This window comes from Suncus etruscus, chromosome 10 (genome assembly GCF_024139225.1).
Source record: "Suncus etruscus isolate mSunEtr1 chromosome 10, mSunEtr1.pri.cur, whole genome shotgun sequence".
NCBI lineage: Eukaryota > Metazoa > Chordata > Mammalia > Eulipotyphla > Soricidae > Suncus > Suncus etruscus.
The window spans coordinates 40,989,442-41,133,620 of record NC_064857.1 but is presented as its reverse complement, the minus strand read 5'-3'; the positions used below and the strand labels follow the sequence as shown (position 1 = coordinate 41,133,620).

General features: G+C 40.2%; 1 protein-coding gene across 2 annotated transcripts; it reads left to right on the top strand.

Moving 5' to 3' along the window:
- Window positions 1–42,352: 42,352 nt before the first annotated feature.
- RAB2A (RAB2A, member RAS oncogene family) lies at window positions 42,353–100,258 on the top strand. Of its 2 annotated transcripts, XM_049781967.1 has the most exons (9): window positions 42,353–42,426; window positions 45,160–45,231; window positions 61,497–61,564; window positions 67,216–67,298; window positions 67,684–67,776; window positions 71,482–71,505; window positions 78,056–78,167; window positions 97,901–97,969; window positions 99,974–100,258. In XM_049781967.1, exons 1-9 carry the CDS (start codon window positions 42,381–42,383, stop codon window positions 100,067–100,069), a joined length of 663 nt encoding a protein of 220 aa, XP_049637924.1. In that variant the 5' UTR covers window positions 42,353–42,380; the 3' UTR covers window positions 100,070–100,258. The 2 variants fall into 2 exon arrangements, with proteins under 2 accessions (XP_049637924.1, XP_049637925.1); XM_049781968.1 differs by lacking the exon at window positions 71,482–71,505.
- The last annotated feature ends 43,921 nt before the right edge of the window (window positions 100,259–144,179 follow it).

Below are 144,179 nucleotides of genomic sequence, written 5' to 3'. Positions count from 1 at the left end.
AAGTCCCCTGCTATGTTGCCACGGCAACACTACCTGTTACAACATCATAAGGAAAGGTTATTCCTTTGCTAGACTTCAGATATCAAATGCAACACTTGACTTTCAAGACCACAGCTTTTTTTTTTTTTTTAATCTTTAGAGTTAAGGTCTCTACTGTAGGAAATACAAGCCTGGAAGCAGCAAGCACTCGCAGCAGCAATCTTTGCACTATATCCTTAGCTAAGATCTTTCCTCCATATTTTTGAAACCAAAATCTTAAATAATGCCATTCCATCTTTCACACTCACAGACACAATTTTTCACAAAGGCATCAAGAAGTGCTAGCATCAGAAACCACTGGTAGGAAGACACATGTGGGTGGCTTCCCATCTGCAGCGTGACTCAGAATTCCCACCATGCTCAGGCTGGACAAAACCTGGACTATATCCTTCTTTAGTTGAGATTCAGTAGCTGTAGTATAGAATCCAGGCTTCTTGTCAACGTGTTCCTGGATAGAAGAACAATAGTGTTTGGAAAACATTGACCTAGATTTTCTGATTAGGGCAGCCTACATCAGTTAGACATGCAGTTTTGGATACACAGAACTTGGATTACTTGCATCAACAATGCTGGAGAGTCTAACTGAAAGTGCAAATGCCAGAACTTAGATGCAGAATATCTGTATCTCAACTAACTAACTGGCAGAGGTAATTATAATGATGCTCAAGAAACCTACCATCCAGGAATTTAAATCCCAGCTCTGCAACCAAAATACTCATAAGCCCATTCAAATTAATTAATTAATTAATTAATGTTTCTTCTGTAAAATGCTGTGATGGTGGCTTTTCCATGATGAAACCATTACTATTTGACAATGATAAACCATGTATTTTTATTTATTTATTTATTTATTTTGGTTTCTGGGTCACACCCAGCAATGGTCAGGGGTTACTCCTGACTCTAAGCTCAGAAATCACTCCTGGCAGGCTCAGGAGACCATATGGGTTGCCAGGATTTGAACCACCGTCCTTCTGCTTGGAAGGCAAATGCCTTCCCTCCATGCTATCTCTTCAGCCCCAAACCATGTATTTTTAAAGATTGTTTCTGAATCAGTCAGGGAACAGCTAGAGAGTATATTTAATAGGTCGGTCAAAATCAGCATTGCCTGTCTATCATTTCTAAATGTTCTGGGATCCTTTTCAGACAATCTGGGAGAAACCACATCCAACTGAAAGTCGTGCTACAAACTCCATGCCATTTTTTGAGAAATGGTGACAAGTCACAAATCAAAGAGATCATTTCAATCATGTAATGAAAATATTAACCCATAAAATATTTCTGTATTTCATAAAAATCTGGCCACTGGGAAAGGCAATGCATATGCATAATTCCAAAAGAGAGAAAAGGTTAAGGAACAATTGCTTTGGATTCCTGCTAGGACAAGTTTTCTCCCAAGTTACTCCACCCGAATATTTCCTACTCTATGAGCATATTTTTCTTTTTTTGTTTTGTTTTGTTTGGGGGCCACGCCCGGTGATGCTCAGGGATTACTCCTGGCTCTGAGCTCAGAAATCTCTCCTGGCAGGGAACCATATGGGAGCTGGGAACTGAACCGAGGTCCGTCCTGGGTCAGCTGCTTGCAAGGCAAAAGACCTAAGGCTCTGCTATCACTCCAGCCCCACAATGAGCATATCTTTCTACTAGATCCTTATTTCCTAAGTTTAGTAAAGTTAAAAAGGTCTTCTCACTGCCAAGTATGACTTTGAAAGTGAATACTGAATTAAGTTCTGGACCAGGAAGATAGCACAGCTGGTAGTGTGCTTGCCTTACATGTACCTGGCACATGGATCAATCCTTTGCACTGAAATCCCCTAAAGACTTGCAGAATGATACTATACTCAGAGCCAATAGCACCACCACATATGTAACCAAGCCAAAAAGAAATAAAATTTTTAAAAACAATTTTTCCTGGGGCCAGAGAAATAGCACAGCGGCAGGGTGTTTGCCTTGCATGTGGCCGACCCAGGGACAGACCTGAGTTTTATTGCCGGCATCCTATATGGTCCCCAGAGCCTGCCAGGAGTGATTTCTGAGTGTAGCCCAAAAAAACAAAACAAAAAACAATTCCTTTGGTCATAGACTTCCCAGGTTTCATTCTAATGAGAAGTCATATCAAGAATTAAAATTTAAAATGTGTACTGGTCATTTCACAAATTTGAGGCTATAATGTTAAGGTTTATTTAACTGCAGTTAGAACAGAGGCAGAGCATAATTATCTGATTCTTTTGTTTTTGGTTTCAGTGCCAAATCCTCATCAACTGAAGATTGCTGTCCACTTTCCAATGGGTCTCTGAAAATAAACAAGCCAGGGCCAAAAGTCTCCTCAAAAGTGCCACTGTTGACCTCAACCCATAATCCTCACACTGACCAACCTCCTCATCATGCAGGGTGTGGAAAACAGCCTGATTCTGAGCACAACACTAGGAAGACAATTAAATAATTGGAAATGAAAACCTTTTGGGAAGGGCTAAAGGAAATAAGATATTTTGCCTGGAGAAGAGAAGGCTGAGGAATGACCTAATTATAGGCTTCAAGTACATGAAGAATTAATCTACAGCAGATGGTCACCAGCTGTTTTCAATTCCCATTGAATACAGTACAACAGAAAATTGGCTTAGAGGGTAATATAAAGGATTTAGGATAGATAAAAGAAGGAATTTGCTGGGTTTTGAGGGTCACAGAGGTTAAGAAGAGATAGGCTCTATTACTTAGGAACACAGCAGCCCCTCCTTCTCTAAGGTTTCCTGGCTGGATTGGTTTGTTGAAGTGCACTGAGGGGGAAAGAGAGCTTTATTCTGTTGTGAAGACCAGCCTATTCTATGACTGGGATCATAGGTGGATCACACCTGTGCACTTTATTCATATGATCTCTTATGGCTGTAGTTTTGGTTTTCATAGGTCATTATGACTGAACTAATTGGCTAAGTGTTCACCAGTCATAAACAAAAGTAACTATATATATTCCACATTTTAGTCCTTAACCTTTGCCATTTGATGGTTGCTAACATGTATTGAGTACGAGACAGTGCCTGTTGAATCCAGATGAGTAAAATGCCATTCTTAAGAAGAGAGCACACAAATTGTGTGTATATATATATATATATATATATATATGTGTGTGTGTGTGTGTGTGTGTGTGTGTGTGTGTGTGTGTGTGTGTGTGTGTATGGAAGAGGTAGCCAGGAAAATGTATTATAATTAATTAATTAAAGATTTTTTTAAATTACCAAGGCAAGGTGAGAGCTTAGTTATCAGGGGCACATATTTTGTGTTCATGAAGACAGAGCTTAAATTGGCACCTTATGGCCCCTGGAGCACCAACCGGTGTCACACTGGAATTTCCTGAGCACCATCATGATTCAAGAGGCATGGATGATTCCTTCAGTGTGCCTGGAGAATGGTCCTGGTGGACCTTATCACCCCAAGGCAACAGAAGCCCCACATAAGTCTGGCATTCAGCTGATGACATTTCACCAGGAGTTATCCTCTTATTCCCTGAGCACTTCTTAGGAGATTCCCTTCTCCCAAAAGCTGCATATCTAGGACCCATGGATGTAGCTCAGTGGTGGAGCACCTGCCTTGAAGGTATGAGGCCATGAATTTTTCTGAGGCTGAATCCCAACACTGCCCTACATCATCAAATGCAATCCCAGCAGGATTGCCATTATAATACCTGGTGCTATAACAGAGGTGCAGTCTCTGGGACACCACAGCCAGGTGCATGACCCCAGGCATTGCACCAAAAACTCAGAGTTTTTGCCAGAGACTAATATTCTTTATGTGATATATTCTGCCACATTCGGTATCAGCTCCTAAAAGTTGAGAATATATATATTATATACACATATATATACATATATGCAGATACACATAGGTGTTTTTTTTAGCCACACCAGTAGTGCTCAAGACTTATTCCTACTTTACACTCAAGGATCACTCCTAAAAGTGCTCCAAGTGCAATGAGATATCACTTAGTACTCTACAAATTACAAACAACAGAGTACTGGGTTCAAACAGTGGTATTAGCAAGCTTACACCCAGCATATGTAGAGGCACCAGGACTTGAATGTTCATCCTTACACTTGTAAGACACTAAAATAATTTTCTTTTTGGGGGGTTACACCTGGCAGTGCTCAGGGGTTACTCCTGGCTCTATGCTCAGAAATCGCTCCTGGCAAGCTCAGGGGACCATATGGGATGCCGGGATTTGAACCACCAACCTTCTGCATGAGAGGCAAACGCCTTACCTCCATGCTATTTCTCTGGTCCCACACTGTAATAATTCTATTGGAATTTTAACTCACACAATAAGTCAACTTTTGAACTCTGACTATTCTTGATCCAGGGCTTGAAGAACACTGCCATGGGAAAAGAAGTAGCTTTGCTCCAGTCTGAGTGACAAAAGTTCATTTCACCTTGTTAAAAAGCACCAATAAATAAATAAATATTTTTAAAAGGGGGCAGAGTGGTAATACAGCAGTAGGGCATTTGCCTTGTACGTGGCTGACCCAGGATGGACCTGGATTTAATTCCCGGCATCCATATGGTCCCTGGAGCTGAATTTCTGAGCACAGAGCCAGGAGCAACACTGAGCACCACAAGGTATAGTTCAAAGCACAAAACAAAACAAAAAGGCACCAAAAAAGTATGGAGAGACCATGGAGATAGCTCACAGGAGTAAACCAGGTTTGACCCCTGTTTGATCCTAGTTACTATAAGGTCCCCCAAGCACTACTGGAGAAAATCCCTGACATCAAGTAGGAAGAAACCACAGTGCAACTGTTGTATTTGGCCAAAATAACTGAAAAGGGAGCAAAAGTTAATTTGAACTAAGAGAAATAAGTGAAAAGCCTTTCCAAAACCCAAACTGAAAGGGTGTCTACATGTTCAATCATATCACCAAGATAGAAAAATACGGAAGTAACGTGCTAGTAGATAATAAAGTGCCTGAGATAAGGTTTGCTGGAATTGGCCTCTGTGGTTCCTGTATCCATTAGAAATACAGATCAAAAAATTCACTCTTGTAGGCTATGGAGATTCAGGGTAGAAACAAATAGGGCATATTTGAAAATACACCAAGCAGAGAAGGAACCTAGTGAGAGGGAGTATTGCAATATTGAATTCAAGTCCCAGATAGGTCACTAGTTAGTTCAAGGGGTCCAAGCATGTCACTTAATATCCCAGGAGAGAGAAGCAGAATCAGCTGCAAAAGAATGCCAATGCCTCCGGCCCTGCCAGCATCTATATGTCAAAGATTATTCTCTAAGCAAGGAGAGAGGGGTGGACTGCAGGCCTATTAGCCACCAAATAACACTGTCACTCAGCATTTTCACCTACTACCTGGAGGGAGTTCTCTTTAAAAATGTGACTTAAGGCTTCTGAAAAGAGGCAGGAGCAAGGATTGAGTTACAAGGGCAAATTGGTTATCAAACAATGAGTGCAGATGGAGAACATGAGCCCAGCCTGGCCCTCTGTGGACCTCTCCTTCCAGCCCTCACAGTTTCTGAGCAAGTCCAACCCCTTACCGGAAAAACAGGGTATCTCCTGTCGTTTGAGAGAGGAAACTGTGCTGGTTTGGTCAAGCTTAGAGGCCAAGATGCTTTTATAGTCAGGGATCAGGACAGAGAAGGCACAGCCTTCAGGGTCTGTCTCAAATGAGGAGAGCTGGACAAGGCCTGGGGCTAGCCTGGAATTAGTGACCCTTGTATTCTAGCTGTTCCTGCCCTGGTACACTGGTTAGTAGCACCGAAGTTAAAGCATTTTCAGGCAGATCCATTAATAGGGTGGGTGGGGGGAGAGCAAGAGAGTGATAGAGAGTGAGAGAAAACAAGTGAGTGAGAGAGAAAGGGAGAGAGAAAGAGGGAGAACTAGGGGGTTGGAATGATAGCACAGTGGTAGGGCATTTGCTTTGCACACAGATGACCAGTGATTGACCCAGGTTCGATCCCCAGCATCACATATGGTTCTCTGAGCCTGTCAGGAGCAATTTCTGAGTGCAGATCCTAAAGTAACCCCTGAATGCCCCCCCCAAGTGTAGCCAAAAATCAAAGAGAGAGAGAGAGAGAAGCCAGGACTTTCCAAGCACAACTGAGGCTTTCAACATGGAGAAGGTACTGGTCAGCATCCCAGTTTTGTGTCACTGAGCTCTATGACTCACCTTACCTTGGTGGCTGTCTAACAAAACAATTCTTTTATACAGTGATTCCATCCAGTACTTAGCACAATTTCTCAACCAGATCACTTTTTGCCACACACAGAGAACATTGTCCTCTATTAGGGGAAAGGACAAAAAACAGTGTGCTGGCCATCCTACTCAAGGGTTGCCAGGGAGACTGGGCCCTCGCCTACTGCTAGCACAGTGAGATCAAGCAAGCATCTTCCACACCATCACCTTGCTGTTCACCAAGGATGTGGACAAGCTCAACTGTTATTAGAAATGATCTTGCTTGTCAGATGTCTTAATCCATTAGGGCTATTATTACAAAAATTCCATTTATGGTATAGCTTCAAACAACAGAAATTCATTTCCACAATTCCGAAAGCTGAAGTCTATGATCATGGTGACAGTATTGTCCCATAAAGGATCTCTCCCTGACATAGACTTTTTGCTGAGCCATACTTGGGGAAAGGAGCTAGATTACCCTTTGGAGTCTCTTGTAATCCCACTCAGAAGGGCTATACTCTCAGGATTAATCGTTCCCTAAAGACCTGTCTTCAAGGCCAGAGTGATAGCACAATGGTAGGGCATTTGCCTTGCAGGCAGCCAACCTAGGACAGACCCGGGTTTGATCCCAGGCATCCCATAAGGTTCCAGGAATCACCTGGAGCAATTTCTGAGCACAGAGACAGGAGTAACACCCTGCCAGGTGTTGCCCAAAAACAAAACAAAACAAACAATAACCAAAAAGAGAGAGAGAGAGAGAGAGAGAGAGAGAGAGAGAGAGAGAGACCTCTCCTCTAACACCATCTCATTGGGGACTATTATTCCAACATTGTTGGGTACAAAGATTCAGACCATAGAATTTGATGACAAAAGCTGATGCTGGAAAGTAATGGCTAAGAGTAATCCTGTTTTTTGTTTGTTTGTTTGTTTGTTTGTTTTGTGTAATCCTGTTTTATGTAGGAAAATCCTACTGAAAATACCAACAGTTGCCTTATTAAAAAAAATTTTCTCATAAGTCCATGCCAGAAATTATTTATTCTGGGACTGGAGTGGTGGCACTAGTGGTAAGGCATCTACCTAGCAAGTGCCACCCTAGGACAGACCGTGGATCGATCCTTCGGTATCCCATATGGTCCCCCAAGCCAGGAGCAATTTCTGAGTGCATTGCCATAATCCCTGAGCATCACCAGGTGTGGCCCAAACTCCCCCGCAAAAAGAAATTATTTATTCTCCCTAAGAATATCAAGTGATTGACATCACTTTTTAATTACTTTATTTAAACACCATAGTTGTAAGGTTGTTCATAACAGAGTTGATTTTTCTCACAGATATAAAATTGTTCATATATATCCTTCTCAGTCTTTTTCTTTATTTTTATTTTACTTTTAAACACAGTGCTGTGCAATATTGTTACTGAGGGTAATCACAACTATCACTTTATCTCTTTTCGGCAACCAATTTTTGTCCAGAGTGATCATTTCCAACTGTCATTGTCATAATGGTCTCTTCTCTGGTGGTAGAGTGCAGTTAGGACAGATCACTTTTTAATTCAATGAATACTTACTTTTATCTATTATGATGCTTTGAATATTCTTCTCCTTGTCATTACTTTATCCATAAATGCCCATGATAATGGTAATAGAAGATGTGGGTCTTTGGAAATTGTTTAAATCTGGAAAGTGGAAACCTCATAACTGGGATTATTTTTCTTATGTAAGCACTCCACAGAGCACCCCAACCTCTTACTTATTCACACATAATAAAGGACCTGGCAAGAGGACAGCAATAGAGCTTTTCAAACAGTAGGCCTTTAGATAGATTATATAATTGCTCTATGATGCATACTGATGGAGGTAGAAAAAATGGTAGAAAATGGTAGAAAAAAGAACAGTAAACAAATAAGTTAGCACAACATAAGATAGTGAGAAGTGCTGAGAAAAAATAAAGAAGTGTAAAGAGTTAGAGAATGTCTTGGGAAGGGAGATAACTTTTTTAACAGGATGATGAATATAAAGAAACCTATTAATAAACAAATTAGTAAATATATTAACAAAAGCCTGACTTACAATAATAATGTATAGAATTAGTGAGAAGGACATTTCAGGCAGATGCAACAACAGGTGAAAAAACACTCACCCTCTGAGCCTGAGGTATACTTGGTAAGTTATATTTTTGGCAAAAACCAAAAAAGCTTGAGAGAATAAACTGTAGGGTAAGTCATAGAAATTGTGTACTAGTGTTAGACAGTATATAATCATGACGAACTTGTTGGCATCATGAAAACTTGTATATGATGAAAGGCATTAGACAATTTGAGTAGAAAGTGAAGTGATGAGATCTGACTTACAATTTGAAGCAGTCAATTGAAAAGAAACAAAAAAGACAATGGTAGAAGAGAGAAAACCAAACTTAAATACCAAAAAAAAATCTAACTAAGTCATATACATGGCATGATGCTACACCAAAATTGCCAGACATAGAGAAATTCAGAACCTGGCTTCCAATGCAAAGGACAGTCTTTTATTTTCCTCGCTGGATAATTGAAGAGCTAGCAAAATTCTGAATGACACAGTAACAATCCAGATGAAGAAGTTCATGTCCAACCCAATACTTTAGCAGAAACATACGGTTGTGGACATTCTCCACAAGCTGGCAAACAACAGAATCTAAGACACAAGTTCAGAAAAAACTAGCTGAAATGTAAAAATAAAATTTTAAAAAAAAAGACACCTCTGGTTTAAATTTAGAATTCATTTAGGTGGTGACTCCTTAGGTTTGGAGGGATCCAAACATTAACTTGCAAGGCATAGTCTAAGAAAAACAAAATTCAAGAGAATAATGAAAGAATGGGAACAGAAAGAATAAAGTTCAGGGCAAATAAACAAGTACATAAAATTTAAAAATAGATTCTAGACTATAAGACCTGTTAAAGCAGGTAAAGGCCCCAATTGAAGGGGAAAATATTGGATTTTGTTTTGGGGGTATGTTTTGTTTTGGGGGTATGCCTGGCAATAGTCAGAGCCTTCTTCTTATTCTGTACTCAGGGATCACTCTTAACTGTTCTCAGGAGATTATATGTGGTGCTGGGAATCAAACTGTGGTCTGCTACATATAAGGCAAGAAACCTAGCCTTTATAGTATCTATCGAGTCCCCTCCGTGGTTAACAGTACATTCTATACACATGATTTTTAATGGCATGCAACTAAAATCACTGTATGTTTTTTTTCTTCAATAAAAGAAAAATAAAAAAATTCAAAGGGGACAGTAAAACCAATGTTCATGATGGCAGAAAAAAATACATATTTTACAGTGATGTTGTGCTGATCATGCAGATATTTCAAAAGAAGATTAATATATAACAATAAAAATAGGGGAGGGGACCGGAGAGATAGCATAGAGGTAAGACGTTTGCCTTTCATGCAGAAGGTCATTGGTTCGAATCCCGGAATCTCATATGGTCCCCCGAGCCTGCCAGGAGCGATTTCTGAGCATGAAGCCAGGAGTAAGCCCTAAGCACTGCCGGGTGTGACCCAAAAAAACAAAAAAAAATAAAATAAAATAAAATAAAATAGGGGAGGATTGAATGCCAACTCCAACAAATCTCCTGATAGAAGAATTCCACAAAGAGAAAAGAGTAATATCTTGAAATAGCAAGTTATCTACAACTCCATAACTTGAAGGGAAAAAAAAAAACTCAGTGACCAGATGAAGCAGTACAGGGAGGGGAGAGTGTAGAACAATTGCCAGTCTCTGGTAGTAATAAATGAAGAAAACAGTTTAATGCATAGGTTGCATACAAATATAAATAGAGAAAATAAATGAAAACTAGATATGTTGACAATTGTGTCATAGTGTGTCTGTTTTAATGTGTGAGTTTGATCTTATATATATTTTGTATTTTTATTAATAAGTACATATCTAATGTAGTTTTCTTTTATGTGGGTGGAAGGTGATGGTAGGAGAGAGGGTTATTTAAGATAAATTCAAAGTTTATCACTGAAAATCTAATTCTTTATCAGTTGGGTCCTTTACTTGCTTTAACAGGGCTATTGCAGTAGGTCTGACTGTTTCAGGGAAAGGTATTAGGAGACTCAGTTCAAGAACAAGGGTCTTTTTTGTTGTTGTTTGTTTCCTTTTGCTTTACTTTATATTTCAAAACCTTTTCCATCAAGCATTGGCACAATATTCCCTGAGAGACACAGTAGTCATGGAACAGTGTTGGAGCCAGTCCCAATTATGCTCAAAAGCCTTGGTGACTCATTGCTCTGCGAAAGAAGCCCTCAGGAAGCTACTCTTATCTATAGCCATGCCTTTTTTCTCCATGTCTACTGACATATTCTCTGCTCTTGCAGAGGGCTTACTCATCAGTGCCATCCACAGCCTGAATTCTGCTGCATGCCTCTATTCCTTCTGCATAAATGCTTCTCTTTCTCCTGAGTCTTATCCCTCCTCATCTAAAAAGCAACAGTTAATTCACTGCACTGTGCAAATAGCCTGTAACTCTTTGACCTTCTTATCTACCTACACAACTTCTATCTACCTATACTGTCTTTCAGTTGTCTGTGACTTCTCCCTCTTTCATTAATCATAACTTCTACTCATGATCCTCTAGAGTATGCAACACAGTACCTTATAAATATTGCTGAATTTCACTAATGGTGACAGCAGATTGGATGTGACAAGCTGCAGTTGATTCACACTGAAAATCTGTACAAATTCATATACTTCCACTGGAGGAGGCCCTAATGCTACTCTGGCACCAACTTGCCTTGGGATGGGCTCATATGACACCCTGAAGACTAGGAAACAGCAACAACTTGCTTTCAGGGCAGGTTTCCCTGCCTCATCACAGAAGATGTTCCATGACACCTGGTTTCTACATAGGATCTGTGCAAAAACCAAGATCTCTTAATTACAGAAGCCTGATTGTGACAACTATGATGGAGGAGAACTCTTCTTGGGACCATGAAGAAAGACCTGGAGTTGCACAATTATTATGCCCAGAGGCTGTAGTTGGTCTTTATAACAGGATGCTTCATGGGTAGAGATACCCTGTTTTGTAGGCCAAGGCTGTTTCCTTTCTAATCCCCCCATTTTGCTGTGCCTATACAAAACAAAGCAAAACTGCCACCCCCCTTTTTTCCTCTCTTTTTAAAGTTTATTTTTATCTTCTAGATAGGGGCTCTCACATTTTTCATAAAAACTTGGGACATGAATTACTTTGTTTGATCTCTTATTTCTGCATTTTTCTAAAAAAATTCAGAAGGAAATAAAAGGGAATGGGGCCAGGGGCCAAGTGGCCTCAGGTGCATTGGTAGAGATTAAAAAAAAAAAAAAAACAGAACTAAATACCCAAGCCAAAGTCAACAACAACATAATCAAGAGATCCAAACTATAACTATCTAAATTTAAAATGGGCCATTACACTGGTAGACTAGGGGCTAAGAGTGGTGGTATAGGATGCATGCTGGAAGCATTGGTGGAAGGAGGTCAACACTGGTGGTGGGAATAGTCCTAATTCACTATCACTGTATGCCTTAAATCCAACTACGAAGGACTTTGTAAATCCCAGTAGTTTCAATAAAAGAAAGAAAGAAAGAAAGAAAGAAAGAAAGAAAGAAAGAAAGAAAGAAAGAAAGAAAGAAAGAAAGAAAGAAAGAAAGAAAGAAAGAAAGAAAGAAAGAAAGAAAGAAAGAAAGAAAGAAAGAAAGAAAGAAAGAAAGAAAGAAAGAAAGAAAGAAACAAAGAAACAAACAAAGAAAGAAAGAAAGAAAGAAAGAAACAAAGAAAGAAAGAAAGAAAGAAAGAAAGAAAGAAAGAAACAAAGAAACAAAGAAAGAAAGAAAGAAAGAAAGAAAGAAAGAAAGAAAGAAAGAAAGAAAGAAAGAAAGAAAGAAAGAAAGAAAGAAAGAAACAAAGAAACAAAGAAAGAAAGAAACAAAGAAAGAAACAAAGAAAGAAACAAAGAAACAAAGAAAAAGGAAGGAAGGAAGGAAGAAAAAGGGAGGGAGGGAGGGAGGAAAGAAGGAAGGAAGGAAGGAAGGAAGGAAGGAAGAAAAAGGGAGGGAGGGAGGGAGGAAAGAAGGAAGGAAGGAAGGAAGGAAGGAAGGAAGGAAGGAAGGAAGGAAGGAAGGAAGGAAGGAAGGAAGGAAGGAAGGAAGGAAGGAAGGAAGGAAGGAAGGAAGGAAGGAAGGAAGGAAGGAAGAAAGATCGTATAGATTCAGACCTAGTCAAGAAGTGGTTCTCACATTGACGGTGTAGTCCTGGATCTCCTTACTAATAAATATGTCACAGAAATGCCCTGCCAGGGTCCAGAGCAGTGGCACAGCGGTAGGGTGTTTGCCTTGCACACGGCTGACCAAGGACGGACCACGGTTTGTTCCCGCGGCGTCTCATATGGTCCCCCAAGCCAGGAGCGATTTCTGAGCACATAGCCAGAAATAACCACTGAGCATCGCATCACTAGATCACTAGGTGTGCCCCCGCCCCCCCAAAAGAAATGTCCTGCCAGTACAGAACTCAGATATGAATAACAACAAATGAATAAAAATAGTAAAAGTCGATTTTCTTTAAACCACATTCACAGTCTATTTTTTTCAGTCTAAGTACCTGACAAAGTTTTTGACCACAAAGTTACCCATTTGAAGGGTATCCATCTAGAATAAGCAGTGCCAGCTATGTGACACAAGGACCGGCTAGCTCTTCTTTATCCATTAAATTCTCTTTATAGAAAATGCTGCATAACCTGGATAGCTGCCATTTTGAATAACTCTATTTCTTCCTTCCCACATTCTAATTTCCACTTTTTTTTGTTTAGTCTGGTATTTGGAGTTAACCGGGGTGGGGGCATGGGGAGTTGTCCAAATTCTCACTTTTGGTCTCTACCCATCAACGTTGCCCTATTGTCCTCAGTCATAACACTTAAACTGAAGGTCTTGTGAATAATAAACCTGCTTTTCCAAAGTTCCATGACAGTGGAAGTATATGTCACAATTCTACAAGAAGCACAAGGTCTTATCCAGCCAATGACTCCTGTGAGAAAACATTCATTAGGTTTCGGAGAAGTGCTCTCAGACACAACTAGTCATAAGCCTCACTATGCATACACTTCAACTAATACAAAACACTTTTTTAGGTAAACAAGACTTTAAAATCTCTAATTGCTTTTTAATTATGTTTCTGAGACAACTACCAGCTTGCTTTTACTATTTAAGGCCATGTCCATATACTCTGTGACAAAGGGTTGAACTAGACCCTTACTAAAATGATCTCTGGGATGGGGCCAGAATGATAGCACAGCGGTAAGGCATGTGCCTTGCATGTGGCCAACACAGGATGGACCCAGGTTTGAATCCTGGCATCCCATATGGTCCCCTGAGCCTGCCAGGAGTGACTTCTGAGCACAGAGCCAGGAGTAACCCCTGAGCGTTGCTGGGTGTAAAACCCTCCCCCCAAAAAAGATTTATCAGCCATGAATTTGCTCATTGAATTGTTTAGTTCTTAAATATAAAAACATCCCATTAAGAAACATATAAACCTTGTCTATACTTGTTATATCTGAGTGACCTGGTAAGTAGGACATATAAGGGAAGATTTGATATTTAATCATCCTTGTTTATACAGTCAGTCAAGCTTTCCATGTCTTTAGGACATCTTTTGTTTCTATGACCCAGATCATTTGGAAATAGGACATTGCCTTGATATAACTTATAATACAAAAATTATCAAACCACTTTGAGGAAAAAACCATATGACTTTGCCTGTGGGAGGGTGCACAAAGCCTGTTCAGACACTTTCCAAAATCTTGTAAAGATTTCTTGGCTATGTGAGTCAGAGAAGTGGAGGAGCTATTTTTACGGACTTGGGGGATCATGAGTTTAAAAGTGATAAGTGAAGTCAGAGAAGATATGTTTATTAAGGATGAATGTGTGGTGGGTGAAACAAGGGGAAAGGGTATAAAGTAATTGGATAAAAAGAAGACTTTGGGAACTTTTAAAGATAGAAAATAATAATCAAGGAATAGATATCATTTGTGGTCAAATACATCAAATGTTAGAGAAAATGAGACTAACAGTCATTTCCTTGATACTTCTTCCATCAAGAAGTAATGAAGAGGTTCCATGTCCCTTTCTCTTAAGTATAGGTGCAATATGTGACTATCTTGTCCAATAATAGTGCAAGTGATGTTGCATCCATGTTCAGGTTTAGAATTTAAAAAAAAAATAGCAGCTTCCAATTTCTTTCCCTTACAATGCTGCTTTAGGGAGAAACCAGCCACTATCTGATTATCTTGAAATCACATTGAGAAATCTCAAGCTGGCCATAAAGACAGGTGCCCAGACAGTCCTGGATCTTTCAAACATTCAATCCCTGACATCATATGCCCAGTTCTTGAGTCCATTTTACTGTTATGCATTAGATAATCTAAGTGTTAAACCCAAGTGATCTACAGAGCTGGGATTAATCATACTTTTTATTTATTTTAATTTATTCAAATACTGTGATTTATAAATTTAGTTATTATGGTTCCCCCGTGTACATATTCCAACACCACAACTAACAGTATACCCACTTCCCTACTCCAAGGATTGCAGTGGCCCTGCATTTGAAGTCCCACCTACAAACTCAATTTTATGTGTCATTTCTCTAGTTATGTTGCCTTTGGTCCTTTGTTGCTACCTTGCTGTGTATCTTCAAGTCTCACACATGAATGAGATTATTCTTTATATATCCTTTTCCTTCTGTTCTGTTTGGTTTAGTTTTTTGGACCACACCCGGCAGTGCTCAGGAGTTACTCCTGGCTCTGCACTCAGAAATTACCAATCGCAGGCTCAGGGGATGCCAGGGATTGAACCAGGTCCATCCCAGGTCAGCAGCATGCAAGGCAAACTCTCTACCACTCTACTATTACTCCATCCCTCAATGTATCTCTTTTCTTCTAACTAATTTTACTCAACAAGATATATTCTAGCTCTATCCATGTCACAAAAATTGCATGAATTTATTTTTTCTCAGAACAGTAGCCCAAGAATACCACAACTACTTGCCCCTTTCATCCATAGTTGGGTTGAGAGTTATTTCCCTATCTTGGCTATTATTCTAAATGCTTCAATGAACATAGGTGTGCATATATCATTTTGAAAGATGCTAAATGATTTATAAACAACTAAGTAGATGATTTATTATATGGGTATCTAATATCAACCCCAATTGGGATGTGTGTATTATGATTTCACTTTGACACTATCCATCCAGAAGATTCACCAATCTTCATAGGTAAAGACAAAAATTTTCAATAATACAAAAGCACTTATATCAGACATCAGCTATGAGCTTGGGTGTGACCAGGCCACTCTCATTTTTGACTGATGAAAAATTCCCAGATTCCCAGAATGCCCTTAGGTATAGAAACTCACTAGAGTGACTCAGAAATTTAAAGATTCATATTTATGATAATAGTTTTATTATAATAGATTTACATAGAGTGAGGTCGAGAGAGTCCCAAATACAGAGCTTCTATACCATTTCCCCAGGCTATGAGAACATCTCACCTGGTAGATCAATGTGTCCATAAACTAATAGACTCCTCTAAGCCTTGATGTTTAGAAGTTATTAAGGCTTAATTAAATCATTGACTATGTAACTGAAATCCATCTCTGCTCCACTCCTCAGAGGTGACTATCTAATCACTTGGTAGACTGCCTGGTGAAGAGCCTTGTCCTAAAGCTATTTAAGGGACTCATCACTACTCATTTCAGTAGCCTAAGAAAGACTTTACTCACAAATAGACCATTCTAGGGATTTGTAAGGTTCTATGCCAGGAATCTAAGGCAAAATCTGAAGTCTTTGTGATACCACATCTAGCAATAAATATCTGGATTGATGTCAAGTAAATTAAGAGATGGAACATGCTCTACGGACTGAGCTATCCTGGTCTCGTAATGCAGCAAAGCATCTCTCAAACTCAATTCCAAGGCCTGTGAATAGAAAAGTACCTTGGCTTTTATTCCCCCACAAGAATATATCAAAAGACTTAATTGGGAGTCTTATATTGCCTAAGGAAGCTCAATACCTGTATAACAATACATCTTAAGATGTGTATTCCTAATATGCAGGTAGCCTCCTCCACCACTTGTTTTATTTGAATACCTTTTCTTTTTAACTCAGTTTTATTTATTTGTTCTATTTTAATATATACATTTTTTCTCTATCCTCACCACTTTTGGTGCTGCTTGGTACAAAAAGCCTTGACTGGGATAAAAGCTCAGAACAAAACCAAATGACAAAGACTGTGTGTGCAGCCTGTCATCCTTACCCAGAATAGCACCAGCAACACAGTATGACACCATACGTTTTTGTTTGGGCACAGTAAAAAAGGGGGAAACCATAGACACAGAAACAAGATCTTATCTTCTAGGGATAAGAACTCACTTTTTGTAGCAGAAGGGTGCCTCTCATCCTGAACATGTGTCATGTGGATACAATGCAGTCCCCAGGAGATTGGACAGTATTAGTCCAATCCCAAACCCCAGATCCCCCGACGTAGAAATGATACAGCTCCGGGCAACACCACCAGGAACTAAGCTCCATTGGGAGATTTATAACACTGCTCTGGCACCAACTTGTGCCAGTTTTGATATGACAACAAGGAAAGGAAAACTTAACCTAAGACCAGGCTGTCCTATCACATCAACTAACATTAAATGGAAATCAGAAGAGATATCGTCCTTTGAACTGTGAAAAATAAGAGCACCAATAACAGAAAACTGACTTTGACAACCGTGACTGAACAGAACCTACCTTGGGACTAATAAGGAAAACCTTACCCTAGGTGGTAGCCCAGGACACAAAAAAAACAACAACAACAACAACAACAAGATTTCTTATGCAGAGGTCCAACTTGGACAACAGAGACTGAGCAGAACCTTTGGATCCATAATATCCTAGGCTTAGGCTTAGGGACTGAACGAAAACAGGGAGAAAGTGTTATAGAAGACTGAACACAACAACAAAGATAGATAGGGACCTCTAGAACCTAGAGATTCTATCCTAGATCCTGACCTATAACCCGCACAAATACCAAGATCGCTAGCTACAGTGGCTTGATTTTCTCACACACAACTGAGAGGAAACTTTCCTGGCATCACAAAAAAGCCTTTGGGATGGGGTAATGAGTATATATGGAGCCAGGAGTTGATCCCATGACGGTATGCTTCAAGGAAGGAGAAACCCTGAATCTCTTAGGCCACGGGAATTCCCTTTCTTCCCCAATGCTTACTGTGCCTATGCAAAAAAAAAAAAAAGTGGGGGGAACGCCAAACCCTGCCACTCCAACACCCATACTATTTCTTGTTTTGTTTTGATTTGTTAGTTTTTGACTTTATTTTCCTTCTCTTTTTTCTTCCACTTTTCTCTTTCTTTTTCACTCTTGTGGTTATTATTTAGAGATTTATTTTTATTTTTATTTGCCGGGTCCATTTTTCTTCCATTTTCTTTCTTTTTTTTTTTTTGTTTTTTTGTTTTTTTGGTTTTTTTGTTTTTGTTTCTCTCTTCTTTCTTTTTTTTTTGGTAGTTGTCACCAAATTTTTTTCTCCCTTTTTTCTTATCCTTTTTATCTCCAATGACGTTGGAATGGATGCTCAATCTACAACAAGCTGTAAAGTAGAGACCAGTTGCACTAGCATTCTGGGGGATAAAGGAGGGAGATATGGGATGCATACTGGAAAGAGGGGCAGAGGGAGGACAGCACTGGTGGTTGGAATGCCCCTCATTCATTGTCACTATGTACCATAAATGATGCAGTGAAAGATTTTGTAATGCACTTTGATCACAATAAAAATTAAAAAACAAAAGAGATGAAACATACCCATTAAATTCTGAAATGTTTCCATTATACAGCAGTATAGGGTCCAGAGAAATAGTAGGGAGTTAAGGCGCTTGTTTTGCATGCAGCCAACTTTAGTTCAATTCCCAAACTACATGATCCCCTGAATGCCATCAGAAAAGACTCCAAACCATAGGACCTGAATTGCATCTGGGTACCACCAGATGTAAAAACAAGTAAACAAAAATCTTTAGATTTTTTAGAGTAAGATGTACCTTTGGGGGGGGGGGTCAGGGAACACTGGCAGCACTCAGGATATATTCTTGGCCCTGCACTCAGAAATTGCTCCTGCCAGGCTCAAGGGACCATATACGATGCAAGAGATTGAACCCTGGTCAGTCCCAGGTAGGCCACATGCAAGACAGACACCCTACCACTGTGCTGTGACTCCGGCTCCTAGTATTCAAGTTTTAAACATGTTCAAATGTGATAACCTATTAGATGAATTGTTAAAACACACAATAATATAGTATTATTTTGTGTCAAAATATTTTTGTTTATGAAAATAAACAGCCTAGGTTGGGTATGGAACACATGGGGATGTATTCTCAGGAGCCCTATAACGAAAGAAATGCTGCCGGATGTAGGATAAACAGTTTGCAGATGGTCTATAGCAGTTAACTACTTAGGGAATGCCTTCAGCTGCAGAGCCACTCTGCTCAGGAAACACACTTCCTAGGTGTGTAAGATCAGAATGTCAGAGTTCTCCAGGGAATTTCATTCAACAGAATACAAATATATGTGTTTGTATATATACATTTATGTATTTGTTATTATATATCCTATATTATTGTTTACAATATTAATGTATTGTTAAACTATAATTATTCACATTATATATACTATATATGTATATATTTAACCTATAATGATTTAGTTGCTTACAATAATTTGTGGGCCACAAAATAGAAATGGGGTTAAATTGTTTGCATTGCATCCTGTCAATCTCAGTTCTAATCGCTAGCCTCTCAGAATGTCCCCTGCCAAGTGAGCCCCACTGGGCATTGCTCAAAATAAAAATTAAAACACAATAATTTGTTATACGTTAATGTAAATATTAACTGTATATAAGTATATTTACATATCTGATTTATGAACAATGAAATTTAAACTATATGGATCTTCTTTTTTTTTTTTTTTTTTTTTTTGGTTTTTGGGCCACACCCAGTAGTGCTCAGGGGTTACTCCTGGCTGTCTGCTCAGAAATAGCTCCTGGCAGGCACGGGGGACCATATGGGACACCGGGATTCGAACCAACCACCTTTGGTCCTGAATCGGCTGCTTGCAAGGCAAACGCCGCTGTGCTATCTCTCCGGGCCCTATGGATCTTCTTATAAATGTATTTTTAATATAGAGAAATTCTGCTGATGGTCCTTCATTACCAGTGCATGAATCTTTTTTTTTTTAAGTATGGGAACAATGATGCAAAGAAAGAGGACAAGGTAAAGTTACAGTGAAAGGAAAATCACCCAAAAACAGAGTTCTCAGAAGAAATCCCCCTGCTGACACCTTAATTTTTAATTTACAGTCAAAAACATTTAGAAAAATAAAACTGAACCCATGTACAATTACTTTGTCCCTCAAGTCCTAGATTGTAGTACATTATAACATTTCTTAGCGGTACACCAAGCAATCTAAAGCCATAAAATTTATGTAACTCCTTAAACTTGAAGGCATAGTAGTTTTTTACATTTCCATTAAAGAATTCTTTTTTTGTTTTGTTTTGTTTTGTTTTTGTTTTTGTTTTTCGGCCACACCCGGTAACGCTCAGGGGTTACTCTGGCTATTTGCTCAGAAGTCACTCCTGGCTTGGGGGACCATATGGGATGCAGGGGATCGAACCACGGTCCATCGTAGGCTAGCACTGGCAAGGCAGATACCTTACCTCTAGCGCCACTACGCCGGCTCTGTGCATGAATCTTTATACCTGGCAATAAATTATGATTGCTTTTTCACATTATCTTTTCACTCTGATGCCTATTGTTATTGGTAAGTATAACATTTATAGTATACATTTTATAAAACAGCACTGATAGAATTACTAATGATTATTCTTATTAATAGGCAAAATAAGGTATTGATAAATATAGCTCATCATAACAAGTCTATACATATATTTTTCTTACTTATTACTTTCTTTTGTTTTGTTTTGTTTTGTTTTGTTTTGGGGCCACACCTGGCAGTGCTCAGGGCTTACTCCTGGATCTGCACTCAGAAATCACTCCTGGCAGGTCTGGGTGAGGAACATATGAGATGCTGGGGATCGAACCTGGGTCTGTCCTGGGTCAGTTTCTCTTACTTATTATTTTCATAATGCGTTTTTTTATCTCACTTTTAAGCACACAGCATAAAGTACATATAACATACAAATTATGTGTGGACTTCGTTATAAGTAAGGATTCTGGCAAATCACAGCCTGCTCATAGTTAAAAAAAAAAGTTAAAGTTAAACATAGATTTGGGTAGGCCTCCTAAGTGGTGCTTGGAAGGCACAGGGGCCCCTCCCAGCGATTCTCAGTTAACCAAGCCAGTAGTTCAATGCAGGTGTCAAGAACTGTGAGAACTGTGTGGTGCCAGAGATTACCCAGAACCTCAGTGGTGTTTCTGGACTTCCAGGGCCACACTCAGTGGTGCTTGGGATAGAACCAAGGCCTGAGGTATGCAAAGCCTTGTGCCTTCATTCCTCTCTGGCCCCTGTACATCTATTTTTATCCATATAAGAATTGGCACGCCATCAGGAAAAATGAAGTCGTGAAATTTTCCTATACATGGATAGACATGGAAACTATTATGCTGAGTGAAATAAGTCAGAGGGAGAGAGATGGACACAGAATAGTCTCACTCATCTGTGAGATTTAAGAAAACTAAAACATTATTGTCATAATACCAACAGAGATGATGGCTGGAAGGACTGGCCATAATATGAAGCTTACCACAAAGAGTGGTGAGTGCAGTTAGAGAAATAACTACATCATGACAATGGTAATGAGAGAAACAGAATGCCTGCCTTGAATATAGGCAAGGGGTGGGGGAGGAGGGAAATGGGGGCATTGGTGGTGGGAATGTTGCACTGATGAAAAGGGGTGTTCTTTTTTTTTTTTTTTTTTGGTTTTTGGGCCACACCCGGTAACGCTCAGGGGTTACTCCTGGCTATGCACTCAGAAGTTGCTCCTGGCTTGGGGGACCATATGGGACACCGGGGGATCGAACCACGGTCCGTCCAAGGCTAGCGCAGGCAAGGCAGGCACCTTACCTTTAGCGCCACCGCCCGGCCCCAGGGGGTGTTCTTTTAATGACTAAAATCCAACTACAAACATGCTTGTAATCATGGTGCTTAAATATTATTAAAAAAAAATTCTTTCGGGCCCGGAGAGATAGCACAGCGGTGTTTGCCTTGCAAGCAGCCGATCCAGGACCTAAGGTGGTTGGTTCAAATCCCGATGTCCCATATGGTCCCCCATGCCTGCCAGGATCTATTTCTGAGCATACAGCCAGGAGTAACCCCTGAGCACTGCCGGGTGTGGCCCAAAAACAAAACAAAAAAAAAAAATTCTTTCACTGGAGGCTAATGGTGGAGGTACAAATGCATGCTGGGAAATTTGGTGGAGGGAGGTCAACACTGGTTGTGGGAATGGCCCTAATTCACTGTCACTGTATGCCTGAAATCCAACTATGAAGGACTTTGTCAATCACAATGGTTTTAATAAAAATTTAAAAAAAAAAAGGAATTGGCATACCTAACAGCCCTGTTATTTAGGAATCAGTTGGTGTGTTGGGTGCAGAGAGAGGGATATCTGCACCTTTGAGAAAGAGATGAGATAGAGATGAGGTGATGGGTTATGAAGAATTCATTGACTAACATGGTTCTAGAAACTAAGTCCTATGATAATTGTCATCTTTAAACTGTGGGTCCAGGAAAGTCTGTGATATGAATTCCAGCCCAAATCTGAAAAGCTGGTAGTCCAAGTACAAAATAGAATATCCCAGCTCATATAGTTAAGCAGAAACAATGAATTCTCCTCTCCTCCTTTTTTTGTACTCTTCAGGCCCTCAGTTTGTGGGATGAGGTACACCCACATTGGGGAGGGCAATCTGTTACCCTCAGTTCACCAACAAAAATGCTTAGCTCATCTGGAAACACCCCCACAAACAAATTCAAAACTAATATTTAGCAAAATATCTGGGTTCCCAGTGTCCCAATCAAGTTGACACCAAATTAGCCACTCTACTGAGCAGCTTGTATTCTGGGTCTGAGGCAGGCTCATTCTTTCCCTTTCTGCAGAAAGGGAAACTCCAACGGACAATCTAAGTGCCTGCAGGGCAGTGCCAGGCTGAATCACAACACAGTTTTTCCATCTGCCCTGACCTGTTCCTGTTTTTATTCACAGGTATTTCAGTAAATATCTAGTATCTTAGATTCTTTTTTTTTTTTTTTTTTTTTTTTTGCTTTTGGGCCACACCCAGCAGTGCTCAGGGGTTACTCCTGGCTACTTGCTCAGAAATAGCTCCTGGCAGGCACGGGGGACCATATGGGATGCCAGGATTCGAACCAACCACCTTAGGTCCTGGATCTTCTGCTTGCAAGGCAAATACCGCTGTGCTATCTCTCCAGCCCCGATATCTTGGATTCTGGGCCTACTCTGAAGACATTTCTATTTTCCACACCAACCTGGCCTGGATCAGTGAGATATGAATGAAAAGACATAAACTTTTAAAAGTTATACATAAGTTCCAAACAGAGCTCTTTTTGGCTATGTAATAATATAGTTCAGCCTCAATTTGGTTTTTCATATTTAAAATGTGAAAGAAACCCACATATATTGTAGGTCATCATATAAATTAGAAAAAAATTCCCTGCCACATGGAAATCATTCAATACAGGATATAATGTTCCACATGGAAAATAACCAGTTGAACTTTCAGAGACCAGTAGGAGAAGCCAGCTTTGTAACCTATGATTTTTTTAACACTTCATTAGATACACATAGAGAAAAACAACTTTATCCAAAATGAATCATCAGGGGCTGGAACAATAGCACAGTAGGTAGGACATTTGCCTTAAACACAGCAAACTCGGGTTCGATCCCATATAGTCCACTGACCCTATCAGGGGTGAATTCTGAGAATAGAGCCAGGAGTAATCCCTGAACACTGCAACTGCAAATTTGAACTCATAAACAAACAAACACACAATGAATCACGAAAACAATACTCTTAATATTTCACTCACTGAATATTTTAGTGGCTTATAACATTTATACATAACAAAAACACAAGCCTATCATAACAAAATTATGAGATCCTGACTACCTAGAAAACTGAGAGGCCCTTTCAGAGGAATTGTGATTTATATGAATTCTTGAAGAAAATCAAGAGTTACTTTCTAGATACCGCATGTATGTATTTAAATGGAAGAATAGTCACAAATGGACTGATGGTCATTTTCATATGCATCTTGGCCTAATTATGAAACATATAGAAAGAAAAACATATGTGCACATACATATTTTATTCATACCACAGTCTATACTGTAGCTGAAAACCCCAAACTAAAAGTGATATGTCAATTCTTGTTTATTAATACCCACTTGCTAGTATGAGCCATCTGTGACATGAACACATTGTGCTGGAACCATCTGTAATGTTCATCATCTAATGGCTTAAATGATGGCTCATGCTCTCATTAGAAGATATTAGAACCTCAAAAACATTTGTTGGAAATCACAAGGTACTGATCCCTTTAGATACTAGCAAATAGCTAAACTAATGTGTATGAGAACAGGAACAAAGAAAAGTAAATTCAGTTGTGTGTATTTCATTTATGAATTGGTACATTTGAGACCCTTTGTTTATTTCAAATTCATTAACTCTTTTAATAATATCACAAGGTGAATAGTGTTATTCTATTCTTTGGGTGTTTAGGGGCCAGAGAGGCGGCACAGCGGTAGGGTGTTTGCCTTGCACGGGGCTGACCTAGGACAGACCGCAGTTTGATCCCCTGGCATCTCATATGGTCCCCCAAGCCAGGAGCGATTTCTGAGAGCACAGCCAGATGTAACCCCTGACCGTCACCAGGTGTGACCCCAAAACAAAACAAAACAAATTTTAAAATAAAATGGGTATTTAAAGTTTCATTAATACACCTAAGATCATGCAGCAAATCACATGCATAAGATCATGAGGCAAAGCAGTATTTAAACTTTAGGTTACTTCTAAGATCTATGAAATCTGAAGTATCTGTCTTTAATTATCTTCCTGTACCTGGTTACATTTCTTAAAAGATTTAATATCTGTATCTTCTTGGAATATTTTCCAAACCATCAAGCAATTTGGTTCTCATGGGAAGTTGACCAGGTGTTCTATAAATTTCTCAATTTTGACATTGTTTACTTAAATATACATCAGCAGCACGATGCAGCTGTCTTTCCACATTAGACATCAACCATAAATCTCAGGAACTACCTCTACTACTAGTTGACTACTTAAACCAGGGTTCCCAAAACTGCCACCTTCAGTCTAATAGTTTGCTAGTTAGACTGGCTTATTAAGTACTGAGAAACAGTGAGTTATACTTAACTATTTTTCATAAAAGGACATTACTCAGCCTGCTGGAAATGTAAGGGATGCACTCTTTTTTTTTTTTTTTTTTTTTTTGGTTTTTGGGTCACATCCGGCTGTGCTCAGGAGTTACTCCTGGCTGTCTGCTCAGAAATAGCTCCTGGCAGGCACGGGGGACCATATGGGACACCGGGATTCGAACCAACTACCTTTGGTCCTGGATGGGCTGCTTGCAAGGCAAACACCGCTGTGCTATCTCTCCGGGCCCAAGGGATGCACTCTTGGGTATGCCATACTTCTGATACCTCCACATGTTCACCAACCAAGAAGCTCATCAAATTTCTCATTTTTCAAGCTTTGTTGTTTTTTTTCTTTTGTTTTGTTTTGGTCATATTCAGGGGTTACTCCACTCAGAAGTCATTCCGGGCAGGTTCAGGGGACCATATGGGATGTCGGGAATCGAACTGGGTCTGTCCCAGGTTGACCTCATGCAAGGTAAACACCCTACCACTGTGCTATCTCTCCAGCCCCTGTTTAAGCTTTTTGAAATAGAACTTAATCTGCAGTATTCTTCTCAATTTTTGTGGTTGGTATGTAGACCTGAATGTTCCATCCTTTTAATCACTTAGTCTTTCTGGTAACCAGCCCCTTCCTAAAGCTATATAAGGAACTGCATATTAAAACCTCCACATATATTTATTGATTGATCGATTTTTATTGACGTCTTTATTTTGGTGTAGAAATTGAACTTGATGTCTCCAATTTTATTTTATTTTATTTTATTTTATCTTTATCTTTCTTTTTGCACTCCAGCATGGTTTGATTTCAGAACCAAGACTATTGTGTAGTGCTTGTCTTTATTGCTGTAGTGCTCACTGGATATTTAATTTGATATTTCTTTCAGTATTGATGTGGTGTTTCAATTACCTTTTTCCTGTCCTCTCTCAAACTGAGGTTGAAAGCCTCTAGAAGGACTTCGCCCATTTTCAGCTTATTTGATTTTTTCTTATTTTTTACCCCATTTTATTGCTTTTCTTTCCTTCAAACAAAACCACATAACTCGAATTATCAAGCTCCACCTCTCAAACCACTTTTTACTCCCCCTTGGTATAAACTCTGGTATGATAAAAAAGGAATTCAATAACTAAAATATCCATCACTCAGAAAACTGAAAGTTTTGTAAACTTTAAACCAGGAACTAAATATGTTTCTTAGAGGCAATACCTCTGCATAATCCATTGAGATTCAAAGGTAGGCCTGTTTGGGGATTGTCCAGTTCTTTACTATCTCACATATCTTAGGATCTTTTTCATCCCTGACTTTTTTGGGGGGGAAGCATTCCAACAACCAAAATGTCTAAATGCATGTAAATATTCTGCTTGAGAACATCTGATATAGGAAAGTGCCTTTGCCCAAAAATAGTTTTGGATTTCACCCAGGGGTTGGCAAGTCAAGCATGGAATGACATTTCTCTGGTATAAGAATGGAACCAGGTTTGGAAAGGTATAATGTTTTCATGAAAGGTCAAAAATATTTTCCAGGAGTTCTTTGAAAAGAATATGCCTAAAAAAGACAATATTTTTTCCTGGAAGGGGCCTGGAGCCTCTCAATCATGTCGCTTTCACCTGAATATAAAGTCAAATTCTGAAGAATAGCTGATAAGAAAAAAAAACTCAGAAGGGGAGATACAATATAACTGATTACCAACTCATCTTGAACCTTTTCTTTTTTAGGAAAACAAAATTAAATAATAAATCCCAGGGGCTCCAAATATAATAGAGCAGGTAAGGCACTTGCCTTGCTGCAACTAACCTGATTCAATTCCTGACACCCTTTAAGTTCCCTGAGCCAGCCAAGAGTAATTCATGAGTACAGAGATCTAGGAGTAAGCCCTGAGCACTGCCCCCTCCCACACACACAAAAAAATGTAGCAGAATAATAAATAAAAAAAAATTGGGTTTTCTTTTGATTGCTGAGGCAAATAAGCTATGAGACAAATCTTCTATAGATTCGAGGCTTGAGGAACTGAGGTTTGAGCCACAAACAGGAGTGCTCAGGGCTTACTCCTGCCTATGTACTCAGAGGATCATATACATGCAAGACAAAGGACAGGAAAATGTTTGATTTCTATTCCAAAACTTTTCTTTTTATTCTCTATTCAGCTTGTTTTTCCTTCTATATCAAGTTTACATATTGCTTCTTCCTCTCTATAAGAAAAAAAATTTTTTTCCTTTTTTAGTTCAGGGGAAGTTTTGTTTTGTTTTGTTTTGTTTTGTTTTGTTTTGTTTTTTCATCAAAGTATGAGGTACTTGATAAAAAGCCATTGGCTGAAGTGTGCAAATACCTTCAAAGATCAAATCAACTGGGTGTGGTCAGACTGATAAAATAAGAGTGAGAGATGACAAAAACAGTAAGAGTCACCAATTTCATTAAGAATATCTCGGGCCCGGAGAGATAGCACAGTGGCGTTTGCCTTGCAAGCACCCGATCCAGGACCAAAGGTGGTTGGTTCAAATCCCGGTGTCCCATATGGTCCCCCGTGCCTGCCAGGAGCTATTTCTGAACAGACAGCCAGGAGTAACCCCTGAGCAATGCCGGGTGTGGCCCAAAAAACAAAAAAAAAAAAAAAAAGAATATCTCCAGGTTGAGGCCAGAGCAATAGGACATCGGGTAGGGCATCAGGGTTTGATCCCCGACATCCCAATGGTCCCCCAAGCCTGCCAGGAGTGATTTCTGAGCACAGAGCCAGGAGTAACCATGAACACTGCCAAATGTGGCCCCAAAACAAAACATACAAAAAATATTATCTCCAGGCTAATACATCTGTGGCATTCTCAGAAAGGATGAGACACATTTCTTTTTCTGCATAAACAACAGCAGCCCAATTCCACCCCCAACACCTTCCAACAGAAAAGAGACATAATCTTACAAACTTCCAAGCCACCTAATTTGTTTTAGATGTACAAATCCTGGACCATGCTCCCTGTACAAGATATGAAGTAAATATGTTTGTACCTACAAAGGAGGGAGGTTATAGTGGTAGTGGGTGGGAGAGACTGGGGATACTGCTGAACGGATGACCATACAAGTGGTGGGACTGATGTTTGAACATTTAGTGCCTGAAATGACTGTATTATAAACTACTTGATAATTCATGGTGTTGTAATAAAAATGGAAAGAAAAATCGGGACCAGCGAGGTGGCGCTAGAGGTAAGGTGTCTGCCTTGCAAGCACTAGCCAAGGAAGGACCATGGTTCAATCACCTGGCGTCCCATATGGTCCCCCCAAGCCAGGGGCTATTTCTGAGTGCTTAGCCAGGAGTAACCCTGAGCATCAAACGGATGTAGCCCCAAAAAAACAAAAAACAAAAAAAAGAAAAGAAAAGAAAAGAAAAGAAGGATTTCTCAGTTGTAGAGCACAAATCAGCATGTATAAAGCCCCTCCTTCATTGGCATTATCCACAAATGAGATGGATCCCTCATGCTGCATGCTCACTTAGCTTAAAGGCATTAATTATTTCCATAGGGTTGACTCAGACCAGGATAATAAAAATCTCACATAGATTTTACATATTCCTGTCTCTGGGAGAAAATTTTCTCATTGCAATTTGACATTCTAAAAGATCTTAAAGACCTTTTCTGTTTGTTTGTTTGGTTTTGGTTTTGGGTCATACCCAGCGGCACTCAGGGGTTACTCCTGGCCCTGTACTCAGAAATCGCTCCTGGCAAGCACAGAGGACCACATAGGATGCCGGTATTCAAATTCAAATCATCGTCTGTCCTAGATTGGCCGCGTGTAAGATAAATGCCCTACTACAGAGCTATCTCTCCAGCCCTAAAAGATCTTAAAGACCTTTAAGATCTTTAAAGATCAGACTTATAGGGGCTGGCGAGGTGGCGCTAGAGGTAAGGTGTCTGCCTTGCAAGCGCTAGCCAAGGAAAGACCTCGGTTCGATCCCCTGGCGTCCCATATAGTCCCCCCAAGTCAGGGGCAATTTCTGAGCTCTTAGCCAGGAGTAACCCCTGAGCATCAAACGGATGTGGCCCGAAAAACCAAAAAAAAAAAAAAAAGTTAAAAAGATCAGACTTATAAATGAAGTTAATGTGTGTCTATTCCTCAAAGATTGATTTTTACTGTGCAGAGAAATCAGGTTTCTAAGCCTGACTTACTATTTATAATAGCATGAATTCTCTGGGGAAGACTCACTATATCCCTTCCTCATGAACAAAAAATGATAAACATCACACCCTTGTGGAGGACAACCACAGTTAGTTTACTTGTATATTATATGCCAATGACTTTTGTATAGGTGGTTACAATACTCATTAGACCTACTTACTAGTAGTCATGCAATGAAAAATTATTTCATCTCGTTAAAATTTAATCTCCTTCTTTATAAAATATATGTGGGAACCAGGGATATAGCTGATTAATAGAGCACATGCATTGCATGTGTTGTTAGATAATGGGATGGATTCCAAGCACCACAAACACCACAAAAACAATCATAGAAAATTGAGAACTATTTTGTTTGTTTGTTTTGGTTTTGGTTTGGTTTGGGATCACACCCAACTGTGCTCAGGGATTACTCTATGTTCAGAAATCATGCCTAGCAGGTTTGGGGGATCATACGAGATGCTGAGGGTCAAACCCAGATAGGCCGCATGTAAGAGAAATGTCCTACTTATTGTGGTACCACTCTGGCCCCACAAGAACTTTTTTATTTTGTGTATGTGTGGTTTATTGTTGTTGTTGTTGTTGATGGTTTTATTTTGGGGCAACATCTGGTCAAGCTCTGGGGCCATTTCTGGCTCTGTGCTCAGAAATCACTCTCAGCAGGCTCAGGGGACCATATGGGATGCAAAGAATCAAATCAAACTCAGGTCTGTCCTAGGTTGGCCATGTGCAAGGTAAAACGCCCTACCACTGTGCTATCACTCTGGCCCCAAGAACTTTTTTTATTTATTTATTTTTCTTAATTAATATCTTTATTTAAACACCTTGATTACAAACATGATTGTGGTTGGATTTCAGTCATGTAAAGAACACCCCCCTTCACCAGTGCAGCATTCCCATCAGCAATGTCCCAAATCTCCCTCCTCCCCACTCCCCAGTCCTGTACTCTGAACAGACTTTCTACTTCCCTCATTCATTAACATTGTTATGATAGTTTTCAATGTAGTTATTTCTCTAACTGTACTCATCACTCTTTGTGGTGAGCTTCATGTAGTGAGCTGGAACTTCCAGTCCTCCTTTTGTCTCTGAAAACTATTGTAAGAATGTCTTTTATTTTTCTTAAAACCCATAGAAGAGTGAGACTATTCTGCTTCTATCTCTTTCCCTCTGACTTATCTCACTCAACATAATAGATTCCATGTAAATCCATGTATAGAAAAATTTCATGACTTCATCTCTCCTGATGGCTGCATAATATTCCATTGTGTATATGTACTACAGTTTCTTTAGCCAATCATCTGTTGAAGGGCATCATGGTTGTTTCCAGAGTCTGGCTATTGTAAATAGTGCTGCAATAGATATAGGTGTGAGGAAGGGATTTTTGTATTGTATTTTTGTGTTCCTAGGGTATATTCCTAGGAGTGGTATAGCTGGATTGTATGGGGAGCTCAATTTCCAGTTTTTGGAGGAATCTCCATTTAGTTTTCCATAAAGGTTGGACTAGACGGCATTTCCACCAGCAGTGGAAAAGAGCCAAGAACTTTTTTAAAGTTATTAAATTTATCATTAGGATGAGGTGATTTAAAATACTTTTATTACACATTTTTCAATTGTATTAAGCTTGAAACATGTAAATAAATAGACAGTAAATAGGGAATCTAGAATCAGAGAGACAGTACAGAGATTAATACACATTCTTTGCACACAACTGATCCCATTTTATCCTGGGAGCCATATATGGTTCCAGAACAACACCAGTTATAGTGTAACCTCTCCTTCCATACAATTAAATTAGAATTAATTTCTCTTTTGGAGGGAGATTGGTGATTGCCTTATATTCCACTTACCCTGCTTCAAATCTCCTATTACCATAACTGATGCCCAAAACACTACAGGGGTTGCTTCTGAGCATAGCCAGGAATAGCACTGGGTTCAATCTCTGGTATCCCCCTTAGCCTGCCAGAAGTGATTTCTGAGTGCAGAGCCAGAAGTAACCCCTGAGTGCTTCTGGGTGTGACCCCCAAAAACCAACAACAGAAAAGTTCTTGTGGGGCAGAGTAGCACAGTAGGTAGGACATTTGCTTTGCATGCGACCTACCTGGGCTTGTTCCTCAGCATCCCATATGATACCCAGATCCTGCCAGGCATGATTTCTGAATAAAGAGCCAACAGTAATCCCGGAGCACAGTTGGATGTGATCCCAAAACAAACCGAAACCAAAAAGTTCTTTATTTTCTATGATTTTTGTTTGTGGTGCAACGGATCCATCCCATGATCTAACTAACACAGGCAATGTATGTGCTTTATTAATAAGCTATATCCCTGTTTCCCTCAAATATTTTCAATATATAAATTTAAGTTAATTTAAATTCAAACTGGAATTGCATGACTACTAGTAAGTCGTAGTGCTGGGACAAATGGTCTAATGAGTATTCTTACCACCATATACACGTCATAAAGGTTGGAAAAAGACCCTAAGTCCTTGACAAGGATGCAGCTAAGCCCATCTTGATTTTAGTCATGTGAAATCCTGAAGAGAAACCTTTGCCATCATACCCAGACTGTGGTCTGCAGGGCTGTGAATTCATAAATGGGTGTTGGGTTTTGTGTGCCATATTTGTACTATTTCAGCAAATCAAATGGAAGCCAGCAGGATATGCAAATATTGATATATGACCAGCAATTTTTTTGTTGTTTTGTTTTGTTTTGTTTTGGTGTTGGGCCACACCCAGCTGTGTTCAGGGGTTATTCCTGGCTTTACCGTCAGAAATTGCTCCTGGCAGGCTTGGGTGACTATATTGGATACTGGGATCGAACCTGGGTTTGTCCCGGGTAGTCCTATGCAACGATGCCCAACCACTGTGCTATCACTCTGGCCCAATCTGCATATTTAATTATGTGGTTTAACATGCACAGTAGGGATGGCAGTATTACTGGGAGATATTTGTACACTGGGTATCTTGTAATAATTAAATTATACACACAAAACTCTGATAAATATAATCTGTGAAGATAAATGTGCCCTCAAAAATAAAAATCTGTGAACATTCTACTGCTTCCCCAATGATGGGAACGTATGATGATTAGGGAGTCTGAGTTGAAAGAAATAAGAGATACACTAATAAATACCTTTTTTGTTTTGTTTTGCTTATTTGGGCCACACTCAACAGCATTCAGGAGCTACTTCCTGGCGCTGTGCTCAGAAATCATTCCTGGCAGGTTCGAGGGGCCATATGTGATGCCGAGGATCAAACCTGGTCAGCTGTGTGCAAGGCAAACATCCTACCCTCCGGCACCTGAATATCTATTTTGCAAATTTTACATTAAAGGACAGAACTTGACCATGTGACCTTTGCCTTTGAAATGGTTCATGTAACTCAAGGAAACTGAGTTTAAATTTCATTAGATTTATGACAATTCTCTCTCCATTTTAGCATCTTGCAAAGTAACCAGTAAAAGGATAGTCTCAAAGAGTTTTCTTACACAGCTACACTAAATTAATCATGAACAGGTGTTTATTTTAGTAGAAGTCATTTCAAAATGTTCTTAAATAAGTTCATGCTCATTGATAGTTGCCCATATAATGAGTTCACTTTCTATTTCCTATATCCTGGGTCACTTACAATAAGACAAGTTATATATTTCCTTGTGTACTGCTTGTTTCCAAGAAAGGAAAAGAAAGCAATTCGGTCTCTTTGTTCAAATTTGTAATTTAATAGCCTTATTTGCTATCTATAAATAAACAAAATAGCTTATTTAAGGTTTCAGATGGACAAAATATCTCAATAGTTGTCTGAATTTCAAATCCATAGGACGAAAGCTTCTAGATCCAAAAAATGAAGTGAAATAATGTTTCCAGAAGGCTTCAATCAACTTAAAAAGAGGAAAATAGAATTCCAAAAGGTTTTTTGCCTCCCTCCCTCTCTTCCTCCCTCCCTCCCCACTCCTCCCTTTCTTCCTCCCTCCCTTCCTCCTTTCTTCCTCCCTTCTTCCCTCCCTCCCCTTCTTCCTCCCTCCCTCCCCTTCCTCCCTCCTTCTTCCCTCCCTCCCTTTCTTCCTTCCTCCCTCCCTCCCCTTCCTCCCTCCTTCTTCCCTCCCTCCCTTTCTTCCTTCCTCCCTCCCTTCCCTCTTCCCTCCCTCCCTCCCTCCCTTCTTTCCTTCCTCCCCCTTCCTTCCTCCCTCCCTTCCTTTCTCCCTCCCTCCCTTCCTTCTTCCCTCCCTTCCTTCTTTCCTTCCTCCCCCTTCCTTCCTTCCTTCCTCCCTTCCTCCTTTCCTCCGTCCTTCCTTCCTTCCTTTCTTCCTTCCCTCCTTCCTTCCTTCCTTCCTTCCTTCCTTCCTTCCTTCCTTCCTTCCTTCCTTCCTTCTTTCCTCATCTTCAAAATAATTGTCAGAGCCATAGTATCATAGTACAGTACGTAAGGCATCTGCCTTGTACACAACAGACCCAGGTTCCCCCCTGAGCAACACCAGGGGTGGCCCAAAAACAAAGGAAAAAAAAGAACAGTTCTGGGATAAAAATGTTTAATTAAAAAATGATTTTCATCCTTTTCCAAGTGTACAATAATTATTTTTAGGTTCTTTATCTAAACTGATTTTAGAAGTATACATCTAAACCAAAATAATATTTTTCTCTTTTTATTCTTATTGAGGAAACTTAGATTGCACGAGCATGAATGTTTACCTTTTGGGTGTGCGTCCACAGCTACTGCACCATCACAAACAAAATGTTCCCAGGCACTCCCTAACCAACCCTAATTTTCTTCTATAACTCCTTATCCCTTACCTCCCTACCCAACTTTCACTTGCTTACCTCAATTCTGATGTCAGAGTCTAAAGCTTTATTTTCCACAATATACTTTCTTAGACAAGAAGCTAATCTTGAGAACATTCTATCTGTAAATTGGTTAAATGAACCAAATTTTACCTAAAATGAATCTGACTATAGAAGTCACTTCTTACCTCTTCTTACTTCTTGATCTTTCAGGTGTGGAAGCCAGTTAATAAAGCGATTCCCAATAGATCTGGCCTCGTATCTTAACGTCCCTATGTCATCCCTTTCTATGGCATATAAGCAGATTTCGGACCAAAGGCATACAGTGCATGTGATATGACGTTCAGGCTTGGCCTTGAGTCCACTTGCTCTCCTATTGTGTACTCTAGAAGAAATTAGCTGCCATCTAGCTTGTCGAGCAATCTGATAGATTCCTGGGGTAACATGTCCATCTGGAGAACTAGTTTAGCAGTAAGCACTTTCCTTGCATGAATCAGGTCCCAGCACAACAAAAATGAATTAAAATACTTCAATAAATAGGGGCCAGAGTAATAGACAGCGGTAGGGCATTTGTCTTGCACATGCTGACCCAGGTTGGGCCTGGGTTTGATCCCCACCATCTCATATGGTTCCCCAAGCCTGCCATGAGTGATTTCTGAGCGCAGAACCAGGCATAACCCCTGAGCACCATCAGTGTGGCCCAAAAAAATAAATAAATAAATAAATAAATAAAATAAGGCCTCTTGACAAGAAGAGCCCTGTGAGTGAGTCAACTTGAAAGTTAACTTGGAAATCAAATCAACTCACTCCAGTCCTAGTCAAGTTGTTAGATGGCTGCAGCCTTGACCGAAAGATTAGTGGCAACACCATGAGAGAACCCAAGGCAGTAATGCTGCTCCTTGATATCTGATACACAAACCCTTTATAAGGATTTAATTTCCTCCTGGCTTGGTTTTTGGAAGAGGCTCCTAAAAACTGATGTCAAATTCTTTAAATTGAGTAGTTTAAACGCATAGTAAGAGGGCTGGAGAGGTAACTCAGTGACAGAAGACTTGCTGTGTATGCATAAGGCCCTAAACTGGAGCCATGACACTGCAAACATTAATTAATTAGTTAAAGTTAAAGTTAAAGTTAAAGGAGAGAGAAGTAGAACAATAGAGATTCTTGACAAAAATCTAAATTAAATTTATAGAATTTTCTATGTATTCCATGTACATCCATGTATAGGAAAATTTCATGACTTCATCTCTCCTGACAGCTGCATTCATCTATGGGTTTTAAGAAAAATGAAAGACATTCTTGCAATAATAATTCCCAGAGAAAAAAGAGAGGAGGACTGGAAGTTACAGCTCATCTCATGAAACTCATCACAAAGAGGAATGAGTTTAGTTAGAGAAATAACTACATTGTGAACTATCCTAACAATGAGAATGTATGAGGGAAATAGAAAGCCTGTCTAGAGTACAGGCAGGGGTCGGGTGGGGAGGAGGGAGATTTGGGACACTGGTGATGGGAGTGTTGCACTGGTGATGGATAGTGTTCTTTACATGACTGAAACCCAAGCACAATTATGTATGTAATCAAGGTGTTTAAATAAAATATTAAAAAAAAAGAATTTTCTATGTAAGCCCTGAAACATAACCTCACTTTTTGAAATACATGATTATCATTTTTAATAACAACTTTTTGTTTGTTTGTTTTTAGGGACCCATACCCAGCAGTGTTCAGGGGTTACTCCTGGCTCTGCACTCAGAAATTGCTCCTGAAAAGGTCTGGGAACCATATGGGATGCTAGGGATCGAAACAGGGTCTGTCCCAGGCCGGCCACATGCAAGGCAAACGTCTTACCAATATGCTATCACTCCAGCACCTTTTAATAACAACTTTTACTTATTTTGAAGTTGCTGCTATTATGGGGCCACACCTAGAGGTGCTCAGGGATTTCTCCAAGTGGTGCTTGTGCTTGAATCCTAAAGGTACTTGGGGAGCATGCTGGGAATCAAACCTAGACTTTCTACATGCAAAGCATGGTATGGAGACTTTGAAACTATCTCTCTTGACTTTAACTTATTTTGGGGGAGGGTCAAACCCACCAGCACTCAGGGATTACTCCTGCCTCTGAGCTCATAAATTATTCCTGGCAGACTCAAGAGGAACATATGGGATGCCAGGGATTGGGCTCCCTGGGCCCTTCATGTGCAAGACAAATGCCCTACCTCTGTGCAATAGTTTTGGCCCCTTAGCTTTTTTTTTTTTTTTTTTTAATAAAAAAGCATGAGGGCTGGAAAGTTAGTACCTGTGTGTAGGGCACTTGCCCTGTTTAGCAGGAAGTACAAGCAACTTAAGTTTGATTTTACTATTCCATATAGTTTCCCAAGGAGTGATCCCTGAGCACAGAGACAGGAGTAAACTGTGAGCATCACCAGGTATGACTCAAAAACCAAAATTAATTTATTAAATACATGTGACAGCATAGGCTTATGTCCTTCAGATTAGACATAAAATATGATTCTATGGTGATCAGTTTTTTTCACTCACTCCATCTGTTGAAAATCCTGATGATTAGATTGTGAGAAGCAAGATAAGAATTGCATAAGAGGGAAAAGGCCAGAAGATGATTGAAACATGATCTCACTGTTTCTTGCACCACTTTTTTTTCCCCAAAGATCCTATCTCACATAAATGACAGCCGTGACAGAAGGTTTTTTTTTTGTCCAAACCTCCCACTGGGGACTGAACTAGCTGATCACTGCTTCAAAATTAGAGAGAAAATATTTCTCTTTATGAAACTTTAAAGACCTTTAGAGCTAAAGATTAAATTTAATGGAAAAAAACTCATGGAGTAGTAAGTGGTTTTTCTCTTGAGGACAATGTGAAGTTTATTCCTCCTGCATCCCCATTCTCATTTTAATCCTACCTTTTCCCAAACAAGGAACATCTTTCTAGCAATAAATATAAGACACAGAACACATTAAAGGTAAATAGAGAGCAGGGTTTGAAGCAATTGTGTGTTCTAATCTCTGTTGACCAAAGAAACACAGCACAATGCAGATATTACTAATGCAATGTGGAGAAATGGGAGAAATGTCTAAATACATTAGCAGAAAATTATTCACCTGAAATTTGGTATGCATGCCCTCTCTTCATAATAATGTACTTTTGTGAGTACTCAGATCTTCTAGTAATTCTTTTATATGTAAGCAGCTGGGATTATTATGTCTATTAAACATAATAAACAATGTGAAGAGTATTTTTCTCAAAGTCAGGAAAGAGATTGGAAAGAGATCACTGAGAATTCAATATTGTCAGCTACTGTGGTCACACAGACCTGGGCAGTCACTATGAAATCCATGCTAAGGCAAGTGTTAAGTGAGGCATGAACCATATACTCAAGTCAACAAAAGCATACATTTAGGAACCGATAGGGAATAGAGTCCAACTTGCCATAGGACAGCAAAAGGGAGAGGAGTAGCAGATAGTAGGATATTCTTACAAGCTGCTAGGCATTGGGAATTCTGCAAGGTTCTACTGGCTGGAGGGATACAGCTTGATTGCTAGAAGGCAAGTGGGCATTAGCGTGAACTGGGTCTTGTATGCTAAGAGTAAACAAGTTTCTCAGCTAGTTCATATATTTGTTAAATGTTTGTGCAGCTTTCCTTAGGGATTTTTCCCACAGGGTCTATTAGTATAGAGAGTAAATTTTAATTTTGCTTCCACCATATCAGTCAGCTGGTGGCCAAGCTGTGAGGGATCACATGGTGTCTGCCTTTACCTCTAGCCTAAATTATATCCCATAGTATCTTTCCTTTTATTCCATCATTCTATGTATTGGATTATAAGAAGGATGGCAGTGATAGATAATTGGCACATCTTTTTGTTTGCGGGGTTCTATCCCTTGCTCTGAAAACTCTATTTGAATTAGTTCTTATGTAGATTAAATTGGTTATAGATTCGGTATGACTGAGAAAGGAGATAAATATTATTCCCTTATCTGATCATCTTGACCCTATCTTATTTATTTATGTATTTATGTCCTAGGATAGGTTATCCAGAGAAGGTGATATCTAAATGAGAAATATGATCCAGTATGAATAGGCTGAGTATAATAAAACAAAATAAGACAAAAGTTAGGGAATAGAAATTAAAATTTTTCACACAAGGAATAGGATGTGCCAAGTTCTCGGCTCTGTTAAGGGAAGTTAAGGTTTCACAATGAAACTCTTTTGGTGACCTATATCCCATAACGTTGGCAGATTAAGAAGAAAAGGAGATCACTGTTTTGGTGAAGTGACTTGGTGATTAAGTGGCCCTGCTTCCTGTTGTTTAATAGTCTCTCTTAGTTGAGCTCCCATTATGTAATTTCACTAACAACTCAGCTGACTGGCAATTACTACATGATTCAAGTGACTTTATTAAATGGTGATTTATGTTTTCTGGGGGAGAAAAAAAGAAAGTTGGAGGGGATGTTATGAAAAGCTTATAGAGAGCATGTACAAGAGTTTTGACATCATATTACTATGTTTTGCATAACCTGTTCCACTCACCTGTAGTTTTGTTTACATGTCTGTGTGTTGTGTGTATATGTGTGTGTGTGTGTGTGTGTGGTGTGTGTGTGTGTGTGTGTATAAGTAACTCAACCCAGCCTCCAGGTTCCTAGGAACAGCTTGTGTAAATACTATCTACAACAATCCTTTCTTATAATAGTCCCTTTTTCTAAAAGAAATCCATTGCCTTTTTTACTCATGGTCACATCATGCAAAAGTCTAGGAACTTCCAATTCAGGATTAGTTCCATATTATGAGAAGAGCAACGAGAGAAGTGCCTGGTCATGCAGAGCTTTGTAATCATGATAACATACATATAAACTTTATTTAGGGGACATAAAAGAAACTGTGAAAAGAAAGGTCAACATTATTAGGTATGTAAAAATGGATATAGTTATAGTTCATTTGTAACTCTATACTATTTATACATCTAGTTTATATATTAAACTCATATGTATAACTCTTATATATATATAAATATATATAACTTTATACAATTTATAATGCAGTGTAAAGAAAAAAAACAAGAAAACCTGATTTCCGGTCTTAACCCTACCTCTAATTGGATTATGGTGGCAAATCATTGACATTTCAGACTTTCAGTGTATTCATCCATAAAATAAAGAGTTAAGAGTTACCTAAAATGGCATTCCAAGTCAAATATCCTTGATTATTAAGACGAACCAACTTCTAGACCTAAAACAACCTATTAAGGTAGTCATCTTCCTCTGAAGAGGTTAAGGCCTTGCATCCAGTGCAGTGGGTAGGGCATTTGTTCGTACACGGACAATCTGGCTTCAATTCCCAGTACCCCAAGTGGTGTCTTAAGCACTGCCAGGAATGATCCCTGAGTGCAGAGTCAATAATAATCTCTAAGAACAGCTGGGATGCCCCTCCAAAGAAAACAACAACAAGAAAGAAAGTAGATTTCAGGGACATAGAAATCATATGCACAGACATATAATATACACATGAACTGCCCATGCTGAGTTACTGCATAGCAGTATAATCTATGAAAAGAGCAGACTATTTTCAAGTCCTTCAGTTTTATCGTCTGGAAAATACAGGGTGTTAAACTGCTTCACAAATTTAATTTGGGAGTGGATGAGATGATATAGGTGAAGTTACTTTTTAAATTAAAAAATAAATATTTAATGCATAAAGCTCTTAGTGCTGAATAAATTATTAAAAATTACTCAACTTTTTTTTCCATTCTGGGTGAGCCTGTATTATCTCTTAAAAATATCTTTCTTGGGCTCAGAGAGATAGCACAGCGGTGTTTGCCTCGCAAGCAGCCGATCCAGGACCAAAGGTGGTTGGTTCGAATCCCGGTGTCCCATAGGGTCCCCCGTGCCTGCCAGGAGCTATTTCTGAGCAGACAGCCAGAAGTAAACTCTGCTGAGCAACGCGGGTGTGGCCCAAAAACCAAATCTTTCTCAGGGCTGAAGTGATAACACAGTGGATAGTGCGTTTACAGAGGGCTGACCAGGATTTGATCTCTGAAAAGAGAGGGAGGGAGGGAGAGAGGAAGGGAGGGAGAGAAGGAGGAAGGGAGAGAGGGAGGGAGAGAGAGAGGGGGGAGGAAGGGAGGGAGGGAGGGTGAGAGAGAGAGAAAGGAAAAAAGAAAGAGAGAGAGAGAAAGAAAGAAAGAAAGAAAGAAAGAAAGAAGAAAGAAAGAAAGAAAGTAAGAGAGAAAAAAGAAAGAAAGAAAGAAAAAGAAGAAAGAAAGAAAGAAAAGAAAGAAAAAGAAAGAAAAGAAAGAAGAAAGAAAAGAAGAAAGAAAGAAGAAAGAAAGGAAGGAAGAAGGAAGGAAGAAAAAAAAGAAAGAAAGAAAGAAAGAAAGAAAGAAAGAAAGAGAGAGAAAGAGAGAAAGAAAGAAAGAAAGAAGAAGAAGAGAAGAAAGAAAGAGAAAGAAAGAAAGAAAGAAAGAAAGAAAGAAAAGAAAAGAAAGAAAGAAAGAAGAAAGAAAGAAGAAAGAAAGAAAGAAAGAAAGAAAGAAAGAAGAAAAGAAAGAAGAAAGAAAGAAAGAAAAAAGAAAGAAAGAAAGAAAGAGGAAAGAAAGAAAGAAAGAGGAAGAAAGGGAAAGAAGGAAGAATGGAGATAAAAAAGAAGGGGAAATGAAGAATAAAAATAATGGTGAGGGCCCGGAGAGATAGCACAGCGGTGTTTGCCTCGCAAGCAGGCCGATCCAGGGACCAAAGGTGGTTGGTTCGAATCCCCAGTGTCCCATAGGGTCCCCCGTGCCTGCCAGGAGCTATTTCTGAGCAGACAGCCGAGAGTAACTCCTGAGCAACGCCGGGTGTGGCCCCCAAAACAAAACAAAACAAAAAAATTGATGAATAGCAAAAGATAGTCTTTCCTTGAAACAAATTTTCAAAGGACAATTCATGAGTACTCATAAGATTTCCAACTGCACAAACAAATTTCCATGAAAAGTAGATATTTCTCCCAATTCCATCTCCTCCTTTGGTTGATACCTTGTATTTTTTTTCAGAGGACCTATGTATGGTAGTATAGGTTTTCCTGTCACTTTCAGACCGCGGACTTTCAACTTTTATATAGCTGTACACTGATACTGGGCTGGCAGTTAAAACCCACTGCATGTATAACATTTATACACACATATACATATATATTTATACATATATACAATAAAATGAAATGTATACATCATCATCATTATATAGTGTGTTCTTTATATGGTTTATGTATTTATTTATAGATAACACAATACTTTTGCTATAAATATATAGAGTGCTGTGTCTTTTTTTTTCTAAACACAACCCCCCTTTTTCATTTTAAGAGCTGAATCATAGAGGGCTGGAGTGATAGAACAACATCTAAGGCGCCTTGCCCCGCATGCAGCCGACCTAGGTTCAATCCCGAGCATCCCATATGGGTCCCTTTTTTGAGCATAGACTCAGTAGTAATTCCTAGGTGTGCACCGAGTGTGGCCCACAACTAAAGCAATAAAACCACCCAAACGAAAAGAGCTGCATAACAGTTCACATCTGCATGGTTCATATTTCATATACATAATATTTTATTATTTTTATTATTTGTTATGCATGTGTGATATGCATAATATCATAGAGGGGCATAGTATATGATTCATTTCCTATCCCTGACGTCCTTGTTTTCAGTTCACAAATGCTTCTCCTTGCATTGTCCAGGAGCTGTCCTCCAGCACGGCAGCAACGTGGAGCAGGTTGCGGATCTGGAGCTTCTTCTGCAGGCTTGAAGGACTGTGTGTGGTGGGCCCCCCAGGCTCGTCACCAGCCGCAGGAGGGATCGCCACGCTACCGAGCAAGGTCAGCCCACGCCCCCTGTCTCGCCCGCCTAACTTGGGGTTGACAGGAAAGCAGCAGAGGGAAGCTCGGGCTGGACGCTGGGCGGGGCTGAGTAGGGGGCGTGGCCATATTGGGGCGTGGCCAGTGTGTGGGAAATTCGGCCTTGGCCGGCGGCGATCAGGAGGGGGCGTGGCAAGTACAGAGGCGGGCCAGGCACGGGGCGAGGAGTGGAGGGCCGTGGCCCAGTGGTGGGGGCCGTGGCCGCGCCGGGGCGATACCCGGGGCCGTGGTCACTCGGGGGGCGTGGCCATGTCGGGGCGGGGCCTGGTGAGGTGGGCGTCTGAGGACGTGGCCCTGTCGGGGCGGGGCTGCGTCTGCAGTCAGCGGGAGGGGGCCACAGCAAGGCGTGGTCGGAGGCGATCAGGAGGGGGGGGGCCACGTCGGGGTGAGGGTGTGGGGCGTGGCCATGTCGAGGCGCAGGTGCCGCCGTCGATCTCGAAGGGGCGTGGCCACGTCGGGGCTGTGGGGGAGGTATCGGGAAGTCGGCTCCGGCCGAAAAGGGGGCGGAGCTTCCGCCGGCGGGGCGGGGCGGCATGCGGGGCTCCTCCCCTTTCCGCCGCCGGCGACGACGACGGCGCGACGTCAAGCGCAGCACTTCCGGGTTGCGCGACGACGGCGGAGGCGGGGCGGGGCGGAGGCGCCGCGGCGGCCGTTATTGTTCCACAGAGCTCGGTCGCTCGCTCGGTCGGAGCCTCCCGCGTCCGTTTTGGCCTCGGCGCCGCGCTCAGCTCGCCTGCGGGTGCGTGGGACGTCCGGCCGGCGCAGACGCGACCCCGGCGGGCTCTGGCGCTTCGGGCCTCGGGCGCGGCGGAGGCGGAGGCGGAGGGGAGGAGGAGCCGAGGAGGCGGCGGCGCTGGGAGGAGGAGCCGTGCGCTGGCACTGAGCGGCCGCGGCCATGGCGTACGCCTACCTGTTCAAGTATATTATCATCGGCGACACGGGTGAGGCCCGGGACGCCGGGGGGTGCGGAGGCGCCGGGGCTGCGGGGGCGGGCGGGCGGGTGGGCGGCACGGCGTGTGGCGGCGGCGCCGGTGCCGCCTCCGCTCCCCGCCCCCGCCGGCCGCGCCGCGCCGCTCCATTTCCGCAGTGCTGGAGCTGGTGACGTGGGCGCTGCGAGCGGCGCGGCCCGGCCCGGCCGGTCTGGTCTGGTCTGGCCCGGTCCCGTCGGCTCTTCTCCGCTCCGAGACCGCCGTTCTGCCGCCGCCTCGGGGAATGGAGTGCCAGACCGGAGAGAGGCCTGTCCGAGGCCCTTGGTCGCCTCGGGCGAAGGGCGAGATGGGCCAAGTGGGGGACGCCCGATTCTTGCCCAGGTCTCCCCGAGAGGGGGGCACGGAAGAATGGGACTTGGGAGTCTATTCGGGGACCCCGAATACATCAGCAGGGGACTCGATTTCATGCCAGACATCCGTCTCCCAGATCTCTGCAGAGACCAACTCCCTTTCTTCCGTCCCCCCCCTTCTCGGGGAGACCTTGGCAATAATGATCCAGACCAAGAGGTTTTGGGGGACGAAAGAGGCGAATCCTCTCCCCCCACCCCGTTCTCCCTCTCTCACTTCTCTCCTCCTTCCCCCCAACCGCCCCTCTCCAACCGCCTCTGCCCAACCGTCTCCTTCGGCCTCCCCTCCAAGCCCCTTTATTTCCTACTCAGTCGCCCCCCTCTTACGACATTTTAATACCGATCCAGCCTCCGAGTTTCTGGAGCTTAGGTTCCTACCGATCCCCCACCCCAGCCCTGGAGATTGAACCCAGGTTGGCCACGTTCAGTGCAAAAATATCCTACCAGTTGGACTCTTAATCTCACAATTCTTGATTGAGTACTAAAACCTGAGATTTCTAGTTCTATTTTCTGTGTTATATGGAACAGAAATGTATAGGCATGAAAGAATCTTAATTACTTATTGCCAAGAGAACAAAAGCGGATTTGAAAAGGCTGCATACGTGTTGTTTGATTCCAAATACTGCATGTCATTCTAGAAAAGGCAAAAGTTGGGTGAGAGTTAAAAAAAAAAAAGGTTACCTGGGTTAAGAGGTTTGAGAGTGGAGCCCAAGAATCTTTAGGGCAATGACATTACTCTGCTTTTGGAGTAGTAGATGCATTAGACATTTCTCAGAACAAATAGAATCTGTGACACCAAGAATGAGTCCTAGTGTAAAACTGGACTTGGATGATGTGTCAGTGTAGCTTTATTGCAGCGGTATCACCCTGCTGTGATGTGTTGATAGGTGTTTGGTAATTCACTGCTCTTTGTGGTAAATATTGCTATACACCTAAAATGCTAAAAAAAAATTAAATTTATTAAAGTCATGAAGATTTATATAACTTTTTGTACTGTAACACTTTTCAATTTTTTTAATTTTTCCTGTTGTAGATAGGAGAGCTATTCAGATGAATTAGAAATGGGGAGGGGCGGATGAGTATGCCTTTGCACTTTTTTTTAAATATCTTTAAGCACCATGATTACAAACACGTTTGTAGTTGGGTTTCAGTTATAAAAAACAATACCTCCCTTTACCAGTGCAATCTTCCCACTACCAATGCTGCCCGTCCTACAGATGAGTGAAACTATTTTGTGTCTACATCTCTCCCTCCAACTTACTTCGTCAGCATAATAGCTTCCATGTCCATCCACGTATAGGAAAATTTATGATTTCATTTTTTTCTGACAGCTTCATAGTATTCCATTGGGTGTATGTACCACAGTCTCTTTAGCCTCTCATCTTTTGTTGGTGATCTGGGTTGTTTCCAGATTCTAGGTATTGTCAATAGTGGTTTTTCATACAGTTTTATCATACAGCACATAGTTAATAATAAGTAAACATTCCTTGACTTAATGAATAAATGAATGCCTTTGGTGCTTTATAGGTTATGTTATCAGTGATATAGACTTGGTCTAATGTGAATAGAAGGGTCTTAGATTGCTTCGAAAATATTAATATCCAGTTCTCAGAGGGCAGTTCGTATGGAATTTTAAAAATTCCCTTTAATTCAGAAATGTGGAAGTTACTCATGAACGAATCTGATGACTTAAAAATTTGTCATCAGATTTATTGATGAAAGAATACAATTCAGATTAAATTTTATCCTAAAATATTTTAGACATAAGATGGAACAAGGTGCTTTCTTAGAAGAGTAAATTTCAAACACATTACTAGCTAATTTAATTTGAGGAAGAATAAAATAAGCTCTAAAGAGGAAATTATGACTCTTAAACATTTTTAGTACTATACAAAAACAAAAGTGTGTGACATAAGAGTTCTTTGACAAAGGTTAATTGTGTTCTAGGAGTTTGTTGCCACATCCCTGTTTAGGCAAAAATATTGAATGACTATATCTTTCTTTTTATCTTTGAAAAAATAATATATTTCGTAATGTGTTAAGGATTGGTGAGATAGTACAGGAGTGTGGCCAACCCATTTGCTCCCTGGTGCCACATAAGGTCCCCAAGCACAACACAGGTCCACTTACTCTGTGGCTCTTTTTGGCTCTGTGCTCAGTAACCCCTACCCAGTCCCTGCAAATATGTTTGTGTTGGTTAACACTTCACACCTAAAGCATCATTCCTATAGTTTGAAAGAAATTAAAGCACTTCAGAAATCATGTAGTTTGTATAATGACTTTTGAGCTTTTGTACAATGTTTTATAATTTCTATAACAATTTCTTTTCACCTTTTAGGTGTTGGTAAATCATGCTTATTGTTACAATTCACGGACAAGAGGTTTCAGCCAGTGCATGACCTTACTATTGGTAAGTATCATAAAAAAATATGAAAAGATTGGGCAGTGAAAATGGAGTATGATAGAAAGCTTAAAAAAAGTGAAACTAAAATGATTCTTCACTTGTGAAATTAGATTTGTTTATTCTTCGCTTGTTTTTAAAAATTTTTTATTAGTGGTTTAATATTAGTATTGGTTTTTTGTGCACATAATACAAAAAGAATTCATCACTTTCTAAAAATATGCAATAAAACGGGAGCTGGAGAGATAGCATGGAGGTAAGGCTTTTGCCTTTCATGCAGAAGGTCATTGGTTTGAATCCCAGCATCCCATATGGTCCCCCGAGCCTGCCAGGAGTGATTTCTGAGTGTGGAGCCAGGAGTGACCCCTGAGCGCTGCAGAGTGTGACCCAAAAACCAAAAAAAAAAAAAAAAAAAAAAAAAGCAGTAAAACAATGTTACAGAACCTTATGAAAATAGTTGAAATACATCAATGTATTACTATTAATATTTTGATTATATTTAATGATGAAACATGAATTATGAAACATTGTAGCATAGTATATTAAAGGAGACCATGGACCAACTCACCAGCATTCAATCAAGGCTGTATCACTAACTGGTAAACATATCCCCCATCACTTCATGCCTCATTAATAGTAATAATCTCAGAAGTTAGGAGCAGTTAATGATTAAAGTGAAATCTTGGGATAGTGTCTAGCCATATAGTAAGTATTCTAGGTGTACCTATAATTATTAACTGAATAAAAGCTGTCATTGGGCATCCTTTTTTGTTTTTTTTTTTCATTGTGAAGGATAAGTGAACTCTAGTATAAAATATCTAATAATATTAGCTATTGTAGCTATTATTAACTAATACTATATAACTGTTATTGCTATTATTATAGTAGAATAGCTGCTTTCAAACAAGTCATTATTAGTAAAGGACTAGCCAAAATCGAGCTATTTTAATGCTGCTATTAATTTAGGTACAAAATTTTAAGTAAGTAGAAAACCAAAATTTTAGATAGGCATACTATTTTGCCAAATTCTTATTTATTAAAAATTATAACTAGGGGCCCGGAGAGATAGCACAGCGGCGTTTGCCTTGCAAGCAGCCGATCTAGGACCAAAGGTGGTTGGTTCGAATCCCGGTGTCTCATATGGTCCCCCGTACCTGCCAGGAGCTATTTCTGAGCAGACAGCCAGGAGTAACCCCTGGTGTGGCCCAAAAACCAAAAAAAAAAAAAAATTATAACTAGGTAGTTCAAGAGATAGTAGAGTGGGTAGGGCACTCAACTTGCATGCAACCTACCCTAAATATGATCCCCAGCACCCCTTACGACCCTAAGCACAACTACTGTATTTTTCATACCATAAGACGTCCTTCCCTAAAGAAACCCCTAAAGAAGATAAAGGGAAATGTCTGTGTGTCTTGTGGAGCGAATGCCACCTGGAGCTGAAGCCTGAGTGCAGGGGAGAGGAGGATATACTTCCCACTTGGCATCCACAGTCTTATGCCCCCTTTGTACCCACTTGACATCCAGTCTATGCCCCCTTTATTGCGCAGATATACCATATAGTAAGAGCAATCAGGTCAGCGCATTTTCACCATCACATATAGAGCTTTCATTTGACTATTGGATTGCTGCTGCTACTTTTAATATTTTATATTAACAAAAATTATTTTAAAAATGTTTTTTTTTTTTATTTCCTGATGTAAAAAAGAGTTATGTAAATGTTTAACCAGCTGTGGACCCCAGTGTATTGTAAATATACTTCGGTCTTGCAGGCTGGTTGTTCCCAGCCTCTGTGTCCTGACAGCTTCTCGAATTGCACCATTTGCTTTAGAATATTTTTTTCTTGTTTTCCTCATCTAAAACTTATACGTGTCTTATGTTCAGAGCATCTTATAGAGCGAAAAATATGGTAGTTATAGTCCCAAAAAACCAACCCTCTTTTACCTAAAAACAAAATAGATTGTACCCTGATAAACAAAATAGTCCACAGCTTTATTTTTCTGTGACTATAACAGAAAACATAGAAATTGTTTAATATAAAGAAAGGTCATTGAAAATCCAGTTTACTTTCAACTAATCGTTGATGAAATTTTTTATCCAGCCTATGTTGGTCTTCTGTAAATACATTAGCTCACTTTTAGCATGTTCGTTCTCATGTTCTGTTTATTTTTAAAGTTACCAAATCAGAGATAGAATTTGCAAATCAAGTTATTTAATTACATTTTTAAAAAAAAGATATCTGTATTGTGTATATATAAAAATATTTCCTTAATGTCTACTGTCAATAAGAAATATTCAGATTTTTGTTTAGCTCTAATTAAATATGATCTCAGAAGATAAAAACACATACTGCTGTTTCTTGCTAGTGCTCATATATAGTTTAACTTTAGAGAGTGTAACTTCTACTCTCTGAACACTAGATTGAAACTTTGGTAGCCAGAATAACTCTTAGGTATGAAACTAGCAGTAGACCAGTTGTGTTTAGTATAGATAAAAAGTTATATTATTTAAGTCATTAGCACACTTATCAACTACTTATACCATCCCTGAAGAAGAGGCTGCTCAAGCCAGCTGTCAGAAGTTTGCAAAGGACATGCTTGTGGAGAAGTAAGCAAAAGAGCGTTTACTTGTGAAATATAAATAATAATGGTTTATTCATGTAGCTGTGCAGTTGTCTTTCCTTTGGCTTTGTTGACAGGTATTAAAAGAAAACATTTGCATTGGTTTGACTGTATTCTCAATGGTTCCTTGCTTAGCCCTACCTGGTCACTTGTGGTCTGGCTTCTGAGCTCTGAGACCTTGATTTCTCTACTACTGTAGGAATGGTAGTTGTTCCTGCTGTTGCTAGCACAGGATGCTTGACCATATCTTGACTCTACTCAGTTCTTTTTTTGCTGTAAATAAATTCCGTACATTAAATTCCTTCTCAGTACTTAAGTATGGTTTCTTTTTTTCTAGTTGTACCTTTGACCCAAATTACCACTTCAAGAATAAAAATTTATGTAGCAAAGGCTGGAGTGATAGTAGGGTAGGATGTACACACCTTGCATGCAGCCTGACCTGGGTTCAATCCCCAGTATTTATAAGATCCTACATCCCAGACTTTGCCAGGGTGTGCAGAGGAAATCACTCAGGAGTGAATCCTGAACTCAAAGCCAGGAATAACTCCTGAGCACAGCTGAGGGCCACTGTGTGGACCCAAACCCACACACACTCAAAATTATTTTGCAGGTTCTAGAGAGTACAGTGGATAAGGTGCTTCCCTTGCATGTATTCAACCCAGGTTCAATTTCTGGCACTCCAGATAGTTACCCAAGTTGTACCAGGCATGGTCCCCTAAGTATAGAAACAGTAGTAAGCCCTGAGCCCAGTCAGGTGTTGACCTCAAACAAAAATAAGATTTTAGCAGGTTATTTATACATATTTTCTAAAGGAACATGTTATGCTTGCTTAGGCCTAAGGACTGTCCTTAAATTTGCCTTATACTTGTACTTGGCTGCTACTTTAAAATGAGGAAATTAAGGTTCAGTTATGACTAAGAAGTCTTAAATGATAGAAAAGGGGAAAGAAAAAGCCATAAAAGATCAAGGAAAACTATGACATATCCCTACCCTTTTACTACTATCTCATTGGAATTGTTTTGATGTAACTCAAAGAAATAGCTTTATAATGGCTTCCTGAATACGCATAGTTATAGTAAATGTCCAGATGAGTTGTTTTTTTTTTATCTAAACCATGTTTCCAGAGGTCTGTTGCAGCACCATCAATTGCATCTATTAAAAGAATCTACTAAATCAGGTTTTATACTTGAATCAGATCTCTGCAAGTTTCATCCATATATTAAAGTTTCAGAAGTATCAAAACAGCGTTTTCAAAGTGGGCAATGCAAAGCAGGTGTATGGAATGATCAGGAAGATAATAGTGTAGTAGCCTTGGATACAATTAGGAAGCACTTCAGTTATTCAATTTAAGAAGGCAAGCGTCCCAAGAGGTTATGGAGTAACTTTTTTTCCTTAAAAGGGGCAGAAATTTTGACAAAGCAGAAGTCTTCCATATACCACAAAAGCACAGAGGGGATAGTAAATGATCATGCAAGGAGTCTAGTTAATCCCATGACAGTATACTTCAGGGGTGGAAAAACCCTGTATCTTCTAGGCCAGTGGTCGGCAACCTGCAGCTCGCAAGCCACATGTGGCCCTTTACACTTTTAATTTGGCTCTTCTGTGTGCCAGGCGGCCGCTCCAGGAGTCAGGATTCTGCTCCTAGCCTTGGTCAGTGCGCGCCCTGTGTGGCTCTCAAAATAAATTTCAATCGTGGTTTTGGCGAGATTTGGCTCAGTTGAAAAAAAAGTTTGCCGACCACTGTCCTAGGCCAAGGGAATTCCCTCTATAATATCCCCATTAGTTACTGTGCCTATGCGGGGGGGGGGGGGGGGGGAGGTCACAAAATAATCATTTTTCCCACATATATATTTATTGATTGGCCGATTTTTCTTTTGACGTCCTTATTTTGGTGTAGATGTTGAAGTTGATGTCTCCATTTTTTATTTTATTTTATCTTCTCTTTTTCTTTTTGCACTCTGGCATGATTTGATTTCAGAAACGAGACTATTGTGTGGTGCTTGTCTTTATTGCTGTAGTGCTCACTGTATATTAAATTTGACATTTCTTTCTGTATCGTTGTGGTGTTTCAATTACCTTTTTCATGTCCTCTCTCAAACTGAGGTTGATAGCCTCTAGAACAGAGATCTCAAACTCAATTTACCTGGGGGCCGCAGGAGGCAAAGTCGGGGTGATCCTTGAGTGCAAAGTCAGTAGTAAGCCTTGAACATTGGGGGGTGTAACCCAAACAACTAAAACAAAACAAAACAAAAATTCCTCTAGGGCAGGGCCACAGAATATTGTACGGAGGGCCACAAACGGCTGCGAGTTTGAGACCCCTGCTCTAGAAGGACTCCACCCATTTTCAACATATTTTATTTTTATTTTATTTTATTTTATTTTATTATTTTTTACCCCATTCCATTGCTTTTCTTTCCCTCAAGCAAAACCACATAACTCGATTTATCTAGCTCAGCCTCTCAAATAGAGGGAGAAACAAGGGAGGGCACCAGGACCAAACAGATATATGATCACTAATAGTAAGCTAGACAAAGAGGGGACCACCTCCTCTAGCAGCCCGGGGGGCGGGGGGGTGGGGGGACGGGACAGACAATGGTGGGGAATATTGGTTGCAGGAAGGGAACAGGGATGGGGGGAGGACAAATTTGGTGATGGGTATTCCCCTGATTCAATGTTAATATGTACCTAAAATACTACTGTGAAAGATATCTAAGCCATTAATGATCAAAATGAAAATTTTTTTAAAAAGGGCAGAAATTCAGAAGTTTGTGAACCTGCATTAGAGCACAAATTTCAGGTGTTGACTACCTGTATAGACTTAGGTTTGTGTTTCTGTTTCCACCTTGTGGTGCTGGTAGGGAACTACTCTCAGCTCTCTTGGGGGTGGAACAACTGGCAATACTTGGAGATCATTTGGTGCCAGGTCAAAGTCCAAGGTCAGCCACATGCAAATCAAGCATCTTAACTCCAGTATTATCTCTCTGACCTATAAGTATATTTTGCTGTTGGTATTTTGGATACAACTGAGCACTTATCAACATCCATCCTAACCTGTGATCTACCTTATTTCTCATTGCTTCCACTCTGCCTAGACTACTTATTCTCATAGTCACAAGTAGGACCAGTTTTGTTGATCTGGCTATTTGATTATCCCTCCCATCTTTCCTGTTCACATCTCTAGTTCCTCACACCAATAAATTATTCATCTCCTCAAACCTATAATTCACTGATCTTACTATCCATTCACTCTCATGAACCATTTTCTTGGTTCTTTGGGTGCCATACCCAGTGGTACTAAGGGCTTCCCCCTGACTCTGCTCAAGGATCACTCGTGGTGGGGCTTGGAGAAGGACCATATGGGGTGCCAGGGATCAAACCCCAGGTAGGATAGGATGCATACTGGGCAAGCGTTCTGCCCTCTGTATTCCCTCTCCTTGCCTCCTTTCTCTGCTTTAATTCCTAACCACTATAATTATGTCTTTATAGTCTCTTCCATATATCATATATAATTTCAAGCAATCTTCTTTTACTCTCTATATTTCCTGTTGTTATCCCAGAGATTAAATCCAACTGCCTTCTCCTTATGTAGAGAAAAACAACCATAATAATTCCTTGATCACTGACTCTGTCCTGTAATCTCTATCTCCAGTATATTCATCCCATACTTTGTTTATACACTAGATTACACCTTCTTGCTGTTTAATTCCTGAGCAATTAGGTGTGTACCAAAACAATCACACACATACATACACATAAATGTACTTCATTTGGTTGGAATTATTTTATCTAATTTGAGATCTTTAGAATAATAATGCCAAGAACCAGGAAGATAGCTTTAATTTGTGGGTTAATCTCTTGAACATCTCCTAAACTTTGTGTGCGTGAATTTAAAAATATAAATTCATTTACCTGGCAGTAGATGATTATTATCAAAGTTAAACTCCCTATGTGATATGTGATTGGCCAACCCCAGTAAAATGTTTGCTATTGGATATCATTGTCCAGAGATTATGGAACCGTCAAAACATATCCAAAGCTCCAATATGCACTCCTTCTACTCTGATATTGAAGTATTCTTATTTCCTTATTCTCGCCTGTTCTGAAGACTATTAATGTTTTTGGCATTTCTAAATTAGAGAACAGGAAATGGTTATTTTGCTTTTTAGTTCTTAAATTTTCAGTGAAGCTAAGCATAAATCTTAAAATACATTTTATGCTTACCGGAGAGGTGGCGCAAGCAGTAAGGCATCTACCTACCTTGCCTGCACTAGCCTAGGACCGACTGCAGTTTGATCCCCCGTCGTCCCTAAGGGTCCCCCAAGCAAGCCAGGAGCAATTTCTGAGCACATAGCCAGTAGTAACCCCTGAGTATCACCAAGTGTGGCCCAAAAACCAAAAAAAAGAAAGAAAAGAATTTTAAACTGAGTTTTCTGAAGTTTTCCTGACTTCTAACAAACCCTTCTAACAGAATAGTCCCCATATAAAATTATTTACATATTATCTGTCATATATTTGCATTAATTTGATAGTGTTGTATAATTTTCTATTTTTTCATTCTTTTAGAACCTGTGGTTTCACACATTGATTAAATTAACTTTAGTCTTATTTTGCCATGTTGCAATATTTTTTAATTTAAATACCATGGTTACAAGGTTGTTCATAGTACAGTTTCTTCTCCACAGATAAATTTGTTTATAATTGATTTACAGTCATAAAATATACAAGATTCACCAGTGCGCATTTCTGCCACCAGTGTCCCAGTTTCCCTCTCATCCTCCCTGATGCCTTCTTTCCCCCACCAGCCACCCTCTTTCACCTGCTTCTGGACAAGCATTTTACTTCATATTCTGTCTGTCTGTCTCTCTCTCTCTCTCTCTTTTGATACTGGTTTACACTATTTTCTTTTTTTTTTTTTTTTTTTGGTTTTTGGGTCACACCCGGCAGTGCTCAGGGGTTACTCCTGGCTGTCTGCTCAGAAATAGCACCTGGCAGGCGTGGGGGACCATATGGGACACTGGGATTCGAACCAACCACCTTTGGTCCTGGATCGGCTGCTTGCAAGGCAAATGCCGCTGTGCTATCTCTCCAGGCCCGGTTTACACTATTTTCAATGAAGGGGTGCCATGCATGTCACTTTATTCCCTTATAGCACCCAGTTTTTATCCAGAGTGATCAATTCCAACTATCACTTTCATAGCAGACCCTTCTCTACTCTAACTGCTCTTTGTGAAAAGCTTATAAGGAAATCCATATTGCTTTCAAAGAGACTGGAGACAGCATTCCCACCAGCAGTGAATGAGAGTCCCTTTCTCCCCACATCCAGGCCAAGCACTGGTTGTTCTTTGTGATGTGTGCCATTCTCTGTGGTGCTAGATGATAACTTATTGTTGTTTTGATTTACATCTGTCAGATTAGTAATGTGGAACATTTATTCATGTGCCTTTTGGCCATCTATTCTTTAAGGAAATGTCTGTTAATTTCTTTTCCCATTTTTTATGGGGTTACATTTTTTTTTCTTGTTTAGTTCTGCCAGTACCTTATATATTTTAGATATTACATAACCCTGTATAGATAGATATTAGGTGAATAGTTTCTTACTCTGGGTAACCTGTATACCCTTGAAAGTACAGAAGCTTCTCAATTTGATGTAATCCTGTTTGTTTATCTCTGCTTCCACTTGGATAGTGGTGTTTCTTTGAAGATGCCTTTATTCTCAATGACGTGTGACCTGTTTAATTTCCAGGTGTTAATGTTCTTTAATTTGTAGGGATGGAGAGCCATACCTCACTCAGATATGGCTTCTCTCTCTCCCCCCTCTCCCCCTTCCCCCCGTCCTTCCCTCCCTCCCTCCCTCCTTTCCTCTCTTTCTCTTTTCTCTCTCCCCTTCCCCAGTATATCCATGTTGAGTTTTTGCCTGGTTGACTTATCAAGGGCTAATGGGGTGTTGAAGTCTCCCACTATTTTGTTGTTATTGATCTCTTTCTTCAAATCTATCAGCAATTGTTTGACATATTTGCTGGCTCCCCCTTGAGTGCATTTATGTTTAAGAGTATGATTTCTTCCTATTGTACACATCCCTTGATTATTAAGAAATGTCTTATTATAGAATCATTCTTTTGGGACCGGAGAGATAGCATGGAGGTAAGGCGTTTGCCTTCCATGTAGAAGGAAGGAAGGGAGGGAAGGAGGGAGGGAGGAGGAAGGAAGGAAGGGAGAAAGAAAGAAAGACAGAAAGAAAGAAAGAAAGAAAGAAAGAAAGAAAGGGAAGGGAAGGGAAGGGAAGGGAAGGGAAGGGAAGGGAAGGGAAGGGAAGGGAAGGGAAGGGAAGGGAAGGGAAGGGAAGGGAAGGGAAGGGAAGGGAAGGGAAGGGAAGGGAAGGGAAGGGAAGGGAAGGGAAGGGAAGGGAAGGGAAGGGAAGGGAAGGGAAGGGAAAGGGAAAGGGAAAGGGAAAGGGAAAGGGAAAGGGAAAGGGAAAGGGAGGCGAGGGCGAAGGGAAGGGAAGGGAAGGGAAGGGAAGGGAAGGGAAGGGAAGAAAGGAAGAGAAAAGAAAGAAAGGTCCATCTGTTTCTGATAACCTTTTTAAGCTGAATCTGTGTTGTGTATTATTAATATGGCCACCCCACCCCAGTCTTTTAAGGAGTTGTTTGCTTATACGATTGTCCTCCAACCTTTGGATTTGATGAGTATGTGTTTACTCTGACTATTCAGATGCATTTCTTGCAGGCAGCAAAATTTTGGATTCAACATTTTCATCCATTTTGCCACTCTCTTAGGTGCTCTGCTGAGAGAAATCATTGTCATGAGATTAAGTTTCATTTCTTTGTAGTTGTTTGGTGTGTTTGTTGGGTCTGCCTTGCCTTAAAGTAGACCCTTGACTATTACTTCTTTTTTTTTTTTTTTTTTTTTTTTTTTTTGGTTTTTGGGTCACACCCGGCAGTGCTCAGGGGTTACTCCTGGCTGTCTGCTCAGAAATAGCACCTGGCAGGCGTGGGGGACCATATGGGACACTGGGATTCGAACCAACCACCTTTGGTCCTGGATCGGCTGCTTGCAAGGCAAATGCCGCTGTGCTATCTCTCTGGGCCCTTGACCTCTTCTTTTAAGGTTGGTTTTGAGTCTGTAAAGTTTTGAGCTGCTGTTTATATGTGAAGCTGTCTATTCTTAATTCAGACCTGAATGGAAAGCATTTATTTCGAGTTTTTTTGAGTTTTGTCACTAAATCTCACTACTGGCTTCAGGCCTTGAGAATTGCTAATGATAAATCTGCTGCAAATCTAAGGATGCTACTAATGTATGTAATTCCTCTTTCTGATCTTACTGTTTTCAGAATTATATTCCTGTGTTTTGTATTTATCAATGTATTATGCCTTCAGATATTTTTCTTTGTATCTCTTTTAGCTGGTACTCTGAGCCTCCAGGATGTTGTTGTATGCATTCTTTAGTTCAATTTCTCAGCAAGAATGTCCTTGACTATTGATTCTTTATGGGGGTTTTCTTCTGGTGTCTCTGGGACCCTAATGATTCTTATGTTGTTTCTATTGAGTTTATTCCAGAGTTATATTGTTCTCTTGTTGCTCAGTGATTACTTCTGCCTCTGTGCTCAGAAATTATGCCTGGCAGACTTAGGGGACCATATGCAATGCCAGGGATCAAACAGTGGTCACTTCATGCAAGGCAAACTCCCTATGCTATTACTTCAGCCCAGATTTCTTTTGTTTGTGAATAGAGGTGTTTGTTTTTGTTACTGGTACTATACTTTAAATATTTTGCACCTTCTCTTTAGTTTAATCTTATCTGTAACTCATTGTTTTAATTCAGTTAATGTATGTACTAAATAATTTTGTCTTTTAGTTTATGATAAAAACTGTAACAATTTACAAATTGGAATTTTCATGAGTGGTCAAGAACTGTGACATATGCTCTACTTTTCATATAAAATTACTTTTTATAGAGTTAGCTTTTCCTTTATTTCTGAGAAAATCATAGATTAGTTCTTTTCACAGGTCACTGTTGTCAGTCTTTCAGTTCCAGGAAATGTACTCAAGCTAGCCTTTAGAAAGGCTCATCTTGGGCCCGGAGAAATAGCACAGCGGCGTTTGCCTTGCAAGCAGCCGATCAAGGACCTAAGGTGGTTGGTTCGAATCCTGGTGTCCCATATGGTCCCCCGTGCCTGCCAGGAGCTATTTCTGAGCAGACAGCCAGGAGTAACCCCTGAGCACTGCCGGGTATGGCTCAAAAACTAACGAAAGAAAGAAAGAAAGAAAGAGAGAGAGAGAGAGAGAGAGAGAGAGAGAGAGAGAGAGAGAGAGAGAGAGAGAGAGAGAGAGGGAGGGAGGGAGGGAGGGCGGGAGGGGGAGGGAGGGAGGAAGGGGGAGGGAGGGAGGGAGGGAGGGGAGGGAGGGGCGGGCTCATCCTGCTTGTTTGCCTGATATCAGCCTTGCTTGCTTCTTTGGCATTTCCATAGTGCCTAAGTGGGGTGTACTCTCCTTCTTCCACAGTAAGATGGAGAGTCTGACTTTACATTACAAGGAGTTCTGAATTGGCCTACCCCTGCATCAACTAGAGGCAGAGCAGAGCCACATTTTATCTTCTCCACAAGCACCTGTTCTAACAGATGTTTTTTCCATTGAGATATAGAATTACTAGTTATGTGAGTGGTAATCTACAATTGTTGGTATCTATGATGAAATAATAACAAGCTGATAGGTATATAATAACTACTTTTAATCTTAAAAATTCTATAACAGCTGGAGTGATAGCATAGCGGTAGGGCATTTGCCTTGTACACAGCCACTCAGGACAGACCCAGATTCTATCCTCAGGATCCTATATGGTCCCCTGAGCCTACCAGGAGTGATTTCTGAGTCCAGAGCCAGAAGTAACCCTTCAGTGCTGCTGGGTGTGGCCAAAAACAAACAAACAAAAAAGTGCATGAATAACAATGATTTTAAAAACATTTTAGGGCCCGAGAGATAGCGTGGAGGTAAGGCATTTGCCTTTCATGCAGAAGGTCAGTGGTTTGGATCCCGGCATCCCATATAGTCCCCTGAGCCTGCCAGGAGCGATTTCTGAGCATAGAGCCAGGAGTGACCGCTGAGCGGTGCCGGGTGTGACCCAAAAACCAAAAAAATAAATAAAAATAGGGCCGGAGAGATAGCATGGAGGTAAGGCGTTTGCCTCTCATGCAGGAGGTCATCGGTTCGAATCCCGGCGTCCCATATATGGTCCTCCCGTGCCTGCCAGGAGCAATTTCTGAGCCTGGAGCCAGGAATAACCCCTGAGCACTGCCGGGTGTGACCCAAAAACCACAAAAAATAAATAAATAAATAAATAAATAAATAAAAATAAAAACATTTTAAAAAATAGTTTTGCAATCAGAGTATTTTGTTCTCAAAGTTTTCAAATGAATAACATCTAAGAAAATAAGTAATACTCTCTGATAGTGTCTGATAAATGAGGCCCTTGACTTAGCAAAATTTTTCTGGCAGTCAAATTGGCTGTTAATTGATATGATACCTTGGAGGAGAAGAGCCTCAAGGTCAAAGGAGATGATGTTTAATTCTATTAAAAAATTGATAAGTTTTTCTAAGTGTGATTCTCAAGGGCACATAAAATCTATATACATTAAAGCAAAAAAAATTTAAGCAGAATTTTTTTTTTTTTTTTTTTTTGGTTTTTGGGCCACACCCTGTAACGCTCAGGGGTTGCCCCTGGCTTGGGGGACCATATGGGACACTGGGGGATCGAACTAAGGTCTGTCCTAGGCTAGCGCTGACAAGGCAGACACCTTACCTCTAGCGCCACCGTACCGGCCCCTAAGCAGAATTTTTAATACAGAAAATAGGTTTTAATATTTTTGTTTCTGTGAACTCACTCATAATACTTTAAGGTTTTACTATTTTCTTTCCACAGTTTAACTTTACCCGTAAAGGTAAATTGCATTGGACACAATTATAAGAGAAAGCAAACAGGGAAGAGTTCTGTTTTAGAAGATGTCATTGAATCTCTTTATTTCACATGAATAGAAATTAAAGATATTCATTAATAAAATTCAATATTTTTTCTTTTGAAGTATTTATTTTTCCTAATATTTTTAATAGCTCATTTTTGGTTAATATGGTTTTTGGTTCTTTGGGGGCCGTACCTAGCATAGCTCAGGTTTTATTTCACTCTGCACTCAGTGATCACTCATGATCATCTCGGGGACTAGATTCAACTTTGTGCTCTCCAAGAAACTGCTGTACTATCTCTCCAGTCCCTAATATGGTAGCTGAAGATTGAAACCAAAGCTTCAATATATTTTGCATTTAAGGATAGCATGACTCCTTATCTCTATCCTTACCTTCCCTCTAGTTTTTCCATATTTCTGATTGTGAGAAACATGTCGTTTCATTTATTGGTATTCACAAATCCATAAGAAGGGGCTAAGTATTGAGATGTAGAGTAGTAAGTCCATGAGGACTTGAGTTGAGCAACATACCATAGAGGGCCTCCCTGTCTCATCCTCTTCATCACAATGCGAGAATCTAGTAAATGCTGAAATAGAATTCTCACACTGGTAATATGCCCTTTTCTGGACAACTAGAAGCTGTTTTCTGCCAAAATGACATAAACTTTCTAGGGATCCTGTGTCACCCTTTTTTTTTTTTTTTTTTTTTTTGCTTTTTTGGGCCATACCTGGTGATGCTCAGGGGTTATTCCTGGCTATGCACTCAGAAATTGCTCCTGGCTTCGGGAACCATATGGGATGCCAGGGGATAGTCTGTGCAAGGCAGCCACGCTACCACTTACACCACTGCTCCAACCCCCCTTTCTGACTCTGCTATAAGTATCGATAGGACACAGTCTAAATGGTAATAATTTGGTTATTGATAACTTTATTTGCTGCTCTGAAATTATTTTAACCTCTTCTATTTTAATATAATTGAGTATTTCCTAAAAATGACAAATATGTATGGGGAAAAAAGGTCAAAGTAGAACATTCATAATAGTAATACTTTGAACACATACCCTATATTCTTGAATATAAGCCAACCCCCCCATTTTACACTAAAAACCGAGAAAACTTAGTGACTCGAGTATAAGCCGAAGTGGAAAATGCAGCAGCCACTGGTAAATTTCAAAAATAAAAATATATACCCAGGGGCCAGAGAGATAGCATGGAGGTAGGTAGGGCATTTGCCTTTCATGTAGAAGGTCATTGGTTCAAATCCCAGCATCCCATATGGTCCCCTGAGCCTGCCAGGAGCGATTTCTGAGCGTGGAGCCAGGAATAACCCCTGAGCACTGCTGGATGTGACCCAAAAACCAAAATATATATATATACCCAAAACAATTACAATATTTGAGGAATCAGTAAATAAATACATGATTACATTTATAATACATGGTTATTTGATATATTAACATACCCATTAACCCATAGTATTCAGTAGCAACTTTTAAATGAATAAAACATTTAAGACAGTAAAGCATTGTAAATAAATGTTAAAAATCCTTAATCCTTATACTCCAAAACCCCTGATTATAAGGATTTAGGATTTATAAACATTTATTTACACGACTTTACTGCCTTAAATGGGTTTTTCACTTAATTAAATGTGCCATTGATGGGGCCGGAAAAATAGCACGGAGGTAAGGCATTTGCCTTGCATGCAGGACAGTGGTTCGAATCCTGGCATCCCATATGGGCCTTCGAGCCTGCCAGGAACGATTTCTGAGCATAGAGCCAGGAGTAACCCCTGAGCACTGCCAGGTGTGACCCCAAAATCAAAAATAAATAAATAAATGTGCCATTGAATATTGTAGGTTAAATAGTTCAGTGGCATACAGTTCAGCCACCTACCTCCTCAGCTCAGCTGTGACTTGTGGACTGAGCTAAAGCCCCTGCCCCTCTAGCAGATGGCAGAAGACAACTGGAGATGTGCACCCAATCGAATAACCTGTATGACTCAAGTATAAGCTGGGTTCAAGTTTTTCGGCACAATTTTTTTTTTGTTTGTTTGTTTGTTTTGGCCACACCCATTTGGCACTCCGGTTACTTCTGGCTAAGCGCTCAGAAATTGCCTCTGGCTTGGGAGGACCATATGGGACACCAGGTGATCCAACCAAGGTCCTTCCTTGGCTAGCGCTTGCAAGGCAGACACCTTACCTCTAGCGCCACCCTGTTGGTCCCAAAGAGTCATCATTCTTTTTTTGTTTGTTTTTTTGGTTTTTTGGGGGGGAGGGGTCACACCTGGCAGCCCTCAGGGGTTACTCCTGGCTCTACACTCAGAAATCACTCCTGGGAGACTCAGAGGACCATATGGGATGCCGGGATTTGAACCACCATACTTCTGCATGAAAAGCAAATGCCTTACCTCCATGCTATCTCTCCGGCCCTCGGCACAAATTTTATGCTGGAAAAACTCAGTTTATACTCAAGCATATATGGTATGTTGTTTTCCAGCAGTCAAAAATCACAAGGTGATATACTCATGAAGTTTATTTGAGCTGAGCAGGGAAAATTTGAGAACAACCTACTTTTGTAGCAATAGCATACCACTTCAGTAAAGTGCATATCTGTAGACACTTGAGAATCTTATGCCATCATCAACAAAATAAAAGTATTGATTTTTATTGTTACTGATTTGTAAGGTATTCTGAGATAGAAGATAATGTCCATAACTTCCTGAAAGCAAATTGCAGAGCATTATTTATATAGTCTTATTTATGTGATATTGTATACAGAGTTTTGTTTGGGTTTTCATGGAAAACTGGAAATTTGTTCAACGGTAGTTACCTCTGTTGAGTGCCTTTGGAGGTTAGTTTTCCTTTTGATAACCATGCTAAGAACCAGAACTGATTTTTATACCTCATTAAAGATAAATCTAAAGAAATTTTAATAATTGTTTCTAATAATTATACTTTTAAAATTAACCTTTAGTTTATCTTATATTACTAAGCCTGAGAAACAGTTGAGTGTAGTAGATTTATTATTCCACACCTGAATATCTTAATATTTTAAGTATGTCCTTATCTTATGTTTTATTAACTCCTCTCTGTTGATTTTTAGGCTTTCTAAGATAGAAGTTGTATTGGAGGTGGGTAATGGGGATAGACAGTGATGGCTAGCTAACCTTTTTGAGCCCAAGTGCCCAAACTGCTGCACAACACCCATTTCTCCCAATGGCTAGTCCAGGCCTGTTGCCAGGTGAGCTGCAAAGCAGACACTGGCACACTCGCCTCCCATCACATCGCATATCTTAATTGCGGGCCTTCCCGCATGCCAGCTGCAAGGCCTTCAAGTGCCACCGCTGGCACGTGTACCATAGGTTCGCCATCGAGGGGATAGGAGGTTGTAAGATGTTAAACCGTACTGGTGGTACTCCACAGTTGTTCCTGTCTCTTTGCTCAGGAGTGATCATTATCTGTGTTTAGGGGTCCATATGTGATGCCAGGGATTTGAATGAGAGTCATGGCCACAGAGCCACATGCAAAAGCAGGTGATTTGTCTCTTGTTCTATCTCAACAACCCGGGAGCTGTGTTTGTTCAAGTTTATCTGTTAGCTACGTGTCCTAGAAATAGAAGTTCATTAAAAAGGCCTTTAAAAAATTCATGATTGTATTGTATAGACCTCATCATGTATGTATCAAATTATTTTCTGCTCTATTCAGGTGTGGAATTTGGTGCTCGGATGATAACTATTGATGGAAAACAGATAAAACTCCAGATATGGGATACGGTAAGTATATCAAAAAGTATATTGTATGACCTCAATAAAAGTATATTGTATGCTTGTTTAGTTTCATATTATTTTATAGTTAAACTCCTATTCTACATACTGACAAACCTAAAGCTATGAGATGAAATGTGAATAGTTTTTCTTATGCCATGTTTTTATCAGGTATGTCTTTTTTTTTTTTTTTTAATTATTTTTCCCTTTGGATTTTGGGCCATACAAAGCTTACACTAGCTTTTTCACTCATGTAATATGGCTTAAGTTAGACTTCTTTGCTCAGGATCACTCCTGACACTTCTGATCCAGTTCAAGGGATCAACCCAGATTGGTCACATGAAATGCAAATGATCTACCACATGTATATCTCACCAATCCTCTTTAGTTAGTTAGTTTTTTGGGCCACATCTGCCAGTATTCAGGGATTACTACTGGCTCTACAACATACTGGAGACCTAAGTTCAGTCCCTGGCACCACTTGGTACTTTGAGCACTTCTGGGAGCAATTCCTGAGAACTGTGATGGAAGTAAAAGAAAGCACTACCAAGGTGAACCAAAAATGAGTTAGAAATCCTTAGAAATCCAACTTTTACTTTCTGCAGCAATTCTTCATCATTCTTTTCTTGTACAGCCAGAGACAGGAAACTCCTTAGACATTTTCTTCTGCTCCAGTGATTACATCTAGCTGTTTGTTCTCTTCACTTTTTCTTTTGTGGAAGCATTAAAAGAGCTGGGTTTTCTTGAGTTTCCTCCATCTAAGTCTTTTTTCAAAATGTTCTAAATTTTTTAATACCTGCTGTCCTTTTTCAGAAACTTACAACCATAGTTCTCATAATTTACTTTGGCAACAGGCTGAAAGTTTTATACAATCTGAAGAGAAATCAGTGTGTTATGGTCTACTGTGATTTCTATATTATACTTCTTTAAGAGGCTTAGAATTACTAGTTCTGGTTGAAAGGAGGAAAATAAAATTTTATTCTTGCTCTGGACAGCAAGTTAAAATTACTAGAATTCTTATTAATCTTACTATTGTCCCAAATAGAAACCTTGCTTATACATGTAGATTTTTTTAAATCTTTGGGGTATTATTTGGGGGAGGGGGTGATTTGGGCCATCCGCAACTCTACTCAGAGCTTTCTTCTGGCTCTGTGCTCAGGAATTTAATCCTGGCAGTGCTCAGGGGACCATATGGGGTGCTGGGAATTGCAACTAGGTCAGCAGCATATAAGGCATTTACCCTGCCCACTGTAGCATCTCTGGCCCCAAGCTTTTGGGAAATTTTTTTTTTCTTAATGGTAGCTATTCCTTGATCAGAGGTTTCGATTTTAAAGATGGAAGTCTGGAGTAAAGTACCTGAGATATTATTCTTGATCACCAGTCAGTTTATTTGGCTAAAGTATTAAGAGTTACACTATCTACAAGGAACACTAAAGAAGCCCAAAAAAAGATACTTAGCACTGTGCATTTTTGCTAATTAATAGTATTAAAGAAAAATGGCCAAAGTAAAAGCGCTTTTGAACTTATGAGGGGAACAGAATAGTTATAGACTATTGGAGACATGCTTCTTAGTATTACGAAAACTGAGTCTTGAACTGGTCCCAAAAAGAAAAAAAAATGGTTGGAAAGAAGAGAAAATTGCTTTTCAGAGGAAAAATTAATATAAAATTTAATTTTATGAAGATTTTGCTAACTATGGTTAGGATGCTGTTTTGTTGCTATTCAGTTAATCTCATTCATTAAATGTATTTTCCTTTGCACCTTCAGCTACTATTAAGAATTATTTGCTGGAGAGAGCCAAAGATATACAGTGGGTAGGACATTTACCTTGCATGTGAACAAATCATAGTCTATCCCAGCACCCTCTATGGTATCCTCAAGCCCCACCAAAGTGACCCCTTAGCATAGAGCCAAGAAGTAGCTATTTTTATTTTATTTTTTCCCTCACCTCCCCCCAGCTTTTAAGTCCCAAGAGCCATGGTTAAGTGGTTATTTGTTGGAGTTGGAAAGATAGTGGGGGGATTAAGGCCTTGCATATGGGTGACCCTGATTTAATCCTCACTACTACTGACTGCACTGTCAGGAGTAATTCATGAATATCACAGGGTGTGGCTTCTTTGCTTTAAAATAATGGAATTCTTGCTGCTGGAAATTTTACGTTTGGTTTCTGGCTTCTAAAGTAAACCAACACTGAGTGTGACAGGTCAAAACTAGCATGTATATTTCTTAAGATGTCATTTTTCATTTAAAACAATATATGTTACTTTGGGAAAATATATACTAAAGTGACTTTAAAATTTAGATTTATTTGATTTAATTTGGTTAAGGTAATAAAATAACCATTGGCCTAGCTGGTATAGCTTTTCCTATTTTGTTTGTAGTTGAAAAAACCATAATAAAATACTTGTAGGTTTTATTTCAAGACTAACAGTGCCATTACAAAGATACTAGATCTTAGTGTGGGATGCTTTTCATTCAAATTAGGTCACAAGAATTTGGGAACAGTTATTGAATACTGATATTTAATGTAAAGTAGTAATAGACTTAAAGTAGATGCCTACATTTTTAGTCTTTATTTGGATTTTTTTTTGCTTCCTGTTAGCCTGAATTTTTGTTTTTAAATTTTTTTGTCATAAGTAAATTCCTGATTCAGTAGATTTGTGTAAAATATTGACATAGCGCATTATTTCAATCTTAGAACATTTTTGTTCTTTACAAAACAGTTTGTGGAAGTAAGACTTGACTTTCTCTAAATCAGGGGTCTCAAACTCAGTTTACCTGCGGGCCACAGGAAGCAAAGTTGGGGTGATCCTTGAGTGCAAAGTCAGTAATAAGCCTTGAACATTGGGGGTGTGACCCAAACAACTAAAACAAAGCAAAACAAGATTCCACTAGGGCAGGGCCACAAAATGTTGTACGGAGGGCCACAAACGGCCCGCGGGCCGCAAGTTTGAGACCCAGCAAATGTTCATACTTGCACTTGTCTCGACTGTAGACACTCAGGTTTAGACTCTATAGTGATGTTCTTTCAACATCATTTTTTGACAATTCCATGAATGCCCTCACAAGATTATTGTAGCAGACTTTTTTTTCTTTGCTAAACAGAATATTCTAAGCTAGGGATTCTAGCCATGATTTTTTTTTTTTTTTTTTTTTTTTTTTTTTTTTGGATTTTGGTTTTTGGGTCACACCCGGCAGCACTCAGGGGTTACTCCTGACTCTACTCAGAAATCACTCCTGGCAGACACGGATACCATATGGGATGCCGGGATTCGCACCACCGTCCTTCTGCATGCAAGGCAAACGCTCTACCTCTATGCTATCTCTCCGGCCCCTAGCCATGATTATTTTGAACAAATAAACATTTATCTCTTTAGTATTTGCCATAAAATCCTTCTTTGTCATATGTAATATGCAATAAAATGAAACTTTTTTGTTGATGGATTGGGAGGCAGATACAGGCCACCCCAAGCTGTGGTCAGGAGGATGGGGCCCCCCTTGGCATTTCTCAACCACCCAGGCTGGTAGTAGTACCAGTGCTTAGGAATCCCCCAGGCCAATGGGGCAGTAACTGGATAGCCCCACGCAAACAACAGAAAATCTGAGCCCTTAACAACATCTCATTTAATTTCTCATACCTACAAATACTAATTTAGAACTTGAGAACCAGAACTATGTAAATCCTTTTATTTTGAACTTGGATTTAAAATTACTTTCTTGGGTATATATTAAGTAATTGTAAAACCTTTAATTTCAGAACTACATGCAGTGAATGGGCTATTTTGGAGGTTGGGAGTGTTGTGGTGCTCAGGGGCAACTCCAGTCTCAGTGGGATGTTGCTCCCAGCCATGCTAAAGAAGTCATGTGGTTCTGAGAATCAAACCTGGGCCGCCTCATGCAAAGCATGCACTCAAACCCCTGGAACTGTCTCCCCATATCCAAGTTGTGTGTTTTTATAGTCCTATTGTGTGATGGCTTTTTTTTTTTTTTTTTGAGTAATTTAGCATTCTCAGTATCATAAATGTTTGCAAGTAAACTAAAGAGGGTATAATTGGAGAAATTTTATTTGGGATTTGTTTGGGGGGGTTGTCTTTTTTTTTTTTCCCTTGGTTTTTGGACCACACCCCATGACGCTCAGGGATGACTCCTGGCTATGCATTCAGAAATCACTCCTGGCATTGGGGGATCGAATCGAACCACGGTCCATCTTAGGCTATCACGTGCAAGGCAGATGCCCTACCACTTGCGCCACCGCTCCAGCCCCTAGGGTTTGCTATTGTTTGACCAGAAATGGATTGAACCCTTTGTCCTCACATATGCAGGAAAATCACTTACCACTGAGCTACATCTCTGTGGAGTTCCAGGAGAAATGGATTTCACCAAATCTTAGCTTATCAAGATTTGCTAATGTGTGCTTTTGTTCAGAGAAATGATGATTTTTGTGCACTAAGATTCTAAGATTCATTCTTTCAACATTCTGCATACCTGCCATATACCAGACATAGTATGCAGGGACACAAAACAGAGTCAAGCATATTTTTCAATAAGTAGTATATTTTTAATACAAATATTACGAAAACTGATTTTATGATATTGTGCTTATTTTGTCTTAACATTTTACAAAAGCAAAAAGGGCATTATTTGAAAAGTTACTTTATTTTAACAAAGATAACAAACATCTGTCTTCTTTGACAATCCTTTAAAAAAATGTAGTTATAGCAGCCAAATGATTATACTGCAGGCAGACATTTGTCTTGCATGTAGCCAAATCAGGTTCAGTTCCCAGCATCCCATATCCCCTGAGCACTGCCAAGAGTGATACCTGAGCATCACTAGGTATGACTCCAAAACAAACCCAAAACAAAAGATTATCAGAAACAAAACTTGTCAGTAGGAAAGAGGACTTAACTAATTTTGCTTAATCGCTTGAAATCTTTTTTCACATACATAGGATATGTAAAGATGACTTTTTGCATCCTGTTGCCATTTGACAATAATTGTTATACCAAAGACAGAGAAAATTGATTAAGTATGGCAAAAATAATATAAATTGAATACAAGCCCATTTTCTGTTTTTCATAATAAAATGATTGCTCAAAGAATTTCATTTGATGACTGTTGAAAGCCCACTACAGTTTATAATATAACTGATCAAATCTGCATCCTTAGCCTTCCAACAATCTTTATACGGACAGATGGTGGGCATAAAGATGTCATTCATTATTTATTTACAGTGTGTTTTATTTATACCAGTGTCAATAGCTGCCCCCAGGGAGTGGGTTATTGAATTCAAATGTGAGGCTCTGGGTTGTTTGCTTTCTTTCAAATTTGTCTTCAAAGTTTAGTTGCTAGGAGTTCATTCTGTGTTCTAATAGTGCTTCATGTGTTGCAAAGCCATTCAGTAGCTTGGATTGTCAGAGATTGCCAAAAAGGGTTTAGAGGTCTGGAGAGGAACTGGGGGTGTTGGTGGTAGATGGAATTGTTAATTGCTTGTATGTCTAGTTCACTTGAGCAATGGTAATATGTGTCTTTTTGTTGAGACTGATGCAGTTTTCTTCTTCATACTTTTCTTCCTTATTTGCTCATATTGTACATTATGAATTAGGAAATGTCAAGGGCCATTTCTTAAAGAAAAGTCTTAACTTTTTTCTTTTCCACAGGCTGGACAAGAGTCTTTTCGTTCCATCACGAGGTCATATTACAGAGGTGCAGCAGGGGCTTTACTAGTGTATGATATTACAAGGTAAGAAGTTGGAAATGTTTTTATTTCAGTGATCAATGGAGAAAATTTTCTAAACAAATTATTGCCAGTAATAAAAGTATGGCTTTGCCTTTAGAATGAACATGTGTATCTTGAACAAAATTTAAACTTATTATAGAAATCTGCAACTAAGTTATTTGTATATGAATAAGTAACCACATGTTGATGCATTAGTCTTTTCTAAAATGAGACTGCATTTAATTTCTAAACTGAACTGTAATCAGCGTACTCTAATTGAGACATGGTACTTTAAATCTCTTTCTCGTTACTATTAGATATGACTGAAAGTAATTATCTTTAATGAAATAGTTATTGTTCATTGTATACTGCTAAAGAAAATAGTAATCAGATTATCACTTACGTTTAGGAGAGATACATTCAACCACTTGACAACCTGGTTAGAAGATGCCCGCCAGCATTCCAATTCCAACATGGTCATTATGCTTATTGGCAATAAAAGGTAAATTTTTTTGTATTACTGATGAATTCTGGATAACTATCCAATTTACATATCTCTGCATTTGTTTGAGTGTGTTACTAGATTCTTGAATTACAAAATTCTGAAAAGTCTTAAGGTTTTTTTTGGTTTTGTTTTTAAAATAAAGATACTGGGGAACCGGATAGTACAGAATTTAAGGTTCAGGCCTTACATGCAACTGACCCTGGTTCAGTCCCTGAAACCACTTGATGGCCTGAATATCACTAGATGTAGCCCTGGAAACCTGAGCACTACTACAGTGTCCATAGTAATCTGGATCCTAAACAACACTTCATCCTTTGCATTTGGCATTTGCATTTAATGCCCAAACCCAGAATAACCAGGAGGGGCCCCCATGTGCCTCCTGAGCACTACCTTAGAAGGTTCCAGAAAAATTAATTTGTTACCCCCTTCCCTGAATCCATCCTGGCAACAGTCAACAAATTCAAATCAAATATTGGAAATACTATTTTTTACTTTAAATGAGTTGTTGAAATACTTTAAAGCATAAGCTGAAGTGGTTTTTGTTGTTGTTGTTGTTGTTGTTGTTGGTTGGTTTTTGTTTGTTCGTTTGTTTTATTTTAAAGTTTTTAAGGGGGGATTATTTTATATTGTGGGGTCACACACAGGGCCGCTCTGGGCTTTCTCCTGGCTCTCTGCTCTGGAATCACTCCTGGCTGGCTGAGGGGACCATAAAGAATGGCAGAGATCGAACTCAGGTTGACTGTATGCAAGCAAATGCCCTACCTGCTGTACTATTGCTCTGGCCCATTAGCTGAAATGTTATCTGATTCATGATTAAAAATAAAACCCACTTGGGACCAGAGAGATAGCATGGAGGTAGAGCGTTTGCCTTGCTTGCAGAAGGACGGTGGTTTGAATCCCAGCATCCCATATGGTCCCCCAAGCCTGCCAGGAGCGATTTCTGAGCACAGAACCGGGAGTAACTCCTGAGCGATGCTGGGTGTGACACCCCTCTCCCCCAAAATAAATAAATAAAATAAAACCCACTGATTTCTTTCGGTCCAGATACTGAATTATGGCCCAGATTGCTTACCTAGCAATAGAAATGGTAGATACAATGTGTTGTTTAGGACTTAAAAATAGTGCTAACAGATCTTTTTAGAAACATAAAAGTCATTTCCATGGAGCTGTAGTGATAGAACAGTACATAAGGTGTTTACCTTGCACTCAGCCAAACTGTGTTTGAGCCCTGACACCTCTTAAGGTCTCCCAAACTCAGGAATGACCCCTGCTCACTACTGGTGTGGCCCAAAAGAAAAAGTAGTCATAATTACCATGTGATAATGACCACCTGCTAAACTTTTTATCTGTCTCAATGGAGAGAACCAGTAAAAGATAATAGTAGTAGGGGCTGGCGAGGTGGCGTAGAGGTAAGGTGTCTGCCTTGTAAACGCTAGCCAAGGAAGGACCACAGTTCGATCCCCCGGTGTCCCATATGGTCCCCCCAAGCCAGGGGCAATTTCTGAGCGCTTAGCCAGGATTACCCCTGAGCATCAAACGGGTGTGCCCCCCCAAAAAAAATTAAATTATGGGGCTGGAGAGATAGCACAGCAGTAAGCCGTTTGCCTTAGATGTAGAAGGACAGTGGTTGGAATCCCAGCATCCCACATGGTCCCCTGAGCCTGCCAGGAGCAATTTCTGAGCATAGAGCCAGGAGGAACCCCTGAACGCTGCTGGATATGACCCAAAAACAAAACAAAACAAAAATTAAATTACATCAAAACTTTACAACTTTTGATCTTTGAAGCACAGGTTCAGGGCCTTGAAGGAAGCTTAATACTTCAAATGCTTGCCTTGTAAGCATGTAGTCATAAGTATCTAGAGCTGGGGCTGGAGGGGTGGTGCAGTGGTAGGGTGTTTGCCTTGCACGTGCTGACCTAGGACTGACTGCAGTTCGATCCTCGGCATCCCATATGATCCCCCCAAGCCAGGAGTGATTTCTGAGCGCATAGCCAGGAGTAATCCCTGAGCGTCACCGGGTGTGGCCCCAAAACTAAAAAATAATTATTATTATTTTGTTTGTTTGGGGCACACTCGGTAGCATTCGGGTTACTCCTGGCTCTGCTCAGAAATCGCTCCTGGCAGGCTCAAGGGACCTTATGGGATGCTGGAGATCAAACCTGGGTTGGTCCCAGGTTGGCTACAAGCAAGGCAAATACCCTACTCATTGTGCTATTGCTTTGGCCCCATTGTAAAAAAATATTTTAACACTAATCAGGAAAGAAATGCAGATCAAAACCATAGTATACCATTACATACTCATTAAAGTGGTTAGAATGAAAAATAGTAATATACATAGTATAGAAACAGGGCACTGAACCTCTTAGATGTCCACATAGATTCTGGGGGGGGGGGGGGGAGGCAATTTATAACCTAAAACTGGAAGCAACCCTGATTGATAGCCTATAGATAATACAGCCACACAGTTAAAGTTCATTTAGCAGTCAAGAGGAGTCTTTTGATCACTTTGGTCTATTTATCTTCTCGATTAATAAAGTGAAAGAACCTCAAAATAAGTATGTTGAATTTTTTTTAATCAAAAAGGGGCCATTGGGTAGGGTGTTGGCATTTTATGCTACTAACCCAGCTTCAATCCCTAGCATCTCATATGGTCCCCCAAGTCTTCCAGAAGTGATTTTTGAACATAGGAGTAACCCAAGTGCCACCAGGTGTGGCCCAAAAACTAAAAACAAAAAATAAAATTAAAAAGTCAGAAAGGAACTGAAGAAATAGTTTAAGTGGTAGAGTGCATATTTAGTGTGTATGAGTCTCTGAATCCAATTCCTGGCATCACATGGATCCAAGAATTTCAGAGGTCATAGTCCAGAGATTGCCAGAGTAACCCAGTATTATCGAAGTAATGCTCTATAAATAAATAAGATATACTGTGTGTTCTCTTTTGTATAAAATCTTATAAATTGCAAACTCTGGTGGCAGAAAGCATACCATTAGTCATATACAGTACAATGGATAAGAGAAGTCTAGATTATAATGGATTTTGAAGAATCCTATAGAGACTGGTAGTTTCACTGATACACTTATGTTAGAATTTCCACTCGCATCCCTTTGCCACCGGTAACCTAATAATTTTACTAGGAGTCAGTCCATTTTGTTGCTTTTAGCTAAGTTATGTTAGTTATTCATATTCTACATATCAGTGAACTCAATTGGTAATTCACTTATTTAGATCATCCATTTTGTAGAAAGGTACAATTTCATCATTTGTAATGGCACAGTAACAACTCATTGAAAATGTGTTTTTATGTGTGTGTATGTATATACAAGTAGCATCAGCTCTGCCCAATTATTCATTAATAGATATTATAATGTTTTATGCCATTTTTTTAGTTATTGTAGTAGTAGCTGTAAACATAAAGGAAAGATACCTTTTGAGAAAATAGTTTTTGTATAAAAAGCCAACTATTGATTACTTTATAACTAGAATTTATTGCCTGGATTCACTCAGTACTTTTCTTCATTGTTATATTTTCAGTTAAACTGTTTTGTTAAAACCTTTTAATTCTAAGGCTATTAGAATATAAAGACTAAAAATTTGTAATATAATGTTACTATACCACTCAGTGGTGATATATAAAAATATATGATGAAAACACTTAGAAAATAAAGATAATTTTTATACTTTTATTTTATACTTTTATACAGTATTTACCTTGTGACTGAACCATGATGCGTGACCTTTTACTGGTGATGTAAATGTGGTTGCTGTTCATGAGGAACTTATAGACCAAATGTGAAAAAGAAAAGGAAAGTATAGTATATACTAGAGATGCTTCTAATAATTGCAGTTGATTGGCCCTTACAATTCAGATGGGAGGGAGGAAGTGGAGGGGGAGGGAGGGAGGGGGAGAGGGAGAAGGAGGGAAGGAGGAAGTGAGGAGAGGGAGAGGAGAGGAGATACTTTTTTAAAAAATGAGGGTGAGGCAGACAAGGCTCTGTTTTGCATGCGGCTGACCCAGGTTTTATCCCCTGAATACCCCAGTACTCTATATGGTCCCCTAAGTCCTACCAGGAGTGATTCCTGAATGCAAAACTACCAAGTTGAATGTTGCTCAAAATAAATAAAGATAAGTGAGGAAAAAATAGAAAACTACAAATGGCATTACAATGAATGAACAAAAATATAGTGGAATTAGATGAAATGATTGGAATAGATGTGAAAGCAGGTAATAAGCAATTTTTAAATTAGGTGCATTAGACAATAGGAAATCAGTGAAGGGATTTGGCAAAGGGCATTGACCTAGTCACAGTGACAGATGATGCATATTTTTCCTACTCTGGCAGTTTAAATTGGTTATAAAAGAAATAGGAAGCCAAATTTATGAAGATTAAAGCTTTTAATAGAATTATAATACACACCTTAACGAAAAGAAGGTAATAAAATAAGGAAATTATTTAGGGATCAGAGAGAGATCATACAAGAGTTACAGCATATGCTGTGCTTGTGGCTAAGCCTAGGTCCATCCCTGTCACCATATAGTCCCACAAACATCACCAGGTGTAGTCTCGAGGCCCCTCAAGGGATGGCCCCGGTAATCTGCAGCAATACGGGGCCACAGCAGCGGTGCACTCCCGGACATTAAGTCTCTGGTCCATTTGGTCAATAATTGCTGGGTGGGGGAGTCCCACATCTAAGCATCCCCCGCAAAAGAGAAAATGGTTCAACAAATAATAAAGGTAATTTAGATAGGATTCTTAGGGATACAAGTCAAAAGATAGCAGTATGATTTTGGGATACAAGTCAAAAGATAGCAGTATGATTTTATGCCTGTAAAATTGAGGAAATGACAAAAGTAAAGTTAATGACCAAAGTAAAATACTTAGTATCATGTCTAATAAAGTACCACTTCCTCTTTTTCATACAATCCCTCAAACATGAGTCCTTACCCACTTTGCTAAGATAACAATTCAGGTACAAGCTTACTATACAGTAAGTAGTACTGGCATAGAGAACTTTAAGTTTTCCCCAGCAAAATATTCTTTAACTTTTGTTAAGTGCCCTTCTTTGTTTGGAGGCTACTCAGCACCTTGCTGTGGGGACCATGGCAGTCCATGGATCAAACCATGCTTCCTCCTTTCAACACATGCACTCTAGGTATAATCATGGATTTCTATAATAAAACAGCATACACATAAAATGAGATGAAGAATAATTTTTAAAGATATTTTTAAAAGCCTTCAATAATTTAGACCAGGGAAATACTCAAAAGACCTGGAACGCATTCTTTGCATGCAAGAACTCTATTTTTACTTTCTGGTACTGCATGCTCCCCCAGGCACTGCTGAGCAGCAACGGGTATGATAACAAAAACACTATTTGGGGGGGTTAAACGTGGGTAGAGTGATTGCCTTTCACACAGCCAACCTGGTTTTGATCCCTGGCATACTGATCCCACCAAGAGTGATTCTTAGTGCAGAGCCAGGATCCAACCCTGAACACTTCTGGTGTCCTCTCCCCCCCCCCCCTTTTTTTTTATGATGCAAAGCTACTTTTCCTTAAGAATGTGGAAACTGATGCAGCTGGGAGGTGGCTTTAAGAGAAGTACTTGTTCCACCAGGCTCTGCATCAGGTGTGTCCCTATCCTCAAAATAATTAGGGCACTGAATTCTAGAAATGTTTGCACCATTGCTATTGCTAGCTCTCTACCCCTTCTCCCTTTTTATAAATTCCTACTAGAATGTAAGATCTCCTTGGTCAGGTGATTTGAATTTTTCTGTACTAAGTTGAGTAGTCTGTCCGGGAGAGGGATTGGCACATAGGAGGTCCTCAGGTACTAGTTGGACAAATTTTTCATGCCCCCAATTATGCTTCTGTATTTCCCTACTTAAGTTTGCCCGTTGTTTATGTTCTAATCTTACCACTAATACTTTGTAGCACTATCATTTAAATTAATGGTTTCTTTTTTCGTTCCTATATAAAAAATTTTTTCCAACCCATTTTCTGTGGTGGTTTTTGTTTCTGTGGCTATTGCTCAGGACTTACCCCTGACTCTGAGTTCAGGGGTAAAGCTTGGTGTGGGGCTCAGAATACAATATGTGGTGCTGCATATCAAATCCTAGTTAACTGCATGCAAGGTAAGCACCCTGCCCACTGTTTTGTTGCTCCAGCCCCTAACCCTTCTTCACCAATTGAACCCATATATATTTTTTTCTCTAAGAAAATTTCCTTTATTTTTTTTTTTTTTTGGTTTTGCCCTCCTTTTATTTTATTTTGGGGGGGGGGTCACACCCAGCAGCACTCAGGGGTTGGTTACTCCTGGCTCTATGCTCAGAAATTGCTCCTGGCAGGTTCAGGGGACCATATGGGATGCTGGGATTCGGACCACAGTCCTTCTGCATGTAAGGCAAACGCCTTACCTCCATGCTATCTCTCCGGCCCCATTTTTTTTGGTTTTTGAGTCACACCCAGTAGTGCTCAAGGGCTACTCCTGGCTCTGTGCTCAGAAAACGCTCCTGGCAGGCTCAGGGGACCAAATGCCTGGATTCAAACTAGGATCCGTCCTGTGTTGGCCGCATTCAAGGCAAACATCTTACCACTGTGCTATGACTCCAGCCCTGATTTTTGTTTGTTTGTTTGTTTTTCTTTGGTTTTTCTTTTTTAGGCACTTCTGTGTCCTAATTTAATAAAGATTAAAGCATTACTGAAATACATATTCTGCTTATAATTTAATTATATTAAATTAATATTTAATTTATTGATTTGGAAAAATGTGTGGTCCCATTCACATCCATCAGATTAGCAAATTCTAGCAAGCATGATCTTAACCAAATCTTGGTAAGACTGTAACCTAGTTGTAACTTTCTTTTTTTTTTTTTATTTTTTTTTAGTTGTAACTTTCAAACATTGTTGCCAAGGGTATAAATTATGACACTATTTTATTAAGCAACTTTGAATTAAATATAAGTAAATCACATTTATTGGCTTTGAATTTTGTTATTTGATGCAAAATAAATACATTTCACATTATAACTTGAATTAATGTGAGAAGCCGAAGAGTTAACACAGCGGTGCAGGGCGTTTGCCTTGCATGCGGCCGACTCCAAAGGGAATCCTTTCAATTCCCAGCATCCCACATGTTTTCCCAGCCTGCCAGGGGCGATTTCTGAGTGCAGAGCCCCAGGAGTAACCCCTTTATTGCGGTGTGGCCCCAAAACCAATCAATAAATAAAGTTAAAAAAATGTATTAACTAGTAAATAACCAAAAATAAACTCTAAAAGCGGTGATAATATGCTCTGATAATTCCTTTTCTCTTTTTAGACACTGATTTACAGAGCTGTTAATAATAGTTTCATCTATACAGCGTTCCAACTCCAAACCCACCACCAATATCAGCATGCCTTTACCAGTGTCCCAAGTTCCTCCTACCCACCCAATTTTAAAAGTCAGATTATTACTCATTAAAGTGGTTTTTTAATTCACAATTTGAAAATACTGTCGGGGCCGGAGAGATAGCATGGAGGTAAATCGGCCTTGTGTGCAGAAGATCGGTGGTTCTAATCCCTGTATCCCGTATGGTCCCCTGAGCCTGCCAGGAGCGATTTCTGAGCATAGAGCCAGTAGTAACCCCTGAGTGCTGCCGGTGTGACCCAAAAAACAAAAAAAAAAAAAAAACAAAAAAAAAAGAAAATACTGTCCAGTAAAGTTTTGAGCACATGTACCCCCAAATTAAGAAACTAGCTCTATATGTGTTATATAAGTAATTCAGAAGGCAATATTGACCAAAATTAAGTTCTAGAGCCAAAACTATATCTCAGTTCATTTGGGATCCTCACCAGCAGTGTTCAGGGGCCTAGGGGTCACGCCCTACAATATTCTCCTGGGTACCGTGGACCTAAAGGCTTCAGTCCGGGGCCCCAGAATTCTGGTGGCTACTAGGCATACCCACCAGTGTTTAAGGGCCATTATGGCATTGTGCATGCCGAACTATACTCTAATCCATTGAAATGTACCCCAACCTCATCTAAATTTTTTAAGAACCAAAAAGAGCTCCTTTGTATTGTATGACTAAAAATATGAATCGGAATATTAAAACATGCATTAGTGTGAAAATACCAAATACAAAATGTTGATTATCTTTGGTGGGAGGGAAGAGAATAAGATTAGGGACAGACAAGCACATGGAAGTAAGTTTAGCTGTAATTATTGGTTTTCTTTCTCATAAGGAATTTGATAAACATCAAAATATCAAGGCAAGGATTAATAATGAAAATGCTCACTAGTCTTATCCTTTTCTGTTTGTTTTTAAAGTATGATAACAATATTTTAATGTTTATAATAAGACAGATTTGCTTTTAAAGTATAATAGTAATGTTTTAATTTTTATAATTCTTACTTTCTCCCCCCACCATACTGATCCAGTTTCATTATGATAAAAATGAACATATGCTTTTGTTTGAAACTCAAGATTTCTGTTTCTTCTGTACCAGCTGAGGGCAATAATTTTTTAATTATTTAGATTATTTAATTATTTTTTAATTATTAAGAATTTTTTAATTCTTTCGTATGTTAGATTTTATTGAGCGATTGCTATTGTTTGACAGAACAGCTTCACCTTTGGGGGAGGGCTACCCAATCAGTGCTCATGAGGCCCAGGATTCACTCCTTGTGATACTCAACAGGTCGGGGCTATGCATAGCAGTGCTGGAATGCAGCACTACTCAAACCCTGCGAAACTGGGACCAATAGGGCTAAATTTGGCATTGCGGGATATGGGCCTACTATGAAACTTGCGAGTGTTCACAGCTGGTCCTGTGCAATCTCTCTCTGACTCTGTGTGACTTTGAAAGTCAATTACTGTAAAGCAGGGGTCTCAAACTCAATTTACCTGGGGGCCGCAGGAGGCAAAGTCGGGGTGAGGCAGGGCTGCATGAGGGATTTCGCTTACCGAATATTTGCAAGAAAAAATCGCATTAGTAAGAAAAAATCGGAAAAAAATCGCATTAAACATTTGCATACCCTGAACGGAACTGCTCGGGGTATGCGAATGTTTAATGCGATTTTTTTCTTACTAATGCGATTTTTATTGCAATTATTCGGTAAGTGAATACTGCGATATTTGAAGGCCGGCTGCGGGCCACAAAATGTTGCGGCAAACGGCCCGCGGGCCACACGTTTGAGACCCCTGCTGTAAGGGCTCAGGATTTGTGTGGTTCTGCTTCCTCAAATTACTATTTTTAGTAAACTGCCGTATTTTTCACTCTCTAAGACGCATCTGACCTTAAGACACACAGAGTTTTTAGACGAGAAAAATAAGAAAAAAGTATTCTAAATATTTAATAAACGCGATGCCAGACACTGCCATGGCAGTTGGGAACAACCAGCCTCTGAGGCCGAAGTATATTTGCAGTATACCAGTTCACAGTTGGTTAAACACATTTACCTGATTTTTTATATCAGAAAATAAAAAAAGTGGGCCGGAGAGATAGCATGGAGGGAAGGCGTGTGCCTTGTGTGCAGAAGGTCGGTGGTTCAAATCCCGGCATCCCATATGGGCCCCTGAGCCTGTTGGGGACAATTTCTGAGCGTAGAGCCAATAGTAACCCCTGAGTGCTGCTAGGTGTGACCCAAAAACCAAAAAAAATAAAAGACATTTTTTAAATATTTTTTGTTAATATTTAAAAAACTCATAGCAGCTATCAAATAGTCTTAAACGATAGATCTGTATGTGATGGTGAAAACACGTTAACCTGATTGCTAAGTACCACGTATTAGGTCTGCACAATAAAGGGGGCGTCACACTGTAGCTGTCAAGTGGTTACTATCTGCTCTCCTACCCTGCACTCAGGCTGCGGCTCCAGGCACATTCACTCCATAAGAAGCACAGACATTCTCCCCTCCATCTTTTGGGGGTGGGGGAATGCATTTTATGTCACAAAAAATATGGTAGTTCTTTTCTTTGGAAAGCCACTGCACTCACAGGCAGTATGTTAGGTTAGATATATTTCTTTTGGTTTTATTCCACTTTTATTTTTATAGTCCTTTTGTAGGACTGTAACTCAGAATTTTCTCTTTGGAGTTTTAAACTAAATTTTGAGACTAAGCAGTAGATTATAGACACTTTCACTCTTGTAATATTCAGAATGATAGATCATCTTTAGTGTATAATCGACAGAAAAAATGGTTAACAGTACTTTGAATTTCATATTACTTTTTGTATAGATGCCTCTCATTTCTACTGTGTTGATTAATGCCATAACCCTTTTCTTTCTCATCCTTAGTGATTTGGAATCTAGAAGAGAAGTAAAAAAAGAGGAAGGTGAAGCTTTTGCACGGGAGCATGGTCTTATCTTCATGGAAACTTCTGCTAAGACTGCTTCCAATGTAGAAGAGGTAATTAGCATTTGTTTATGCTTATTTTTTTACCTAATAGAATTTTTTATAAATCTTAATATTTATTGACATTTTCCATGAGCATTTTTATTCACTGTCTGAATGTCATAAAGTAGGAACATTTCTTCCTTTTGAACATTTAACTTAGTCAGATGCTTAAATTATATTCTGAGTCATATCTTGAGGCCAAAATGTTTTAACATTGTTTGTGTATTCCCTAAAATCTTTTATAAGTTGCAAGGAAGGAGCTAAAAAGAACTCCTAATAAAACTTGGAAACGGGTCTGGAGTGATATACAATGGTTAGAACTTTTGTATTACATATGACTGACCCACTTTATCACTGGCATACCATATGGTCCCTTTCATCCCGCCGGGAGTGAGAGCCAGGAGTAATCCCTGTGATCCAAACTCTTTCCAAACCCCCCCAAATAAAAACTTAGAAACTTTTCAAGGCACTAAACATTTGTAGCTATTTGTATCTACCTATGCTTAAGGTGTAATATTACTGCTCTATAACAGCAACATCTGTCTTAATTCTGAAAATTATGCGAATTCTTGCATCTTTAATGAATAAAACTTAAATATAACCATTATTTCCATTGACACTCTAAAACTGTTGGAACTTCTAGCACAGCATATTCTTTATTGCTTTATGTATTTGGGTATATTTATATATTTATTCACTTACACTGATAGATATTTATATTTATATAAATAAATATATTTATTTACTTACACGGAAGGCACAGTGTTAATTACTGTCTATGATCTCATCCCATGTCATTCTCAGAACGGTACATTCTTTAATAGCTTTTGAGAATTGCTTGTTAAAGTTTTTTTTTGTTTGTTTTTATAGGGATGGAATGATAGCACAGTGAGTAGGGTGTTTGCCTTGCATGCAGCTGACCCAGGTTCGATCCCCAGCATCCCATTTGGTCTTTCAAGCCTGCTAGGAGGAATAATTCCTAAGTACTGCTAGTATGGCCACAAACAAAACAAAAATTATTTTATTTTTTGAGTATGTTTATGGCACCACACCTAATAGTACTTGGGGCTACACTTGGCTTGGGGCTTGCTCCTGGTAGTATGGAAACCAGGTGGTAGGAGAGATGGAACCCAACCTCCCATGCTAGGCTAGGCTATCTTGTCGCCCTGTTTCGTAAGATTCTTATCCAGAGGGTAGAAAGTATAGCATTACTCCTACCAAACTAATTTTTTTCCTGGGGCTCATTTCTGTTGTTTATAAAATATTGTACCAATACGTTTGCCTTAGAGAGGATTAACTCTTACTTTTTTGTTTATTGTATATAAATATATATAAAGCATAGACTTAAATAGTATATAGTTTCATAATAAAAAAGTCACACACTCGTAGACTGAGAGAAGTTGAATGTTTATGTTTGGAACAACTGCTAAAAATGTACGAATAGAGATGCATTACACTAAAATCTAATAAAAAGGTAAACAAAAATGAAGTGTCAGACATGAAACTTTCTTGACAGTAAATATGTGAAATGTTTATGAATTACATATACCAACCAAATGATAGATTGGAAGAGGTGTCTAAAAGACATAATTAAGCTTTATGGTGTTTGTAAGAAACTCACCTAAAATAAAATGATACAGGCCTGGGATATGACTTAAAGGGGGGATCGTAGCCTACAATCTAGTCAGTGTCTGTTCCTTCGTGACTTCTCCCCAAGCAAGGAAGATTCATGTGTTATTTTGATCTGTGGGTGATTCACTTTGTTGATTTTTAACTGCATCTCATTATACTAGTTATTACAGGAAAAAGGTTTATGATTAATTTGTGGATCTACTCATTTACTAATTCTAATGATTTTATTGAAAAGGATCTGTTCTGGTGTAAGAAAAATGAAATGGCAAGATAATTCCCAAAGCAAAGAATTACCTGGTTCATGGTATTGAAGTTAAACACTAAGCTAGTATAATGAGATGCAGTTAAAAAATCAATAAAGTGAATCACCCACAGATCAAAATAACACATGAATCTTCCTTTTTCTTTTAGTTGTAGGGAATGATATATAACCTTTTATCTTTGGTGACGATTTCAGTGGAAATTTAGGGATGATATAAGGACTGAAAACTAATTCTAAGTCACCATTACTTATATGTTGTCTCTGATCTGTCTTTCAATGACTACCTTCAATTATTTCATCTCCTCTGTAATGTTAACACCTGGGCCTAAATTCTTTTTTTTTTTCTAAACCATTCTGGCCTCCACCTTTCCATTTTTTGTCCTGCCCTAAACATTATGATTCAGCTCTGCTTTACCTACTTAAAATACCTTGAGCTTTATAGGTAGCCGTCAATTAAAATATATGCCCAGCATTCGGGGCTATGCTTCCAATCTTGAATTATAATCTGTACTTTGAAATTATTTTGACGATCATGAAAATGATATTTTAAACTACCTAAACTAATTAATACTTATTTTAAATAAATATTTAAGAAGTAATTAAATTTTCTTAGTCAAGGTTAGTACCTACTAATTAGGACCTACTATCGTGGGTAAATATAGAAGATAGTACCTATTAGTAGTAGGCAGTTTTATGTTATAAAATCATGTATTACCACAAACATTTAGACATAAAAACATGCCGTTTAAAATATTTACTCTTATTATTGATATTGGGTTTTGTTTGTTGTTTGTTTTGGGGCCATTCCCAGTGGCACTCAGGGATTACTCTTGGCTCTGCACTTAAAAATTGCTCCTGACAGCCTCTGGGGACCATATGGTAGGCTGGGCATCAAACCCAGCTTCGTCCCGGGTCGGCCACATGCAAAGCAAAGACCCTACCTACCACTGTGGTATCTCTCCAGCCCTTTAAAGATCTTTATATAAAAGCTCTCTGTATTAACAAATGACTATAATACTCAGGTACTAGATTCAGTGTCTAGGTCATAATAATAAGTCATCATAAAAAGTCATCATCTGTAAAGTTATATATGTTATTTTGAGAATCTGTACTATTTTTTACAGAAGATTGTGTGTCTTTTGCCAATACCCCATGTCTGTCCCCCCTCTATATCATAAAATACAGATCATGGTAAGAGAATTTAATTCACCTACATATGCATCCTAGTAAGTTTTAAACTGTTAGGATGGCTTCAGATATATTTTTTCTTGATTTTACTGACAAAATAATACTTATAAAGGCAATAGTAGAAGTATACCCCAAAAGTCATCTCTTAAGTGTAAACAAAATCAAAGAGCAAATTTCAAACAGAACATTAATGTGTATATGTATTACCATAGTAATAGGAGACCCAAATTCATTCTTCACATATTCAGTTCCTATCTCCTGATTTTTTTTAAGTGTAAAATTTGGATTCTATATACATATATTTGGATAATAGCATAGAGAGGGAACTATATATTTAGTTACTCCTGGCTCTGCACTCAGAAATCGCCACTGGCATGCTGGGGTCCATGTGGGAGGCCAGGAGTCGAACCAGGTCCCTCCAGGTCAGCAAGGCAAACTCCCTATCACACTGTGCTATCTCTCCGGCCCCTGAACGTCAATTTCAACTTTGATTTTCAACTGAGATTTGAGCATCATAGTGGACACCCAGAAGTCATGTTTACATGAGGACTATCACTTGCACCTCATAAGTGTCCTACTCTGTAAGTTCCAGGAAGATCTGACTTTTTGTTCTACGTATTTCAAATTGAGGAATCTGTATACAGGTTGCAAGAAACCTCTTTTGTCATTAGAATGTAGTGATCACATTTATATACAAGGATACCAACATTACAAGTGTCTCATAAGTGGGACACTTATTTTTGGAGTATTTCCAAAAGATTAAAATATGTCAAGTACCTGAAACAGTAACACTAACATATGTTTATATAGCATATTTTCAAAGTTCTTTCACATTTTTTATTATCATTTTAAACAGAGAACTCAAAACCAAGTGGTTTAGCTCCCTATATGTTCTCCTTTGTGTTTTGTAGTATAGTGGATTGTTAATGAAGATGATTCTATCTTTAGAAGTAAAATGATCACTTTTGCATAGAGTTCCGTAATCAGATGAATTTAGGAGGAGATATAGTATAATGTACCTTGTAAAAAATCAGAATTCATCATTATATGTTAGTTTCTGAGAATCACTGTTAAGAAACTTGACTTTTTTTTTAATAACTTAAGGGTTTCCAAGTAAAAGTTGGCCTGTTTATTTTCCTCTCAAAATGGAAATAGGAGCAGTAGATGCTTAACATGGTCAGGGGTCACACACCTGGTGTTCTGTGTGTGCATTGAGTTGCATGCTCCCATTCATTTTTGTTTTGTTTTGGGGCCACACCCGGTGATGCTCAGGAGTTACCCCTGGCTCTGTGCTCAGAAATTGCTCCTGGCTTGGGGACAATATGGGACATCAGGGATCAAACAGCAGTCTGTCCTGGGTCAGCCGCGTGTGCCATCGCTCTGGCCCCCCATTCAATTATTTGCATTGTGTTAGAGACCACACACATTGTTGTGGTACTGAGGATCACAAACAGCTGCAGTACCAGGATCATGCTTGACTTTTGGGGCAGTGCCAAGGATTGAACCTGCCACCTTGTACCTTCAAAGCAGGTGCTTTATCATTGAGCCAGCCCTAGACCATAAAGACTTAGTTGTAATTAAAGCAATACTTCTCAGCATAATTTTGTGTGTACATCTAGGAATCCTGTTTAATGACATGCTGATGTGTAGGCCTTGAGTATGTTGTCTTACAGTCCACATTTGGAAGCGTTTCTCGACTGAAATCACTACCACTGGCACAGGGATCACTTTTGGAGAAGAGTAGATTATAAATTCAGTAATTAATTTAGTCATTTCTGTCACTTAACAGAATGACAGAGAACTATTCTTGACCATTTTCTCAGAGTAATTTCCTTCAAATCACTCATCATTAGACTCTCCGTTCCTCAGATTCTTGGCTCTTGCCATACAGTTATTTAGTCAAGTTTTAACTATCATAAAAGTAAAAATCTGTCATTCTCAGTTCCGTCAGATATTACCATCTATTAAGATCTGTCTGCATTCCTTTTTTTTTTCTTTTTTTTTTCCAAAAACATCCTAGTTCATAGTCACACTTCCTCCACAATTGCCAACAGCATCAGGCTAGTTGCTTCACTTGAGATACTGTAAACATCCTTAGTTGTGTGTGTGTGTGTGTGTGTGTGTGTGTGTGTGTGTGTGTGTGTGTGTGTGTGCATTTGATCATTTTGACAGCTTTTTGTTTGTTTTTTGCCTCACACCTGGCAGTCCCTGGCAGGCTTATAGAACCATCTGAGATGCTGGGGATCGAACCCAGCTCAGCCAAGTACAAGGCCAGTACCTATCCATTGTACCATCTCTCCAGTCTCAGTTTCGTCAACTTTGCTTTAACTCCATGATAATAACTTCTTTTATTCCTTTATCCTTGCCCAACTTTCTGTTGGCTGTTTTCCTTGTTGAGACATCACTTAAATCAATGACTTTGGGTACCCTTTGCTCTAAATGAGTGGTCTTCAGACCCTCCCACCCTTAACATATTACACTATAAGGTTCTTCCTTTTGCTGTATTCTGAAAATCTTTAATCTCATAAACCATTTTGTGGGCCTAGAGAGATAGTATAGCAAATAAGATTGCCTTGCATATGTTCAGCCCAAGTTCAGTATTTAGTACTCCCATCTGGTCCCTTGGACCCTGCCTCGAATGATCCATGAATACAATCTAGGAGTAAGCCTTGAGCACTGCCAGGTATGCCCCAAAAAAACAAATCAAAAAAGGTAGAAATTGAATATCACTATATAGTTTAATTAAAACCAGCTAGTAAGTTTCCTCCCTGCTCTAGAATCGAGTGTGTTTTTGTGTGTAAGTTCCTTTATATTATCATCCCCACATACACAAAGTGTTCTTCCTATTACTCTTACTATTTAAAGATTCATCTGTTCATTATATAGAAAGGCAAGAAAAGGAAAGTCCCAAATTTACTAACAATATTCTGTACAATTTCTCTGGTAGGTTTGAGAGGGATGGGTACTCTTAATTAAGAGTTTATTAGCTGGCTGATAATTTCTACTGCACCTCCACAGTGTTCTCTGCACTTGAAATGTCCTTTCTTTCTAACAAACTTTTAAAGAGATGATTGCCTTGAATTTCATGACAAAAGGCAGCCATCACACACATGCACAAAGTCTGAATTTCTGTGTTCTCATTTCACTGCTTTCACTGTGGTGTCCTCCTGTGGAAGAGCTTTAGTTTGTTTTGTTTTGCACTACTTTACGGTACTTGCTCCTCATACCATCCACCATAAGGATGTTGTGTTCCTTGAAGACATAGATTTATCCTTATCATCTCCAGATAGTAGATAACATGTTTGGAAAGTTAAAGCCTCTGCTAGTATTGTATTCTCTTTGATACTTAAAGGCCAATACAGTTTGATTTAATTTGCCACATAGCAAAGGTTATCACTTTGTCAAATAATTATCTCAGTTTCCTTAGCTATTTGTTGATTTTTTTCCCTTGTGTTTTATTTATGCTTAAGATTGGAAATTTACATGAAACCAGACAAATATATAAGAATTTTGAAAAAAAAAAAAAAAAAAACCTCAAGTAAAGTCTAGTAGTTAAAGCTACTATTAAAAAAGGGGGAGGGGGGGACCAGAGAGATAGCATGGAGGTAAGGCGTTTGCCTTTCATGCAGAAGGTCGTTGGTTCGAATGCCGGCATCTCATATGTTCCCCCGAGCCTGCCAGGAGTGATTTCTGAGCATGGAGCCAGGAGTAACCCCTGAACACTGCCAGGTGTGACCCCCCAAAAAAAACAAAAACAAAACAAAACAAAAAACTACTATTAAAAAAACAGAAATGGGGCTGGAGTGGTGGTGCACGCAGCAAGGCTTTGCCCGTGCTAGCCTAAGACAGACTGAGGTTTGATTCCTCTGCCATCCCATATGGTTCCTCAAGCCAGGAGCGAATTCTGAGCACATAGACAGGAGTAACTCCTGAGTGTCAACAGGTGTGGCCCAAAAATAAAACAAAACAAAACAGAAATAGAAATTCCTTTCTTGTAAAATTACAACAAAAAGCTAGAACAAGATATACAACCAAAATGACAGAACAAAAGGTACAGCCAAATGTTTCTTGAAATACATTAAATCTAATCCTTAAACCATTATTGGTCTTTCTATAACCTTACATGAATTATATACTGACCCAAACTGACAAATAGATGGATTTTTTTTTATGTCTGAGGTACATAGAAAAAGACTTAATACCTGAGAGGACTCAATGTAATTGTGTCCTGTCTTGATACTGAAAATATTCATTTTTTCATAGAATGGACTTCTTAGCTACCTTGAACAGTTGATAGATGGGTTATTTTGGTTTGGGGTGTGGGTCGGGCCGCCTATTTCTTTTGGGGGGGGGGAGGTTTGAGCCACACCCAGTGACACTCGGGTTACTCCTGGCTATTCGCTCAGAAATCACTCCTGGCTTGGGAGACCATATGGAATGCCCAGTAATCGGACCGCCCTTGGTTAGCACCTGCAAGGCAAATGCCCTACTGCTTGTGCCACTGCTCCAGTCCCGCTTAGGGCTATTCTTGAGTCTGCACTCAGTAATTATTTCTAGTAGTGCTCAGGAAACATATAGATGCCAGGTAGTGAAACCCCGGTTAACCTTGTGCAATGCAAGAACTCTACCCACTGTACTATTTCTCTGCCCCTACTCCCAATGTTTTGTAAGTGATACATGGTTCTCTAAAGTTAAAATAAATATGACTGTAAGCTGAAGACTGTTTTGCTATCTACTTAATCCTGTTCTGAATGTCAAGGTTATAGATACACAGGCCTAAGAGCACTTCTCACACTCATAATGGGACCTTACAAGTAGTAGTCTCCAAGCATTTTGTGAATAGTTTAGTTATATATTTACTGTTGTCACACTTTGAAAGACTATTGACTAGAAACATGTTCACTAACCCTTGTTTGGTTACCACATTAGTGAACTTTTAGATGATTTAGAACAAACAGTTTTAGCTGTGTCCTTTTTCTTTACTTCTAAACTAGGACATTTAATATGTATATATTACAGTCATGGTGTATTCATATATAGTTTAACATTTACATAGATCACCAACTGTAGTCACATAGAGTTAGAATTCTGTGGACAATAAACCTCATTGTTACCTCCTTGAAATCCTTTCTATTAGTCCATACTATACTTGGTTTTTCAGTTTTAGGAACCTATATCAAGAGTGAAATCATGGGGCCGGAGAGATAGCATGGAGGTAAGGCGTTTGCCTTTCATGCAGAAAGTTGTTGGTTCAAATCCTGGCATCCCATGTGGTCCCCCAGGCCTGCCAGGAGCAATTTCTGAGCCCTGGAGCCAGGAGTAACCCGTGAGCGCTGCTGGGTGTGACCCAAAAACCAAAAAAAAAAAAAAAAAGAGTGAAATCATACTTGAGCACTATACCTTTATTGTTTATCAGGACCCACAAATTTCTCCAGGCAAATGCTAAGTTTAAATTTTACTTTTCACTCTTGTTTTCATAATTTTAGTTTTCAGGTAGGTAGTTTCAGGTAGTTTTCATTTCTTATCTGCCTAGTCTCAAAAAAAATCCCTCCTAAATTATTCTCTGATTTTGTCTCTCTGTGTATTTTCTTTTATTGTTCTTTGATGTCTAGTAGACTACTTTTCTAACCTTTTTTCACCTGTTTGCTTATCCCAGCTTTTCAGCAAAAGTGATCTTAAAGTCTGCCTCTGTCTAGAATGTTCTTTCCTCAACATCCTCTCTTTAGTTTTTCTGTAAATGGGTTGGGATCATAGCCTTCCCCATTCATAGGGCCCTTTCCATAGATGGTTACTCTCAGATTTTTACCCTGAGAAGGTAAAAAAATCATGCTATTCTGGCCTCTAAACAACTGTTGTGGAAGCTTTCATGCTATATTTCTATTTGGTATTTAGATCTGCCCTGTACTTACTTTCACATTGTAGAGATTTAAAATAGACACACTTGGCCCGGAGAGATAGCACAGCGGTGTTTGCCTTGCAAGCAGCCGATCCAGGACCAAAGGTGGTTGGTTCGAATCCCGGTGTCCCATATGGTCCCCCGTGCCTGCCAGGAGCTATTTCTGAGCAGACAGCCAGGAGTAACCCCTGAGCACCGCCGGGTGTGGCCCAAAAACCAAAAAAAAAAAAAAAAATAGACACACTTAACCTGAGTGTCTACTCGTTGTAAGATATAAATCAAGTACTCAGCAAATGTTGGATAAAAGAACTAAGTTAGTAGACTGGGTCATCACTGACAAAGTAGTAAGAGGAACTTCTCAAATATTGATCACCAATCCCCAGGCTTTATAATTAAGTAGTTCTGATTTCTCCCTCTTTTATTTATTTCCAACAAATCGGTCAGGGTTTGTTTAGATCATTGTCAGATGTTTCCAACCTTGTTTTCCTTTCCCCACCCCAATCCTGTGAGCTGGCTCCCTAACCTTGAGTTTGGTGCCCCAATTACACAATCTTATCCTGGCTGAGAAACACTGGTTTCAGAGCACCTTCCCAGTAAAGGTAGGTGATGGTCATTTTTATAAAAGAGAAGAAAAACAGTGTAACTAATCATCAATGGCCGGAACAGCAGCTAGCACATTTGCCTTTCAGTAGGCTGACCCGCTGGGAGCTATTTCTAAACACAGAGCCAGGAGTAACTACTGAGTGCCAATGAATGTGGCCCAAAAACCAAAGGTGGGGAGGGGTGTTATAATTGCCTTTTAAAAATAATCCTAGAATTCTCAAATAATTACTAACTAGAAACTTCTTGAGGATGTGAGAAATTGTGTTTTTTTGAAATTCAGTTTTTAACTTCAATACAAACAAAATGAGAATTTTTGGGGGGTTGTATTAAATGTTCCTAATGAAGATAAAAGTGATGAACAGAATTTTTATTCAAATCCTGCTTCTGCCCAGTTGTGCATGGTTTTGAGCAAGTATTTTCTTACGATCATAGATAAGAATGAGAATTATTATAGATTAGTAAAGTTAAAAGTTACTTCCAGGGCCAGAGAGAGCACAGGAGGTAAGACGCTTGCCTTACCTACAACTGCTACAGCTCTGAGCACTACTGGGTGAGGCCCTCTTTCTTCCTGTGAAATGTAGGAAACCAAGTGGCAGGACAGCATAAGGCTTTAGAATTGAGGATGCTGTAACGATGAGGAGAGAAGAGAAATATGAGATTTCTTTGTAGAAGTGGCTCTTTTTCCTACCTTCCTACATCCTACCGAAAAGTGGACTTTGGATGCAGTACCTCATCATGGAAAGCACATGCTCAATTCTTTGGCTTATCCTTCTGGCTTTCATTATATTTTAAGCTTTAAATGAACTTTGTACTTTTTATGTTGTTCATTTATTTTCCTAATGATTATTTTATTTAATGAGATATTTTTATTCTTGACAAGAGAATAACCACTCTTTATATGGTGATGTTTCAGGACACATTTACATTTAGCACCTATAGTACTATTTTTTCCCTCATATTATACCCAAACATTCATGATAAAGGCTAAAATCACAAAGCTTTGCATGTGACAGTCCTCAGTTAAATTCCTGGCATCAATTTTTTAATTAATTTTATGGCCTTGGAAATAACTCTCACAGGACCAGCATATATGCTTTGCATGTCAGGAGCCCAAGTTCAGTCCTCTGGGCACCACTGAGAGCAGGGGTGGTGAACAAGTTCGATACAAAGAGCCAAAATATTAAACTATGAGAGTCAGAGAACCACACCACACAGTGACCTGCCAAAACAGACAAACACTCACACAAAAGCATCTAATTTTAACAATAATATATTAAACACATACTGCATTTTGCCATTGGAGCGAGGGTAAAAATTCTGTTTGCCACCCCTGACTGAGAGTTATCCCCGAGCACCAAGCTGGAAGTAGCCCCTACACACAACACCATGTGTCTTGAAAAACCAAACTAACATGCAGTGAGGATTATCTACATCTGCACATTGTTCTTCGTACTTGACAAGCAACGTCAAAGGTATATGACATTTCTTTGAAGGTTAACACCATTGTCTTCATCTTACAGAGACTAAGCCATGCATCCAAAATGGAGACATGGTTGTGGACTCTGATTCAGTGTTTCCCAAAGTGGACTGAGGAGCCCTGGAACAATTGTAGCCTTGTGCACAGTTGGAGAACACTTTGTTTGCTCACTTAAAAAACATAAATCTTGTTGTGAGGGGCATTCAGTTTGGACATTTTTGTTTTGTTTTGTTTTTCTCAAAAGGGGAGGTAGGCAAACATGTTCAGGAACCTCTGTTCGAACTTCTGTAAACGTTGGAAATAGAACTTCATAACATTTTTTTTTGAAAATGAATCTATCCTTGTTTGTATTTTTATTATAAATTTGTCTTCAAATATAATAAGTCCTGTCTAAATCACTTAGCAATTTGAAGGTCCATCAGTATTGAGAAAATAATTTTAGCTTAGGTACACATGCCTACTGTCTATCTTATTGAGCATCAATTGAGAAAAAAGTTAGATGTTAGTTTTAGATATCTCATATATCTAAGTCCTAAGAGAAATAGAAAAAGTCTTATTTTACAGGATATGTTTCTCTTTAGCATCTGTTTCAGGGTTCTAAATAAAACTAAGATAATGTAATCGTTATTTTGTATTCTTACCTAACAGCACATGCTGTAATTTTTATCTTACCACCAGGTGGCAGTGTGTTACATAAAGAAATTATATAAATATTAATCTTGTAGATAGAATATATTTTCCTTAAATGTATTAAACTGTGATGACATATTATTGTAGTTTCCCTTTACTTCTCTTCTCTCCGTTATCTGGGAAGACTTTTTTTTTTCCCGCCACATCCGGTGACACTCGTGTTTACTCCTGGCTTAGTGGCCATATGGGACGCTGGGGGATAGAACCTGCTTGCGTCACCGCTCCGGCCCCAATCTGGGAAGACTCTTAGCTACATTTTCCATGGGCTTCAACCTCTCTCAATGAAAAATGTTTTTCTTTCTTGCATCTTCAACAAAAATATAAGCCCTTATGCTGAGACTCTCCCAACTAAATTGGTTACTCAGGCAACAATAGGAACTCTATATAGTATCTATATAGAAGAACCCTGGTTCTTCAAACTTTTTTAAGTGGGGGCCGGATTAAGGTCCCTTAGAGAGCTGGAGGGCCGGACTATATGAGTTACTAATTCCTACTCACACTGCACATATCTTATATAAATAAAATGAAAACCATTTATAAATAAACAGATCACGCACCAGTATTTCAATGGGAACTGTGGGCCTGCTTTTGGCTAATGAGATGGTCAATGTCCGGTTCCATATTTGTCAACTACCAGCCGTAACAAGTGATGCAAGTGGGCATCAGTTAATCTTGATCTGGTAGGAGATTGCAGATGTTTCATTCTTGAAAAAGTCTGTTCATAGGCATAAGTGCTACCAAAGATGGTTACCATTTTGAGTGCATGGTTCCTGATATTTGGATATGTCTCAGAGGGGAGAGATGCATAGAAATTCAAAAGGTTACTTGACTTAAATGCGTCTTTCAGAGAGTCACAATTCTGCAGTTCAGCCAGTTCCATTTGGTAAATTGTAAGGACATTTTCAACCTCAACAGAAAATGGATTATGAAAAAGCTGTATGTCCTGTTCATGGAGATGAAGCTCTTTGAATCTAAATTGAAACTCTTTTTGCAACAATTCTAGTGAAGCCAGACATGTTTCCTTTTGGGAATGCAACCAATGGTTTGTCCGCTGACAGGTTTTGAGTTTTTGGGAGATGACTGAAGTTTTCCTCCTGTACTTGTTTGATGAGAAGGCCTAATTTTACTTCAAATGCTTTCACGTGCAATGCAATATCACAGATGAGCTTCCCTTGCCTTGAAGTTGCAGATTGAAACTGTTGAGTAGCTCTGTTATATCTGTCAGAAAGGCAAGGTGCCATTTCCATTCTGCATCATTGAGCTCTGGTACTTTTTGGTTTTTTGAAAGTAGAAAAGCCGTAATCTGCGGAAGTAAGTCATAGAAATGTTTTAAAACTCTCCCTCTACTCAGCCAACAGACTTCTGTGTGGTACAGAACATCTTCATGGGCAACATTTACCTCACATAGAAATTCCTGAAATTGTCTGTGGTTTAGTGCATGAGTTCTAATGTAATTAACACAAGATACCACAATTTTCATAACAGAGTCCCATTTCAGTGACTTACAACACAGCGCTTGTTGGTGGATGAGGCAGTGTATGGCAATTGGATGAGGATGGTTATGTTTGTCCATCTCTTGTGTAATGTGAGCAATTACTCCTCTCTTAGACCCCACCATGCTAGGAGCACCATCAGTTGTTACATTGACTAGTTTAACCCAGTCCAGCTCCAAACCATTCACAGTTTGGCAAACCTTTTCAAATATATCCACTCCTGTGGTTGTACCTTTGATACCTAGCAGTACAGCAAGCTCTTCTGTGACTTCAAAATACTCATTTGTCCCACGCATATAAATGAGAAGTTGGGCAGAATCACGAACATCATTGCTTTCGTTGAGTGCCAGGGAAAAATAGCAAAGTTTCTTTGCAGAGTTTTGCAAATGATGCAGCAAATTTTCTCCCATTTCTTCAATCCTTCGTGTCATTGTAACTCCTGAAAGGCTCACTGTACTAAATAAATCGGCCTTCTTGGGATACATCTCTTTGGCAACAGAAATAAGGCATTCTTTAACAAATTCTCTCTCCACAGATTGTTTGCCATTGCGTACTATTAGCTTGGCAACTTGAAAACTTGCCCACAGTGAGGAAGTGTTTAACTGCTTCTGCTTCTGCTTCACAAAAGTATTTTGCTGAGTCGTCAGTGTATGTTTCAGTTGTAGTATTTTATCTTTTCTCACTTCTCCAACCAAACAATCATATTTATCTTTATGTTCAGTTTGTGGCGTCACAAATTGTATTCTTTGAACACAGAAACTATATTCTGGCATATCAGACACACATCTTTTTCTTTGTACCTCATAAAAAACTAATCGTAAGTCCACTGTTCTTTGAATATCCTACACTCGCCGTCAATTTTTTTTTTCTTGACATCATTGTTTCCTAGGGATTCCAAACTGATATTAGTGAAATATAAATATGTGTGTATATATACACACAGTTTATGAACCCCCATTAGTTCCTGATGTGAACACTTACCCCTTGCAGGCTTTTCTAAGCAGACCAGCTCAGATCCTGATAGTTCAGTTATATCTCCCTATATAATGCCCGAATTGATATGTTCGGAATCAGCATGTGAACACTGAAAAGGAATTGCAAAATGCATATAAAATTTTCAATGTAACCCCTTTAAAATGCTTCAGCATTGAATCCCTAACCTCCCAACCACTGCCCACCCCCTAACTTTGATTTCAGCACTGAACGCCTCACCACCCCCAAAGGGGAATTTTCATATGAGTCACCCACAGCCCAGTCGGGCAGAACCCCCCCATTTGGCAAAAATTTATTTCTCTGGCACTTTTGACTGACCTTTGGCAGTGGAGGGAGTGGAGGAAAACCTCACTGACAGGCAGGCACAGCACACAACACCACGTTGCCTGGGGGTGGAGCAGGCACCTTTTTACATCATATAGTCACCCACATGTGGTACTCCTCGCCACGCAGCGTCCAGTGCCCTCCAGTGACATCATCAGCAATGCCCGTGCCAAGCGCCAGGCACAAGGGTGCATCAGTGTCCCTCTCAACACCGCCCTCATGCTCACCCTCCCAGCACACAATATGCCATGGGAGGAGGCGGTTGACGTCATCCCTGAGAAACCGTGACACTGAGTATATATGCTGTCAGGTATCTTGGCAACCAAACAGCGCTCACTGCTGGCAGGCCGGATCAGACTCACTGCTGGCAGGCGGATCAGACTCCTCTGCGGGCCGCATGTGGCCCGCAGGCCGTAGTTTGAAGACCCCTGACCTATATAGTATGTTCCATAGTACCTAGAAAAGTGATGATGATGATTTGATAAATGCTCTTGGTTAAAAGTTAAATAATGGGGCCGGGCGGTGGCGCTAAAGGTAAGGTGCCTGCCTTGCCTGCGCTAACCTTGGACGGATCGCGGTTCGATCCCCCGGTGTCCCATATGGTCCCCCAAGCCAGGAGCAACTTCTGAGCACATAGCCAGGAGTAACCCCTGAGCGTTACTGGGTGTGGCCCAAAAACCAAAAAAAAAAAAAAAAAAGTTAAATAATATCACATTTGTGTGGTAAATATTTCTTTGAATTATAGTCAGTTACAGTTCTTTATGATTACATTTAATTTGTGTTATGGTCTGAAAGTTTTCTAAGGTTTCAGATGTTACCAATATTATTCAGGTCATGTTCGCCATGAATATTGTTGATATGTAAGGCAATTAATGGCTAATAAAGGAAAAGGACTAAACTTAGCAATTAATCAAAGTACAGCACAGAGCTCATGGTAAAATAAAAAGAGGGTCAAGTTTCTGATATTGGAATGCAGAGAATGAGACTTGTCAAATGAAGTTGACTGCAAGGAAATCTACTTCTATTTCATAATTGTGGATCTGCATATATACTAAAGGCATACTAGATTTGTTAAGTTTTTAAACTCTTAAGACTTGATAAGAATCTAGTATGCATTAAATTTTTTGTTGTCTTGTGTAGTAGAAATTCATTTAAGTAGGTTACTTTTCTCTCTCATTTTTGTGATGGTGCTGAGGATCAAATGCTAGGCTCCACACATGTGAAGCATCTATCATGCCACTAATTTACATTCCTATCCCTGTACCTTCTGTAATATGCTGAATATGAAGATAAGTTATTTCAGTGCCTTGATTATGTAATTAGAGAGCTGGATGATAGATAAGTAAGCATTATCCAAGTACTATCATTGAGATGAGGGGAGTCACAAAAGAAGATATAACATATATTTCAGTTATAACGAGACTAATTACATGTCCTTCAGATATAAAATACATCCTTTTTTTTTTTTACTTTCCTCCCCTGTATTGTTTATATGTCCTAGAATATACACTTGGCTGCAGTACTCGTGCAAGATTGCTGCACTGTGCCAGAGATAGCACATTTTCAGTGGGGCTAGGGATACAGGGAAGTTTGAGAGATGAGATTCTTGTAGCCACAATGTGAGTGCTTTACCACTGAGTCCCTGTGTCCTTGTTAAATAACCTATTGATTAAAAAGTATAATAAATATGGGGCCGGAGCTCTAGCACAACAGGAAGGGCATTTGTCTTATGCACAGCATCCTATATGATCCCCTGAACACCGCCAGGTGTGGGCCCCCTCCATAAAAATTTGTGTTAATTAACATAGTATTATATAGTACAGAAGATACTATATAAAAGGATTGTTTTATTTACCTCAGTCACTTGGGGGAGGCATCATGGGTGACCAAAGCAATGCTCAAGGGATCAGGGGCTACTCTGGTGGTATTTTGCCAAACAAGGCTCCTTGGCTCAATATTAGAAATGGTTTGGTGCTAAGGATTGAATTCAGGTCCCTGAACATGCAAAACACCTGGCCCTGATGCCTGCACTATCTTCCTGGCTTGAGTACAGCAATTCTTACATACTTGGTGCTTGATAAAATAATAACTATTTAGGAAATTTAGTAGTGAAGGAAAATCTATATAGTTTAATTTATATACAATTTAATTTTATTAAGGTCTTATGTTATTTTTTAAAATTATTCATAATAGTAATGTCTATAAACATATTTTTGATAACTTGTAATATAAGTATTTGTAGATTGTAATTTATTTATAGGACCTTATAGTTCTAATGTCCTAGTTATATATATATAGATATACATATACCTACACACATATACATACACACACACACACACACACACACACACACACGGTTGTTCTTATAAAGAATTCTAACCTCAGAAATTAACCTATTTTAGTACTTAGTTACTCTGGTTTATTAGGCTCTCATAGTAATTGATATGTTACTAGAAATAAAATTAAGTTTTTTTATTTTTATAAGGAAAACTTCAATTTTGAGGCATGTGAATAAGTTCACAGTTGGCTGAAAACCAATTTCTCCTTCACTTTAACTCCAGCACACATATGAAAAGAGAACTTACTTTCAAAGTGCCTTGTGAATCTACAATGATTAATTCTTCTCATTATTTCGCTGCAAATTCTCATGACCCTCTCTGATGATTCGATCAACCACTTAGACTTTATGCATATTCATATCTCTGTGCTCCTGCCGTAGTCGGTCACGTCTCCTTCACTGACTGGTGTGTTCTTGGTGCAGTAATTGAGCTGCAGTAGATTGATTACTCTGGGGAGCTGTAAGGCCTTTAAAGGTGAAAACATATCAGTCCTGTTAATTAGGAAACAAAAGCTCTGGTGGCAAGTTCAGCAGTCAAATGTGTCCATGTAGAAAAGACGAAAGGTACGATTTGTTCCTCTCCGTGAGCGCTGTTTACTTTTCAGATTTTGAAGTAAGGCAGAGTCAGTGGTGATAGGAGTAGAATAGCCTTTTTAGGAATTTCATAGAATGCTAATTGAAGATAATGATTTATTCTATTTAGTACTATGATCTGTCAGCTCTCAGATCTGATAGCTTTAAATCTGAGCTTATCGCTTTCTGTAGCATTAACACACTGGTATGAAATCTCTTAATATTTAATCTAGATGTAAAAAGGCTTGTGGATTGATTTTTATGTTTAGAGTCTGAATTTTATTAGTGTAGTAATAATAATTTAGTCATTTGGCACTTGAAAAATAGTTGAACTTTATTCAATGTAGCATAGAAGTTGAATATCCTCCTATTATCTTTTTATTAGAAGCATTATTTGGTGCTTTTCTTCTTATACCTTATTTTCAACAAAAAGGGTCTTATGCGGAGCAGAGGCTCTAAAAAGAATGCTAATCTCAGTGAATTAACCCAATTTGTATTTATCTCTTATAACTGATAGAAAGGGAGGCATCTTGGACATAGATTTGTTAAACCATCTCTAAATAATAAAACATCAGGCTTATTCCTGCAGAGTGGTAGGAGGATGAGAAAGGGGAAGGGGCTATTCTTGGTGGCATTTGATGTTGCCCATTGGTGTTTGTGTGTGTGTGTGTGTGTGTGTGTGTGTGTGTGTGTGTGTGTGTATGTATGTAGCTGCACGCAGGACTATGGTGTTGGTACTTTGGTTAACACTTGGCTTCCTTGCTAACATTTTATTAGATTGATTGTATAATGAATTATTTTAGAAGTTTATACTTTTCTTGATTGCTTTGCTCATTTTTACTTGAATTTAAGGGAATGCAGTATTTTAACTAACTATGCCAATATCTATCTAGAGGCCTTGTTACTGTTATTGTCTTCTAAGAAATTTTCATTGCCAAGAAAGGCTGGATTATATTCTTTTCCTTCCAAACTGAGTTAGTGATGTGTATTCTTGTTTACCACATACTCATATGGCTTTGGGACTTTGAAATGGTAAATACTCATGGTGTATAAAGAAGCATGATACATGTCCTATAATTTTAATAACACAATGAATGCTTAGTAGTGTAGGTAAACAAGACTTAGAAGGACATATCAGACAACGTAACTGTAATTGTGACTATGTTCTTTGCTTCTTGTTATTTCTCATTTTCTATTATGCACATGTTAACTTCAAAAATAATAAATACTCTAAAAACCTGAAGAATAAGAAAAAAAAGAATGCTAGTCTTAGTATGAAAATTCATCAGCTGACCTATTTGACATGCGTGTTTCTCATGTGTTCTTTTCTCCTTTCACTCCCATCCTGCCTCCATGGCCATGAGTTTTTCTTTTGAGCCATCCTCTGCATATCATGAAACTGATCCTCTGAAAGGGTACAAGTCAGTGGTTTATTAATTTCATGAAGTTGTATGACCACCAGCACAATCTAGTTGCAAAACGTTTTTTTCACCTTTGCCTAAAAAGGAAATCCTGATCATTAAGAGCCACTCTTTGAGATGAGCAGCAGTGCCCCTTTCTTCCTCTATGAGAATTGGCCCATTTCTCCGCTGCCTGCATCATAACCTGTGATGTGTACTCTGTTTCTCCTCTCCCTCACACTGACACTTTTTTCATTTTTCTAAATCTCTATTCAAAAAAAATTGACCTACTCTGGACATTTCATATGGACTGTGGTATATTCATTCATGCCTGGATTCTACTACCTAAAATAATGTTTTCAAGGTTCATCTGCATTGTAGCATGAATCCAATAGTGCAACTTTTTTTATTTGTCTGACTAATACTTCGTTATTTTGTCATATCATTTTGGTTTTTCATTCATCAATTGAACATTTGTGTTACTTCCACTTTGGGCTGTTGTAAGTAGTGCTGCTACATAAAGTGCTCCCAAACATTTTCCTACACCCACACTTCTTGATCTTGAAGGAAAAACCTTTCCATCATTACCATTGAGTATGATATTAGCTATAGATTTTTCTTTGCCATTTATCTGCTTTAGAAAGTTCCTTTCCTAGTCTGACCTTGTTGGGAGATTTTTATCATGAAACAATAGATTTCATCATATATTTTTCCATCTATTAAAATTATGTGATTTTTTGTTCTTTATTAATGTGGCATATATTGATTTTCTTGTGTTGAATAATTAATATATATTTTTAGAGCTACTTTTGTAGGATCTTTTTCTTTGAGGTTTAAAAGAATTTGAAGCAATTTTTCTACCTTGTATTTCAGGCATTTATCAATACAGCAAAAGAAATTTATGAAAAAATTCAAGAAGGAGTCTTTGACATTAATAACGAGGTAAAACATAAGTATTATTAGATGATAATCAATTTAAAATTGAGTTTTTATTACTGAATTTATTCATAATTTTAGTGTTAAAATTCCTAACATGGATCTCTGTTGATAGGTAACATATTAGCTTAGAATCTAATTGAGCATTTGTGATATGTTGTGTGATAGCTAAATGTTTGTGTTCTAGTACAGTATCACAGATAAAAATAACTGACCCAATCCATTTATATGAGCAATGCAAATAATTTAAATCCCCTAAAGAGAGAAGAAAATCCACTTTCATTCACACATCCATATGGTGTCGTCTGCTTTGGGGAATAAATTTCTAATGTATAAATGGATATGCTGTGTTACCAATACAGAATATTCTCTGTTGTCTTGGTATGAAAGAAAAAATACCCAATTTGGAAATTACTCCCAATACAGCATAACACGTTTTCAGGAAATGAAATCAACATGTTGGTAATAGCAGTTGGCATTGAATCATTTTGTAATGTTATTGAGCTCATTTGTTCAGGAATTTGTTTTTTGGTGGAAAATAAAATATGAGGCTGTAAAGTAGATACTTCGGGACATTTTCCAAAAGGTGGTCATTGTAATCTGACTTCTCAGTATGAGTTTTTACTTGGTTATTTTAGAATGTTTATGCAAATGCATTTGCTTTTACATCATACATTTGCCAGTTCGTATTGATATATTTACTTCCAAGATAAAAAACCCTAATTTATCCTCTGAGGGAATTGTGTGATAAGCCATTGCACATGTCCTTTGACCGGTGCATAAAAAAAGGCTTTTCATTGTTTGCCTCAATAGTCTCTACTAAAACAACCCATATTTTGCACAAGGTTTCTGAAAAGTACTTGCTTTTCTCATTTTGGTGCAGTCATTTCTAAATTTTACCTTGTAGGCTGATATGGCAGTAGATCTTGAGGTAATTTAAAGGCGACACTATTCAGAGACTAATGCTATATAAATTGAACAGTAATTGGGCCTCTATTTAAAAGGGCACATTCATTGTTTCTGTCTGGTTTCATATAGTAGCTGACTGCTTTACTGTGTCTTGTGCAGCTTTGATTGTAATGTGCTGTCAGGAGCCAACAGGCCGTGCGATTTATTTGGCCTAATGCCAAGTCTGACTCCTTGATTTTTCAAGAAGTTGCTACCAGCCCAGAGGGGGGCAAAACCAATGAGCCATAGGGCATGCTTTTTATTAAAGAGGAGTCAAAAGAGCGAAAAGAAACCACATCAGCTGCTGTCAATACTGAGCCAGTGCCAGAAACCCCAAGGCTACTACTGTTGCAGAACAACTGCCAAGCACTATAAATCTGAGATTTACTGTGACGTAAAGTTTCCTTAAGAGCTTAATTTCTGAAGCTACTGTATTCCTGTTCTCAAAGTGTTGTATTTTTAGGTAAAATCCACTTGAGGGAGTGAGGGTTAAGACATAAGTGTGAGTTTGATGAATGAAAGAACAGCTCTGTGTGTGGGTTCTTGGCAAGCTGCCATGTCTTTGGGGATCATAGAAATTATTGATGACACAGAACACTCATATGCCCTTAGCCTGCACAGCTGATTCAACATGGAACAGAAATACTGTCTAGAGAAAATATTTTATGTACGTCGTTGGGCTAGCACAGGTTTTGCATTATTTGTTCTTCAAAAGTCCATGCAACAATCGCTTTTAACAGTTTCTTTATTATAAGACTACTTCTTGAAAAGCTAGTACTGTTCAGTAGTTTGGTTTTACCCAGAACTTGGTAGTGAAAAAGAATGACTTTTCAGAATGTTTTACATTGTATTACATTTAAAAGGAGAGAACATTACCCTGAAGACATATTTTAGTTGTCAAAATGGCCTGCAGTGGTCACAGACTTTTTGAGTTGTTAGGCAAAAGTACTATCACTAAATTTAAAAAAAAAGTATAATCACTAAAAATTTAATGGATCCTTTTAAGATTAATTACACTAGTTGAGTCCATTTTATGTATTATTCTCTTTTCTTTCATTTCAGGCAAATGGCATTAAAATTGGCCCTCAACACGCTGCTACTAATGCCACACATGCGTGCAATCAGGGAGGCCAGCAGGCCGGGGGAGGCTGCTGTTGAGTCCGTTTTTACTGTCTTGCTACCCAGATGGGGCCTACTCAGCTATTCTTTCACTCCTGCTCAGCTGAGACATGAAACTATTCGAAATGGCTTTATGTCACAGAAGACTTTAATCCTTCAAATTCTTGTATAATTTTGAATAAATGGTTAATGTTCACTTAAAAAAAGAAACAGATTTTGGAGATTGTATTCATACCTATTTGCATTTGATTTCTAGGTCAGTTGACGTGGTTATTTTTGTTAAATGTTGTCTTGTGCCCTTACCTACAAACTGAATTGTATTAAACACTACAAAGTCATCTAGAGTATTTTAAATGGGTTTGTGTAGCTAGGTTTCCCAACACCTGTGGTTACCTATGTTTTAATATTATAGAACTGTCCTCAACAAGTTTGTCGACCTTCAAGGCTCTAAGGAAAAACAGAAGGACTCTGAATTCTGTATTTATCATTTACCTTTCTGTATATATAGTTTTAATAACCTGCTTGGGTGAAATTTGCCAAGCTTGAATTCTTTAATCGCATTTGCATAAATTCTCTACTGTTTAGAGCATAAAGCTACAGAAGCTTTGTTAGGAATTGCTTGGACACTGAATTTTAAACTTTTGACATTGTTAGCAAGCATGTTCATCTTTTCTCTGTCGCACTAGTCCAAGAAAACTAGACCTTAATGTAGCATCTACTAAACGCTATGTATGTATTAACCTGTTTTATTGCCAACAAGTTTGCTATCTTTGTCAACTATTTCTTTAAGACCTCTTCAGAAAAGGATTTGTTTGCCTTAATGAACATGTTAGGTAAAAACACACAGTATAATGAGTGGAAAGGGTGGAAGCAAGAACTCCCTCCAAGCGACTCCAAGAATGAATGTCCATTTAGATGGCACATTACGAGGACTTTGTTTTTTTTCTTTTACCCACATAATTTCTATTTTCATGCAGGACAATTTTTCAACTTTGATGTACAGTGACTATGTAAAATTTTTTTTTCAGTGGCAACCTATAATCTTTAAAATATGGTAAGCATCTTGTCTGTTTTGAAGGGAATATGACAATAAATCTACCAGATGGAATATCCTGTTAAAAAGTAGAAAAGCTCTAGTAATTTACTAAGTGTGGTGGTTTTATCCTTTTTCTTTTTCCTTTTTCTCCCTTGTTCTATAATGAAATTGTTATAGCAGTGCAAAATAAAATTCTATGTATAAAAGTGTTTTTATCATTATTATTCACATTATGATGACCGCATCAGTTTTTAATAATTTTTCAGTATCCACAGCTTTTATATCTATTTAAGCGTGGTTTTTTTTAACTGTCTGAATTTTAACACCATCTCCCTTTAAAAATTTTTGTTAAATGTGAAAAAATTTTACTATATTGAAGTATTGTAGGGCAACTTTATAAAGAAGTTTGAAGTATGAAATTACTTTAAATTTACCTTGGCCTTACTGACTTCAGCTTCCTTATTCCTAAAACTCCCTCAGCTTTCTCACTTTTCTAATCTTCCTGAAGGTTGATCATCACTTTTGTCAAATAGTGAAATATGTGATGCAGTGTTTCTGGAGGGCAGTAGGAAAGATAGCAAGAAATACAGTTTCTTTAGTATATTTACTCTGAATTACATTTTTTCTTTAAAGTGGTCATGAAGTTCATTAATCTTTTTGGTAATAATTGGAAAAAGTCTCAACAGCAAGATTTGTTCTGCTGTATAGCAAGAAGAGGATGATTTCTTAAAAATTGTTATTTGTAAACTGCTGTAACCTTTTCCAGAAGTTTGTGTTTTTTTTCTGTCTCCCTATTTGTTGTGTAAATCAAGATAAGCTGAGGAGTCCTGAACTACAACTACATTGCAACGTTCATTTGCCTTGTCTTGGGCAGAGTAGTGGCATCTGTAGTAAATACCACTTTCTCTGCAAATCTTACCTATCATTATTCATGTATGATGATTCCTTTCCAGCAGTGGACAAAGCAGTCTCTGCTTCTTTTTATTCATTTTATTAATCTAACAATTTATAAACCTAACCAGTTTATAAAATTTTGTATTATATAAATGAATCTTTAACTGATCATTAATCAATATTAATGATATCTGTGGATGTTTTGGTAGTTAGAAATTCAGACAACAAAATTGCAATAAAACTTTCAGAATATTACTTTGATGTGTGTAATATTCTGAAGTTCTAATCTTTTAAAAAAGAAAAAAAAAAAACTTGGGCGAGAGAAGTAGGTAAGAAGACACTTGCCTTTCACACAGCCTAGCCTGATTTGATCCTTGGTATCCCTTTTTGTCTCCTGAGCCCAACCAGGAGAGATCCCCTGAGCAAAGAGCCAGGAATAAACCCTGAGCCACCACTGCCTGAACCAAAACCCAAAAAATTCTAAATGGTATTACTGTCTTCTGAATTTAAGACAACTAAATGGGGCCCGGAGAGATAGCACAGTGGCGTTTGCCTTGCAAGCAGCCGATCCAGGACCAAAGGTGGTTGGTTCGAATCCCGGTGTCCCATATGGTCCCCTGTGCCTGCCAGGAGCTATTTCTGAGCAGACAACCAGGAGTAACCCCTGAGCACCGCCGGGTGTGGCCCAAAAACCAAAAAAAAAAAAAAAAAAAAGACAACTAAATGGAGTGCATATTTTTAAAAGAATAGGGTGTAGGGGCCGGAGCGATAGCACAGTGGAAGGGCATTTGCCTTTCACACACTGATTCAGGACGGACCTCGGTTCAATTCCAGGCGTTCCATATGGTCCCCGGAGCCAGAAGCGGTTTCTGAGCGCATACCCAGGAGTAACCCCTGAGCAACATCAGGTGTGGCTCAAAAAAAAAAAAAGAATAGGATGTAATCAATAACTAATAGGAGCTGACCTGGATCTCTCCCTACACTTTGTTTGGATTCTAAAACAGCCACTTAACAGGAAAATAATCCCTATTCACCTTCGAAAAATTAAGAGACTAGGAATGTAAATGATGACAAAAATATATAATCACTCAAAAAATGCATCTGACTTCGAAACAGGAAAGAAAGAACACCATAGAGCCAGTAATTTTGGAAGACAAGATTTTGACTACAAGGCTAAAGAAAAAAGTGCTTTTGTTAGCAATTCTACCTCTTCCGTGTTCGCATTTAACAAATGAGTGTGTTGTGGAGAATACAAGATCCTTAATGAAAGCAAAGGTTCACATTAAGAGCTGCAAATCAAGCTAGAGTGAAACCTTGTTCTGGATTGAACTTGAACTATCAAGAGTTCATGAGTCCAGGGTATAGATACTTAGACAACTCGGGTAAATATGTGAGCCTGCAGACTTGTTCTCGGTGCATCTACTGAGAAAGCAAAGACCTCCGTAACAATGAGAGCACGTATTGTTCAGATGCCTGTTTCTGACTGCCAAGGGATTGCTATCCTCGTTTCTTCATAAGGATGGATTACAGGTCTTTCTTAGAAAAAAAGGGAATGAGGGCGCCTCAGAAAAGAGAACCCACACAACACTATCGCTACTGCACCTTCTCAAAACAAGGGTTTATGGAAGAACAACAGCTGAATGGCTGCTCTTGCTGAGAGAAACAAGATTAACCTATAGTAATAGCACTTTTTACATTTACATCTTCCTGCTCACATTAACCTACATATAAAGATGCCTGGTCAGCATATGAAGGACTTGTACATGGGGCTTTCCCTGAAAAATTAGAGCTACAGTATGGTTGTCTTGCATGCAGCTGACCCGGTTTAGATCCTCAGCACTAAAAATGATTGATTCCCTGAGGCCCATCAAGAGTGAGCCCTGAGTGTAGAACTGGGAGTAAGTCTTGAGCACTGCTGAATGTGGCCCCAAAGCAAATGTTTTTAAAAGGAAGGGACTGGAGTGGTATATGTTGTGCCTTGTACACAGTTAACGTAGGTTTGATCCCTGGCATCCCAAATGGTCTCCCGAGCTCACCAGGAATAATCCCTGAGCACAGAACCCAGAGTCAGCCCTGAGCATTTCTGGGTGTGGCCTAAAATCAAACATTACAAAACAGGCTGGAGTGATACCACAGCAGTAGGGCGTTTGCGTTGCATGCAGCCGACCCATGACAGGCCTGGGTTGGATCCTCGGCATCCCATATGGTCTCCCGAGCATGCCAGGAGTGATTTCTGAGCGCAAAGATGGGAGAAACTTCTGAGCACCACAGGGTATGGCCCCCCCCAAAAAAAAAGTCTTAAGATAACACTAACAATATTTGATGTTCTTGATGCCCAGAATTCAATGATAAATTGGCGTCATCATGTGTCCACAAGTATGAGCTCATGATCATGACAATGACATGATGGAGAAATTTATACCAATTCAGGAATGTCCTTCCTGCTGTAAGAGAGTAATTTTTAAGTGGGTGCAAGCTCACCAAGAGTGGTGTTTTGATATGTAAGATATTGAGATTATTTACAATAATTGTGATAACGCTGACAAAACAACACTGATGACAAGAATGAAGACAAGTAGCTGGAGGGAGAAGATAATCACTAGAGAGAAGCCAGTGACAGACTTAAATCTGACAATCTTGCATTAAAAGAGCCACATTCCATTCCCCAGGAGCTACTGCCATAACAAAATACTGTAGCTGGGTGATGTGCCCAACAGAAATCGATTGATCGTCTCACAACTCTGGATGACAACAGCACACAAATCAAGATGTGGGCAAGATTGGTCACTTCTTTTTTTGTTTTGGGGTCACACCTACAGGTGCTCAGGAGTTAGTTTCTCTTGGCTCTGCACTCAGAAACTGCTCCTCAAGGGCTCGGGACCATAATGGAAGCTGGGGATCAAAACCGGGTCCGTCCATGTTAGCAGTATGCAACGCTAATGCCCTACCTCTCTGCTATCGCTACAGCCCCAAAGATTGGTTACTTCTAAGGTCCACAATGGAAAAATCTATCCCAGTCTCTCTGACTCTCAGACTCTCTCTCTCTCTCTCTCTCTCTCTCTCTCTCTCTCCCCCCCCCCTTCTCTCCCCTACCCCTCTTCTTGTTTCATTGGATTAGGACATCATTTCCACTGGATTACCTGTCAAGTTTATATCTCTAAAAAAAAGACACATTCCTCAGCACTCTAGTTTAAGGTGTCAGCAAACAAACTTGGAAAGTGGACACAACTAGTGTATAACCAATATAGTAACGAAATATGGATTTTAGAAAATGTGCAAGGGAAGCACTTGGCTATTACTTCATAGATGCTGTGATTTCCTGTACTGTTATTGACAGTTTTCAACATATACTAACAGAGTTGTTGCATGCTTCTCTTCACTGTGTCCCAATGGGATCTCTGACACTCTTCTTCCCTCACTGTGTTACTCCCTTTCTATGTATGTTTATATCCTCATATGAGAGATCATTCTGAGTTTTTTGTTTGTTTGGGGCCACACCCAAAGGTGCTCAGGGGTTACTCCTGGCTCTGCACTCAAAAATTATTCCTGGCAGTTCTCTATAGTCAGGGGACTGTATGGGAGACTGGGGATCAAACCAAGATCATCTGCCTACAAGGCAGGTACCTTACCCACTGTATTATCTCTACAGCCTCATTCTATATCTGTCCTGTCCTGGCAGACTTCACCCAGTGTGAAACCCATTTTTATCCACATAGCAAATTGCATAATCTCATTCTGTCATAACTGCACAGTATCCACAAACAAATATACTACAACTTCTATCTTCCTTCCATCTTTCCATCTGTCCTTTCTCTATCATTATTTTATATTTTGTTTGGGGACCACTTCCAGTGATGGTCTAGGCTCGCTCCTGGATCTGTGCTCAGAGAATCAGTCTTCATGTCAGAGATTGAACCTTAGCAAATTAAAATATTGGCAGGTCAGAGAGATAGTATAGAAATTGAGGCACTTTACTTGCACATGGTAGACCCTAATTTGATCTCCAGCCCTGTTTATGTTTCCCTTTTTACCACCAGAAGTGATCCTGTGCACAGGAGTAAGGGGCTAGGAGAACCACTGGCTGTAGCCCAAGCTCATTCCCCCAAATATATGTCATTGGAATTTCTGGCTTTCTTTTGGCTGGCCGAGCATGTTGGCTGTGCCCCAGGGTTGCCCAAGAGTATATGGTGCCAGGGATTGAAAACTGGGTCAGTTGCCTACAAAGTAAGCTCCTTGCCTACTGTACCACCTCTCCAGCCCCATGTTAGCATTTCTTGCACCACATCTATTTTCTTTCTTAGATTAGTCTCCTGTGTGTTTTTTTGTGTTCCCTTTAATGGCTTTTATTGCACTCACACAAAGAAAATAAACACATATGTTTAATCAAGCCTTGTTTTACCTAGAAGATCAGTAATTCTTTTTGAAAAACAGCATGGTCTCCCTTTATAATTCGTTAAAATGCAATGTATTTGCATAAATTATATTGCAGAACCAAACATTTATAAAAGCATTTTTAAACCACTTCCCACAATTGAGTTCTCCATAAAACAAGAATTTAATTCAAGTTTGTGGATGGCAATCCTGAAGCATGGTGGTGCGTGCATTGCTATTCTGGGGGCTCATTTCCATGGGGGACCTTGAGGAACTGAGGACATACCCTGGCAAGGTCTGCTGTATCATTGGGGGGAGTCACTACAGGACCTCAGCTTAGTCACCCTCTAGCCTCCCTGCATTCCACCAGTCATGTCATTGGGCAGAGAAAATGGGAAACACTGAGCTATTTTTTTTTTTAAGGATTTGAGAGGCATCTTGGGGCTAGTGGGGCAGGAGAACTGCATCAGTTCTAATGTGCTCTAATGACCTATCTACAAAGAAAAACAACTTAGTGCCTTGTACTTCTTTTCAGCTCCATTTTTTTTTTTTTTTTTTTTTTGGTTTTTGGTTTTTGGTTTATGGATCATACCCTGCATCACTCAAGGGTTACTTCTGGCTCTACGCTCAGAAATCGCTCCTGGTAGACTCGGGGGACCATATGGGATGCCGGGATATGAACCACCATCCTTCTGCATGCAAGGCAAACAAATGCCTTACCGCTATGCTATCTGCCCCCTAGAAATAATTTTTAAAAATAACCGGCAACATCCAACATTCAGTTAACATCCTTAGAGCTACATCTTTGAATACATCAATTTTTTGTTTCTTTTTGGTTTTTTTGTTTTTGTGTTACACCTGGCTGTGCTTAGGTGTTGGTTACTCCTGGCTCTACACTCAGAAATCACTCCTGGCAGACTCAGGAGACAATATGGGATGCCGGGATTTGAACCACCATCCTTCTGCATCCAACGCAAACATCCTACCTCCATGCTATCTCTCTGGCTCCGGATAAATCAATTTTTATTTTTTTGTTTTGTTTTGCCATACCCTGAGGTGCTGAGAGCTTACTCCTGACTCTGCACTAGGGATCACTCCTGGCAGAGCTCCGAAGGCCACATGGGGTACCGAGCCACATGCAAGGAAACTGAGCCCACTGTACTATTGCTCTGGCTCCATGCCAATTTTTCTTAATACATTCACAGAAATGAAATTACTGGTTCTTAAAGTCTACGCAGTGTTATATATTCAATGTGAGAACAGAGCACTAATTCAATGGAGTGGATCATGTGCCTTACATGTGTGACCCCACTGTTAAGTGGACCTAGGTAAAAGCCTCAACAAAACTTCTGCTTCCCAGTAACCTCTTCCTTTGAGATATAAAAGCTCACTGGATAGTTGCTTTTATATCTGACTTGACCTTCCCTTCCTGCTGGAGGGTGAGTTGGTTTGAATAAAGAAAGAAGTGCTGTCTTTAGGCTCTAGAGAGAGAGAGAGCACATGGCAGCGAGAGCACATGGCAGAGAGAGGCCATGAGGGAAAAAGTTGTAAAATAAAAATACATGAGTTGGGAGACTGCCCCAGGCACCGTGTCTTTAACCCCTTAGGCTGACAGGGCCATGAAGCAGAGTAGCAGCCAAGAAATAATACCAAACTGGTCAGGGTAAGATTTATCAGAGGCAGTCTGCTCTTTGCCTCATGGTCTTTCTCTCTGTCTCTGCCATATGCTCTCTTTGCAGAGCCCCAAACCTGTACTCCTTTCTTTATTCAAACCAACTCCCATTCAGGAGGGGGAAAGTCAAGTCAGATACAAAAAAACTGTCCAGTGGGCTTTTACATCTCAAAGGAAGTCATTATTAGGAAGCGGAAGTTGGGGGAACACCTTTGCTTAGGCTTTTACCAAGGTTCACCTCATAATCCACCCACCCCAGTAACACTAGGCCCGAGCACCAAACTGCCAGGCTCATGGGTCCCAACTGAATATTGTTGGGAACAACCCCAACACCCATTAAGGAGGCCCCTATAAAACAAAGAATAAGCACGAGGAAATACTTTCCTCCAGATTGTACCAATTAGTACTCCAATTAAAATGTGAGGTTGTTTCCTTTCCTGTACCTCTTTCCAATAATGGGATCAGGTGAGGATGTAAAGGGAAATGAGTGCTGAGAATCAAACCCTGTCTTCACAATGTAAAGCATGTTCCCTTCTTCTGTGTTACATACATGCGCCCTAAGCAACTTGGCGCCCCAAAATTTTTTACTTTGATATCATTTATTAAACATTACATTTTTAAAATTTAAATGCTTTAATTACAGACAAAATTTTCTTTTCTTTTTTTTTTTTTTTGGGGGGGGTCACACCTGGCAGTGCTCAGGGGTTCCTCCTGGCTCTATGCTCAGAAATCGCTCCTGGCAGGCTCGGCGGACCATAGGGGATGCTGGGATTCGAACCACTGTCCTTCTGCATGCAAGGCAAACACCCCACCTCCATGCTATCTCTTTGGCCCCACAGACAAATTTTAATGCATACATAGTATGACAATTTTGGGCAATTTTACTGCCACAGATTTCTTTTTTGTCTGTTTTTTTGTTTGTTTATTTTGTTTTGGGGACAATGGATCACTCATGCTACATATGACACTAAGGATCACTCCTGGCATGAAAAGGGATCAATGCAAGGCAAGCAATCTACACAGTATACTAATTTTCTGGCCCCAGGATCTCTATATTTCTATGTTAGTACCACTTCTCAAAACCTTTAGAAACTTACTGAAATTTTATTTTTATTGCCTTGTGGAAATTTATTAGACATGAGTCACATCACTATTTGCTTAAGTAATATGACTTCACATGTCCTTACATGGATGTAGCCTATCACACCTGTCACCTGGGAACCACAAGCTATTGGATAGTACAGTTTAATTTTGAAGAAAATTGATATATGGGGCCGGAGAGATAGCATGAAGGTAGTTTATTTGCCTTGCATGCAAAAGAACGGTGGTTCAAATTTTGGCATCTCATATGGTCCCCCGAGCCTTCCAGGAGTGATTTCTGAGCATAGAGCCAGAAGTAACCCCTGACCGCAGCCAGGTGTGAACCAAAAACAAAGAAAGAAAGAAAGAAAGAAAGAAAGAAAGAAAGAAAGAAAAGAAAGAAAGAAAGAAAGAAAGAAGAAGAAAGAAAGGAAAGGAAGGAAGGAAGGAAGGAAGGAAGGAAGGAAGGAAGGAAGGAAGGAAGGAAGGAAGGAAGGAAGGAAGGAAGGAAGGAAGGAAGGAAGGAAGGAAGGAAGGAAGGAAGGAAGGAAATTGATGTTATTAAATGTTGATGTGTTTGTTTCACTGAGATGACAGTATTAAAAAATTTGGAGTTTTTGGCTGTACATGCGCCCCTGGTGAGGAATTCCAAGCCCTGTGGTTAATATTTTGGCTTGAATGTTAAAGTGTTAAAATGTTAACTTTGGGGCAGGGAAGACAGCATGGAGGTAAAGCATTTGCCTTTCATGCAGAAGGATGGTGGTTTGAATCCCGGCATCCCATATGGTCCCCTGAGCCTGCCAGGAGTGATTTCTGAGCATAGAGCCAGGAGTAACCCCTGAGCTGCCGGGTGTGACCCAAAAACAAAAACAAAAACAAAACAAACTAAAAAGAATGTTAACTTTAAAGCTAGGGAAATGACTCAAGGTTTGGAGCACAGGTATGAGATTTATCTGCAAGAGATCCTGATATGACTTGATATGATCCCTGCCATTAGAATTTTGCCTGAGCACTACCAGAAGTGACTCAATAACACAGCAAAATAATATAAAATAAAATGCTAAGCTCAGAAATTTAATGTCTAACCATGCACCTAGGACTTTCAAAAAGTAATTGGAGATAATTTATTCCAGAAACACTTTTATTTGTTTAGTTTGTTGTTTATTATTTTATTTGTTTAGTTTATTGGGGGGACACACCATGCAGTTGCTTACTACTGGTACTGAGCTCAGGGGACCATATGTGAACCAGGGTCAGCCACAGGCAAGGTAAGTGCCTTATCCACTATACCTATCCAGCCTAACACTTGTATTTTTATCTAAAGAATAATTTGTTTTTAAAATGTTTAGGGGCCAGAGTAATAGTACAATACATAGGCTGCTTGCCTTGCATGCAGATAACCCAGGTGCAATATTCAGCATTTTATATGATCTTGCAATCCCCAGAAGAAGTGATCACTGAGTGCAGACCCAAGAATAATTCCATAACTGGAAGTGCCTCATAAACAGAAAGGAGAGAAGAAAGAAAAAGAAAAGAAAAGAAAGAAAGGAAGGAAGGAAGGAAGGAAGGAAGGAAGGAAGGAAGGAGGAAGAAAGAAAGAAAGAAGAAAGAAGAGAAGAAAGAAAGAAAGAAGAAGAAAGAAAGAAAGAAAGAAAGAAAGAAAGAAAGAAAGAGAAGAAAAGAAAGAAAGAAAGAAAGAAAGAAAGAAAGAAGAAAGAAAGAAAGAAAGAAAGAAGAAGAAAGAAAGAAAGAGAGAGAAAGAAAGAAAGAAAAAGAGAGAAAGAAAGAAATCAAGAAATCAAGAAAGAAAAGAGGAAGGAGGGAGGAAGAGAGGGATGAGGGAGGGAAGGAGGGCCCGGAGAGATAGCACAGCAGTGTTTGCCTTGCAAGCAGCCGATCCAGAACCAAAGGTGGTTGGTTCGAATCCCAGGGTCCCATATGGTCCCCCGTGCCTGCCAGGAGCTATTTCTGAGCAGACGGCCAGGAGTAACCCCTGAGCAACGCCAGGTGTGGCTCAAAAACCAAAAAAAAAAAAAAAGAAGAAGAAGGGAGGGAGATGGGGAAAGTGGAAGAAAGGAAGGAAGGAGGGGAAAAAAGAGGAAAGAAGGAGGGAAAGAGGGAGGGAAGAAAGGGAGAAGGAAATAAAGGAATGGAGGGAGGAAAGAAGGAAGGAAAAGAGGGAAGGAGGAAGGAGCAAAAAGGACAGAAGGAAGGGAGAAAAGAAGGGTGGGAGAAAGAGGAAGAGAGGGAGGGAGGAAGGATGGGAGTGAGGAAGGATGGGTGGAAGGAAGCAAAAAAGGAAAGGAGAAAGGGGAAGGAAGGAAGGATGGAAGGAAGGAAGAAAAAAGAATGGAGGAAGGAAGGAAGGAAGAGAAAAGGGAGGGAGGGGGCAAAAAAGGAAGGTGGGAGGAAGGAAAGAATATCTAATTCATATCTAATTCAGTGGGAGAAAAGCCCTACCAATAGTTGGATCTTCCATTTCCAGCCCTAGAAAAGAAAGCAGGCATTTCTGCTGGATAAGTCATCCCCTCTCTTTCTTTCGTTAAAAGAGTCCAAAGAATTGAATTCAAATTTAAAATGCAACATCTCAACACCTCCATGGAATGACAGTGATGCCAGTTTTCCGTTTGTTTTTTACCTTGAAGGCAATAATATAATTTTTACTGTTTGAGTTGATTAGGCTCTGTGAAGTGAGCACTACTCCTACCCCTCCCAGTCTTGCTATTTTTCTACAAGCATAGGCTAAAATGATACGTGTTCTCTACAGAAGGTTCCTACTTTCCCAGCTGCGGACTCTGGTTTCTTGCCATTTGGAAGTGCTCTAAACACAGAGCCCTATTGTCCTTTATGGGTCTTACTAAGATGTAGATTCAGATCCCACAGGGCCAGGGAGAGTCCTGAGTTTCTACCTCTTGAACACTGTCTGAGATAAAAGATGCATGATCTTGGACCTTAGACATTGGGGAAGCCATGCTTTTAGCTCATGTCCTCCAGAGCTTCTGGAAACACGAGTTTATTTACTACTAACTTAGTTGGGGGTTTGGGGCCTCACTGGGCAGTGTTCAGGGATTACTCCTGGCTCTGTACTCAAGAATTACTCCTGGCAGTGCTCTGAGAACCATGTGGGCTACATGAGTTTGAACCCAGACTGCCCATGCATAAGGCAAATACCCTATCACTGTACTATTTTTACATCCATCAATGTGCTTCTTTAGGTAAGAGCAAGAACTGAAACTGGTAGAAAGGAGCAAGTGGTTTTGCCGAGGTTGAGTGTAAATGAGAGAATGGAATCCCATCAACTTTCTTTTGGGATATTCACTCCAACAATGATGCAGGGATCAACAATCCTTTCTCCATGGATGTTTAGTTTAGTGTCTTGTCTTTCAGATTCTAACAGAAGAGAAAAAGCTAAAATGTCTTTCAAAATATCCAGAGATTTTGTTATGATTCTGTCTAGTTACCTTATCAGCTGTCTCTGATTTTTCGGAGATGATGCTATTCTCTTTTTCACCTCGTCCTTCCTTCTAGTGATGTAATTGTGATGACTGGGGCCCACATGCATGCCTAATTGTGACGCTTCCACATTTTAGTTGCGGTGCTCCTGAATATTGTATGGATTGTTTTGGTGCCCATATCCATATCCATTAAACTCCTGCTCCTCATGCTCACACGTGTTCCTGTATGTATGCCTGCATGGGTATTTGTTTGGGTCCCATCCAGAAGTACTCAGGGCTGACTCCTGGCTCTGTGCTCAAGAATTACCCATTAGTAATCCTCATTGTCTTCTCATACTCAGAAGCCCTAGCAACCAAAACCACGTCACACAGCCACCATCGCCATGTCTTCAATTAGTCAGCTCTATAGACTCACTCTTTGCTCAAAAGAGTTGTAAACCAAGCCATAAAAAAAGAAATCATAGGTAAACCAGTCTTACAGCTGAAAACAGGCAACCTTGGAAGAAAATATGGGTCAAGCACTCACACACCCCCAAGCCTACTACCAAGTTGTACTTACATCCAACTATCACTGCTTCATTAATGACTCTAACCAAAACTGCCTGTATTTGGGTTGATGTCTCAAGGAGGGAGTGTGGGCACCTTACACGCACACACACACACACACACACACACACACACACACACACACTTGTACTTCTGGAAAGCCTGGCAGCTGAAATCATGCCCAAGAAAAGTCTAAATATGAGCCACAGAGCTTGGAATTCCTCACCAAGGGCTGTATGTACAGTTGCACAACTTAAAATTTTCAATACTTTCATCCCAGTAGAAACAAATACATCAAGATGTATTTGAAGAGCCACCTAATGTTCCGAAACAAAACAAATAACAGAAAGATTAACTAGCAACAAATGGTTTAGTAAGCCTTAAGATAATGACTTAATGGCCCCATTTCGAGATACAATACTTTTCACAAATTTTACTTTTACTATACTCTAAATAAATAATTTAAGTGCTACTTAGCTCTTAACATGCAACACAAAATATATTATCTTGTACTTGTTAATGAGGCAGGATTGGAAATTGATGTGAATATATACAATGGTGAGACAATTTTTAATTACAATGGTGAGACACATTTTATGATGGGATTGTTGTTGAAACATGGAGTAGAAGAAAAAAGCAACGGTTATGAAAAACTATGTAAAACATAGTCTTTAAATAAGTAATTTATAAGTTAAAAAATAATCACTCATGGCTGGATTCAGGAGGTCATATGTGGTATTGATTGAATTGGTATTGGATTGAATCCAAGTCAGCTGTGTGCCAGACAAGTGCCTTACCCTATCTCTCTGGCCCTCACACGTCTTTTTTGTTTTCTTTGTATTTTGAGTCATGCCCTACTGTGCTCAGAGATCACACCTAGTGGGACTCAGGAAACCACATGAAGTGCCAGGGACTAAACCCAAATCATCCATGTACAAGGCAAACACCCTATCACTCAGGTGTACTCTACCTTTATGTTGTCATTCCACCTCCATCACCTATCTTTTTAGTGCATCACTCACCAATAGTTGAACATTTTAGCTACAATGCAGCTGGAAATTATTTACAGTGCTGGAGATCTCAGACAGCAGAACTGCCAAGGTTATGTCAAAATCATGCCTCAGACTTGCAAGCCAGGCACTTTAGCTGCTTACAGCACTGTTTAATTTTATGGATACTTAAACGCTACTGGAATTGGGGCTGGAGAGATAGGACAGCAGAGAGGGTCCTTGCCTTACACAGACTACCAGAGTTTAATCCTTGGTGCTTCATATTATCCCCTGAATTTACTAGAAGTGATTCCTGAGTGTAGAACCAAGAGTAAGCCCTAAACACTGCTGGGTGTATCCCATTAACTAAAAGAAAACAAAGTACTTTATGGCTATAATGACTCAAATAAAAATAATTTCATAAGAAATTTAATTGGGGAGACACCTAGCAGTGCCACTCATGGTGCTTGGAAGACTATATATAGTGCCATGGATTGGTATTATGCAAAGCACCTTAATCTCTATGATATTTTTCTGCTCCAAGAAGTCTAATTTTAATAAGATGACAATCCCATCATCTCTCTCAACATCAATAGACTATGTATGCCAATTAAGAGACATAGAGTCCAAAATTAATCAAAATGTTTTTTTTTTTTTTTTTGGTTTTTGGGCCACACCCAGCGGTGCTCAGGGGTTACTCCTGGCTGTCTGCTCAGAAATAGCTCCTGGCAGGCACGGGGGACCATATGGGACACCGGGATTCGAACCAACCACCTTTGGTCCTGGATCGGCTGCTTGCAAGGCAAACGCCGCTGTGCTATCTCTCCGGGCCCTAATCAAAATGTTTAATTCAACATTTTGCTTCCTGCAAGAAACACATATGAATAGTCAGAGCAAACATGTACTAAAGGTCAAATGTTGAAAGATAATCATTCAAGCAAAAAACTCTTAAAAAGGCCGGGATGGCCATATTAATGTCAAACAACACAGACTTTAAGCTTAAAAGGGTTATAAAAGATAATCAAGGGATATATAAAACAGAAAGAAATCAGACTCCTAAACATATTTTCACCCAATGAGGGGCCAAGAAAATATTTAAAACAATTGCTGATAGATTTGAAGAAAGACATCAATGACAACACAATAACATTGGGAGACTTCAACACTGCCCTGTCACCCTTTGATAGGTCAACCAGGCTAAAACTCAACAAGCATATAGTTCTAAAGAAAAAAATGGAATAGTGGCTTAGTATATATTAGGACTTTCCATCCCCACAAAGCTGAATACATATTCTTCTCCAATGAACATGGGACATTCTCCAAGGTAGATGACAAACTGGGCCACAAAACATACCTCTATAAAATCAAGAGAAAGTATTGCCATTTTAATTATATTAATCCTCCCAATTTATGAGTAGGATATATGTTTCCATTTCCTTGTGTCCCCTTTTATGTTTTAGAGCAAGGAAAGCCACTTCAACAAGTGGTATTGGCACAACTGGTTAGCTACTTGCAAAAAAAAGCAAACTCAGACCCACATCTAACACCATGCAAAAAGATCAAATCCAAAATGATTAAAGACCTTTATATCAGGCTTGAAACCACTAAATATATAGAATAACACATAGGTAAAAAAAACTCCATGAAATTGAGACTAAAGGCATCTTCAAGGAGAAAACAGCACTCTCCAAACAAGTAGAAGTAGAGATAAATAGATGGGAATATATTAAGCTGAGAAGCTTCTGTACTTCCAAGGAAATAGTGCCTAGGATACAAAAGCCACCCACAGACTGGGAGAAACTATTTACCCAATACCTATCAGACAAGGGGTTAATATCCAAAATATACAAGGTACTGACAGAACTTAACAAGAAAAAAAAATAACATGTAGTCCATAGTGAGAAGAAATAGAGACACTTCCTCAAAGAAGAAATACAAATGGCCACATCACTAATCATCAAAGAGATGCAAATCAAAACAACAATGAGGTACCATCTCACACCACAGAGACTGGCACACATCACAAAGAACAAGAAAAATAAGTGCTGGCAGGGATGTGGAGAGAAAGGAACTTTTATTCACTACTGGTTGGAATGCCATCTATTCCAGCCTTTATGGAAAACAATATGTAGATTCCTCAAAAAACTGGAAATTGGGGCTGGAGAGATAGCATGGAGGTAGGGTGTTTGCCTTGCATACAGAAGGACAGTGGTTCAAATACCGGCATCCCATATTGTCCCCCGAGCCTACCAGGAGAGATTTCTGAGCATACAGCATTCCCACTAGCAATGGAAGAGGGTTCTTTTCTCACCACATCCTTACAAACAGAGATTGTTCCTAGTATTTTTGATATGTGCCATCCTCACTGGTGCAAGATGATATTTCATTGTTGTTTTAACTTAAATTTCCCTAATGATAAGTCATGATGAACATTTTTTCATGTGTCTGTTGGCCATCTGCTGCTCTTCCTCAGAGAAGTGTCTGTTCATCTCCTCTCCCATTTTTTGATAGAGTTTTTGAGTTTTTGTGGAGTTAACCTTTGTGAGTACTTTGTATATCCTAGAAATCAACCATTTATCTGTTGTGTTGAGTATAAAAACTTTCTCCCATTCAGTTAGCTGCCTTCTAGTTTTCGTCCATGTTTCTTTTGCCATACAGAAACTTTTTATTTTGATGTAGTCCCATTTATTCAGGTTTGATGCTATAGCTCTTGCCATTAACATTCTATCATTGAAGACTTCTTTGAGGTCCAAGTCTTGGAGTGTTCTGCCTATAATTTCCTCAATGAACTTTATGGATTCTGGTCTAATTTTTTTTTCTCTTTTTTGTGGGGAGTACATCCAGCAGTGCTCAGGGATTACTCCTAGTTCTATTCTCAGAAATTGCCCCTGGCAGGCACAGGGAACCATATGAGATGCCGGGATTCGAACCACCATCCTTCTGCATAAAAGGCAAACACCTTACCTCCATGTTATCTCTCCAGCCCCTAATCTCAAAATCTTTAAACCACTTTGAATTGACTATTGTTTAAGGTGTGAGATATAGATCAATCTTTAATTTCTTAGCACATAGTTATCCAATTGTTCCAACACCATTTGTTGAAGAGACTGTCTTTGTTCCATTTCATTATTCTTGGTTCCTTTGTCAAAGATCATTTGACCATATACCTGGGGGTTTGTCACCAGATATTATTATTATTACTATTATTATTATGGTTTGGGGGCCACACCCAGCAGTGGCCAGGGGTTACTCCTGGCTCCCTCTGCTCAGAAGTTGCTCCTGGCAGGTAGGGGGGACCATATGGGATGCCAGGATTCGAGCCACCATTGGTCCTGGGTTGGTTGCTTGCAAGGCAAATACCCTACAGTTGTGCTATCTCTAAAGCCCCTGGAGATTTTGTTTGTTTGTTTGTTTGTTTGGGTCGCACCCGGCAGCACTCAGGGGTTACTCCTGGCTCTATGCTCAGAAATCGCCCCTGGCAGGCACAGGGGACCATATGGGATGCCAGGATTCAAACCACTGTACTTACGCATGAAAGGCAAACGTCTTACCTCCATGCTATCTGAAGATTATTATTATTATTATTATTATTTGTTGTTGTTGTTGTTGTTGTTGTACCACACCCAGCGTGCTCCAGGGTTACTGCTAGCTCTGCTCTCATAAATCACTCCTGGCAGGCTCAGAGGACCAGATGGGATGCTATGGATCAAACTTAGGTCCATCAAAGGTCAGCCACATGTAAGGCAAACACCTTACCGCTGTGCTATCACTCGGCCCTCTCACTGGATATTCTATTCTGACCCATTGGTCTGAAAAAGTTGTATTTGTTCCAATACCATGCTGTTTTGATCACTTTGTAGTAGAGCTTCAAATTACGTAATGAGATGCCCACATTACATTTAAAATTAACTCTCTCTTCTTAACATGAACTTAAATGCCTAGATGTTGAGATGTCCGTATTGTCTTCAGAACTTCTGTACAGATAGCTCTCTCCCTCTGCGTAGAATTTGTTGACTGGGCTTTATTGCAGAAGAAATACTTTTTGTTTCTACCACATGTCATGACAGTAAAAATTATTTTTTTTAAAAGTAACAAATCCAAAGCCATAATAAAAAGCCAATGTGTTGTCTGTGTATCATTTTTATGGTTGGGGCTGGTTTTATTATTTTTGGAACTATTACAGGACTTCTGTTAAACATGTTGAATGTTAAGAGGAAACAGACTCTTGGCAAATGTGGAAAACCAATTACAGAAAACGTCTCTGCACGAGCTGGAGAAACACATGAAAGGATAAAGAAGTTTGTCTTCTAACTGCTGAAAACAGTGGGGAAGGGACTGGCTGGAAGAAAAATACAGCTATTTTACTGTTTTGTTTTGTAGGCAAAGTCAGTAAAATGATACTTCCCTATTAAATCAACTTATAATGTGGTAGCGAACAATGCACAAATACTTTTCATAAGTCAATTTTGATTGAGTTATTAAAAAGTTAAAAGTAGTATTTTCAAAATAAATGCCTTAAATAAATGATGAATTTGGGTTTGTTTGGGGGCCATAACAGGCAGTGCACAGGGTTACTCTTTGTTCTGCACTCAGAAATTAATTCTGGTGGTGTTTAATGACCACATGGAATTCTGAGGCTTTAACCCAGGTTAGCCACATGCAAGGCTTACTATCTCCCCAAAAGTGACCATTAGGGCTGAAGCAATAGTACAGTGGGTAGGGCACTTACCTTGTGAGCTGCCAAACTCAGGTTTGATCCCTGGTGCCACATAAGGTCCCCCAAGTTCCGTCAACAGTGATCCCTGAGCACAGAGTCAAGAGTAATCCCTGAGCACAGTTGGCTGTGTCCCTCTAAAATGTTAATTTGCCATTTAAAAGACATCACTACTAATAAAGACACCAAATTACCTTATTCTTTAAATACTTGAATTATGAATATTAATTTATTCAGCTTCTAAAGGATAACCTTTTTTCTGCATAAGTATAGAAAAGAATAAAATGGGCCGGGCGGTGGCGCTAAAGGTAAGGTGCCTGCCTTGCCTGCGCTAGCCTTGGACGGACCGCGGTTCGATCCCCCGGTGTCCCATATGGTCCCCCAAGCCAGGAGCAACTTCTGAGCACAAAGCCAGGAGTAACCCCTGAGCGTTACCGGGTGTGGCCCAAAAACCAAAAAAAAAAAAAAAAAAAAAAGAAAAGAAAAGAATAAAATGCAACACTGGCATACACTTTTCATTAAGTAAGACTTCAATTTTAAAATTAATTTTTATTTGATTTGGGAGCTACACTCCCAAATCAGGACTTACTCCTGGCTCAGTGCTCAGGGCTGATTCTTGGTGCTGGGGATTGAACCTAGGTTGACCTCATGCATAACAAGTGCTCTTTCCACTGTACTAAATCTCTAGTACCATGAAACAAACTTCCATTTTGATTTTTTTTTAACATTTGGAAAGATTAGAAAACTAACCTAGATAAAGAAACCTACAGGGGGAGACAAAGCATGCTTATTTAGCTTGTATTTTATGATGTCTTTCACACCTTTGACACAATGAGAAAGAAGCACCAGGGTGACCAGAAGAAATTGAGATCTGTGTCCTAAGTAGCTTTTTTTCATCTTGAAAGGGCACAGGTGGGATTCAAACATGGAGTGGTCGCTACAGTCCTTGAAGCAGCCACACGGAAGAAACCAGAGGAAGTTTCAGAATCTTCTGTGTGTGTAGATGAGGGGTGGCTTATAAATGGGAGAATAAGGAAGCAGCTGAGAGAGGCCAATAGACCAAACAGAGGTGTGGAGAGCTAGCCCAGGAGGAAGGTCTCAGGCCAAGACCAAAAGAGGAAACATGGTACAATCCCTTGGACTTCTGGAAAAGACTTTGAAGAAGAAGGAAAAGAATCAACAATGGAAGATAGCTGTAGATATTGGGAACCCAGAACTGAGGGGTTAATGGGAGAGAGAAAGGGATCTGACCAGAATCTGGTTGTGTGCTGAAGCCCAGAAGAAAAGGAGGATTTGATTATTGCTAAGTACTAGTACAAAGACAAATAAGTATTTTGTATGTCATTTTAAATAACTGGCTCAGGTACGAGAAATGGTACAGTGGGTAGGACAGTGGCCCTGCATCCAGCTTAAGGGCCATAGCTCAGTGGTATGGCATGTCCTTGAAATGTGCCAGGTTCTACAATGCAACTATGAGGTTTTTCCTCATTTATGAAATACCTTTTTATTTGGACTTGAAGAAAATCAAAAATTGTGTAACTTCAAAGGTGTGTCCCCTGGCCCTCCACTCATCTATAAGACACTGAGTGTGGCCAAGTCTGTCACTCACTCTGTCCAGCTTGCCAGATACTGTCCAGCCCAAGCACTCAGCTTTCTGGAATTCCCACCAGGATCTCACAGGAGAGGAAGAATGGCTTGTTGGCCAAGGACAAAGAAGACCAAGTATTATAAGTAGGAGTGGGAAGGTGGCTGGGAAGACTCCTTCATCCTGCACAGTCCCTAATACATCGATCCTAATGCTGATCTTTAATCACAAAAGTTAAAACAGACTGAGCTGACTCAATTTTCAGTGATAATAAGCATCTGAAATCACACGGATTAATGAGTCACAAATAATCTGCTTCAGAATAATTTTATTTCTAATGTCTGAACCCTCCTGGTAGTGGCTCAAAGAACATGCAAGAAAAGAAATTGACTGGAAACTGGCTGCCCTCTTTCTGAGCTGTGCAGAGCTCCAGGTGAGGCTCAAAGGGCCCTTTTCTAGAGAGAAGAGGACAGCCAATGAGGTGAGGGGCAGTGAGTCTGTGGTCTGTTCAGCTGTCAGGGGTGGGTCACCTCTCAAAGACCCTGGCTGAAAAAGGTAAACTAAGTCTTTGTCTCAACAATCTGATACTGTGTCCTCAGATTCCCATCTTGACTCTGTACACTGTTTTCTGAATTAGGAGGTGATTATAAGCTTTGTGCTAATAACTGAAAGACTGAATGCGCCAGCATTTCTTCTGGAATAGGCATTAATGGCCCGCAGCAAACACAGGAAGAGTATCTAGAGCCCTCAGGAAACAATAGCTTCTAAAAGGAAGATAACAGCACTGGAAAGATATAGAAAAGCCAAGAAAACACTTTTCTTGTTGTTTGTTTGGGGGCCGCACCTGATGGTGGTGGGTAGGTTACTCTTGGCCCTGAACTCAGGAATCCCTCCTAGTGGGACATTGCGGACAATATGGGATGCAGGAAAATTGAACCCGGGTTGGCTGTGCAGCACAGCAAGCACTCTACCACTTCTTCTATTGCTCTGGCCCTGGAAAGCACCCTTCAGTAGTGGTGCTCAGCTACAATGCAGTCGTAATGCTGGCTGGGAGTGACTGGGTTCTCACATTCGTGTAGGAGAGGATTTCTGTAGGATGCTGTACTCCTGGCTGTTGTGCTCGGTGCTGACACATTTGTGGAGGACTGTGCTCAGTGGTGCCACATGGTTTGTTCTGTAGTCACTTCCAGTTGTGCTTAGGGTCCCGTGCAGTGCTGGGGAGCAAGTTCAGGGCTCTTTTTTTGGTTCTTGGGTCACACCTGGCAGCGCTCAGGGATTACTCTTGGCTCTAGCTCAGAAATTGCTCCTGGCAGGTTCAGGGGACCACATGGAATGCCAGGATTTGAACCACCGACCTTTTGCATGCAAGGCAAATGCCTTACCTCCATGCTATCTCTCCGGCCCCAAGTTCAGGGCTCTTAAATGCAAAGCATGTACTCCAGCTTCTTGAGCTATCACTCACCCTTTTTCCACTTGTGCTGTATTCACATTTCTGGCTGTGGAAATCACATGGTACACTGAAAATGACAGATGGCAGAGCTGCCAGCAGAAATAGCAGAGCGTGGAATACAAACCATGGCATCAGGCAGTTGAAATCTTGGCTCTAGGCTTGCAAGGTGGGCCCTTTAGTCATGGGATCATTTCTGATCTATCTATCCACATAAAAAGGCATCTGAAAAAGAGAACAGGAGATGCAAAGGGTACTTTTCTTTATAAAACGTTAGTATAGTACAGCAGTAGGGCACTTGCCTTCCATGCAGAAGGATGGTGGTTTGAATCCCAGCATCCCATATGATCCCCTGAGCTTGCCGGGGGCGATTTCTGAGCGTAGAGCCAGGAGTAGCCCCTGAGGGTTGCCGGGTGTGACCCAAAAACCAAAAAAGAAAAAAAATAAAATGTTAGTAATCTGGGGAGATAGCCCAGTGGTAAAGCTCATGGTGATCCAACCCAGCCTCTAAGCATCGTCAGTTACAGCACCGCTGGCCTTTACTGCTGCTGCCAACCCACAGCAGGTGAAGCACTGTTTACTTGCCTTGCTTGGGTGAAGCTCTGGGTTTGGTCCCCAGCAAAACACAGACACACAGACACACACACACGAAAGAGAGAGAGAGAGAGAGAGAGAGAGAGAGAGAGAGAGAGAGAGAGAGAGAGATATTAAATTTTCTGTAGCAAAATAGAAAACAGAAAATAATCTTATAGCCTCTGGACACCTGAAATATACATGACTGAAGGACTAATGAAAAAAAAAAAACCTTGAGTTACAATTGAAAAAAATCTTATTACAAAATGTATTGATAATTGTACCCATATCAGTAAGTTTATTTGTTGAGTAACATCTATCTAGTCACACAGCTGAGAATCAGTTTAAAGACTGGTTCTGGGGCCAGAGAGAGAGCACAGTGGTAGGGCATTTGCCTTGCAAGCACTGACCCAGGACCAACGGTGGTTTGAATCCTGGCATCCCATATGGCCCCCTGTGCCTGCCAGGAGCAATTTCTGAGCAGAGACCAGGAGTAACACATGAGTGCCACTGAGTGTGGCCCCAAAACAAAAACAAAACACAAAAAAAGACTGGTTCTAAGTTCTCCCACTGTCTAAACTTGGGTACCCAACTTCTACAGGGCTTTGGTTTCTGCTTCTTAAAAAAATGGGGCTCTGGGCCCGGAGAGATAGCACAGCGGTGTTTGCCTTGCAAGCAGCCGATCCAGGACCAAAGGTGGTTGGTTCAAATCCCGGTGTCCCATATGATCCCCCGTGCCTGCCAGGAGCTATTTCTGAGCAGACAGCCAGGAGTAACCCCTGAGCATTGCCGGGTGTGGCCCAAAAACCAAAAAAAAAAAAAAAAAGGGCTCGAGGGCCAGAAAGATAGCATGGAGGTAGGGTGTTTGCCTTGCATGAAGGATGGTAGTTTGAATCCTGGCATCCCATATGGTCCCCCGAGCCTGCCAGGAGCGATTTCTGAGCATAGAGCCAGATTTCTGAGCACTGCTGGGTGTGATCCAAAAACCAAAAAAAAAAAAAAAAAAATGGGGCTTGAGGCTGTAGATATAGAGCTGCAAATACAGTGCTTGCCTTGTATGGGACTGATCAGATGCCTGCATGCCATATGAACATTCTCCTGAATCTTCCAGTAGTGGTCCCCAAGCACAGAGTCGAAAGTACAAGTACACCAGAGCAATGGTGCAGTGGTAAGGCATTTGTCTTGCACATGGCTGACTAGGTCCCATATGGTCCCCCAAGCCAGAAGAGATTTCTGAGCGCGTAGCCAGGAGTAACCCCTGAGCGTCATTGGGTGTGGGGCCTCCCCCACAAAAAAAAGAAAGTACAAGTACAGCCTAGTATGGGCCAGTACTCCCCATCCGCATGGGCATAATTATTCCTGCTCCTTTGAATGTTTTGTGAGGATCAAAGAAGATATTGAGAAAAGTGCTTGACATGTACTAGTGTTCCATAAATATTATTATTCTATATAGATCAAATGTGACCAAAACTAAATTCTAAGACTCACCGGAAATGTTTCAAACTTGCTTGACACATCTCTTACCTTATCATCTACAATACATTGTAGTACCTGATGCCTAATGGCTTTTGTTTGGGGTTTTTTGTTTTTTTTTTTTTTTTATACGAATACCTGGTCATGCTAAGGGACTACTACTAGCTAAGGGGCGGTGTGGTGCCAAGGACTGAGTTGACCAAGTGCAAAGCAAGCACCCTACCTATTGTCCTGTATCTCCAGTCCCCTGCCTTGTAGATTATATGTTAGCACACACTATTTTTATTTCATCTACCTTAATCCAAAAATTTGTCTCATTCATTCAGCTTTTGTGTTTGATTTTGGTTTTGGGGCCACACTCGGAGGCACTCAGGGGTTACTCCTAGCTCTGCACTCAGAAATCTCTCCTGACAAGCTCAAGGGACCATATGGGATGCTGGGGATTGAACCCGGGTCCGTCTTGGGTTGGCAGCATGCCAGGCAAATGCCCTACTGCTGTGCTATCATTCCAGTCCAATTGTTTTTGGTATTTGTGCCACACCCAGCCCTGCACTCAGGGGTTACTCCTAGCTCTGCACTCAGAAACCACTCCTGGCAGGCTCTGGGGAACATATGGGATGCTGGGTATCGAACCCAGATCAGCTGCTTGCAAGGCAAACGCCCTATCCACTGTGCTACTGCTGTGGCCAGAATAAATGCTAGAAAAGGAATTAAAACCAAACTTGTTTCACTCATTGGCATCCATGCAAACTATTCAGGCTAACTTCTGAAGTTCAAATATTTCTGTGGTTAATTTTTGCTTTACTAATTTTATATTTTGAAGGATAAGAAGCCTAAAACTACTGACATTTGGAAAAGCTGCAACCTTTTTTTTTTTTTTTTTTTTTTTTTTTTTTTTTTTTTTTTTTTTTTGGTGGTTTTTGGGTCACACCCGGCAGTGCTCAGGGGTTATTCCTGGCTCCAGGCTCAGAAATTGCTCCTGGCAGGCACGGGGGACCATATGGGGCGCCGGGATTCGAACCGATGACCTCCTGCATGAAAGGCAAATGCCTTACCTCCATGCTATCTCTCCGGCCCCTAGCTGCAACCTTTTAAGATTTTCCTTATCTCTTCTCTTTTTACACTAATAACGAAACACTCCCTTAAAAAAACACCAATTAATATAGTTTTGAGGAAAATCTGCAAAATAAACTTGACATCTAACCTCTTGAGCAGAAACCCCTCTAAAAATAATGAAGTTGTGTCATTAAATCTATCTTCTTTTTTGGATGTTCCCCTTTTCTGATTTGTAAGTCTCTAACTCATGTTTATTGCTCTGTTATGAAAGGAAATCCGATGGGATGGAGCTCCCGGACATGAGTTCTTCCAAGCAGCAGCTCAGTGTTAGAGCTTGAGGATATGAAGTTGCTCTGGCCCTTCAATGATGAGTTAGCCAGGGCCACCTCATAATATTAAGGAACACCAGCAAATTTTTGGATGTTTTTTCAACTGTTAGTGAGGCATAAAAATAATGCTATAAACTATTAATCTACATACATTTGTTTTTAATTTGATAGTTTTTCAATCTAAATTTTTTTTGGGTTTGGGACAATATTCAGGAATGTTCAGGTGTAACTCCTGCCTCTGCATTCAGAACTTACTACTGGTAGTGTTCTGGTCATCATTTGGGGTGCCAGGGATGGGAAAACTGGGACATGTGAATATCGGAACACGGATAGCTAAATGCAAGAAATCACTCTACCCACTGTACTATCTATTTTTAAGCCAAATATTAGTTTGAATAAAAATTCAAAACACTCCACTTTTCTGTGTGTGTGTGTGTGTGTGTGTGTGTGTGTGTGTGTGTATTTTTGGGCCACACCCGGCGGTGCTCAGGGGTTACTCCTGGCTGTCTGCTCAGAAATAGCTCCTGGCAGGCACGGGGGACCATATGGGACACCGGGATTCGAACCAACCACCTTTGGTCCTGGATCGGCTGCTTGCAAGGCAAACGCCGCTGTGCTATCTCTCCGGGCACACACACTCCACTTTTCTATTTGTGAACATCTTATTTCATGCATCTTCTCTTCTTTTTTATCCTCGTAATCCTTTGATACTGGAAGCGAAATAGAAAAGATGGTTCTGTATAGCAACACTTCATTATTTAGAGAACTTTTTTTTGAGAACTTTAGGATAAAAACTTTTCCTTCACATTGACCAATAACTAACTGATCTCCATTTATTTCTCCACTGTACTTTTATTCAAAAATTACACACTAAAATATGACAATTCCACTTAATTTAACTCCCACATATTTTCAAAGTCAATCTAAGAAATATATCCTCAAGGGTTCTTTAAAAAGGTTCATCTGGGGGCCAGAGCGATGGTGCAGTGGTAGGGTGTTTGCCTTGCACAACTGTTTACTGACCCAGGATGGACCACGGTTCGATCCCCAAGCCAGTGGCGATTTCTGAGCGCAGAGCCAGGAATAACCCCTGAGCATCACAGGGTGTGACCCAAAACCCAAAAAAAGGGGGGTTATCTGGGGCTGGAGCAACAGTACAGTGGGTAAGGCATTTGCCTTGTATGCAGCCAACCTGGGTTCGATCCCCAACATCCCATTATGGTCCCCTGTTGTGTATGTAAATATTTTAGGGAATTACTATGCTATTCACCCTAACCTGATCAGTGATTGTGCCCTACCCTAGGGTGTGACCTGGCATTCTGCCCCCACCCTAGGGTAGTACCTGATTCTGCTTCCACCATTGGTTGGTATCTTATCCCACCATTGGGTGGTACCTGATTCTGGGGGATAAAAACAAGGGTCTGTGGAAGGGGGGGGGGCTTTTTTGGCTGGAACTGAGACTGAGACTTTGGACTTCAGTCTTGTCCACCAAATAAAGCTAATATTTCCACAAGCCTGTCTGCGAGTTGTTTACCTGCCGTTTCACCTCAGAACCATCGGCTAGACAGGGTGGCAGACGCCTGCTCCGAGCTGGAAGAGAAAGACCTCATCCTCCATCCCTCCATCAGTTAACCTCTTTAGGGGCTGACTTGCAACAGTCCCCCAGCCTGTCTGGAGTAATTTCTGATCATAGAGCCATGAATAACCCCTAACCACCATCAGGTGTGGCACAAAACAAACTTTTGTCTATTTTAAGGCCTCGAAATATGGCCCAATACACTATATATGCATATATACACGTGTACAAGTGTATATCTATATGTATACGTGTGTGTTCACATAGAAAGTTTAGGATCAGATTTTGCGGGGGTGTAACACCGGGCAGCGCTCAGGGGTTTCTGCTGGCTCTATGCTCAGAAATCACTCCTGGCAGGCTCAGGGGACTATAAGGGATGCCGGGATTCGAACCACCATCCTTCTGCATGAAAGGCAAATGCCCTCCCTCCATGCTATCTCTCCGGCCCCTAGAATCAGATATTTTAACCGTGGAGGGAAACTTAAAATTAAAATAAAAAAAAAAACACTATATGTCTCTATAAAGCTGTCTACATAAAAAAATTTTTTTTATGAAGAATAACCAGGTGAGTTCCAACAGACACAACTGAAAGGCCTATTCAAAACTAGCCTAAAGTCCGTTTTCTGAGTGCCCCTTTGCCTTTTCTCTTCTTTCTTTTGCACCGGTTTGCATCTTAAAAGGAAATCTTTGTGTCAAACAATAACTTGCTTTCCTTGTTTAAAAAAAAAAAAAAAAAAAAAGCTTTCTCTCTGGATCTTTGTCACACTCCGAGGAATCCTGGTGACCTAAAAAGTTGTCTTCTCAGGAGGGTGTTCCCCCTCGTTCAGAGGACTCCGAGATTGGGGGTACAGGGCCCGTCCTGGGCCATGGAGCTATATCAGCACCCATTTTGCTCGGCTGCCCTGCAGCCGGACAAGGACAGCGACGGGCGCGACCAGACAAAGTCCTGCATTTGCATACGCGACGGCCTCGGCCAATCATAGGCCGGCACCGCGCGGCGGGCGCCACTGGCCGGCCGCGGCTCCATGGAGCCGGAGGAAAAACCTGCCAGGTCTCCCGGGTGGCCATCCGCCGCCATCCTCAGCCCAGAAGGCCGCGCCGGGCTCCGGGCTCCGGGCTTCAAGGAGTGGGGAGCCCTCGGAGGCCGGCGTCGTCGTGGGGTCGGTCCCTTCGGGGTCGGAGCGCGCTCAGGAGGCGGAAAGCGCCTCCCACTCCCGGCGCGGCTCGAGCTCTTCAAGGCGCGGCCCCTTTAAGAGAAGCCTCCGCGGGAGGCGGGGAGGCGAGGCGAGGCGCTCGCTCGTCGGCGGGGCAGCGACATCCGGGCTACCGGGCGACCGACGACGACGACGACGACGGCCCTTAAGGCAGCGCCTAAGAACTCCCCACCTCGGGACGCTTTGGGGAGCGACCCCCCAAAATGGGCCTGTAGTGAAAACCAGACGCCACAGGGGAACGCTCCGAAGGCCACGCGCCTCCACCTCATGGACAGCCGGGCGCGCGACGCGACGCGATGTGCCGGCTCATGCGCGCGTCACGGACGCTCCACACACGCGGCGGCGCCGCGCCGCACCGCGCGCGCCCGCGTCCGTCGGTCCCGCCCCCTTCAAAGCCTGCGCGTACACGGGAGGACGGGGCCCGTCAGTGAACCGACCAATCAGCACAGGCCTCCCGTGGCAAGCCTCGCGGGGGGCGCTGAGGAGGGGGAGGCTCGCGAGGGGAGGGGTTTAAATCTAGGAGCAGCGGGGCGGGGCTAAGAAGCCCGGCCTGGCTGCTGATTGGCTGCGACTCGGAGTCTCCGCGGAAGTGCACGCCCGGGGCGGGGCCGGGGCGGCGCGTGAGAAAGGGCGCGCGCGGGCGGGCTGAGGAGAGGCTGAGGGAGCAGGTGGTGCTGGCACAGGCGGGCGGCGGGGCTTGGTGGGGTGGGACCGAGCCCGAGGTGGGGGTTCAGTGGCTCTTCCCAGAGCCTTTCGACGTGTCCAAGTGAAGTTCCTCAGGCCTAAAGCCAGAACCTGACCAAAGCTTTATGGGCTTTCTTACCTGAGAACTGAAATAAGTTGTTGTTACTATTCAAGGTTCCTCTGAGCAGTTGGAAGACAAACAAAAACAGAAAAGGTGTTTTTAGCAACGGGTGGGAAAATTGCAATAGAAAGCTGATCAGTTAGGATTTGTGCAAGGGGGTGTGAGGAAGGAAGGAAGGAAGAAAAGAAGGAAGGAAGGGAGGAAGGAGAAGAAAGAAAAGGAAGAAAAAAAGAAGAAAAAAAAAAAAAAAAAAAAAAAAAAGGAAGAGAAAGAAGAAAAAGAAGAGAATAAAGAAGAAAAGAGGAAGAAAGAGAAAGAAAAAAGAAAGGAAAGAAAGAAAAGAAAAAGAAAGAAAGAAAGAAAGAAAAAAGAAAGAAAGAAAGAAGAAAAGAAAGAAAGAAAGAAAGAAGAAAAAAAAGAAAAGAGAAAGAAGGAAGGAAGGAAGGAAGGAAGGAAGGAAGGAAGGAAAAGAAAAACTGCAGGGGTCACTTAAAAAAGTCCAATTCCTGCCTGTGATCTCTGGCCCAATATTGTGCAAATCCCTCTTGCAGCAATCACGTAGGTGGAGTTCATTTGCAGCTTGGAAGAAGCCTCTTCCAGGACGGTCAGAGTCAACCCCAGGTGGTCTTGGACGCGTCCCAAACTCGAATTATTTTTCTCCTCTCCACCTGCAGCATGAGGCAAGCGACCCCCCCCCCAAACACACACACACACACACACACAAGTTCACAGCTATCTCGCTACATGCTTTGTCATTCGATGCACGTTGGAGGGAACATGCAACTCCAGCCCCGAGCCTGGGGTTGGGGGTCCTGCGAGCCGTTGTCCTGAGCCGCCTTTCCCCTCGGGCCGGGCCAGGAATGGTCTCGTCCACTCGCCCAGTCTCATCGCGTTTCCAGGCCATCCTGTCCTGAGGTGCAGGCAATCTTTATTTATTTATTTATTTTTTTAGCTTCGGTGTCATAGAAACCTGACCCGCTGGCCCGAAAACGGAGCCTTCCTCGCACCGCATCTTACCTTTAAAAAGCTCCAGGATGGGGCCCGGAGAGGTAGCACAGCGGCGTTTGCCTTGCAAGCAGCCGATCCAGGACCAAAGGTGGTTGGTTCGAATCCCGGTGTCCCATATGGTCCCCCGTGCCTGCCAGGAGCTATTTCTGAGCAGACAGCCAGGAGTAACCCCTGAACACCGCCGGGTGTGCCCCCCCCCCAAAAAAAAAGCTCCAGGATGGGGAGGCCGGAGTGGTAAGGAGTGGTAAGGCCCCAACATAGGAAGGACCTCAGTTCTATCCCCTGGCGTCCCATATAGTCCCCCAAGCCAGGAGCGATTTCTGAGCGCACAGCCAGGAGTAACCCCTGAGCGTCACAGGGTGTGGCCCCAAAACCAACCAACCAAACAAACAAACCAAATAAAAACAACCCCAAAAGCTCCAGAGTGTCCCCTCCTCAACCTCCGCTGCCGGTCGCCCGACCACCTACCTCCACCCCAGACCCATCATCCATCCTGCAAGTCACGCCTCTGCTCCCCTATTTCTGGTCTCTCCAGCAGGGACCTAGACACCCCCAGCCCCCAGCATGGCACCGATCCCCGGGTCCTCCACCCCGGAGTCCTGGCCTGGTCCCTCCCCCACATGGACTTTGCCACCAGGTAGAAAAAAGCTCCTTTATTTGCAAGTCAAGTCGCCCCAGATTCTCCCCCGTGGAATCATTTGTGCGCGGCCTCCCTGCTCCTCTCCCAGAGGCTCTCCGGTCCTTAAAGTCTCTTAACAACGTCCCCCCCCCCCCCCCAACCCTGTTTCTGACGTCCCTTAGAGGGAATTGCCACCCCCCTCCCCGGTTGCGACCTACCTACGTGGCTTCCAGTTCTCTAAATTCTCCGTTCCGTCCAGGCTCCTCCCTAGAGTCGTCGCCCCCTGGCACCCCCAGCGCTGGGAGCTAAGGGTTAAGTGCTAAGTGCCAAGAGCATGTGGTCGGTCGCTTGGGATCGGCCGTTATCGCTTGGGATCTCTTGGGATCGCCCGGCTTCCGGCCCAAGCCTTGAGATGCCAGCCGGACACCAGCACGTGCATCACCGGCAGTTCCCTGGTTCCAAGGGTGAGCCTGGAGGCTGGTGGGTCCGAGTCCTCAGTACTTTTTAGGCTCACAGTGATGGACACTGGGAATCAAAAAGTAAAATAAAATAAGGAGATACCTTATTTTAGGGATTCCTACGGCTAATTTTTTTTTCCACTTTTGAATTTCTCTTCTCAGAATATCCTCTTTAAGAATAACATTAAAAAAAAAATAAAACGATGGAGTAAACTTTATTGAAACCAACCTGGTTGTTTTGTTTTGTTTTGTTTTGGGTCACAACCAAGTATATATGCACATATAAATAGATAAACAGATCTATCTATTTATACAGAGCAGAAATTGTGTGGCTTGTGAAGTGATATCCTAAAACTAAGTCAGTAGTTGTTTTTAAAAAATGAAAAGAAGGGGCCGGGAAGGTGGCGCTAGAGCTAAGGTGTCTGCCTTACAAGCGCTAGCCAAGGAACGGACCGCGGTTCGATCCCCCGGCGTCCCATATGGTCCCCCCAAGCCAGGGGCGATTTCTGAGCACATAGCCAGGAGTAACCCCTGAGCGTCAAACGGGTGTGGCCCAAAAACCAAAAAAAAAAAAAAAAAAAAAATGAAAAGAAGGGGCCCGGAAAGATAGTACAGCGGCGTTTGCCTTGCAAACGGCCGATCCAGGACCAAAGGTGGTTGGTTCGAATCCCGGTGTCCCATATGGTCCCCCGTGCCTGCCAGGAGCTATTTCTGAGCAGACAGCCAGGAGTAACCCCTGAGCAATGCCGGGTGTGACCCAAAAACCAAAAAAAAAAAAAAAAAATTGGAAAGAAGGGCCAGAGGTAGGGCAGTTACTTTGCATGCAGTTGACCCAGTTTTACACGTAAATCCCACAGCACTGCCAGGAGTGGTTCCTAAGTGCAGAGCCAGAAGTAACACCTGAGCATTGCCCGGTGTGACTCCAAAGTCAAAATAATATATTTTTAAAAGCATTAATTCCATTAATAAGAAAGGTCCATTTTAAGCTCCAACTCCAAACTATTTTTAAACAGCTGAAACTAATGTTTCAGTCATGACTGAGGGAAGAGAAGGAAGAGAATAGTTTTAAGGTGGGAGTTAATTTTTTTTTTTTTTGTATATGACACTTTAGGATAGCAACTATCAGTATCAAGAAATTGATACTACCTATAAAAAGTTTGTTTCTGTGGCTGGAAAAATAGTACAGCAGGTGACTTGCTTGCCTTGCAGAGCCAGCTCAAATTCGCTTCCTAGCACCACATATAATTTATGGAGCACCACCAGAAGTGATCCCTAAATGCAGGAGCAGGAGTAGGACCTTACTGACCACAGCTGGGTGTTCCCCCTCCAAGAAACACAAATAAAAACAAAATGAATAAAAGATAAAGTTTCTGGTAGGCTTACTATTTTTGTTTATATGAGATGTTTATATGAGATGTGAAAAAATGAAATTCTAATTTCCCATTTCCTCACTTAGAGCACCATAATAAGATATACACAGATCTGTCAGTTTTATGAAGCACATATTCTGCATGCTTTCCAATCAGTTAAGCAAGAATTCATTGTTGGAAGAAAGTATAGAGAATACATTTTAGCTTACTACAAATTATTTCCCATTCAGCAACACCGAAGGAGATACCGTTGGTTTTCACATTACTGTAGAAGTTGTCTGTTGATTTCATTACACTTTGAAGGAAAGGAGTAGATTTACTGTAAAATCATTTTGTAATGATGGGAGTGAACAGTTTCCTTTGTAAAATAAAAAGATAGATGCTATTTTGTCAAAGTAAAAGCAAGTAATGCTCCTTAGGCAAAGATAAAAATCAATTTACTTTTCTGTTTTTGTATAAAAATGAACGTATCCTATCTGACTAATAAAACAAATATGCTTTATGTTTATTTAGTGTTTCTACAGAAAAGCTTTGCTTTGTGTGTACACCTTTCTGTTTACAGGACACATTATGTATCATATCTTTTACAGGATAAAATGATTGTTATTAACAAATGATAAAATAAAAGCTTTAAGCTTTACCTGTAGATTTGGAATTTTAAACTTAAAAATTAAAAAATATATTTTAGGGGCCGGAGAGATAGCACAGCGGTATTTGCCTTGCAAGCAGCCGACCCAGGACCTAAAGTGGTTGGTTCGAATCCCGGCGTCCCATATGGTCCCCCGTGCCTGCCAGGAGCTATTTCTGAGCAGATGGCCAGGAGTAACCCTTGAGCACCACTGGGTGTGACCCAAAAACCATATATATATATATATATATATATATATATATATATATACACACACACACACACACTCTTTGATTTAGTAAAAGTTCTATGCTTACATTGTAGTTGACATTAGTAAAAGTTCTGTACTTATATTTTAAACATTTATAAAAGTTCTTTACTTACATTGTAATTGTTTTCCAGTTTTAAGCCATAAAAAACTTATTTCCAGCATTATGAACTTGTAAAATAAAAAAAAAAACATTTTAAATGTTTATAGTGAAGGGGCCGGAGAGATGGTCCAAGGATTAAGGTTACTTGACTTGCACATGACTGACCCAGGTTCAATTCCCAGGATCATATACCGTCCCCTGAGTACTACCAGGCGTAAGCCCTGGGAACTATTGACTTTAGAGTGAAGTAGTTTTAAAACATTTACTTTTAAGCACTGAGTCTATACATTTAGCTTTTTCTTTTTCTGCAAGCATTTATTTTTAATTTTGTAATGGGCATTTTATAGAACTTTAAAATTCATAACTTACACTGTAGTACAATATTCTACACAAAATCTGATCTTTTTTCTATTTTTTGAGCTCTTCTTGACATATATTAGCTTAATTTATACAACATAATGATTTGATCTATATAAATATTATGCATCTTTGTATAGCTATGTAGAATGATCATTGCAATGAGTTTAGTTAATTTCCATCACACTACATAATTAAAATTTTTGTATGTGTGAAGAGAACTTTTAAGCTCTAAATGCCTAAGGATTTCCTCAATATGTAATATATTGTTGGTTATATCCAGCATAGTATAAATTAATCCTCATTACTTGTTTTGCTTATATTATTTGCAAGTTTGTAGCATTTGACCACCTTCATTCATTTTCTCTGCCCTGATATGACTCTCATCTTTCCCAACTACTGATTGTTTCTCAATTCTGATTTTGCTTCGATTTTCAAGATTCCACCTACAAGAGTCTAAGAACAGCTGAGTGAAAAAGCAACTGCCTTACAAAGTGACAGCCTACAAAATGTGAGATTATGAGTTCAATCTCAGCATCCCACATGCTCCAAGGATCATTAAGGCAGCACTAGCACTGGGAATCCACTGTGCCCTGGAAAGTGTGTGATATTCATTTTGCCACAACCAAGTTTTTGTGATCACTACAACTAAATCATGGAACTCTCAAGTGTGTGATCCCCAGCATTTATAGAAGCACTAAAACCAGTCAGGGGTGCATCCTCTGAAGCACTATAGTTTGTGCTTATTGAAACAACAAAAGGAAAGAGGAAGGGAAGAAATAAAGATTCCACAGAAAAGTGAGGTCAAATAATGTTCATCTTTCTAATTTATTTCCTTTAAGAATACTATCTGTACAATATGTGGTTTAGTTTTGGTTAATTTTTTGACTTTGAACACATTTCAAAACACTTTGAACCAGGAAATTTGGCATAGTAGCAGAACACTGGCCTTTCATGTGCTTGATCCTTGGCACTGCAAAAATGCCCAGGGCTTACTCTTGGCTCTGTGCTCAGGATCACTCCTAGCAGTGCTCAAGGGACCAAACTTGGTGCCATGAATTGAAATAGGTTAATCACATGGAAGGCAAGTTCTCAAATCATTGTACTATCTGGATCAAAAAGTGTTTTTTTGTAAAAACTCCCTTCTTAAGAATATTTTTGATATTTTATTTGACATCTTTCTATGTATTCTTTATTCATTGTTCTAGCTGTAGTTAATCTCTCCCCTTTCCCAATGTTGCTATTGTGATTACTGGGGATCGCCTTCACTTAGTTGTGATGCTCAAATACTTGGCTGAATTGCTCATTGGGGAGTCACATTCATTTACTGTGTTTCCCCCGAAAATAAAACATCCTCTGAAAATAAGACCTACTTATAGGTTTCCTTCTGGGTGAAATATAAGGTATCCCCCAAAAATGAGCCCCCCAGGCTCTGTCTCGGAATGAAAATTAATTTACCATAAACTGGTTACTAGGGCTGCATCAACTGGCATTTAGCAACATCTAGTTACATTACTTGGAGCCTGAAGCCATACCGTATACAGGTAATAAGTTTCCTTTATTTTCTTTAACAATAAATGTGGTCCGTATTCTTCATGAAAATTAAGACATCCCCTGAAAATAAGACCTAGCTCATCTTTGGGAGCAAAAATCATTATAAGACACTGTTATTTTGGGGAAAACAGGGTAATTACCTCTAGCACAGTTTTGTTGAAGTGCTTTTGTCTATGATCCATAAGTATTCATCAGGAATCACACTCCTGACCACAGTGCTTGCACATCTTCAGTTACACTGATTGTGTACTAAAGATTGCACACCCTTCTGTGAAACCAGGAGTCCCAGGTAGCAGAGCCTCCGAGATTTAGCTCTCTTTATGTGGGTAGTATTGGGGATCAAATTCATGGAATCACACTTTTAGCCACTCACCCACTTCTGAAGCCCTGGCACTAGTTAATTTTACAGTTTTTGTCACTTATTTTGGAATAACACCTGGAAATGTCTGGGAGATACTCCCACTTAGGTGCCTTGGGAGTAGTTCCTGTCTGGTCAGGGGATTATGCAGTGCTGGTGACTGAACCCAGGGTTCAAGCATGAAGGCAAGCACTCTAGCTCTTTTTTTTTTTTTTTTTTTTTTTTTTGGTTTTTGGGTCACACCCGGCGGTGCTCAGGGGTTACTCCTGGCTGTCTGCTCAGAAATAGCTCCTGGCAGGCACTGGGGACCATATGGGACACCGGGATTCGAACCAACCACCTTTGGTCCTGAATCGGCTGCTTGCAAGGCAAACGCCGCTGTGCTATCTCTCCGGGCCTGCACTCCAGTTCTTTGACCTATCTCTGGCTTTTCATCTAAGAAACTTTTTCTTTTTTTCTTTTTTTTTCTTTTCTTTCTTTCTTTCTTTCTTTCTTTCTTTCTTTCTTTCTTCTCTTTCTTTCTTTCTTTCTTCATTATTTTTTCTTTCTTTCTTTCTTTCTTTCTTTCTTTCTTTCTTTCTTTCTTTTTTTTTTTTTTGATTTTTGGGTCACACCTGGCAGCACTCAGGGGTTACTCCTGGCTCTATGCTCAGAAATCACCCTGAGCAGGCACAGGGGACCATATGGAATGCCGGGATTCGAACCACTGTCCTTCTGCATGAAAGGCAAACACCTTATCTCCATGCTATCTCTCTGGCCCCAATCTAAGAAACTTTTAATCTGTCCCTTAATTCTTAATCTTAGCTTTGATCAGGCAAGTTCAGAAGCCAGAGTAGAGGTGATTAACACAGAGAAACAAGACAGAAAATCAGGAATGACAGAATCAAATTACAAATGAAAAAGCAAAACTAAGTTCCTAGGGGATAATTTTGTAAATAATAAGACATAAGTAACTACTTGATGTAGGGTTCTAAACATGCTCACTGAATTACAAACAGTAATGGATGAACTAAGAAATTTAAGAAAGATCCAGACACAAGTTATAGAACTTAGTTGGAAAGATGATATAGTATAAGACCTCATTGAAAAATATAGCAAGATGGAAAATATGAATTTCATAAAAGTAAAGATATCTGAAGAGAGCTCTGGAACAATATCAAGAGGAAAATGTTGGGGTCAGAGCAGTGATGCAGAGCAGTAAGGTGTCTGCCTTGCCAGCGCTAGTGTAGGACCGCAGTTCTATTCCCTGGCATCCCATATGGTCCCCAAGCCAGGAGTGAGTGCATAGCCAGCAGTAACCCCTGAGCATCACTGGGTGTGGCCCAGAAAACCAAAAAAAAAAAAAAAAGAGGAAAAATCGGGCCCGGAGAGATAGCACAGTGGCGTTTGCCTTGCAAGCAGCTGATCCAGGACCAAAGGTGGTTGGTTCGAATCCCGGTGTCCCATATGGTCCCCCGTGCCTGCCAGGAGCTATTTCTGAGCAGACAGCCAGGAGTCACCCCTGAGCACCGCCGGGTGTGACCGAAAAACAAACAAACAAAAAAGAAGGAGGAAAAATGTTCACATTATATGACTCTGAAAGGAAAAATATATAAAAGGCAAGGAAAATTTTTTAATAACTAAAGGTGAAAAACATACCTAACATAGATAAGGAAATATTCAGGTATGGGAATACCAGAGGATTCTAAATAAGAGAATTCCAAAAACAAAAATCTACACAGCAACACATGGTAACTAAACACATTGTAACTAAAATGGCAGAGGTTAAAGATAAAGGGATGGTCTTAAAAGCATCAAGAGAGTGCTGGAGAGATAGTGTAGCCAGTACAAATTTACTTTGTACTTGGCTACTTTTGAACACTGGTTCAGTTTCAGGCACTACAAGTGAATGAGGGAGGGAGAGAGGGAGGGAGGGAGGAAGCAAGGAAGGAAGGAGGGAAGGAAGAAAGGAAGGGAGGGAGGGAGGAGGGAGGGAGGGAGGAGGAAGGAGAAGGAAGGGAGGGAGAGAGGAAGGAAGGGAGGAAGGAAGGGAGGGAGTAAAGAAGAAAGGAAGGGAGGGAGTAAAGAAGAAAGGAAGGGAGGGAGGAAGGAAGGGAGGGAGGGAGGGAGGGAGGGAGGGAGGAAGGAAGAAAGGAAGGAGGGAAGGAAGGAAGGGAGGGAGGAAGGAAGGGAGGGAGGGAGGGAGGGAGGAAGGAAGGAAGGAAGGAAGGAGGGAAGGAAGGAAGGAAGGGAGGGAGGAAGGAAGGAAGAAAGAAAAAGGAGGGAGGGAGGGAGGGTGGGAGGAAGGAAGGAAGAAAAAGAGGGAGGGAGGAAGGAAGGGAGGGAGGGAGGGAGGAAGGAGGGAAGGAAGGAAGGGAGGGAGGAAGGAAGGAAGAAAGAAAAGGAGGGAGGGAGGGAGGGAGGAAGGAAGGAAGAAAAAGAGGGAGGGAGGGAGGAAGGAGGGAGGGAGGGAGGGAGGAAGGAGGGAGGGAGGAAGGAAGGGAGGGAGGGAGGGAGGAAGGAGGGAAGGAGGGAGGGAAGAACGGAGACAAAAACCTTGCTTTCTACCAGACTTCTCTGTGTAGTTGTCTCTTGTTTGACTCATTCTCAGTGTCTCCTGCATGCCAGGACCTCCTCTGCGGCTGCTCTCGCCTGGGACTGTTCCTCATTTTCTCACCAAATGTCCCCCTAAACCTAACCTGGTGGAACATTCCTCCAGATCTTCTTAAGTGAAACACCGCTGCAAACCCTCTGAAGCAGCCCAGGGATCAAGACTAGCTGAGTCTTTCTTGTCCAGGTTTGTCAGGGATATTACCCACAACTGTCCCATTTCGGAGATTTTTGTTAGTCTGACAAGCATCCTCATAACCTTTTACTAGCAACCAAATATATTTATTTTGTTTTTAGGGCTACTACTGGTTAGTGCTTAGGAATCACTCCCAGCAGTGCCTGAGAGGACTATGCAGAGCTAGAGATCAAATCCAGATTTCTTGGATGCAAAGCTCAGCCCTTTGAGCTATCTCTTCAGCCTCCAACAACTAGACAATTTTTTGTTTTGTTTTGTTTTGGGTCACACCCGGCAGCGCTCAGGGGTTACTCCGGGCTCTACGCTTAGAAATTGCTCCTGGCCAATGAGAACTATCATAACAATGTGAATGACTGAGGAAAGTAGAAGCCTGTCTAGAATACAGGTGTGGGTGTGGTGGGGAGGAGGGAGATTTGGGACATTGGTGGTGGGAATGTTGCACTGGTGAAGCGGGATGTTCTTTGCATGCCTGAAATTATACAACTACAATCATATTTGTAATCACGGTGTTTAAATAAAGATAATTAAAAAAAAAAAAAAAAGAAATTGCTCCTGGCAGGCTCAAGGACCATATGGGATGCCGAGTTTCAAACCACTGACCTTCTGCATGCAAGGCAAATGCCTAACCTCCATGCTATCTCTCCGGCCCCACAACTAGACATTTTAATGTTTTGTATGTATGCTAGAATTGGGTTTGACTGCATGAAACAAATAAAAGCTTTATCTCAGTCCTGTACAAGTTAAAAAACAGAGAGTATTGCCCTGACATATCTCTATCCACTCTTCAGGAATGAGCTCTCTTTCTGTTTGACTTCCCACATGTACCATTTACTATGTCTATGGTCAAGAGAACCACATGCATATAAACTCAAATTCCAGGCCATGGTATTATGGGAGGAACAGAAAGGATAAACATGTGTATCACCTGTCTTTTTGCTAATACCCCAAAGATCCCATTAAAAAATTTTTATTTTTTAAAATTGTTTATAATATCTTTCTTTAAACACCATGATTACAGACATGTTTGTAGTTAGGTTTTAGTTATAAAAAAAGATCACCCCCTTTCACCAGTGCAACATTCCCACCTTGTTTATTTTGGATCCCTAGTAGTGCCCAGGGTTTACTCCAGGCTCTGCTCAAGGATCACTCCTGGAAGGGCTCATATGTGATGCAAGGGATTAAATCTACATTAGCTGTGTGCAAGGCAAGGACCCTACCCCTTGTACTATCACTTCAGCCCCAAAGGTGGTTCATAGTCAACCAGGGTTGCGGTTAAAGCAAGAGCAGAGGATGCAGTGCTGCTCAAGTAATTCCTGTGGTATAGGGATCACCTGCAACACCTTGGAAGTGGGGCTTCATACACAACACTGTTTAGGAGGTCATGGTGGGCTGTGAATTAAACCTGGCCTACATGGATTCAATTCCTGGCATCCCTGAGCTAATCAGGAAAGATCCCTGAACACAAAAACACAATACAAAGATGCCTTCTGCACACCTATATTCATAGCAGTGCTATTTACAATACCTGGAATCTGGAAACAACCCAGATGCCATTCAACAGATAAATAGCTAAAGAAATTGTGACACATATACACAATGGAATTCAAGTAGCCATCAAGAAAGATGAAGTCATGAAATTTTCCTATACATGGATGGACATGGAAACTATTATGCTAAGTGAAATAAATCAGAAGGAAAGAGTGAGATAGACACAGAATAGTTTCACTCATCTATGGGATTTAAGAAAAATAAAGATATTATTGTAATAATACCAAGAGACAATAAAGATGAGGGCCGGAAGGACTGGCTAACGATATGAAACTCACCACAAAGAGTGATGAGTGCAGTTAGAAAAATAACTATACTAACAACTATCATGACAATGTTAATGAGTGAGAGAAGTAGAATGCCTGTCTCGAATACAGGCAGGTGGTGGGGGACATAGGTGGTGGGAATGTTGTACTGGTGAAGGGAAGTGTTCTTTTTATTTCTGAAGCCCAACTACAAACATGTTTAGGGGCCAGAGAGGTGGCGCTAGAAGTAAGGTGTCTACCTTGCAAGCGCTAACCAAAGAAGTACCGCAGTTCGATCCCCCGGCGTCCCATATGGTCCCCCCAAGCCAGGGGCGATTTCTGAGCTCTTAGCCAGGAGTAACCCCTGAGCATCAAACGGGTGTGGCCAACCCCCCCAAACAAAAACAAAACAAAACAAAACAAAACAACCAAAAACACATGTTTATAATCATGGTCCTTAAATATATATTTTTTAAAAACAAAAAAGAAAGATCCCTAAGTCCAGAGCCAGGAATAAGCGCTGAACAACTCTAGGAGTAACAAAAAATTGCCAGTGGGGTTCACTGGCCTCCTGAATGTCAATTGGGAAGCCCTCTCCCAACACAAAAGAAATATACATGTTTCAACTTCTTAATCCACATGAATCTAGATTTCAAATGCTATAGTGTTGATCAACTCATAATCTCTTATTAAAATGTCATGGCATTTTTGACTTGATACCAAGTAATTAACTGCATTTTCTAGTTGTTTCTCTATTATCAGGTAATAATGGAAAAAGAGCTATCAATCCTTATTCTTAGGGTAAGGCTCAGAGACAGATGAGAAGAGTAAAGATGGAAAGAGAGCACAGGGCTCAAAGATAAAGAGGGGCCACTTTGTTATGTGTTTTGAAGCTTAACGCTTCGGGGTTGAATCCTGAGTGGCATTGGATGGGTTTGCTTTTATCATGTTTTCCCTTGGGTTCTCTGGGGGAGTGTTTCTTTCTTTTTTTGTTTTTTGGGTCACACCCGACAGCGCTCAGGGGTTACTCCTTGCTCTAAGCTCAAAAATCACTTCTGGCAGGTTCGGGGGACCTTAGGGGATGCTGGGATTTGAACCACTGTCCTGCATGCAAGGCAAATGCCCTATCTTCATGCTATCTCTCCGACCCCTGGGGGAGTGTTTCTGTCTTCATGCCAGGAACTACCTGAAGTTCCACCCCAGGAAGCTCGAATCTCCAATTCTATCAACGGCTGCTGTGGACAGAGGGTACAATAACTTAAGTTACTTATGTCAGCATACTTAAGTCATCTAGTGGAGATGTGGCCACTACAGAGAGAGTGCAGAAGCTAACTGCCCACCCAGGACACTACTTTGGATCTCAGGCTCTTCATCCACAGATCCAGCTTTGCTTAGATCCAACCTTGTCGTTCCTACCAAAAGCCTGAATGATGAGCCCTTTGCTAAGCTTTCTTTTATTCTCATCCCCACATTTCTTTTTTTTTTTTTTTTGGGTGGGGGCCCACACCCGGCGGTGCTCAGGGGTTACTCCTGCTGTCTGCTCAGAAATAGCTCCTGGCAGGCACGGGGGACCATATGGGACACCGGAATTCGAACCAACCACCTTTGGTCCTGGATCGGCTGCTTGCAAGGCAAACGCCGCTGTGCTATCTCTCCGGGCCCTCATCCCCATATTTCTTCTGAGACTCCTATCTCAGCTGGTTGTTCTCCTTCCAATATTTTCCCTCTCTGTAGTTCTCCTCAATGTCCTTAAGAACTGAGGTTAGAGAGATGATATGAGGTTAAGACGATTGCCTTGCTCTGCATTGCATATGGTCCCTGACACTGTGAGGAGTGATTCCTGAGTACAAAGCCAAACAGTAAGCTATAAACACAGTTTGGTTGTCAGGCGCAGCTCAAAAACAAGCAAGCAGGGAGGAAAAACAAACAAACAAACAAACTAATATCCTTAGAATCCTCTCATGGCTTTGTCCTATTTTTATTCTTCAAATCTTGAGTTCTTTGAATTTCTGATCTCCCTACATGGTTAGGCTTCCATCTGTAATTTGAGCTGAGGAAATGCTACCTCAGGATAAGTGCCTATTACCCCTCATAGTCTTCTCCCTTTTCCCCTGCGGACTTCAGGAAGCCTTCCTTTTGAGAAAGGACTTCCTTATCTTTACTGGTCTCTTTCTTTCCGTTCATTAGCCCGTATGGAAATATAGAACACCCTACTGCTACCTTTGCTTTACTTTTAGTTCCATTCCTTGTCATCAAGTTGTTCACACCCCATCTTTATGGACTCAGCAGGCTGACATAATCAAGAACCTCAAAATTACCTAACTCTCCCAATCACCTAATCTGGTGACAATGTCAGATGCTTTGATTAAAATGTGGAACCATTGTCATTGCCCTTCCTGCAAATTTTTCTGTAACATTACGTATTTTGCTGCTTTTCTTTTATGATCTTTTGTTCAGTAATAAAAACAACACTACTATTTCCTAATGGCTCATAAGCACTCACTTAATATCAAGTAGAATATAAGATATACAGTATAGCGGCCGGTGTGGTGGCGCTAGAGGTAAGGCGCCTTGCCTGCGCTAGCATAGGATGACCTAGGTTCGATCCCCCGGCTTCCCATATGGTCCCCTAAGCCAGGAGTGATTTCTGAGCTCAAAGTCAGGAGTAACCCCTGACCACCACTAGGTGTGGCCCAAAAAAAACAAAGAAAAAAAAAGATATGCAGTATTTCATTTAGTCCTTGTAATATTTTTTGTATTTGTTTTTGTTTTTGGGTCACACCTGGCAGCAGTCAGGAGTTACTCCTGGCTCTCTGCTCAGAAATTGCTCCTGGCAAGCTTGGGGTACTATATGGGATGCCAGGATTTGAATTACTATCCTGCATGCAAGGCAAACGCGCTACCACTGTGCTATCTCTTTGGCCCCTAGTCCTTGTAATACTTTTTTGAGACAGGTGCCATTACTACTCCTATTTTACAGACCAGGAAACAGAAGAAAGAATGTATAGGGTGAAGATGATATTCACACACATATACAAACAATGACAAAGCTAAGATTTGAAATTGGACTCAAACCCAGACTAATTGAATTTCAAATCACTGCTTTTCCCAGTAGAGCACATTGCTTTTCCTCTGATTTTACCTTAAATTTGAGGCTTCTGTTATAGGTTATTTGCACACCTGCCCATGGGCATTTTCTTTCACAAAGATGTGTTGGCTTTGATTACTCTTTCATTTATTTTATCTTTGCTGTGACTATGAATTATATAACATGTTAAATAACCACAAAGATCTAAAGAACTGTGGAATGACTTTCCTCCTTCTGCTTCATATAGTATTGTCACATGCTTCCAATAATTACCCAGTTATGCATTATAGGTGCCTATAGATGCCTCTCATTCCCCTCTTTTGATTCCCACCAGGTTATTTGGAAACAATTATGATACATATTATATTAATGATAAAATATTAAATTATAGATAAATATTTACAATCATCTATAAGCATGTCAATATATATTTAAAACTCTTAACAAAAAGTCAGTATATTTAAAGATTAAAAATAGGGGCCAGAGAAATGTCACAGCGGTAGGGCATTTGCCTTGCATGTAGCCAACACAGGACAGACCATGGTTTGAATCCTGGCATCCCATATGTTCCCCCAAGCCTCCAGAGCCAGGAGTAACCCCTGAGCGCTGCCGGGTGTGACCCATAAACAAAAAAAATAAAAATAGTTTTTAAATATTAGGTCACATACCATCAATTGTCTTGTAAACCTTATTAGAAAGTTGATTTGTTCAGCTCATGATTTCAATGAGACTTACAATTTGCACTCAGTTAATGAGGTTTTTAATTTATTTTTTAATTTTTTAATTTTAAACACTGTGGTTACAAGGTTGTTCATACTAGTCTTTACTTCCACAGATAAAGTTGTCCATGATTGAATTACAGTCATACATTGTACAACAACCTTCACCAATGTGCATTTCCTGCCACCAATGAATAAGGCTTTTTAGTGTCCTTTAATCTTTAGG

Excerpts from the sequence above, each read along its gene's own strand:
- RAB2A (XM_049781967.1), top strand. The coding sequence starts at position 42,381 with ATGGCGTACGCCTACCTGTTCAAGTATATTATCATCGGCGACACGG. Across the intron at positions 67,777-71,481 it reads ATGCTTATTGGCAATAAAAG|TATTTACCTTGTGACTGAAC; the intron begins GTAAATTTTTTT and ends ACTTTTATACAG. Across the intron at positions 71,506-78,055 it reads TACCTTGTGACTGAACCATG|TGATTTGGAATCTAGAAGAG; the intron begins ATGCGTGACCTT and ends TCTCATCCTTAG.